General features: G+C 33.2%; 3 protein-coding genes across 4 annotated transcripts in view; 2 read left to right on the forward strand and 1 right to left on the reverse strand.

Moving 5' to 3' along the window:
* The window catches only part of LOC129220337 (39S ribosomal protein L17, mitochondrial-like), a 13,017-nt gene extending 5,323 nt beyond the window's left edge, over nucleotides 1–7,694 (forward strand). Inside the window, exons 3-4 of the mRNA XM_054854740.1 lie at nucleotides 3,476–3,635; nucleotides 7,399–7,694. Coding sequence (XP_054710715.1) covers nucleotides 3,476–3,635; nucleotides 7,399–7,523 — 285 coding nt within the window. The 3' untranslated portion in view covers nucleotides 7,524–7,694. The remainder of the gene's footprint in view (nucleotides 1–3,475; nucleotides 3,636–7,398) is intronic.
* A 2,362-nt stretch (nucleotides 7,695–10,056) lies between these two features.
* Nucleotides 10,057–33,901, reverse strand: LOC129219977 (STING ER exit protein-like). Its single transcript, XM_054854298.1, has 7 exons — nucleotides 33,644–33,901; nucleotides 33,383–33,497; nucleotides 25,065–25,106; nucleotides 17,099–17,231; nucleotides 16,909–16,998; nucleotides 16,676–16,768; nucleotides 10,057–10,300 (listed from the first exon to the last, which is right to left on the reverse strand). Exons 1-7 carry the CDS (start codon nucleotides 33,762–33,764, stop codon nucleotides 10,229–10,231), a joined length of 666 nt encoding a protein of 221 aa, XP_054710273.1. The 5' UTR covers nucleotides 33,765–33,901; the 3' UTR covers nucleotides 10,057–10,228.
* Nucleotides 33,902–34,049: 148 nt separating this feature from the next.
* Nucleotides 34,050–63,859, forward strand: LOC129219975 (centrosomal protein of 41 kDa B-like). 2 transcript variants are annotated; one of them, XM_054854296.1, is made up of 12 exons: nucleotides 34,050–34,224; nucleotides 38,472–38,535; nucleotides 40,199–40,246; nucleotides 42,192–42,253; nucleotides 42,376–42,418; nucleotides 43,059–43,134; nucleotides 43,979–44,124; nucleotides 53,261–53,328; nucleotides 56,751–56,865; nucleotides 58,461–58,595; nucleotides 60,534–60,581; nucleotides 63,333–63,859. In XM_054854296.1, exons 1-12 carry the CDS (start codon nucleotides 34,171–34,173, stop codon nucleotides 63,572–63,574), a joined length of 1,101 nt encoding a protein of 366 aa, XP_054710271.1. In that variant the 5' UTR covers nucleotides 34,050–34,170; the 3' UTR covers nucleotides 63,575–63,859. The 2 variants fall into 2 exon arrangements, with proteins under 2 accessions (XP_054710271.1, XP_054710272.1); XM_054854297.1 differs by having other exon boundaries at nucleotides 63,339–63,859.
* Nucleotides 63,860–144,179: the final 80,320 nt, after the last annotated feature.

Here is a 144,179-nt window from a genome sequence, read left to right on the forward strand (position 1 = left end):
GATTCAAGTCAAATCATTATTTTAAAAGCTTTTTTTTTTCACTATATGTTTGTTAGAAATTGTTTTTAAATTCAAGCATACAAACTTGCAGATTAGCTGGTAAAAATAAGCTATTCTCTCTTCATGCGAAAAACATTTTTATTACAACAAAAGTGAATACCCCTTTATTATTTTTTTCATAAGGATAGGTAACGAAGAAATCTTTTAAATTACAAAAAGTTTCTCATCAAAAAAATTTCAGAACAATAAAACTTAATAATAAAATTTAAAAAAAGGTTCTTTTTAATCTAAAGACTATTTTTATAAGCTTGGTTCATACTAAAAAGGATGAAATAAAAAAAGTATATGATTTCTTGATTACAACACTCAAAAATTTCAGTTAATCTTAATATCTTCATATTTAGGTTAATTCTAAATCAGCCAATAACAATTAAATTAAAAATTTAAAAGACAAAATAGGTGGCTGAGGATTTGTACAAATAGTTTTTACTATACCGTTTATATTTCTTCTTGTCTCAATTTTTAATTTCAATTGTTTTCGCTGTTTTAGAATTAGAGAGCATGTTTTTTCATTGCTTTCTTCTTTGCAGAAAAATATTGTGCATTCCTTAAGCTTACTGAAGCGCTCTAACATTGTATTCAAGCTACTCCATAGTGTTATGAAATCTGTAATGCACTTTCTCCATTTCTTCTAAAGTACACTTTTCTGGGTTTTAAATTTTAGTGATGGTTTTTGAAAACGTTTATAATTTTTACTTAATTTCTGAATTGTTGAACATATGAAAAAAAAAACCTCAAACGAGAATACCAATCCATTCTCCAAAAAATATACTCTATTTTTATTGTATTCTTAAATGGCAAATCAATTGTTCATCATATGAGGCACAAAGTTTTTCTTGCTCTTGCTTTTGTGTGAATAAAGTTAGAAATTCGAAGAAGGTGATTCAAACTTCAAATGATGCTTGTGAAAATATTTGTTTTGTGAGCAGCAAAAGTTGGGAAACGTTTGCATGGGAAATCTTTGCGGGATTTTACTCTCAATCTCTAATCCCGTGGGATTAATCACGCTAAATATCATGCGGGATCGGGATTCCAAATCCTAGTATCTAGGGCTCCCCTGGCAATTTCTCAAAATTGAGGTTTCCAAAATGGAGTTTTCAGCTATACATGGTGCGATCCAAAAGTAATGATCCTCACGTTACTTTACGCATGCACACCCTGCAGCTTGCTCCGCTCGACAATGACGGTGGTGGGTGTTGTTGGCTTTACAGCGCAATGCAGGCCAGTTGCCTTCCAGCTTTTGGAGCAGTCCATCAACTTTAACAGTAATCCTTATATGGTGGTGAGTGACACGGCGTTATGGAAAGTTCATTGGAGCAACGCAAAGAGATCAAATTTTGCTTTCGATTTCCTTCTGAAAGGTTCGCGATGCTTCAGCAGGCGTTTGGGACGGAGTGTCTGTCCTATTCACAAGTAGAAAAGTGGCACGAGGCCCTTCAAAAGCTGGGAAGTAGTGACTGACGATCTTCAGTCCGGATGCCCATCCTCAGCCCGTACTAACGTAAATGTGCAATGAGTGTGTGAATTTTTGAGCACAGACAGATGTTTGAGTCTCTACCAATTTTCAAAAGCCCTGGACTTATCGGAAACAATGGTGCAACGCATTGTTATGCAAATGTTGCACATGCAAAAAGTCTGCGCGAAACTTGTGAAGAGAGTTCTGATTGAAGAAGGTCTGAGTCAATGCTCCAGTGGTGCCTGCCCTAGCCTTCCTAGAGTCCAGGCTTGTGACCGCTTGACTTCTTGTTTCCACTATTAAATTTAGCGCAGAAAACGAAACGTTTCGGCTCCATTGAGGACATCCAAGTACATGTCAAGGCAGCCCTTGCAGATATCTTGAAACAGGACTTCAGGGATGCCTTTGAGTAATGGAAAAGCCGCCTACAGAATCACATTGTTGCAGGAGGTGCCTATTTTTAAGACTAGGCAGTTGTATCGATCAGCTCGTTAAAGCTGTCTTTTTAAACGAAGGCTCATTACTTTTGGATCGCACCATGTAGTTTTGATCGCCTTACACTCCGAGGACATGTCTTTGTGTAAAACTAACTGTTTTATTGAAGATGTAAGTATTTTATATGTTGTCCTATCTGCAGTTTCTCTCAATATTTTAGTGTTTCATCATAAAAAAGCTCCAACAAAGAATTTTGAAATATAAGAAGTTTTAATTTGATGATATTAATAATTCATCATATGTTCAGTTCTTTGACTGATTTTTATAAATGTTTGTTCAAGAAAAAATAATTAGGAAAATGCATTTGGAAATTTTAAGATAATGTTTGGGTATTATTTAAAACTGTTTGTAGACTTAGTTCTGGATTTCTTTTACAGTGAAAATTCATGAAATTAGCCATATCAGTTTCCATTTCCATCAAGAAGTTTAGTGTTTGAATTTTAGAAATGGATTGACTTTAAATACTTACAACTTACAAAATTTCTATCACCTTACAACATGTTATCGTAGCAGTCCAATGATAATACAGATCACAATATTTTTTTTCTTTTTAGCAAAATTATAATTGTTATCCAAATTTAACGAATTAAAGTTTTATGACCATTTAAAGTAAATTATTTCAAACTTGATTTACATTTCTGATGTAGTTATATGTTAAGAATATATTTTGATGTTCTATTCATTAAAAATATCTATCTATTTCAATTTTAACTACAGAAGCGTCTCGAAAATCCAAGGTAATTGGGGCTCATGATACCTCGAATTACTGAACACTCGGATTATCTGGGAAATTCTTAGAAATTAAAATATTATACTATTCGGATGGTTTTTATCATGATGTCTAAACAATTTTTGCGTGAATGCATAAGCTACCGAAAAATATATTTTGAAAGTCCCGTAATCCATTTTCAGCAGTTTTATCGTGACATTTCTGTGCGTGTACGTAAGTACCACTTAATCACGAAAACGGTTAGCGAGTGATATTAATTTTACGTCTGTTTTTGTACCTAGTTGTTAATTTCAAGGCATCTATTAATCCATCTCTAGAAGTTGATAAATATTTTATTCCATGTCTTTCATTTTGGTATTTAAATCCAAATCATTTTCTAGCTTATAAAAAAAATGAGCCTTAAAATATAAATAAAGCACCTCGGATTAAACAGATCCTCGGATTTTTGAGATTATACTGTAGCCATAAATTCTTATGAGCTAGGAGAATCAATGCAATGTGTGGCAGTCCATTTTAATCGTTTTAATTTGATAAGTTTTAAGTCAAGTAATATGTTTTGTGTTATATGTTTTCTACTATTGAGTGAATTACTTTTCAAAATAATTTCAGTGTTGAAAACATTTCCTTTCATACATGGAATCATTGCTTATATTCATATGCATAACTGCTAAATTTACTGTTTGTTTGTTTTTAATATTAAAAATATACTAATTTGCTGAATGTTTTTTCTATAGGACAAGCAAATGATACACAAGTTGTTTAAGGTTTTGGCTCCTCGCTTTGAAAAATATCGAACGAGTTTCACTGAAATGAACTTAATTCCTTTGCCATATCATTTGTCAGCAGAAAAAAAAAGAATACATTTTTATCAGTATTGTGTACTAGAGTTGAAAGGTAAGTACAATAGTATTTTGTAGTAAGTTACCGCCCTAAAGCCAGGGCTAAGGCAGAAATACTTAAAATACACCGCCAGCTCAGTTATTCCATCCAAGGACTGCAGTTTCGTGCTTTTTAGCACTCATCAGCCCGGAATAGGAATCACATGAGCTGGAGGCGAAAAATATCTTAAGGGAGCCAAGAGAGCCAAACAAACTGGTAGATATACTAGAATAACTGAGCTGGCGGTGTATTTTAAGTACAATAGTATTTTTGAATTTGCTCAGTAATTCTAATATCAGTGACTAAAAAGAGACCCGTACGTGATAGCAGGGGTGAAAGTTTTCAGCTGTTTGATAGACTTCCAGCTATTAAAAAAAAAGAGTGAGACAAAACAAGAAAAAAGTTTAAAAATAATAAATAATTAGTGAATGAGTGAAACCTAAGAAGCATTCACAAATCTTAGTGTTTGTATTTCAATTTGCACTGTATGATTATGTTAAATAGAAAACTATTACTCATTACCTAATGATGGAAAATAAATAATTCTCAAATAAAGTGAGGTTATTTGTTACAATTTTATTTCTCTCATACAATCATCATAATTCTTCAGTCTGATCATTTATGTTTAGGAGCACTTTTTGACAAAAATGAAATTTTATTTTTTAAGTATAAAGATGTATATTCAATCCTTTATTTTACTTGATTAAATCTAGGACACACCTATTTTTTTATTTAAAGAATTTCTGTCTTGAATATTGTTGCAACTTTTTCCCCGTGTAAAGGTCATGTGAGGGTCAGCAAAGGTTTCCCCATTGCGTTACTTAAAGTACCTCTCTATAAAGGTATTGCCAGGTTGGAGCGATTTAGGAAAGTGAATTAATTGTTGCAGCAAAATTACAATGAATTACGTGAAGCATATCACAGCATTGATTCTTGTGAGAAGTCACTTTCTGACTGTTTCCATTGTTGCTCACAGCGACGCTCCAGTAACTTTGCTGTGACTTATTGTGCTATCAAGGAAACTGTTTAAAAATGCAGAAAAATTAGTTAAGCTGAGTTATAAAGAAAATTGCTGTAAAAGTTAGATAAGTCTTTTAAAAACATGGTTGAATTGGAACAGAACAAGTTTGGGGGCATAATTCAGTTATTTACTTTTGGGTTGGACATTTGGTTTGATATTAAAGCAATAGTGGAAAGAATATCAGGTAAAAGTCAGGCAGTAAAAACGGATAGTTTTAAATAGTTACATGTTGTGCATAAATAAAACATTACACAGAAAATAAAACTAAAATCATGAAAGCCCTGTATTTTTTATCACTTTAAATTTGCATCCAAACAGTATACAAGTTTATTTTTCATATTAAAATTTTAAAAAAAACTTCCTTTTCATTCTATTAATTTTAATTAGTTCTACTCAATTCTTGTTTATTTGCAAATGCATATAAACCAGTTATAATATTAGTAGAAAGATCCAGAAAAAAGGAATATTTTCCTTTTTTTTTTAAACTCAAAATAGACAATGAGTTAAAGATGGTTTGATGTAACAAAAAAAAAAAAAAAAAGCAGGGTTTTTTTTAGTAAGTATAATAATGGTAATAGTTTTTTTTTTTAAATTAATTTCTTTGAATCATAAGCAAAACCTTATGAGAATTGCAGTGAGAAAATTGTGTCACAAAAAGGAATTTTTGCTTTTTTGTAAAGGTTTTTTACAAATTGTTCTGCACTGCAGGGTTTTTTAATTTAAGCTTTAAATAACTTATGTGCAGACATTAAATGACTATTATTCTGCCTATTGTCAAATAATATTTGTTTATGCTAATGTAAATTTTTACAATCATAAAAAATGACAAAATCTTAATGCTTCAAAAATGTTAGTTATGGAGATACATTATTTCTCTCAGTGTGTTTTTAACTACAAGTTAGGGCAAACCTGGCAACATTGTCCAGGCTATGCATATCCTAATCACAGCATTACAACGCTACCAGATTAAGTTTATCCCAATTATGGAATGAAATTGGACAAAGAGATGGTTCATAAATCACTTCATATGTAAGAAATAAACAAATAATCTATTTATTCTCTTCTGGTCTACCTCTGAAATGAAAATTTATGGAAATATACTTATTGCGTGTTTGTTATAAATGGAGTCCAGATTATATGCAAATGGGAATATGCAATTGCATATTTTAGCTTTTGATGTTAATGCATGTAATTGCATAAAAACTGCAAGTTTTCAAAACAACTGCATATTTTTTTGCATTTTCACTCACTTTTAGATTTTTTTTTCATCAAGGAAAAAAAATACAAAAACCTATTTGTTTCTTTATAAAGAACAAAAAACTGTTCTACCTCATCACACATTTGCTAAAAATTAAATTTTATTGCCAGAAATATTTAAAAAATGTAGGAATAAAAAGGCCATTTGAGGCAGTGAGAAGCAAAGGGATGTAAGCAGCAAAATAAAGAATTTGGAAATAACCAGTACAAATAATAGTCGAACCTCGCCTCTGTTTCGGTGCAAGAGATTGTACTAGAAGCTCTGGTAGAGACTGTTATACAGCATGATTTAGAAAAAAATTTCTCAATGAAAGCCAACCTAGAACCTTATCTCAGGGATTGCGCTAAGGATTTCGAATTGTTCGCCAGTAAATTAGCCAAATTTTTAAAGTGTTAGCCAAATTTCAAAAGTCTTAGTCAAAGATTAACTTTTACTCATTTTAATGTATTTTTGTCTGCAGAAATATTTAATCATAAAGTGAAGTATAACTTCATTTTTGACAATTTTTTGAGGATAAGGGCAGGGGTATATCCAGGAATTTTTGTCCGTTTTTAGGAATTTGGTGAGGGGAAAAAAAATGCAAATTAAGTAGTTTTTTCACAAATCATATGTAATTTTTCAAAGGAAAAAATGGCTAAAAACAACTTTAAGTGATATTTATCATTCTTTAATAAATTTGACAGTAGAAATAAAAGCTTTTAACAAAGTAAAGACTGCATTCCTATCTTACTCCAATGTTTCAGACATCGAACACAATGAAACAAACGCGCCATTCAACAAGGCATCCGCCAACACTTTCAACTCTGTAGCCACGCTGCGCACCTTGATATCCAATCAGCGAGAGGCGCAAGTACAGTGGCTCAAAGAGGCGAGAGGCAAACGTCTTCCTTCCTCCGATCCGATGCTAATGCGCATGCGCGCACCTCAATCTACTTGGAGTGGTCTGAGGATAAAACAACTTTCAGTGATTGCTAGTCTGGGAGTTTTGTGAAAGGTTCGTTTTTAGGGGTCGGAATTTTGTGAAGGGTCTGTTTTTAGGGGTCCAAATTTTGTGAACGGATCTAATTTTTATCTAGATTGACATCTGAAGGGAGATTTTTTTTCCTCTGTGTATATTTTAGAGAATTTTCTGTTCGCCAATAAATTCGCCGAATTCGAATTTTGTTCGCCGATTTTATGATTTTATCGCATTTGGCGCATTGGCGAATGCTTAACGTGGTCCCTGATATCTTCAAACACGTTTTGGTCAAAACTTGAAAATGTCCGCTTACAATCCATTTGCTTCTCACTGCCTCGTTTGTGTTTTTATTCAAGTGTGACAAACTTTTATTTGTGTGAATAAAAAGTTTTATGCATATTTTAGGAATTTTCGGTGCACACTGATGATTTTACTCTGCATCAGTGCATATAATGCAGGCTCTTAAAACAATTTTAAATTAATTTGATATCAGTGTTAAAGAATAATCTGTGTTCTAATCTTTTACCATTGTTTTCCCTAGGAAATCCATACCCTCCATTGCCCAAAAAACCAAAGCCTAATAGTGATTCATTGACAAACATTTTGCTGAAAGAAGCTAGCAAAGACTTTCAAAAAATGAAATTAAAATCAAACACTAGAAGTTGAATGTGTTAATGTGTGAATACTATGATACAGTTTAGTTTTAGAACTAAAAACAGGAGCTCATGTGCATTGATCTGTACATCACTTGTGTACTAAAAATTGTTGCCAGAAAATTTTAGTTATTGTAACTTTTACTGTTCATTGCATTGGCGTAATAAATTTTTCTACTTGATAGCTTTGTTTATTTTCTAAAAAAGGTGAAATTGAGTACAATGTTTTTTCTCATTTTTTTATTTTATCTGATTTGGGTTTAAATATAATTTAAAAAAAAAAAATTTTAACCCAATTACTGCTGCATTTTTTAGAAGATTATTTTACACTTTTTACAAAATCTTGTATGACTTATAAAACTAAATCATCTCAGTATTTTTCATTTTAAAATACAATCAAATCAGACAAGAAAATTAACATAACAAGAAATTAGTAAATTATAGTTAGTAACAATGAAAATAATGGTATTACATCAAGTTGTTCTGAAATTTTGCAATACAGTTGACTCCTGATAATGCAAAGCTTTATAACTTGAATATTCCTTTATCTCAAAGTTTTCATGGGGTCTCAAAACTCTAGAGAAGGCTGAGGGAACTTCCCATAACTAGAACAATAACTCAAAGATTTTAGCCAGTCCCTTAGGACTTCAAGTTATTGAGAGTTGACTGTCCTTCCATTTAATATTCTTAGTTCAAACTTGAAGTACTAATATTAACTTCACAAAAATAATGTCTTAAACAGTATTTCAGCAAAAAAAACTTCAAGTTTCATATTACTTGAAATCTTTAATAACAGCCAATTTATGACACCAGAAAATAATTCTATCCTAATCAGATCAGATGGCAGTAGGGGAATGAGACATGCCAAAATAATATGTGGAAAATTATTTCTAGTTTGACCAGTAGATGTAGCAGCTTTAGACTTGGTACTACATTTACAGGACAAGCTAAAGATAATTTCCACCTTTTATTTCGGCCAAATGTTGTGCTGCCCCATTCCTTCATTCTCTATCTTATCATTTAGTTTGCAGATTTTATCTTTTTCTTGAAGAATGAATTTTTGCTCTATGCTTGCACATTCAAGTCTAGTACATACAGCAGCTCCTGGTTACATTGTACCTTGCTACATCACTCATTCAGATACAACACTTGCACTTTTTCATTGTCTCCAAAAATTAAGTAAATTCAACCTTGCTTTAAATTTGAGACCACTGATGTAAAAATATGATACTTGTATTCATATATATATATATATATATATATATATATATATATATATATATATATATATATATATATATATATATATATATATATATATATATATATAAAATGAACCAAACTGGTGTTTTCATTTCATCTGAATTTGCTGCAGTTTAAGTTGCAACTTTAGATTCTTATTTCATCAAAAGACAATAGGAATGTTTAAGACTTATTTTAATAGAACAAATTTAAACTTATGCTCTTGCACACTTTGTTTTAAGAAATCTTCCTAATATATTATAACAAAAGATTTTTTTTTTTTTGGTATACAGATCAATTTATTTTCACATTAAAAATGAATGGCACTGTTATGACCTCAGTTTTATAGTAGTTTCTAATATATCAGACTTTTTTTGTTGTCTCACAATATGCGTGATATGACAACAGGTTACTGTATTTGCATAATCTTATATTTATTTTAACTATATCAAAGATCTATCTCTTATGATATAATACAGGGTGTCCGAAAAGTCCTTGACACGTTTAAAAAATTTATAGAAAACCAACAAATTGTCATATGAATTTGCGGTTTGCACCATAATACTTCATAGATTCAAGAATTTTTATGACTTCGTTAAAAAAAAAAATGAAAAGGGGAAAAAAAGAAAAAGAAAAAAGGCATTTCGCAGCCAGGGTGTTAGTATATGCTATGCTTGTAATTCTTCGTTTAGTAATTTTCATTCCTTTTTGCATTTTCCAATGTCAAAAAAAAAAAAAAAAAAATTTGAAAGTGCGTACTTTTAAATCATTTTTGTTGACCAGGGAAAATACAAAAAGAAATGAAAATTACTAAACGCAGAATTACAAGCATAGCACATACTGACACCCTGGCTGCAAAATGCCTTTTTTTTTTTTCACCCCTTTTCATTTTTTTTAACGATGTCATAAAAATTCTTGAACCTCTGAAGTATTATGGTGCAAACCACAAATTCATACAACAATTTGTTGGTTTTCTATGAATTTTTTAAATATATCAAAGACTTTTCGGATGCCCAGTATATATTTAACTTCTATAAAGGGGCCTACGGCTAAAATTTCAAAACTTGTTACAACTAATGTTTGATATAAAGTTATTTTAAAATGATGTTCCGGCTCTATTCTGTGGATTGAAACAATTTTATTAAAACTGATTAGTGTTTGTTATTAATAATTTTGCTGAAATATAAAGCTAAGCAACCTTTTTTCTCTCGCTGTTGATTTGCTGCCTTTAAGTATTTTAGGCTATAGTGTATTAAAATTACTAAAAATAATAAATGAACAATAAGTAATTTTTTTAATTAAAACCAAAGAAGCAGGTTTCTTTAAAAACCAATAACATCTTCCTACACATAAGTATATACACAAAATAAGTATGTACAAATTTTTATTCTATATTACAATACTTGGTTTAAAGTGCCATTTTCTTCAGTTTTCAAGTAAACATTTTCCCCCTCTCATTTCCTGGATAAAATGGATTCAAAATTCACTTTTCTTATCTAAAAGAGTTCCTCTTGGCTTTTTCTTGATTTCTGCTTCTATAAAAGCTCCCTAAAGTAAATTGACAATATTGGTTAGGGAAGAGGTAAAAACACATTTATAAGCAGATGTCAAATGCAGATTAAAACTATTTCCTAAAATAAATTTTGCTTTAGATATTTCATAAATTTTGCAATAGTTTAACAAATAGACAGCAATGGAAGAAAATTGATTGAACATCACAGTTAAATCAGTATGACATGCATTGTGCGAACGTAATATAAAATGGTAAGTACTCGTCAGTTTACACTAAGTCTCGTAGCATGAACTTATTGAACAGTGGAGAGCATAGTGAATAAGGTGCAGGACTCGAAATCAGAGGGTTTTGGGTTCAAAGCCTAGCATCATCAAATGCTCTCTGAGTCAGGCAGAGTAAGTTTGTGGGTGTTGAAGTCTTGGGGCTTATTGCTTGCAGTTACCTTGGAAGGACTGTACTAGAGACCCTCTCTTCCCTTCAGTAAAAGGAAAATTGTGGAGGTATCACTTGCATGGCTAGCTGGGGTGCCAAGTGTAGAACTGTGTGCCCTTGTAAAAATGTACTTTTGGTCTGTCAAGTTCAAAAAGTTTAAAGTTTTTATTTAGAGACTTTAAAATTTATCAGAAAAGAAATATATTCCTTTGTTTTTGAATGCAGTTAAAACCTTTTCAAAACAGAAGTACAGTGTCCGCTGCTTATATGAATCACGTTTGTTCTAACCAATCTTGATTACATAAAGCGGCTGATTCAAAAAAAGCGGCTAATTACAAAAAAGCTGGATTTTGTTCTGTTTTTGACAATTTGATTCATTAAAGTTGTTGATTCAATTAACTGGCATCCACTGTATCTTTTTCAGAAAATATGCGGCTGTAACGGTACATGAAACTTCATTACAATGATGTGATTCAAAAATCAATTCAAAACCTAATGGAAAAAATAATGAACATTTTGTGTTATGAAAATTTTGATAGCATCATTAGTTGGGTTAGCAAAAATGTAATGCAATGTTATATAGTTTCCTAAATCAGGCAGGAAAGAAAATGCTGTTTTTATATATCTGATTACCTGTTTCTTTTTCAAAACAACCTTAAATATTATTACTGTGTATCTTAAATATTATTTATGAAAAATAAAGTTAAAGAACTTAATGTTGCACACGAATTAGTAGATGTTTTTAAAAAAAATTAATAGCCTAAGAACTTAAAGTATGCAAGATAAATAAGTAAAACTGAAAAGTATAATTGAAGGGCTCGGGGCAAGAATGTGATATGCCACATGATGTGAATTTTCAGTAGGCCAACTTCCAACTTATAAAAAATATTTATAGAATTTTTCAAAGGTATTATCAGGGCTCCCAAATGGTCCGCTTTTTTCCGCCAAAGTTCGTCTTCAAGGGTAAAGTCCGCTTTGGACCACTTTTTAACATTTGTGTCCATTTAGTCCACTTTTATATTGTTTTTACTTAAAAATCAGATTTTAAAAGTTTTAATTGCATTAAAAGATAGTGTGTGCTGCTGTTTGTTACGCCCAAGCACGCGGCCATGGCGCCTTGTTTCTATTCAACCTGTCTTTCCCGTATTATTTCTATTTCGCTTCAGATTGATGTCATTAGTCCTCCTTCAACCTTTGCAGCATGGAAGTCTAGCAATGGAGAGGTTTGGGGGAGGAGTTATGACGCCTTCGTACGCTCATGAAAAACCTTGTAAAAGTCTTCAACAAAATTTTCTTTTTCAAGTTCTTGAAAAAAAAATTTTGAAAGTTTTTTTTTTTGGTGCTTGAAATCGGCTGAGAATCATTGACTTGTGCTTAAATATTTTTCAAGAATATATCATCAATGCAATTTTCTGAACTTGTGTTTGTGAGTTCAATCTTTCTGCATCTTGTTAATATTTTGATATTTTTGACAGTCAGAAGTTATTTTAATATACATTACCTTAGCTTATTTTATGTTTAATTTCAATAAATAAAAGTACTTTTTTTGGAACCATGGCAACATTAAATTTACTTGAACTTTGCCGATAATTCCTTGTTGAGTTAGAGATTTCAGTCTCTTTGCATCTTGTAAATATTTTGTTATTTTTGGCAATCAAAAGTTACTTTGACTTATGCCACCTCAGATTAGCTTATTTCATGTTTAATTTTAATAGATAATAAACTTTTTTGTTTTTGGAACCGTGGCAACATTGCACTTACTTGGACTTCACGGAAAATTACTTGTGTTTATGTTGTGTTTGAGATTTTAATCTTTTTGCATCTTGTAAATAATTTCATATATTTGGCAATCAGAAGTTATTTCGACATACGCCACCATAGATTAGCTTATTTTTCGTTTAATATTAATAGATAATAAACTTTCTTATTTTTGGAACATGGCAGCATTGCACTTACTCGAACTTCACGAAAAATTGCTTCTTGTGTTCGAGATTTCAATTTTTTTTGCATCTTTTAAATGCTTTAATATTTTGGGCAATCGAATGTTATTTTCACATCTGCTATCTTAGACTAGCATATTTTGTGTTTAATTTTAGTAAATAATAAATAAATATATTTTTGGAAAATATGCCAGTGATCGTACTTCGCGAAAATTTGATTCTCGTGTTCGAGATTTCAATCCTTTTGCATCTTGGAGTTATTTTAATATTTTTGGAAACTATAAGCTATTTTGACATATACTACCTCAGATTATATTATTTTTTTTTAAACTAAAAACTAAATTAGTTTTGTATTTTTGTATACTTATTTGTTATTGAAAATGCTCATAATGAGTATTTTCAATTTGAAAATACAGCGCTATGAATCTGAACTTGCACATAAATTGATTACATTAAGTTATTCAGTAAATCAGGCTCAAATTTAAGTTCAGTTTGTTTATCACTTAAGCAGCATTTGCATATTTTTGGATGTGGCGACTTCAATAAAATATTTTCTTTCTTAGTAATCTTTATATGTACTTGAAGACAGTTACAATACCTTGGTGCCTTAACAACTAATACATACATATGAAAAAATGATTTGGATACTTATCATACTAAAAAATGATTTGCAAATGTCTAGTATTTTTGAGCTTAGGTAGTAGCATAGCCAGAAATTACATCCTGGGTTGTGTATTTGGTCATAAACTCTCATATGTACATAAAGTACCATATTAGGGTTGGAAATATGTGTTAAAAACAAGGGCTCTGGGGGGGGGGGGAGGGTAATCCCTCATGACCTCTAAACTATGTCTTCTTGTCTTATAGTACCTTATATCAAAATAAATTCTGTTCAAAATGATTACGTGAAAATTTTGTAAACGACTATGTTTTAGGATGTTTGCTTTAAAAACTGTATCTAAAAGGTCACAGAAGTGCACAGATTCATCGGTCACTTAACTGATTAATCAGCTAGTTTTCAGTTGTTTATTAGTAGAAAATTTACTTTTCAGTTAAAATTACTCTAAAATCATGAGTTACATGCTTGCTTGTCACTCCCCCCCTCACCCCCCACCCCATCCAAATGTTTGTAAATAACATAATTCAATGGATAAAAAGTTCAGTTGTACAGAAGGTGATAAGGAATTGTATCATTAAAAATCATTATTATCTTCACAGATTTAGCCAGCAGGCAGCTAATTTGCCTTTTGGTGCTTCCCTGGGTTTAACTATGAATGAACCTTCCAAGGTCCTCTTTTTAATCCTAACTGGTCTTCTTTAGCCCCTTTCTGTTTGAAAGTGGTCCTCTTTTACCCTTTTCTATGGCTAAAATGTGTTGGGAGCCCTGTATTATACATTCTATATTCTGCAATACTAAAACCACTGTGAAAATAAAAGCTGTGTCAAATGACGCATGTTCAACAGGAGGGGGGGAGTGTAAAATTTCCCATCAATGTGTAGAAAAGAGCAATTGTATGCTTCAAAATTTAAACTATGCTCAAAGACTGCTGTGCAATAGGGTGTATCGAAAAAAAACTTTTTTTTGAAATTCAGTTTGTCAAGTTGATGAAAAGTTGCCTCTACCCACCCACATATTACATAAATTTTTTTATCCAAATCCAAAAATATTTAGGTCTCCCGTACAAAACCTAAAGAGTTTATAATTTTACTCAAAAAAAAAAAAATTTTTTTTAATAATAGAAAAAAAAATTTGAAAAATGAACACGGAAAAAGTAAGGGTAACAAAACTATTACATATAATATGTAGGTCTCCTGCATTTATTCCAAACTTCTGTGATTTTCTCACACACAAAAAAAAGCATTTTACAAGGCCATGTGGCCTGGTTAGAAATAGGGTTTCCAATTCCAATCCCAATTCCTGCGGGATTCCGCAGGATATTTTACAGGATTAATCCTGCTGAATTGAGAGCAAAATCCGGCAAGATTTCCAATCCTGCACAGATTTTCTGTGCAAACGTTTTCCAACTTTGCTGCTTACAAAACGAATGTTTTTGCAAGCATCATTTGAAGTTTGAATCACCTAACTGATATTCCTGCAAGAAGAGCAAGAAAATCTTTGTGTCTCATGTAATGAACGATGAAAAGGAATTTGTAATATCATTTGAGGTTTCAGATTCATATGTTCAGCAATTGAGAAAATGCTTAAAAATTATAAACGTTTTTGAAAACCGTTACTAAAATATAAAAACATGAAATTTGCGCTTTAGAAAAAATTGAGAAAGTGCAGTACAGATTGTAAAACTGGCTGGAGTAGCTATAATGCAATATTGGAACGCTTCAGTAAGCATAAGGAAAACACTCGAAACCTTTAACTTACTAAAAGTTTACAATATTTTTCTCCGGAGAAGAAAGCAATGAAAAATCTATCATTATGCTCTCTAACCTGTAGAAAGTGCCTGCCGATGTTTTTGTCACCATGAAGCTGATATTATAAATGTGAGTGGTACCTTGAAAATTGTGTTGGATGAATTAGCTGACTAATCTGCGATATTCGGAAAAGAGGCGACAGAAACTTGGATGAAACACAGGATGACTCGCAGTACATTAAGCGGCTCAAGTTTTTGAATGTCTCTTTTCAGTGAGAGGTAAGATTAGCGAAGTTATATAAAAACTCTTACTGAGACTGTGGCTTGGTGCAACCAATCAACGTTCACTCCCTATTGTAATGAATCAAATACACTGATACAATGACCAACTTTAATGTAGTTAAATTGGATACAGTAGAAAACAAATTAAAAGCATCATATTTGTCCCAAATTTTGCAGTTCTTGAGCAAAAGCCAAGCATGACTCCCATAAGAAAAGAAAAATATTAGAAAAACTATTAGAAGGTCATGTGGTTTGTGGAGATATTTTGCTAAATGTCCACAATCATTTAAACTCTGTAAAACTAACTGCAGTGGAGCCATAGCCTGCGTTTTCGTCAATCACATTATTTGTGGGCAAAAATACCTTCTCATTCCATAAAAACGAAGGGCACACTTTTATGTAGCAAACGATAGTTGCTTATTGTTATTTCTTTGCAGTACTCTTAATATGGTGCACTGAAAAAGCCTATAGCAAAACCCCTTTCATCCGCATCCTTTTAGAGCTGTTGAAAAAGAGTAGTATGGAAAAAACTTCATATAATATGATAATACACATAGTATTATACATATGTTTTGGTCTTTAGTTGTTTAAACTTAATTCTTGTAATAACCTACTTCTATGTAATAAAATGAAAACGATGTTTGAAAGATTATTTTATAACCTTTAATTTATTTTAAACTTCACAAAACTTATCTGTCAATGTATCAACAAAATCAGAAAAAAAATTAAATAATTTCTATCTTTAAAACATAAAGAAATATATCACACAAAAATTCTTTATTAGCAAAATAACTTTCAAACCAACATTTGCAAAAAAAAAAAAAAAAAAAAAATGGAATAGCTAATGCATTTATATTGAAAATTTTAACTTGAACTTCAAAAAAATCCTTATTTTTGCATACTATGCAGGAACCTAAATGCCGCATCGGAGCAAAACTTTTTATTTGACGATAATTCCCGTCTTTATTACTCACAATTTTCAACTTGAAAAAAATATATATTTGAGGTTTTTTCTGTTATTCAAAAATTGTTTTTGAAAAAAAAAAGGATTTTCGAAGAAAATTATATACTTTAAGCCTAGTGCGGGACACTTAATATTTTTTGATTCAGGTAAAATTTTTTATGTAAGATGTGGGTTGGTAGGGGCAACTTTTTACCAACTTGACAAATTGAATTTCGAAAAAAAGTTTTTTTGATACACCCTACTGTACAATTTCCGTAAAATGCTAATATACATAACATGTGGCAAGGAGGAAATGTAAAAATAAGCTGCAAGTATTGCATTTTCAACAAGCATATTTGAGCTAATCAGATGTCTTGATTTGCAAATTAGGGCCCTGTTTATATTAATGTTTTAATTTTTTTTAAATAAATAAAATATTAAGCAAACCTGTTCAAGTGATTTCCTTTTGTTCATTCCTTTCCTTTCCAATTGCTTTTCAATGATTCTTGCATTGTTTGCATATGAGTCAGCAACTTCTCTCTAAAATAATTTCATTGAAAAATTAGAACGTAAAATTGGGAGAGGAAAAATAACACATTTGCACTGTACAGTACATAACTATTACCTTATAACTATAACAATATAAATATTGAATATTGAATGCAATAAAATATACTAACTGCTTCAATTTCTTCTTCCTCTTCATCAATGGTAGATACAGTTACAGAACTGAATTTTCCCATGTTCTTTGTATGCTTTGTGACCATAATCTTGAAAAGAATATAAAATTACTATCAATACTTAATTCATACACATACAATGATAAGATCATTTACAAAGAAATATTGCAGAATTAGATACATAACTTACCTTTTTGGGTTCTGGTATTTGTGAATAGACATTTGTTTGAGAAAGACCTCCAGTAACTTTTCGTACAGCTCCTTTTACGATAAATGTTACATTACTGTTAGGATCGTGTTGGTAAAAAAGGATAAAGCCACATCTAAAATTATTTAAGAAAACATTGATTTGCAATTTGTTGGAAAGGTATAGTGAGTAAACAATCTTCAAAAATATAAAGAACATTTGATATTCTAAATTTAAAGTAACGATTAAAAAAGGGGAAATAAACATTTGCTGTGTTATCATTCAAACAATTTTGTATAAAGGTTACACCTTATTCAAAATTAGTGCTAAAACTTTGATTGCGGTGCAACAAGCAAATGAGTGACTATTGAAAGTAAAAGGTATATAATGGTAGGCTTACCATACACCTGAACAGTTCAGGATTTTTAATGTTGTCCTGGGTAATCTCCAGGATTTTGAGAGTTTTATGATCAGCAAGCTTTTTATTTTAAAATTTAGGACTTATTTCTTGAAGTAAAAGAGCCTGATCTGATTTGGAAGAGAGGGTATAAGTTATGAATGAAATTATACAATTTTTCATAAACATTCAGTGAAGGTATACATTGTTGAATCAGAGGTTATTCAATCAATATTTCTAAAATATTTGAGCTTGCAATGTGTTTTCTTTGTGAACGTTGCTTTAGTTGAGAGAGTTTCTCAGCTACGGGGAACATTTGAATTACTAATAGAGATACACTTTTCGTTTAACATTGATGTTTCTTAAGTATTAAAATTAATTCATAACTTTCATGCTGCAAGTTTGTTAATGAAATAAAAATAAATAAAGCTTCTTTTTGGAAAAAAAAAAATCTAGTGTAAAACCCCGGAAAATCAGAATAAGCTTTAAAAAACAGTAAATGCAGTTGTTCATCGTAAACGTTTCCGGGTTTGGACCCATAAAAATATGGTAAGGCTATGTGTTGGCCTAGCATAACAAGTTGCCCTTTGTAAACATAGCTAGTCCGGCTTACAGATGCCATCAGAGACTATAATTGGTTTTAAAAGGAGCAACATTTCATAGTTTTTCAATTGGCATGGTATTTAAAAAAGAAAGAAAATGGAGAAGTTACTGATCAAAGCAATGTTAACAGCTTTTTCACTTTATATGACTTTATACACAAGTTTCAAAATGTTTTTCTGAGTTGTCAGATTTTTGAAATCAGTTTTACACAGGGAAAGTAAAATGTTCCTGTGATTTTAAAGAGTACAAAATATTTTTTATGCAATCACATTTTTCTTATAAATCTAATTTTACAAATAAATCTGAATGCACAACTACAAATGTGAAGAAAATGGGAATGCAAAAGTGAAGGAAATATGCAGGATTGTGTAGACAAGAAAGGGGCTGATTCTTTACATTTACTTCTAATGAACAACAATAGATAAAGACACTTACAATGCATTAATGGATACAGAAAAGTTGAAATGTTTTTTATGTATTCAACACAGGGGCGGATCCAGACTATGGATTTGGGAGGGGAACTTTTCTAGCAAGTATGTTTATGGGGGTGGGGGAGTTATATGAAATTACTCATTAAAAAATAACCATAAATATTGAGTTTTACAACGTATCTACTGCTTCTTAATGCCTCTTATGAAAAAAATGTAGGGTCTGGTGGGGTAAAGTGGTCATAAAATCGTAGGTTTTCAACTTACGTGGATAATAAATACAATAAATTCTTTAAATACTTCAATTTTTTTCGTTATTATTTTACATTGCATTATTAAAGAACACGTACATTGAATTTCAGGAAAAAAAATATTGATTTAAGTAGTTTTATAATATTTTCATTTCCCTTTGTATTTATGACCACTTTACCCCATGGGGTGGGGGAAAGTGGTCATAGCATGGGGTAAAGTGGTCATAGTTAAAAACAGCTACAAAACTGTTACAAATAACCCTATTATTTGTATATTTTGGTTATTTTTATAGTTACAAGTACATGTACCAGTATATGCGGGTATGCACGAGTATATACGTGTCGTTTAAACAAGAGTAAACATGTTCATATATGAATAAATGTATACATTAGATACATGCATGCATGTGCCTACTCAAGTATATTCGTGTATACACGAGCGTATAAGCATGTATACGTGATTGCCTACAGGAGTGTATACGTGTCTACACGAGTATATACGAGTCACGTGTATATGCGAGTATATACGCGCAAAACGAACATCATTTGCGTGTTTGCACATGTATCTCGAGTATATATGTGCATACCTGAGTTTCTGAGTATATACGTGTATAGTCAACGTATATACGCATATATAAGTGTACATAGATACACTACTGGCCATTAAAATTGCTACACCAAGAAGAAATTGCCAGAATGAAGCTAAATTTTACATACGTGATAATAAAATTGACATTAGAAAGTGATTACAAAATTAAAGCAAATTGATCATTTATGGTTGGAAAAATCTCGAATAAATGGAGGTTTAAGTACCCTGTTAAGCCACCTCTAGCGTGAATGTACGATGTACTTGAAGCGAATAAATCGGGCATTGAGACATAACAGTCTCCTACGATATCCTGCGTCATCTCGTACCACAGTTGCTGTAAACGTGCCACTCATTCGATCAAACTCATACGTGTTAGCACTCACGACGGGGCTCCCAGGAAATATTTTTTAACATTACAATGCTCGGTCAAACACAGCAAGGGTGTAAAGGGATTTCCTCTTCCGCATTATCACTTTCTCTGGTCTGCGTGATGCTCTGGTCTGCGATTTGTGACTTGTCACAAATTGAGCATATCTGGGATCACTTGAGACGGTAAATTGGACAGCCTGTAAATTTGATCAAATTAGTGGCGCGTTTACTGCAACTGTGGTACGAGAAGACGTAAGACATCGTACGAAACTGCTGTACCTCAATGTTCGACCGTATCGGTTCTTAAATTCCAACTAGAGGTGGCGCAACAGGGTACTTAAACCTCCATTCATGTGAGATTTTTCCAGTAATAAATGATCATTTTGCTTTCATTTTGTAATCGTTTTCTAGTGTCAATGTTGCCATCACGTGTGCAAAATTTTGTTTCATTCAGATTATTCCTTCTTGGTGTAGCAATTTTAACGGCCAGTAGTGTATTTACATACATATACGGGTATACACGAGTTAATTCGTGGATATATCCAGTGCGTGTTTGGTACGTGCCTACTCACGTATATATATATATATATATATATATATATATATATATATGTGTGTGTGTGGAAGCAAGAGTATATACGTATGCTTACGTGTAAACACGATTATATACTTGTTAGACGTATATACGTACATTTACGTGTAAACATCAGTACATGTATCCACGTATATCTACGAGTATATCCGCTAATATACATGTATGCTTACATAGTGAATCCAAGATCTTGGGCAAAATCTAAGTGGTGTGAAAGGGGAGGATAAGAAGCAAAGAATCGTAAGGAACTTATGATCGTTGACGCGCTACATGCACACAAAGCCAGAAATCGATGGAATGAAAACAGGTCACAAATTTGTTACACAAAGATGATTTTACCCGACATTTTAGTTCTTAAGAAATATTTAGACAGTTGTTAAAAAGTAAGGCCTGTAGTAGCTCTAATACACGCATCGCAACAAAGGCGCAGCGACTGATGAAAGGTTTTCAAGAGTCTCGTAATTGCAACAGAGTGATTACGACGCATGTATTACAGATGCCGGCCGCAAGTTTCATCAATGACTTAAAACTTTCATAAGTCGTTGTGTAAAATTGTCTTTTTTTGTAATAAATTTGTGACCTGTTTTGCATTCATTAGTTTCTGGCTTTGCGTGCATGTAGCGCGTCAGCGTTTAGTTTGTGGCCATATGTTTCTTAAGATTCTTACTTCTTATCCTCCTCTCTAACACCTTTTAAAAATTTGCCCAAGAGTTTAAACTCACCCTGCATGCATGTATATCATATGCTAGTATGTAAGTGTCAGCTCGAGCATGTACGTGTATATACGTCGTGTCTACCTGAGTATATAAGTGTTCGTATATGTACGAGTATAAGTGGGTATATACGTGTATAGTCGAATGTATATCTGTATAGATAAAAACTACTACGAGATACCCAAATACGTGTTTATTGGTGCATTTATGTGAATACGTATATATACGTGCCTACAGGAGTATATGCGTATGCATGCGCATATACTCATATATTTAACCTTGTTTACTGTAAAAACAATACATATTAAGTGAAATTAATATTTAATTGATACCTGCCTTATACTTAAAGATTAAGTGATTTTAAAAGAACAATATTCGTTAAACCTAATATTATGACCACTTTACCCCATCTTACTAAAATTGTTCTAAAAAATTATTCAAAAGCGATTCAGCTAACTGCTAATGAGTATGAGTTCTTGAGACATGTAGGAAGCTTCCTGTGCAGTCAATCTGTTCATAATTCAAACAAACAAAATTTCCCAAGGAAGTTAAAAAAGGTGTTTATATTTTTAAAAAATTCATAATCACTCAAAATATTTTTTTTACCAATTAAAATTTTGCCAGTTGTAAAATTTTGTATTCAAAATGTAGTTTCTGACTGCACTACTCTAAAATAAAATTTTCACATTCATTCGAACATTTATTTTTAAGGTATAACCATTTATTTGAATTATGACCACTTTACCCCATTGACCACTTTCCCCCACCAGACCCTATTCATTACAAATTCTAAAAGTACAATTCTTAAATAATTAGTTTAAAAAGTTTGTTCATTTTTCTATTTGTATGTGCTTAAAGGAAATAATATTTGTACCAGTGGTTCAACCACAAAAGTTTTATAGAGGGTGCACTTTTAAAATTTTCACCATTTGATAGGGCGGTTGTTGAAAAAAAATGTTGAAATTTTAGTCTTAAGGACGCAGTTTTAGACGGCCTCTGGTGATGTTACGAAAAAGAAAGGTTCGGGGGCCGCCTGCGGAAATTAAAGTTTTAAAAACGCAATTATAGGCGATATTTATTGACGGTAGGGTCAGAGATGGGATTTTTTTGGGGGGCTGCCTCCGTTTTTTTGTAAAAAAGATTTAAATCGAAAATCCCTCCGCTAAATTTTCTGAAATTGAATTTCCAAAGACGCTGTTACAGATTAACTTTGACAATACTTCGAGCAGTACGGTTCTGGGACTTTTCCCAAAAAATGTTTCGAAATTGAAGTCCTAGAAAACGAAGTTTTTGAGCGATATTCGGTGATAAAGGATTTAAACGCTTTCCCCATTAAATTTTTCAAAACCTTAATTTTTTCGATCGATAAAAAAATGACTGTAGACCATATTTGGTAACGTCAGGGGTTTGGGAATTTTTCAAAATTGAAGCTCCAAAAAAGCAATTTTAAACGATTCTCGATGTTATTAGAATGCGAGGTGTTAAGTAGTTTTCCCCTTTAAAATTTTCAAAATTGAAGTCCTGAAAACAAGATTTGAGACGCGCTTTAAAGGTATTGGCAGAGGAAGCGGACTTCCGACATTATGAAGACTTTCTTATTTTTAGACCGACTAAAAAAGGCGACTGTTTCCAAGGTACGTTCTATTGTTCTCTTTGATTATAGGAAATGTTTTACAAAAACATTCTACTCGGCCTTCTGGGGGATCACGGATCCTGTCGCCCTGTGTCCCCCCCCCCTCCAGCCTCCACCTCTAATAGCGCCACTGAATTGCAGTAGCTTTAAATATAATGATCAATCCTTCACCAAATAAATGCAAAAAACAGTTTTAACAGGTTTGTCTTTATTTATTTATTTATTTTCATGCAGGGAAGAGGGGAACATTCCCCAGTTATCCTCTTTAGATCCGCTTTTGCAATTCTCTCCTATCTTTTTCTTGCGCCTTTCTTCAAGCTAAAGTTCTATATAACTGGAGAACTTCGCTGAAATATGTTGTGAAAATTTTTAAGTACACATGAGAATTTAGAGGAAGGGGAACGTTCCCCCAGTTCCCTTCCAGGGATCTGCCTCTGCTATTGTTTGATCGAATTTTCTGGAGCTTTTCCTCGAGTTTAAGTTCTATAAAACAGATTTTTTCTACACTCTATTGCGAAAATTTTTAGGTATATATGGGGGTTTTGAGGGGAGGAGAAGGTTCCCCCAGTTCCCTCCATGGATCCGTTTCTGTTGTTGCCTAATTGCTTTTCCTGGTGCCTTAGTTCACATTCTAAAGTGTGTGTGGGGGGGGGGGGGACATTCCAGCAGTTCCTCTTTTTAGATCCGCTTTTGAAATTCTCTCCTTACTTTTTCTGGCGCCTTTCTTATAGTTCAAGTTTTGAAAAACGGAATTATTTTCCCGTACTCTCTTTTGAAAATTTTTAGGTACACTTGGGATTTTGGAGGGGGAACGTTCCCCCAGTTCCCCTCCCGTGGATCCGCGCCTGATTCAACAGTCACACGATTTGTCATGCAAAAAAAATCAGTTGGTATTTGTTGATTTAATTCACTGCTGTAGCAATTCAATTACTTAAAACAAATAGTCTTGAAAAATTATCTGCTATTGTTTTTTTTCTTACAACTTTATAGATAAACCATCTTGAACCTCATATATAACTGAACCACCGAATAAAACCTTCTTATCAGTTGCCGTAGACTCAGAATGGCAGTTCGGGTGTCTGGCAGAAGTTAAAATTGGATAATGAATAACGTCTTTAGTCAAGTTTTAAGGAATACTGCAGTTGAAAAAAAAAACACTGTACTAAAACTACACATTAAGATGACTCCACCATTAGTACTTATACAGCAGGCCTACTTTATGCATAAAAGTTGCATAAACATTTTAATACTTAATTTGTTAAATGAATTTATGAAATTCAAAATATTTAACTTCTGTTCCTATTTTTGAAATGAAAGCATAAAAAATTCACTTAAATATTTATTTTTTACACCAACCTAAAACTATTTTATAACAACAAAATAAAGTAGTTCTATTGTCTGCTTTACTTGGAATTGAAAATCAATGTTATTTATTGACTGTAGTTATCAATTAATAACTATTACAGTGAAACCTGTGTAAGTTGACCACTTGCGATGCCCAACTTTAGTGGTCAACTTAAACAGGTGGTCAACTTATAGAAGTTGAATTATATGACATAAATCTAATACTGTGCCTGAAAATAGCAGTCAGCTTAGACAGGCGGTCAACTTACAAAGGTGGTCAACATTACAGGTTTTACTGTATTTATTGCATCAATAAATGAATATAACAGAATGAAAAACCTTGAAGCAATATTATGTTAGCATGATTGAAATCAAACAAAAACAAGATGCTTGACATAATTACTTATTTTAATGATTTTAAAAACAAAATAAGGAAAAAATGTTCCACTTAATAAAGATAATTGACAAATTATTTTAAAAATTCTATGAATATTGTAAAGTTTCCCTTAGACCAAAAAAGTTGCAGGGTGCTTCCAGATATAAGGGCACCGAAATTAAATGTAAAGGGTACTTTTTAATCAAAGTTTAAAAAAGAAATTTTTTAAAAACTTTTTTCTGCACGGTAGGCGAATAAACAACAAGTATTTTTCAATAGAAAATATTTTTTTTAAGTAATGAAAGGCTTTTTAATGGTTAGTTTTAAAAAAAGCTAAAACCATAAAAATTTTCGATTTATATTCAAATGAAATTTTAGTGGAAGAGGGAAACAAGGGAGGCTTCAAGGTCAGGCTTAAGGGAATCTTTACCTTCCAGAAAGAAAAAGGAAAAAAAGCTTTTGTGATCAAGTTTTATTAACACTTCAAAGGGACAAAGAGGACACATTGAGAATTGCAGAAAAGAGGGCAGGGCGTATTGAAAATTAACTTGAAAAAGGCATGGTGCAGTACAATCTTGAAAATGCCTACAGGAAAGGCTAATATCACACTTAAAAATATATATCACGTTAAAATATATATAACTATCAAAAATACAATAAGAATTCAGTCATACTTTTTGCATTTTTTCCTGTGTTGTTTTTCAACTCCTTCAGCCCTGAAACATTCAAAGTAGGAAGAATATTATATATCAAAATAGAAACTAAAACATAAAATAAAGAGTGAAAAACTTACAAATAAATTAATAAATAAAAGACTAAATAAAAGTTTGAATTTTCACTGACATTCTAAAGGAATACATATAAAGACACACAGTAGTTGCTGCTTAATGTAATCACTTAGGAACACAATAACTTTGATTATAGTAACCGATTGATAACAATAAATGAATTACAAAATTACGGAAATTTTCAAATTAATGCCACACACTGAGTTAAAAAAGAAACTTAAAAACTTCTTACATCTGTGTTTTATTGTATCTTTTCATTAAAACATAAAAATTATACAATCCTTAAAAAATCGTCAATTATTGAGTGCCTCAAACTTTTCAGAAGATCATTTGCAAAGATCGTAGGGGGAGGTGGGGTACGTTGAACTGCGGGGCACGTTGGACTGGTCTCAAATATTTTAATACTATTAATATTTTTTTATGACCAACTATAGCATCTATGGTTCTACAAATCATATAATAAAATCACATGGTACAGATATACTGAACAAATTTTATTCCAGAAAGTGTTATTTCAGTAGCCCTGAGTAATTTTCAGAAAACTGTAATTTTATTTATTTATTATTATTTTTTTTAATAGTTTACATCAAGATTGTGGGGGAAAATTTGAACTCCTTTCTTAAAATAATTTTCTTATGGTTCATAATAATTGGCAATTTTTTCATTTTTTCTCAAAAAGAAAAAAAATTATGACATAAATTTTTCAGACCAAGAAGGTGGGGTACATTGGTCCACTCTTCGTGGGGCACGTTGGGCCAGACCAACCTACCCGTCATAATTTAAAAACTTTTTTTTTCTCTTAAATTTCAATAACTATAACAATATTCTATGATTTTTCTTTTGATTTAAAAAAAAAATGTGTACTAATCGTGAATGCTTATTGCTGTTTTTAAATACAGATGATTTATCAAAAAATCAATTTAATATGTTAAATATTGATCTTTAAACTTAATATTTTTCACTCTACACACAACAGAGAAGGTAGTTACAAAGTTAGTATTTATCACTAAAATTATAACAAATGTTGTTTGCGTTACGCGGTCCAACGTGCCCCACCAGGCGGACCAACATCCATTCTACGAGGTTCCGTTAAAAAATTAATAAAAAGAAATTAATTTGAATTCTGAAATTTTGAATTCATATTACGTGCTTTGCAATCACGAGTTGTGACAGGACCCTACTCATTGGAGTTATTGTTTCTAGAAACGGCTCCTGTACCCTGCCCCTCCTCTTGGGCGGTTACCTGTGTTTTTGTTATGTGTGTGCGTAGACCTGTGTGTACGCTTGTAGGCGTGTGTATGTGTGTGAAGGCGTCTGTAGGAGTGCGATCATTCGTGTGTGTAGGACATGGACGCCACTGACCAGAAGAAACGGGTTCCGGGCAGTGCCAGAGCAGCCGTGCCTGCAGAGGACCCTGGTCCAAGCTGAAAAAGGAACCGAACATCAAAGACGGTCAAGTAAGAACAATAAGCAATCGTAATTGCTCAATAAAAAAATTTTATCAATTCAACACTTCCAAAAAGAATCTGTGGGGTTGAGAAGTGTTTAGTGAAACTTATTGTAGAAAATCAAACTATAATTAAATTTTTGGATGAGATAAAAAATGATAAGTAAAAAAGCGGACCAACGTGCCCCACCTCCCCTTATAATAATCAAAGTTTTTTTAAGTCGCCGAAGCGGTGTTGCACTCCTCGTTTCAACAGATTTTAATATGTTTTGGAATTTTATCAAATGCCAAGACAATCTTCATCTGACTCATGAGTACCATCCTCCATCTCTTTTACTATGACAATCCAGAAAACTGATTCCACAGTATTTTCTGTTAAATTTGTTAAAAGTTATAAAAAGGAGAAAAATGAAATGCACTGAACATTTTTGTGTTTAATAAGTAACTAAAATTAAAAATTAAAAAAAACCTCGACAGGGTCGCAAATGTAGAATCAGGAGGGAAAATTGAAAATCCTTTTAAAAGCCTTATACTATTAAAAATCAACTAAAATTATTTTATTTCTTAACAAATAGAGACTGGCAACAGATAAAATTCTTTAATCATTGCTTTTAATTTCCTTGTCAGCGAACAATTAATTCGGTTACCAATCCCTTGAATAAAGGCTTAGCCGTATTTAAAATCTGCTTAAAAAAAGTTGTTATTTGAATTTTATCCAAGCGTGGATCCAATGGGGGGGGGGGGGGCTTAGCCAGACCAAACATTACACAACAGGGCCTTTTTAATCTTCCTATTACTGAACTTTTTGAAGGAGAAATTGAGGACCATCCAGTTTGTGAACAAATTTAAATTATATCCAAGCACAAAATTATGGGGGGGGGGGTGCAAGGGGAGGTCATGACCCCCCCCCCCCCCTAGCTAGACCAAACATAGCCCAACAGAGCCTTTTTAATCTTCCAGTTACAGATTTTTCGAAAAAGAAATTGAGGATCGCCCACTTTATGAACAAATTTAAATTATATCCAAGTGCAAAATTAAGGGGAAGAGGGGACAATAGATATTATATATAGACTGCAATGCATATCTCAACACAAAATACCTGGTACCTCTAAGAAACGAGACAATGTAGAGGCTTTGCTTTAAAAAAAAAAGTAAAGAGGGGGTTGGGGCAGGGGTTAAAGTTAAAGGTCGCGAAGTGGACACGGGAAAAGAATCAAAATCCAGTTAAAGATTTCTCTCCATGTATCATAAAACTTATCGAAGAATGTGACAAGGACATGCATCCTGGAATAAATTGCCTTCTTTGACTCATAGCTACATTGCCAGTTAGTATTGCCACAAGTGAGCAAACCTTCTCGACATTGCGGCGTTTAAAAATCTGGTTAAGAGCCAATGTGTGAGGAATGCCTTGTGGGACTTTCTCTCTTAAATATCCACAGAGACATTGATGTAAACATTGACCACATAATCACTAGATTCGCAAAGAAGTCGAAAAGGAAGTTAAACTTTGTCTTGTGAGAAAATGTGTGGAAGAAAACCGTTCAGAAATACTAAAATAATGTTTGGAGGGGACCCCGGAAATTGAAAAGCGCTCACCTTCACCAATGTTATTTTTCATAACAAAGTTTTCATGAATTTATTTTCAAATGTTTTTCAGGATCCCTTAAGGTTAATTAAATTACTTTTTAATGCATAAATATTACACACTAACCCACTTTTGGAGAGGAGGTAAAATATGTTTAACATTTCAAGCCAATTTAGTAGGGGAATGTGGGGCGAAGTGAAATAGCAGGGCAAAGCGAAATGGTGAAATATCTACTTCATTTTTAGCGCTACTTAACTAGTAATATTTTAACTATGTAGTAAGATGTGTCATGTGTAGTCTATTCCAGTCAAGAAAAAAATTACTTCCGAAAATCTAATCGTATGATAATACAAGCAATTTTTAAAAAATAATACTCAAATTGTAATATTTTGTTGTAACTCAAAAATTATTTTGATATTATCGAATGATGAATTGGGACCTTCCAATATTGGGTGCAGTATTTATTTAGTTAATATTTAGCTTACTTGTGTTTTTAATATTTCTCACAATTAGTCAAAGTCATTTATTCAATCATCTAATAAATCAAGTGCGTTTTATTTACTTAGTAATTTGATCAAAAATATTTTTCACAATCGAATAGAACATATTTCATTTGAAAAATATTTTAATTTTCTCTTTGCCCCATGAAAAAAAAAGTGAACATTTTCCACTTTTTTATTTGAAGAAACAATTTTACTGCCAAAAATCAAAAATAAGGTTTAAGTGCAAGTTTTGTTATAAAATACAATGTTTTTTCTTTATGTACTGTAATTTCCAAAACAAATTTCCAATTTGTTCATTTTGAAAAAGCTCAGTCATGTTAACTATTTCACTTTGCTCCACATTCCCCTACTAAAAACCCTGTATAATTTCACCGAGACGCTATAAAATAAGCGGTTTCAATTAGAAACATTGTCATAATGATTATAACACGAGGGTAAGGTTTTTAATTATACCCATACTTCATTTGAGTTTTTATAAATTAATTTATGTGTTAACTATAAAATATTATGTAACTAAGAAAATCATACCTTCACAACGTGTAAGTTTTATTGTATTTAGTTTATAGTATATTTACATTAGTAGTATTGTATTATATTTTATTTTATGTAGAAATTATTTCTTTCAAAGTAGTTGTCGATTTGTTCTTAATGACCTGATATAGATGACATACCATTTTGATACTAAATGCCGTTTCTATTAATATTATATGGCTTAGCCAAGAAACTACCATGCGATTTTTTTCATTCTACATTTTTTATAAGCTAAAAAATAAATCTATTTTTTCCAAAATAGCTTCTTGGATAGAAATGACTCTTCTAGACTACACATTATTTTAAAATGTTAATAGTTGATTCCCTCAAAGAGGAATTAACAGACGAAACGCGGTATTAGGTTCTTCGATGAATTAAATGTATTCTGCCGCTCTGGCCTCTGACTCCTGAAGGACAGTTGACTCTTTTACCTGAACACCCAGATATTCTGAACACATTTTGATGGTCCCGGGAATCATGTATGCATTACTTCTGTCTCTCCCTATACTGAACACCCTCTTAAACTGAAGACTTTCGTTCGGTTCAATGAGTATTCAGAATAGAGAGTCTATTGTACTTCCTTAGCAAACAAAATACTTTTAATCATATATGCTTTGTGTGTTTTGTGTTCTTTTTCATGACTATTGTACTTCCTTAGCAAACAAAATACTTTTAATTATATATGCTTTGTGTGTTTTGTGTTCTTTTTCATGACTGTAAGTTTTTTATTTATGTAAAAGAGAAGTGAATTAAAAAATTAAATAATATAGTTGCATTAATTTATTCTTTTGGGAGGGGCCTGAACCCCCTGGACTTCCCCTAAAATCTGCTACTGACTATTCAGTATGGTATTTGCACAATTTGAAATTCTTGTTCGTTTTATAATGTTTTCATTTTCATTTTAGTATAATCTAGTGCGTTGACCAAAATAAATGACTGCTGCTGCTCCTAGTTCAAATTAGAAAAATCAGGCCTCCACAAAGTTTAAAAGTTGTAACATTTAGAATATACATAGTTTTCTTAGAAGCATACTGTATTTTTTGTTTTATATATGCTAATAATGCAACAACGATTTGTTGGTAAGTAAGAAACAAGCACAAGATTCAATATCAACGTTTTCAGATTCTTCATACATAACGAAATATGGTAAAACTACGATTTAGACTGAAGAAACCCCCTTTTTTTTGACGAGCATGTCGTAACCCCCCCCCCTTAACCGGAGCCTGGATCCGCCCTTGATTTTATCAGACGCTGGAAAAAACTCTTTATTTTGGTACTTAATTTTATAATTTTTAAATAAATTTTCTCTGCAAAAATCGCGAAAAACATTTTAGAGGTTTCTAATTAATATCTTTGTTAGTTAATGTCATCCAAAGATGCAAAATAGCTACGAACACTCTTGATCAACCATCCTTTGGAACAATTTTTTTTTTTAAATCGATCCATCCGTTTAGGCACTAGAGTGCCACAGACAGATACACACGCACACAGACATGTCAAACTTGCAAGCAACCATAAAATTAAAAATTTTAAAACCTCCCCGACTGAGTCCCGATAGTAAAATCAAGAGGGAAAATTGAAAATAATTTTAAAAGCCCTATATTATTCAAAATCAATATCAAGTATTTTATTTGCTATTAAATCACTGGCAACATATAAAATTTTAAATCCTTGTTGTTTTAATTCCTTGTCGGCCAACAATGAATTCAGTTACTTATCAATTACATGAACTAACCCTTAGCTGTTATTAAAATCTGCTTTAAACAAATGTCATAATTTGAATTCTATGAAACATAGAACATATTCTATCAGGCGAGGAAAAAAATTTCGCTCATTAGATCACTGAACTTTAAAGATATTGAGGTGGAATTTTTTTATGAATTCTAGGATATATATGAGCTTTGGATTATTAAAGTTATAAATTGCTATCTTTCGCTCATGCGCAGTGAAAAATTAATTGCTTCAAATGGTCATATTTTATTAAATTGTCTATGCATATTAACTTCAAAATTTATTATTAAGTTTCTCTAATATGCTGTCAAATATTCTAAAAATTTAGTAACGTTTGACAGAAAACTCTGCATGATAAAGGCCGAAAACCTTCAAAAAAAATTTTGCATTTTTGAAAGAAATGCTTATATATCTGTTGGTATAAGAGATACTTTCACGAAAATATAAAAATAAATTCTGGATAGTTTTTTAACTTATTTCTGAAATTTATAGCTTATTCCCAGCTATGAATGATGAATACAATGAGAAATGATCAAAAACTGTTTTTTATTCCCTCAACTTTTTGCTGCTCCCCTAAATGAATAGTAGACTTAATATTTATTGGACAATGACAGCTGGAGTATACTTTGTATGTAAAAAAAATTACAGAGCAATTGGCCTTTTATTTCTCGAGAGATCTGTAAAAATGTGAATTTTTGAACATGTCCCAATACTTTTGGTCATATAGTGTAGGTTTATCCCACTGCTGTGAGTGGTGTCTATTAATTGAGGTATAATTGTGTTAATATGATATAAATGCTATTTTTCTTGTAAATGGGAGACTATTTTAAAAACTACATTCTGCATCTGGCTCTTTTAAAAAAGTTACTATAGCAACTATTTTTAGTAGCAAAACTCAGTGGCAGCCCTGGAGCACAATTAGATGGTCTGGGAAGGGGGACCTTCCTTTGGAAAATCTACAATAAAAATTCTAGTTTTTAGTTGATTTCAGAGCGATTTTATAGCACTGTTGACCAAATGAAGTGTAAGGACTTGAAACGATTTATATCGTTGTTGAAGAAGAATATTACAATAGTCATATTTTTAGACTTCATTAGCCATAGTTGTTTCAAAGAAAAAAATTGTAATGATATACCAATAAATACCCAATTTCTGAGTACACAATTATTGTATAGCTAGAAAGTCGCCTGTCATGGTATGACGGGTGAACACTGCTTCTACATTTGAAAGAAGCCATTGCCTGTTTGGTGATATTTTGATAGTTGAAATTTTAACCCTAACTGCAGTGGATTAACCATCAACTAAAGTAGGTAGCATTCATATTGTTGACAATTTTTTCGTCTCTTCATTCATCACCATACTAGAGTACTCTAGTGCTGTGATGCTTCATTCTCCTGAAATGACAATCTTACCAGTAAAACTGTTAAGTTACTGGATCGAGTTCAGCCTTGTCACAATAAAAACCTTTCTCTGCATGTCAAACCTTACCAAAACGCATTATCAAATGATCATGGCTTGGCGCGAGTTTCATTGTTAAAACATGCGGGTTACTTTATCATTGGCTATTATTTATATGAGGATACAGCGCTGAATAATAAATAATTTAAGAATATTGTTAATTTGATGCATATAATTGATTATTATCTTCCTTTTTTAAATGGATAAAAATAGTTATTCTTAATACATAGCACAATTGCTCTTGCACTGGCGATGTGTGGTGAGGCGACACATGCAGGTAACGCAATAAGCTACATATAATTGTATTTTTTGGTTTGCTTTCAAGAAAATTAACTTGCAATCTGGCTATAGAAATACATAATTTGTTTTACAAACTTCCTGATGATATATATATATATATATATATATATATATTTTTTTTTTTTTTTTTTTTTGAAAGTTCAACCAAAAATGTTGGGGGTGCGGCGAACCCCATTGCACCACCATAAATCTGCTTATGATAAGATTTTTATTAAAGATTACTAGAAATCAAATCAGAAGTAGCATTTTTAGATGACAGATGAGTGAAAGGGCTGAATTTCTTATTGTTCTTTGGCAACAGGTTAAATATTTACTTCAGCTTTTGCTTAACGATGGCAAAAATACATAACTCTTTTAAATTAGCTTTACAGTAGAAATCACACGGACACAGCATTTTTACTTTTCATACAAAAGATTGGTTAGTAACTGAATTTGTACCATTGAATGTGGTAGATTTGCAAACTAAGTTTTCCTACGAATTTAATAGAGCCCAAGTAAAGTCAGGCTCTGGTAAAAATATCTCTGATTAGTTGAGGCTTTTTCAATTTCATTTGTTCAAATAGGGCACAGAAGTTACCAAAAACAATTGCTGTGCCAATCTAAGAATTTCTTTTTTAACCCAAGCATCTTTTTAAGAACTTATATTTACCTTTTTATATAAACTGTTTCGTCTTGTTCACACGTCAGTTTATGAGCATGTTTTACGCCATCAATTACACGAGATCCATCTCTAGGTCTCACAGGTAACTTTTCAAGATTACAATCTGTGGAGAGAAAAAAAATGAAATAAAACACAAAAAATAATACTGAGCAGGAGTGAGGTTTTTCGATATAATTGATATTTTGGCGCAGTTAAAAAAAAAAAAAAATGCAACGATCCTTCTACATTATGTAATTGATTAGAACATACCTAAAATTAAAGCCATATTACCACAAAGACAGTAATAAACATTTAGAGGTTTATCTTCATTATACTCTTCTTGATCCTTCGTATCTGAACACACAATGCTTCTTGAAACGACTTTTGGCATTTTTTGAGTTTAAAAAAGTTTTTTCTTCCACAATTTAAAAGTTCAAATACGAAAAATGGGACGTAAATCACTGAAATGAAAAAATTCCGAGGAAAAATATAAATTTCTTCAATTTGCGTTTCCAAGGTAAACTATAAATAAAGCAATGATGCCACAGATACTGTTAAAGCTTTAACATCAGTAAATTATTTAACTACCCTTGTCTTTGTATTTCAAAATTATCGACCAGCCTTTTCTATTCATTTAACTTCTCATATTAAGCCTTTATTCTCTCAGTAAATAAACTTTTCGAAAATGAATATTATTCTTATACACTTAACTGTAACGCCTGACGACGCTTATTGGGGATTGCATTAAATTTAAATCAGCATCCCTCTGAAACTTGCAATATGATGTTTTGCGTGATATGTCCTTTAAACAAAAATCTTTCCAGTTCGGCCAATATGTCCCTAATGACAAGGTAAATTATATTTCACTTAATACTTATTCGTGTGCTTACAGCAACCATTTTTCTCTCCTTAGAGCCATCAGTTTAGAAAGACTATGTAAACAAATGCGTAACTCAGTTTATATCTCATCGTTAAATGTCTGTGATTCATGTTTGTAACTCTTACTGACGTAATTATACTTATTTTATGCTGGTTTTTGCTGTAAATTTTAAAATCTTTGGTAGAATATAATGCAAGTGATTTATGACCATGACTTAAAAAAAAAGTTTTTGTGCTACCTAAATGTATGCTGGCTCTTAACCTTTCTTTAAAAATATTTGGTGCTGTTTTTCAACTTTAGTCATATGAAATTATAAATAATATCTGATTAATAATATTTGTTTTGTACTTTTAAATTTTTCAATAAAGTTAGCTATTGAATTTTATTGTTAAGGTGGCAAAATCCTGCCCATCATTTCAAACTTTTCCATATAGTGTCAAAAGGCATATACTTAAAATTAGAAAGTGTCAAAAATTACACCCACATCTGTATACGGTCGACTCTCGATAACTCAAAGCCTTATAACTTGAATATATTCCTTTATTTCGGAGTTTCCATTCGGTCCCAAAATAATTTTTAGTGTTTTCAATGCAAAATTATCTCTATGTCTTGACTATATTCCTTATAAGTTGAAGTTTTTACAAGAGTTTTGTTTCTATTTTCAGGGGTCTGGCCAGAGAAAATTTGGGTCCGTTAACGGACCCTTCACAAAAATCCGATCAACCAAAACGGACCTTTCACAAAAATCCAATGAACCAAAACGGACCCTTCACAAAAGTCTGATAAACAAAAACGGATCTTTCACAAATTGTTTATTGAACGAGCAAATCTCAAATTAAAATAATACAGCATATTTCCTGTATAAAAACGATAATGTTTGGAACCTTTCTTAAAGTTAAATTAGAGGAATCAACTTATACAAAATCAGCTAATTTTGCAAAAGAAGAAAAAAAATCGGCACTCTTGTGATGCTCCTTCAAGCCATAAATAATTACTACGGCCAAATAAATATAATGCCTGTCATTGGTTTCTTTGAAAGAAATTAACAGCTGAAAGTCAGTTTGGTTTATAATTTTGCTGGTTTGTTTTATGCAGCGGTGTTGTTATGAACTTCTTTGAAAAGCCGTCAAAATTCTCAGAATAGGCGTAGTAAGCACTTTTCTCCTCACTCATGATTTAATAATCAATAATACAGCGAAATGAACTTAGAACTGCAAAGGATAGTAGGGGGGCGGGGGGGGGGAGATCGCTTCAGATAGAGTTATCAAATTCTAACTCATCGCTACTTAGCGCTTCGCGGTGCGATGTTTAACTGTTTATCGCCACTTAGTGTCTGGCAGTGCAATTTTAAACTGTTATTTTGGGAGAAAGTTATATGGGTTTGGTTTTTAGATGCTAAAAAGGATAATTAACTTTAAATAAACTCTTTTGTTTACCGTTCTTTTTTTCCATAGATGTCTACATTTTGAAAAATGCAATTTTTTTACATCCGATATGAGAATCATATTTTATTCTTTTTTCAAGCTAACTTTGCTTTATTAGGATGCAAATAAATGAAAAGTCTCTTTATTTTGGTAACAAAGCTTATTTCAAGTTTTTAAAGCGGAATTCCATTTTCGATGGTTTATTTTTTATTTTATTTATTATTATTATTTTTATTATTATTTTTGCTTCCACTGTGTCCAGATATTAATGATATGTTTATTATAGGACTCTAAAAATGTAATTCTAAAATAATTTTATCAAAAATATTTATTTTACAAGCCGTTTTTTATACTTTTGATGTCTTCACTTTGAGGATTGCAATCTCTTTGCATCCGCTATGGGAATCTGATTTTTCGAATTTTCGACGTTTAGTACGCTTAGCTAAGAGGTAAACAAATAAAATATTTTTTTATTTTTGTAAAAATCACGGAGTTTATAAGTTTTAAATGAAACTCTGTGCTCTTAAACAGTGTCTTGGGTTAAAAAGTTAAATGTTGAACCCCTGACTGATTTTTTTTTTCTTACAGTTATTTTAAATACTATACAAATAACATTTCAAGTATAATTTAACTTGATGTAGAATGGTTGATAAATATGGATATTTGAGGGGTGCCCATCTCCCAGTGAGCGATGCCTCCCCCCTCCCCAAATACTAGAAAAACATTCAAGAATGATATTCTCAACAGGAAGGAGAGAAAACACTCAACTTTAAGTGTCAATGATGCAGTTTCCACCATCTCAAGAGTCTTAACTTTCGTTTTTACAAAAAAAAAAAAAAAATTTGATTTTTCACAAAATTAATTGATTTTTCACAAAATTATTTGATTTTTCACAAAAAATGGACCCTTTGAAAAATCCTGGACAGACCCCTGATTTTATGCATGAAAATGCAGCCAAAATAAGAAAAAAGTTTTTCTCCCCCTTTAACACATTTCTTTGATTATCAGTTTGTGTGAAGGGAATAATTGATTTCAAATAGTGCTAATTTATTGTGTTGTAAGATCAGGTGAGGAATAACCGATTGGGCTAATTTTCCCGTGGCTTGACAAGCTGAAAGTTTATTGCTGGTTAATTTTTGAAAAACTTCAAATTTTGTTGAAAAAAATTAGGCTTTATTTTCTGGATGACTCAAATAATCTGCTTTTAGGACAAAAAGACGTTTCAAAGTAAAAGGAACTGCAATGAAGAGAAAAGAAATTGGGCCTATGACAACCAAACTTAATGACTTTTAAGATGCGATAAAAGAATTAAGCAATTAAATAAACTTTTTTTTTTCAAAATATCTTAATAAAATTTATCCTCTGTAAAGATATTTTTGCACAGTATTAATGATTAATTTTATCACTGTCGTTTACAGGTAGAGGGCACTAAATTTTTCATATTTTTGCATTTTTGTCATCTATTGTACATTATCTTTATTGTACAAGCTCGCTTATTTGTTTTCCATTGAAAAAAATGTCTAATTCTAATATTTTAATATTGTTACTATTGAATCCACCACACCTTTCTACAAATATCTCAAAAATCATTTCTGCAGATACTGCCATTTACCTGCACATGGCAGTATAATGCTCTGTTCCTGAAAAAGAAAATAGGAATTATTCTTCAGAAGGCTGGAAAAGGAACTTCTAATAACTCGAACTACCACTTACTCGAAGGTTTCAGCTGGTTCCTTGGGACTTTGAGTCATCGAGAGTTTACTGTATATACATCTTGTCGCACCTTAGGTGGGGAAGGGAGGCATTGCCTCCTCCTCACCCCTTAAATGACGTGTCTGACAAAAATTCTCAAAAAACTACTCTAAACCTGAGTTACTTGCTTCTCTTTACTTTTTTTTTCAAATCTTTTTCAGGTTTTTTTTTCTTCAAATTTTTCTTTTCGAAGAAGTCAATCAACTCAATAATTGTGCTCAATTTTCCATCACTCAGTGAAATGGTAGATGAATATTCAGTAAAAAGTTTTCAATTCAAAATACTTAATAGTTTGCAATAAAAAAGCTTCAATATCGAAAAATTGAGGGGCAGCTCTTGACCCATCTCTTCCCTTAATGCAACCAAAGATAGCCAACAATCGCCTTTTCAAGAGTCTAATTTCAAGCAATTTCCGGTGCAAAGTTGTGAACCCCGTTATATTATAAAATATAATATAATTAAGGATGGGAAGCGTGCACTTAAACTCTGGTATAAAATTTAAAAGGATTTTTTTTAAAGAATTGTGTTCACAGGGCTCGATGCAGATTAGGCTTCTACGTACAATGCACTAATAAACGGAAAATCACAAGTTTTGAACCTTCTTCAGTCTGACTCTGAGGTACAGATGTTAGGACAAATTTTTAAATAAAGGCAATAAAAGAACATTTTCTTACCAATTGTAAATTTTAAATGTAAAACTTGAATTAAATGTGTTTTAATTTTTTTCCTAAAAATTAAAATCCCCATTGAAACAATAATTACTAACTCATAGCTAGTTCAAATTAATCAAAAACACCTGTTTTATATAGTGGCTAAAGAGGAAGAAAAATAATTTTTCTAACAATGATAAAGTATTAACAAAAGTGAAGTTAAATTCAAAGCAATGTTTTGCTATCTTTAATTTTTTGCAAGACAGATTAAACGGGTTATTTATACAAGTAAGCAATATAACGAAAGATTTTTGTGAAAGACTTTGTTTAGGATATATTAGTGTCTTGAATGAAGATTATTTTTTATATTTTTTCTTTATCTATATTTTCAGGTCTTAAATAAGAAGATTCCTGAGAATCCAAAGTACAAACATGTAAAACCAGCAGTTGACAGTGGTATGTTTTCATTCATTGCATGCATGGTATTAGTAAGTAAAGTGCAAGTTACAGAATTTGGTCTAAGGCATAAAATCTATTATGGTCAGCAATACATACATTAATTCAGATGTTATAAAATTATTTACATTTTAATATTTTTAATGCTATTTTAAAGCTACAGGGCCACAACCACACCGTAAATGGACAATGTTGTTGGGTACACCTCAAGTTAAAAAGGCCCAAGACTTTACTTTTCAAGACTATATGAAAAATTAATGTTTCCTTTGAAAAATAAAATTTATCTTGCCTATAGCGATGAAATCTTAATGCTAAATAAAAACAAAATGTTTCACTATCTCCCTCACATATTTTCTTATCGCCTAACATTTCAATATATAGTCTTAAATTACAATTCTAAAACTTCAATGCCAAACAATTTGTGTGCAGTGCTTTCGAACCCTGGCCCTTCTAACATAATAAAATAAAGCCTGAAATGTATATCTTGGACTTAAATTTCAAAAAGTTCCGAGTTGGGGATCAGTGACAAACTCATTCTCTAACCTTTCTAACAAAATTAACCCAAAATTTTTTTTAAAGATTTAAATTTCAAAACATTTCAGTGGGAGACCTCTAGATTTCCCCTCACTTAAGGTTCCCATTGTTTGTTTAAAATCAATATTATTTTTTTTTTCAAACTTTATGTTTTTGGGTTAAAACCCCTAATTCCCACCCTGATGGAATCACAGATAACTTAAATTTGCATTTTTTTTATTTTTCCGCAAGCTTTTCATTGACAAAGAGAGCCTAAAATTGATTTTCGTTTTGCAAAATGTTTCAGAAGCGAACCCTGAATTCTACCCTATCCTTAGAACAAACAAAGGGTATAGTCGGGTTCTTCAGACTTCATTGTTGGGAAATTACCAAAGGAGAGCTGCCTTATCTCTAACATCACCAAAGGTGATCTGAATTTAGTAAATTTATTAGGGGAAGATCCCGATTTTCCCCCCTCCTTCCTCTAGCAACACTAAAGTTGTGTCATTAGAAATTGAAAAAAAAAAAGGAGGTTCTGTTGATTTCCTTACCGCCATGCACTACCCTTTCACTGATGTCACCCAAGGCAGCCTAAAATTGTACTTTTGGGACTTTTAACTTTTGGTCTATAATATCTTAGTTTTAAAGCAGTACCTAAAATAAGAATTTTGTTGATTTACCAAGAATTTTTCAGAATTATACTTATCTCAGATTCTTTAACTTCCCTATACACTTAAACCTGTTTTTGTGCAGTGGATAGGGACTACATAAAAAAAATAGCATGAAGAAAACCGTTCGTTTTATAAAGAATTCCGTTGTTTTTTTAAAGAAATACCTTCATTTTCTAAAAAAATTTCGTACTTGGTATGAATAATTTTGTCAATTGAGTCCCAATCTGATTGAAATTTTCATATACCGCACAAAACAATTTGCACACACAAAAAAAAAAAAAAAATGCACAAAAATCGGTTTGAGTGTATATATTTTTTTTAATTCAAAGAGTATGTGAAACTATTTTAAGTTGAATTACTATTGGTTTGATTCTTTTTTGTTTCATGATGAACTTTTTTTTTAGTAATTTATCTTTTTTACAAATATTTTGTAAATTTTAATATTGTTTTTATGATAAATAATTGTTTTTGTTTTGCAGGAAAACATGTCGTTAAAGAAATTAATGAACATAAAGAAAGACAAAAAAGTAAGCATTTTTCAGTAAAAACTTACCTCAAGTTGTGTTGTTTTACTTTGAGAACCTGTGAAAAATATCTAACAGCAAAAACTTGTTTTTGAGTTAACTACTTAAAAATTTTTGATTTTTTTCCCATTTTCTGTGAAAAAAATTTCAGCTAGGTAGATAATTTATCCTCTCTTAAACCTTTAAGCTTAAGTAATATTCACATTTCAGGTTATTTTTCTTCAATTATTTTAAATTACTGGTGTTTCACAATTATAATCTACTTTTTCCTTGCCTATAAGTTGATAGAGCACTATTAATCAACAAAATGATATTTGTTCAAAATCAAATTTATACCCTTGTGCAAGTTAAAACAAATATAATAAGTATATTTACCAATGATTTTTTTTAAAATATACCTTATGTGTATCTCACATACTGTATGACCACTGATGAGATGAAATGATGAATATGAAAGTCAAAAAATTGAATGAGACATAAAAGATAAGATATAACTTTATTTTTCCATGTAAGTACAAAGGACATTGAGACATTTCTCATATTGCTTGATAAGTTTCAAAAAACCCTCTAGGAAAACTTGGGGCTTTGCATACGAAGAAACCTTTACTAGCTTGTTTGACTTCATCATTGCTTCCAAAGCACCTTCTGCCAAGATTCTTCTGCCAAGCTGGAAACAGATGGAAGTCACTTGCTGCGAGATCAGGACTGTGATGGATGGGGTAGGTGCTCCCAACCACAATTTTCAATGTGATTTTGTCTCGCTGTCGCTGGGTACGGTCTTGCATTGCCAATCTAACATCAAAATGCCAGATCTAAGAAGGTCAGGCCGCATTTTCCAAATCACCATTTTCAATTTCTACTGGGTGTAACAGTACCGCACGATATCAACCATATGCAAAGCCTGAACGGTTTCCTAGAGGAATATTGGAAGCTTATCAAGCGGTATGACAAAGGTCTCAATGTCTTTGGTATGATACTTATGTTGACAAATAAAGTTGTGTAATATTTTTCATGACCCCTTATATTGTTTGACTTTTATACACACCACTGTCTACAGTCCCCAGTGGAAACTTGATTTTCGATTCAACCTCTAAAATTGAAGGGGTGTCAGTTATGAGTTACAGATGTGTGCTGGCCTCTAAATTAGGCAGAGTCACTTTGAAGTAAACGAAATATATGCCTCAAATTTTTTATTTTCCCCTCAATCAGACTGTCTTGATATATTATGTGTCGATTTCATGGCAAAAAAAAAGCAGACAATTCAAACCCATTAGTAAAATTTATGACCTCTACATTTAAGCAACATTTGAACACCGTTTTATATCAGTGCTAGTTTCTAATCTGCATGGTTTTTATGTCCCTGTTTATTTAATTTAGCATCAAAATGAATTTTTTCATAGTCTTTCAGTCCACAAATCAAAGGGGACTTTTGCATATGGCCATAAATTTTGCCTAAGTCTGACATTGAGAAAATTCAAATGCCAATCAACTGCCTGTGTATGATTTTCTGTTATGAAATTCTTCCTGTAATATAATTCTTGCTGTAATGTTGAGAGCAAGGTGCTGTTAAAAGATAATGGAATGTTTAGAATATCTCTCTTCTACACCTTCGGCACTTTTATTTCTTGAAGAACTGTAATACATTCTATTGTTGGCAGATACATGATTCCTATGAATGACTCCAACTTTCTGAGACCATAATAAATGAAATCTTAAAATATTTCTTTTTATTGAAAAGAAATGCTTTGCATCAAAAATAATTTGCGTAAATTTGTAATGCATTTGTTTGGTTATTTGAAACACATTTTCTTTTGAAAATTTTAGTTTTAGTTAGACATTTTTTTCATGTCTGTTTTGTTCATTTTTCAAATTCAGCTAGTATTTTTGAGGCTGCTGAAATGTTGTATTTATTGTGTAAACTGAAAAATTATTTTACTTTTCATTTTAGGCTGCAATCACCGAAAAAATGAAGTTTTTAAGAGAATTAAACTTTCTACATTTGTTAAACTGGTAAGTTATTAAAAAAACTATGTTGAAAATAAATGTTTTAATAACTCTTTTAAATTAGTTTTAATAATATTTGTATCTCAAAAATTAAACTTGGATCAAATTGAAAACCATTTATATTGCAGGCCATTGCTGCAGGATTTGAATTCTTAGAAACCCAAAATGAAGGTAAGGTCTTTAGAAAGAAGATGAATTCTACCTCTGCTCAGATTCATATTGTATTGTACATCCATTTCTATATCAACAAATTTACTAAGCAATGCAAAACAATAAATGAACATTTTAAATTTTGATTTTATGGCAGTATTTTCATCGTCAACTTGTTGAACTTCGAAATTAAATACAACCACAAGTGATTAACTTTCATATTGTAGCATATTTGCACATATGGTCCTGTGAATCTCATTCTTGCTTTCGTTTTAGCACTGCAATATCGCCATAAAATCAAAAGTTTAAAATTTGCACTTATGTTGGTATTAAACTAGATGTGTAATATGCACAAATAAATTGGAACTCAGCAAAAACTTATTTAAGTTTTTGTGTTTTATAAAGTTAAAATAAAAATCTCTCCACATGTTCAAGCCTTGTTTTTAAGTTTGTTTGTCCTCACATACATGTATCTCCTTATTGGCTTTTCTTATTCCGTACTTTTAATTTTAATAATGTTATTTTATTGTTAGATATTTTATTTATAGTGATAAATTTGTGGTGATGTTTTGAAGATAAAATTTCTATCTGATTTTGAATATTTTTAGTTGTGTTGTCAGAAAGAAATTCAATTCTCATAAAATGACATTTTTTTCAATAGGTGGAGTAAGTTGTAGGGATGGTAGAGATTCTCCCCAGAAAGCTAGACAATCATCCAATGAGAGGAAAATGGCTAAGTATGAGTTTTTTGCTCTCAAATTGTTATATTTTAGTAAGAGCTGTTTTATATTTCCCTATGACACTTCCTATTAATTCTTGTAAAGCAATAATTGTAATGTGTACCAAAATTAATTAAAAAAACAAAAATGTTTTGGGTTTGAATTAAAACTAATCTGCTGAGCTCATAATTTCCCCATAGACATATCTTAGGATTATATGATGTTGACATAAAAATTATGCGCTGTTAACCACAGTCTAAGTAGAGTTTAAGAATCTCTAGTTGAAAATTTCTTTTGTTTTATAAGACATCTTAATTTCTTGCAGTCCACTGTCTCCTTAATTTTTAATTGAAGTTAATTTGTACCTCATTTGCAATGATAAATTTGATTTTTATAGTAAAATAATCAATTAACTTCATTCTGATTCAAATTGATTTGAGAAATTTTGTCATTAAAAAGCTAAGTTTTGTAAATATGCAGGGGTGATTCAGGTTCCCGTTAGAGGGGGGAAAAGGGTGAGAAAATGTCACCCCTCATAAGAGTGAACATTTTAAACATTCAGAGAAGATTTTCTTTTTTGAAAGATCTTTGTTTCTCAAAAGATTACAAGGTAAAACAACAAAGTATTACTGCCCCCTAAGTGAAGTGATCAAACATCAATTGATATTTGAAAGGTTAATCATTTATATTAACGGCGCTTTCCATTTGGTTTTGGATTGATTTTCTTTCCAAAAAAACTCAGTTAGTAATCACTAATTGATTTTGTTGAAGATCTTGCTGTTTTGTACATCATCTCATTTATATACATTTTTTATTCATTTGTTTTATTTATTCTTTTTTTTTTTTTTTTTTTTTTTGACAGTGTCATAATGGGAATAGGAGAACTTGATATTTTAAATGAAAAAAAGAAACCAGTTCCTCCTCCACCAAAACCAATAAAGAACCTTCCATACTTGTTGTTGGATGTTAGAGATCGAGAAGATTTTTTAAGGTGCCATATTGTCACAGGTAATAAATTTTCTGTTGATTGGTCTTTTAATGCTAAATATTGAATCTTTTTTCACATACCAATATATCTTACTCCCCCCCCCCCTCCAAAAAATGTTCTTGAATGCCTTAAAGCAGAAAAATGTTCAATAAAAGATTCCGCAGTTACATTTTAAAAATTAAATTTGAATTAGATTAGTTTCACTAAATACCAATTTGTCATTACAAAAGCCGACTCTCTAATTGCGAAGTATGTATCAAAATTACATTTTGAAGGTTTGTTCTTTCTTATCGACATCTAAAATTCTCATTGCTGGTATCATATTGGGTGAGTGCAAAGGTTCGTGCGGAGTTTGTGAAAGAAAGTCATACAGTGATTAGGCAAGCAAAACTCTTTATTCAATCAATGATATATTCTCCATCGTTGTCTATAATCTTCTTCCAACGTTCTGGCAGCATACGGATGCCCCGATCATAAAAACTGCGTGGTTTAGATTCGAAGAACGAAGACACGACGTTTTGTAAGGCACTCAAAGAGTCAAGTTTTTTTCCCATTTAAATGATTTTGCAATGACCGGAATGAGTGATAATCCGATGGTGCGATATCAGGAGAATACGGTGGATGAGTTAGGACATCCCATTTCAGGCTGTTCAGTTTGCGTAGCGTCTGTCTTGAAACGTGTGGTCTGTAAAAGACTACGCCTTTGCGATTTGACAAACTTGGACGTTTCTGTTTGATTTCTTGGTTCAGATTAGTTAAGGCTGCTCTTCAGTGGGGAAGAAAAACGATGTCGCTTGAAAATGGGCCTTTTCTTTAAACGAAAGCAGTGTACATCAGTGAAATGATTGACACTTCAACAGCCAATAGAACGAACGGTGACCGATGAAAGTGTGGATCATGTGACCTGTCACATTTTGCAGGGGGACAGACCGGACGCTCCCCCTGCTGTGCAAGTCAAGGGAGGTATAGCTGTCGGCGAAATGAAACCGCAGCTTTTTACAGACCCTTCCAAGGAAATTCTAGTTCTTTCCCTCTTGAGTCTTGACTACATAAGTAAAAGAAAAATAACTCAATGTAAAAGGCGCGGAATTTTACATTGCCGCGCATTTTGCAATCTTACTTGTGATATTAATTTATTTGTATTCGCGCTAAAATTAATTTTGAAACAAAGATTTTTCCCCCCATAATACGGTTTCAGATCTCATCTAGAAAAAATTAACGAATGAATGAATATTTGCAATAAATAAATTCATAAATTCGTTTTATTTTTAGAAAAATGTTCGTTATTGAAAATTGATGGTTTCAAAAAAGGAAGGAAAAAAAAGATAGCCTGCATGACCACACTGAATTTTAACGAAATGAACTCCAAATTCTAACCAAAAAATATTCTTTAAAAATGGATGATCCTACTTAATATATTTGAAAAATCGAGTGCCGAATAAAAGGGGGGACTAACTAGTTATCGGTTGGCGAAATTTTTTCGCTTCCTCTGCCTGTTTGCCACTCTCCCCAACCCCATCCGAGTTGCCAGAAAACATTCTTCTTAAAAATGAAACTAGATCCTCTTTGCATAGTTAATACTTGATTGTACAATAAACATTAATGCCACTAATTAGTTACAGTAACCTTTATTTGAACTGATAATATTTATATTTTAGTGCTAAATTAAATACTACTTTGTTGGTTAGTTATCTGTTTTACAAATGCAGTGGCGAATAGAAAAAAATGTGGCTACTATAATTGCCTTTTCTCACCACTGGTGACCAGAAAATTCCCCTAATCTTTATCTTTGAATCCTTTTCTTTTTGAAAAAATATTTATTTATTTATCTAATTTTATATGTAGATGAGAAGGCTACGATAGCATTTCTCAATGGCTTGTTATGGTGAAAGTTCTTTCAAATTGAGCATAACAACGGCAAAGTCGCGGACGGCTACGGATAAGGATTTCCTGAATTTGAAAAATTAAAGATTTTCTGTGATCTTTGTTTGTATGCAGGGGTGCTCACCCTGCTCCAAGCTCAAAGGCAAAAATCACTCCTTCCCCCACTCTCAATGTTTGTAAACTATCTTGCGTTGAAATTTTGGAATAAAACTAAACCTAGCACTTTTAGAGTTTCAGATTCCCAGTTACTAAATTCGGCAAAATACATGAGGTATTACATACACTATATGACCAAAAGTATTGGGACACTTTCAAAAATTCACAATTTTACGGATTTCTCGAGAAATAAAAGACCAATTGCTCTCTGCTCTGTAATTTTTTTTCTCATGGAAAGTATACTCCAGACGTCAAATCCAATAACAATTAAGTCTGCTATTCATTTAGGGGACCAGCAACAAATAATCCGTTCTTATCATGAATCACTCTGTAACGATGGCAGGAAAGTGTTGCCAGTTTGCTAACAATCCCTTACCATTCGTCGCCTATCCTAGAATTATAGAAATTCGGCTCATTAGATCGCTGATAACTTTTTAAAATTTAAAGAAATTGCGGTGGAATTTTTTTCATGGATTGTAGGATGTATCTGAGCTTTGAATTATGAACGTTATAAATTGCTATCTTTCGTGCATGCGCAGTGAAAAATTAATAGCTTTAATTGTTCATATTTCATCAAATTTTCAATATTTTAACTTCAAATTTTATTATTATGTTTCTCTAAAATGCTGTCAAATATTCTAAAAGTTTAGTAACGTTTGACGAAATACTCTGCGTAATATGAGGCGAAAACCGTCAAAATTTTTTTGCATTTTCGGAAGAAATGCTTATATTTCCATGGGTATAAGAGATATTTTCACAAAAATATAAAAATAAGTTTTTGATAGATTTTTAACTCATTTCTGAAAATTATAGCTTATTCCCAGCAATTTGCAATAAAAAATGATCAAAAAACTTTTTTCCTCAATTTGTTGTCGGTCCCCTAAATGAATAGCAGACTTAATTTTTATTGGAAAATGACAACTAGAGTATACATTTTATGCGAAACAAATTATAGAGCAATTGGTCTATTATTTCTCGAGAAATCCCTAAAAATGTGAATTTTTGAAAGTGTCCCAATGCTTTTGGTCATATAGTGTATATAGTGCTTCTACTTCAACACATTGAGTTTTTATTAAAATTTCCTAATAAGTCTTGTGAGTGTCTGATCCTCGTTAGTTGTCGTAATAAATATTAAGGGTTGTCCTTTTTCTCAGGAGGCACGAAAATATTACCTACATGTATATCTGCCTGAAAAAAAAAAAAAAAAAACTCGAAATACTTAGGTGAAAAAAAATCTCAACGCCTCGCTCTGCCAGATTTTAAAGTTTTTATCGCTCTGCCTCGTTTTCATGCATCTTGCATTTAATGAATCAATAATAAAAAATAAAAAAAGGGCAAGAAACAGATTTGCAGGAAATACATAAAGTTAAAACAAAAATGAAAATGAACAGCTTACATTTAGGAAAGCAATTATAAGTACAAGTAAGGGTTCACAATTTAAAAAGAAAAAAAAAATCAAGACAAACTTTTTCTTTTTAAGTTCTGTGTTACGCACTTCTGTGCCGAAAAATTATCGTATCGTGTCTTCAGTCACAGAATAAAATGAATGTTCTAATCAAATGATTATCAAGTAATTTTCATTCGTATAGAACAAAAATCTTTTTTGAGATCCCACATTTTCTATTCTATTGACTCCTAATTCCTAATAATATGTAAATACAGCGAGAGAAAGGATTTAGCTTCTTGTTTAGGAGAGGGAACCATTTCTATATTTAATTAACATGATCTTTATCGTAAGCATACTATTTACTCAGAAATACTCCCTATTTTCCCAAGCACTCTGTTTGGGGGCTATACCCTTTAATTTTCACGAAAATAAAATTTTCAAAATGCACTTTTAGACGAACTCTGGTAGTATTTGGAAGTAAGTAAGAGGTCCTGTGATCTTCCACCGGCAAATTTTTGAACTTGAAACGCCAAAAACACAATTTCAGGTTCTTCAATTATGTTAGGAAACGGGGAGTTCGGAAGCTTTCCCCGGAATTTTTCGAAATAGTCTAAAAACGCAGTCTTAGTGTGATGTTGGGGGGAGGCAAAATTTTCAAAGTGTTATAAACATGATTGTAGGCCATTTTTAGTAACTTTGGGGACATTCAGGTTTTTGAAATCAAAGTTCCAAAAATGCAATTTTAGACGACTTTTTTTTTTTATGGTCAAAGAAGGACTTTTCAGAAACTCCCTTCCCGAAAGTTTTTGAAATTAAAGCCATAAAAACGAAATTTAAGACGATCTTTAATGATGTTTTTTGAAGGGAGGGGGGGGGGGGGGTGCTTATGTGACCTGAAAACCTTTATGCCTGTAATTAATTTTTTCTACATTGTATTAAAATGCTGATCTAGCTTCTGAGAATGAAAATAGAAAACAGTGAAAACTTGTAACCTTCATTCTATATTGTTCACATCTTAGTTAGCTTTGTCAGCAACATAAGGCTGAAAACGTCATTAAAACTAATACATACAATGCTTAGTAATTCTACCACGGTGTGTTTTTTATATTAACCGAATCATATTAAATTGCTAATATGTTTTTCATGATTTTCTATGTATTTAATGAGTATGTTGGTGTACGGAATGTTTTCCGCAACTGAATAAATGTTTTTGAAAAGTATTTTTATTCTCCAAAAATACAGCTTCCAAATTCTTATAAAGATTTAAAAAAAAACTATTTCTATTGTGAAAACTTTCTGAAGACATCAGAAAGCCTTCTGTATTTTTGTTTTCTTGTCAGTCTTGAATGTCGGTATTAGTAATCTGGAAATTTTGTATTTGGATGAAATTTTGCTTTTTAATTTCATCCACATTGATGTTTTTTTCCTGAAATGTAATTTTACACCCCCCCCCCCTTTTAAAAGTAAAATCTACTTAAGTTAAACATTGAATGAACACAAACGATTAGAAACCATGGCGACGAAAATTTGACTTCTTAGTAAATATTAAAACAACGAGCTAGAGTTATTCTTGTCATCATGACAATCTGAAAAATCAGAGCAACATCAGCTTTGTTCAAGTAAGGATAATAAGCATTCGCAATTGCTCAAAAAAAAAAACTTATTTTTTTCTGGAAGAATAAATATTGTCCTGAATTTTAGTAGTTTTCCAAAAATGATAGCACTGTTGGAGAAATAATATTTAAGCAACGTACTTCAAAAAATATAAAACATGTTTTTAAATTGTAAATACTATTTGTACAAGCTTGATTCGTTCTAAAAAGTATGGAATAACACAAGTACATGATTGCTTGATTAAAACACTCAAAACCTGCAGTTAATCACAATATCCATATGTTTAAGCTATTTCCAAAACAGCTAATTAAAAATAAGTGTTTTAACTTTTTTTTTTCATTGTTTCTGGCAATAAATAAAAATTTGGGGTAAAACGCAGGAATTATGACACAAAATGTAAGCTAGGAAATAGTCTTTAATAAAAATAAAATTAACCACGGTTCGCATTGCTGCGCTGGAAAATAAAAATTATGCTATTTTTTTTCTCACGTAATGTTTTAAAAACGGTATAATATCGTACATGTCTTAAAAGAAGGAGTAATATTGCGACCCCATAAGAAACGTTTCACGATTCTATTTGGGGTCAAATTATGCATCGTTTTCCTCCTTAGGAATTTTCTAAAGAGAAATACAGTAAAATCCTATTACAACGCATACTAATGCAACGAAATACTTGTTTCAACCAAATAAATTTCCAATCCCGATTCCGAAATTCGATGGATTTTACTGTATATTATGAATTACATGTTCAATGTGTATCTACCTTCTAAAGAAATTTGACGAGTCTGGCTTTTAAAGACACAAATAATTTTCAAAAACGTTTGTTGAGCTGTGGAAAGCACTTTATGTGTGTACCATTTGTAGTAACATAAAACACATGTAAAAACGATGCAAAATACCTAGTATCTGGAATACGATTTAATCTATATATAAAAATATTTTTCTACTGGAAGGGAAAAATGTCAACTTTTCTCATTCGACAGCATTGTAACAATGTTCATTATATTGTAAATAAACAATTTGACTCAGAAATATTCCTTTCAAATCTATTTCTTTTCAAACCACAAATTTGAAAAAAAGCAAATGTTGCTAATTTAACAGCTAATAGCACGCATCTACATGGATTCACTTTCAAAAGCACTTGATTCTTCACGAAAGCCCTAGGAAAAGAGGAAAGAAGAAAGGACGTCCAGCGAAGGTCATTGAGGGGAACTAATGAGAGGGTAATAAATCTTACACCCCATTAGCGTTTACCCCTCAAAAAGGGGAGGTTACTATTCTAGGGCGGGGCAAATGCAAAAAGTGAACGTATTTTGAAAATTTTTTCAATAGTTAGAACATGATATTTGTTTAAAAAATGGTCGCATTATTTCAAACAAGATCTCAAAAGAGAGCTGGAAATATTTTGCGTGTCAGGGCGTTCTTAAAATTTCGATAGCACGAGTTGCAGATGTTTTACAGAGCGAAATGTCCAACAGTACCTCGTTTTGGAAGAAATTCATTTTTTCTCGAATTTTAAAAAATCGGAGAATGGACACATCAAAAAAGTAAAAACTAAAAGAAACAGACATAGTCTTGAAAAATACTCAGAAAAAAAAAACGGATCCGAAAACTTTACAGGAATTTGTAAAACAAGCTCCAACTTTCCCCGTAGGTTAACATTAGATCCGAATCTTTCAGACTCTCAGTGAAGAACACCTTTAATTGACGACAGTACTTGTTCGAATCAATTCGTTTGGTCGGCAGGGAGAAACTCAAAACAAATTATACCCTTGCAATCCCACCAAACACAGAGCATCACCTTCATCAGGTGCAAACTGGCCTTTGCCATTGCGTCACCATGTTCACCTGCCTGTTTCCATGTGCGTTTGCGCTGAACGTTGTTGTACAGGACCCATTTTTCATCGCCCGTCGCTAATCGATCCAAAAACGGCCCGTTTTTGAGCCGCCCGAGTAAAGATACGGCAGCAGAAATTCGCTGGTTTTGTTGCTCTCTGTCAACAAATGGGACACCCATATATCGAGCTTTAAATCAAATCCGATTTTTTTTAAACGCCGAAAAGCGGTTGATCGGTCAACGTTAAGTGCTGTAGCAACTTCCTCTGTTGAAATTCGCGGAGTATTCTGAACTAAAGAACGCAAAACGTCAACATCAATATCGAAAGGTCGACCTCAGTGTGGCTCGTCTTTCAGCTTAAAATCTCCGCAACGAAATTTTGCAAACCATTTTTCCACAGTTCGTTTAGCTGGTACTTGATCTTCATAAACCTCTTGAATGTTTTTTACGGCCGCTGCAACGTTTATTCCCTTCCGAAACTCGTAAAGCATAACATGCCGTAAATGCACTTTATCAATAGTCATTTTAAAAGTAATCTTTCTCGAGACAGTTTGTATCTGCACAAATTATTTTGATTGGAATGAAAGCTGCACATGTCACCTTTCCAACGATCTGACTTACGTAGATAGTTGTATTAATGACAACACGTTACGCCCGTTCTAACGCCATCTATTGCAACTCCGCACGAACTTTTGCACTCACTCAATAAATAAGCTATAGTTGTTATAATTGGTGATTTACTTCTAATGCGTGCTGGATTTTTTGATCTTCTGACTTTAGTGATACTTTGTGTGTCCTGCATATTCACACTGCATATCCTTATTATGCAGGTTGATCAACTTTTCTTACTGGTATATAATCAAATTCATCAAAATCTTGATGGAATCTATTTACAATAAAGAAACAGTTGAACTTTATTAATTCCAGTACATTTAGTACAAAATCATGCCTAAAACAAACATTTTGTTCATTAAGTTTGGTTTTTTATTTAATTACTTGTAAAATATTCACACATAATTGAAATTTTCTGCTCGGGCAAGCAAAAATTTCTGACATCTTCAACAAAGATGTTCAAGATTGAATACTACTTAATTTTTTAAAAAGAAATTATTCATGATTTTGTGGGAACGTAAATGGTGTATTGAAATTAAATTCTTAAATGTTTTGCATATAGAATACACTCCATGCACTTGTTTACCTGAGAACATTTCAATTTGCTTGGAGATAAAACTGTCTATCCTTCATTGTGAATTACAACCAGTCCCACAATTGCTGATAATCGTCTTTCTTTTCGTGTTTTTTCACTAACGTTCAATTTTAAGAAATAAATTAAATTTTTCTGACTATACTGATAATTATTTTAAAAATATAGATAAGCATTTCTTTATTATCACAGAATCACTTATTCAATGTTGTTGTTTAAACCACTCGAGTATCCGAGCCCAAGTTGGCAGAACTTCCTCGGTTTAAGGCAGAGAGGTTTGGCTTCCATTTACAGAGCACCTCTAATGTGGAAGTCCGATGTAGCTCAGACAGCACACAATAGATAGAACCACCATCTATCAACATTTTGATAATTTTATCCAAACCAGGAGCCAAAAAACTCTTGGTTCAGCACCCCTGGAGATATTGATTCACTTGAAGGAATCAATGATTTTAAGGTGCCTCAGTCACTATCAACAATCATGGAAGATCTTTGATCGGCTGGCATTGAACTCGGGACCCTCCTATAACAAGCCCGACGCCTTACGAATCAGGCAACCATGGCCCTCCGAATCACACTTGTTACTAATAACACTTTATACAAACAAAGTTAGATTTTTGATATTTTGTATTAGCAGAGTTCAACTGTGTATATCTATAGTTTAGAAAGAAAATGCCATGATATACAGAATTCATTTTGCTTTTAAGCTTCTTAAAAACAGGTTGTTTTATTTGAAAGTGTGAAATGTAAACGCAAAACAAAAAAATCTTAATGAACCAAAGAGTTTCTTTCTCAAAAATATTTAGAAAAATCATGACAAAACTTCCCATCCATTCTAATATTTTAAATCTTTTGAATGACAAGCTACACCATCACTTTGACAAACTATTGTAAAATTCAGATTTATGGAACAAAAAAAAAATCATCTAATGTTTTAAATGATTTCTCAAATATATATACAATTATTTAACTAGTTTTCCCCCCTCTCTCTTTTTTTTGGGAGGGGGGTTACTCTTTTATTTATGCTTGTGTTTTGTGTAACAAGATTGTTTGACTTTTTTTTTTTTTTAATAGCTAAAAACTATCCGTCCGCTATGTTATCACGCTCTACAGGTTATGAAACAGAAGAAATGAAGTTATATGTATCCTTTTTGTGAAAAAAAAAAGAATTACCAATAGTTACTCCATCTTATTATTCAGTGTGTTAGATGTATTTTATCATATTTTTGTGACAAACATGCATATTTTGTTTATTTATTCTTCCATTAAGAATCTTTTCAGTGGGAGGTATTGAATCTAACAAAATTATTCTTAATTTTGAGGTAGTTGAAATTATGTATCAGAAAACACAATCACTTTAAGCTAGTTGAACGAACAGAACCTTTTGTACTCAAAATAAGTGGGGTAGAGTGGGGATACTTGATCCCTCAGGATACTCGTTCCCTCTCTTTTAGCTCCTTTGATTCAAATAAAAGTTATAAGCTTCCACAAAGAAGGAGATCAACTATCCCCAATCTTCCCTACCATCTGCATCAGGGCCGATCCTAGCAGGTGTGCAGAGTGTGCGCCGCACAAGGGCGGCCAAAGTAAGGGGCGGCCGCAGACCGCATCATAAAATTCTTATAATCAAGCAAAATTCCTCAAGAATTTCTCACAAGATAACTTATAATAAGTAGAATAAATGTGCTAATTTTTAAATGTTCAATTGTCAAAGTATGTGTCGAGTTCCCGACAGTATAGCATAGTTTAAGAAAAATAGAATGTTAGGGAACATTGTGTTGGTTCATTGTCCATTAATATCTACTCTTAACACATATGCTTTATTTTGTTGCAAAGTTTGAGACAGAACCAGTAATCAGGAATGGATGCAGGGGAGGGGAACGGCCCCCTTCTGAAGCATGAAATGGTGCCGTCTGAAAGGAGCACCGAGGGCGGCCACTAATGTTTACCCCCCAAGATTTTATAGACCTAAACAATGAAGACATATTTTATTAATTGAAAAAAAAGCTATACTGATTAGATACTCTCGCAAGCATTTCAAACAACAAACTATGTAACAAACTCTGTGTTTAACAATCGTGGATGCTTGGAGAGAAAGTGGAAAATTGCGACTCCCTTGAGAGTAACATATATGAATGACGAACTAAAATGTTGTACTTTTCCCCCTTTACGACAATTTTTCTGATTAAAATCTTGAATGAACTGCCCGGTTTCAGATCAGGTAGGAGGACTGGGCCCTTGCCCTGGGAAGCAAATTTAAATGTAACTCCAAAACGAAGATCCAAAAGAATGCCATGACCTCCTTGACAAAACTAAAGAAGGCTTAAAATTGCGTTTCTAGGACTTTACTTTCGGAAAATTTTGCTGGTTGAACCATCGATCTTAAGGACCCAATTAAATCTCAGATTCACCTCTTCCACCTTAATTTAATCACGCATAGCCTAAAAATGTTGGCTCCAAAATCCAAAACGTGTTTTCAGACGACAGCACTTCCAATCATGAAACGTCATATAAAATTGCTTTGGCATTTTTCGAAATTTTTGCAGTGGAGGACCCCGAAATCCATTCGCAAACATTAATACCAAAGACAGTCTCAATTAGCGTCTTTAGAGAAGCCCCTAATTCCACCCCCTCTCACTTAACGTATTGAAAAACAAACTAAAATTGCGTTTTTCAAACAGCAGTTACAAGAACTTTAGGGAAAAGACCCCGGAACCCCCTTTTCTCCAACGCAATCACTATACCTGAAAATTTCGTAACTTTTCACGGCGCTGGGGCATATCCATCAATCGTCGAGGTGAGGTGGACAAAAGTCTATAGTTATATTTTTCAGATATTAATGTTGAAAAATATCCGAAAGATCCGTAGAAGCTTCCCAGTTTTGTTAACGTCACCAAAGATAATACACAATTGCGATTTTAGAAATATCCGCTTAAGAGCTCCAAAATCCTTCCTTCCCAAAAAATAGCCTATAATGGATTTCAGTTCCGAAAAATATTTTGGTTCGGAATATTTTCACATTTCCCCTATTGTTTTCAAGTCTAGCCAAAAACGGGTTTTTGAAAAAATAGTGCCGAGAAAGTACCGGAGGATAGCCGCCAGATCCCCTACCGTCACCAGAGACTGCCTAAATTTGCGTTTTGAACTTATATTTCGAAATCTTTCGATGGGGAGACGATTAAATCTCCCTCCCTCTTGCAACGTCAACAAAGGTAACCCAAAATTAAATGGGTTTAAAATTTCAGTGGGTTTAAAATTTCAGTTTCGGAGATTATTCGGGAAGAACGCCGATTCTTCCTAAGCTACGGTCTTAAAAAAAAAAACTTCAAATTGATTTCAATTTTGAAAGAATTTTAGGAAAGAACTGCAACGTTACTTTCACCTAAAGTCTCGAAAAAGTTCCTAAAATTGCGATATTTGACGTCAATTTCGAAAATTTCTCCATGCACCTTGAATATACTTGACTCTTTTGTCCTTGCAACCAAACACAACTAAAGATTAACTAAAAATACTTTTCATACGCCAATTTCGATAATTTTCTTGGAGCAATCCTCCTCCCCTGAACCCCTGACACCTCCCCCCACGCTTCCCCATCTTCCGTCCCTTCTCTGATGTCACCGAAGAAAGACTATAAAATGCGAAAAGTAACAACGTATAAAAAGCACAAATTAGCAGATGGTAATCTGCGAATTTGTGCTTTTTATACGTTGTTACTTTTCGTTTCTTTACAACAGCACAAAAGTATTTATTTATCTTACAATAAAATGCGTTTTTACGACTAATAAATTTTGGTATCTATTACTTTCTTCAAAGATATAAATTGTACCTAAGGAGTTTCTTACTATAAAAAAATTTCTTCCTTTTTATAGGATCATTCTTCTGTCCCCCCCCCCTATTTTTTTAAATTCGAACTAGACACAGAAATTTAAAGAAAGATTTATATAGATGTTAAAGATTAGTCAAAATATGCAAATTACTCTTGAGGGGCGGCACATTAGGTCTTTGCACATGGGCGGCCGGCACCCTAGGATCGGCCCTGATCTGCATTGACCTCTGTTATCACTTGCTGCCAGTGCCGAGATTCTGAAATGAACCTCAGTGGTTTCAATGCTACAAAGTCATCAACTACTCAATGAGCCTCATTGTTTTAGGTAACTATGCCAGATAAAAATATTATCCAGGCACAAAACAAATGCCATTTTTTTAGGGTGCAAATCAGGGTGTTGTAATTCAGTGCAATAATTCTCAGAAGGAATAGTTTGCCCAGTTGGCCGGAAAGTGCAAAGAGTTCAGTTGCATTTGGCTATGCCAAAACCAAACCTTCTGGGAAAATAAAGTGACACAGTTGGTTAGGCTGAAAAAAATATTTTTTTTTACAAGCAACTTCTAATGGTTGTTAAAAAGTAATGTATTGGCCTCCTAAGTATGGAAAAAAGTAATTAAAGAACTTAATATTTGTTTCCTCTGATCACGCATAAGCTCCAAAATTTGAAATGAAGGTAAAAATGGTCAATTTATGAAAATGTTTATGAAAATTCATGACTTTCCTTAATTGGAAAAAAAGAAAAATGATAGATTCAAACTGATTATTTTGTATGATGAAGATGAAACTATTGCAAGCAGAGTTGCTACCACCCTCATTGAAAGAGGCTATGAAAATGTTTTTTTATTATCTGGAGGTAAATAATCTTCTTTTTATTTCTTCATTTTTTATTTTTCAATTTATGAATTACAGTTGGAAAACATAAGTTTGTGGAGGAAGTTGCAGTGGATGAAGATCGATTGTGAAAAATTCGGAAAAGGGAACCAAAATTGCTAGAAAAATCACAATCTTTTCAGATTTAGAATATGAAATTTCTGCAGAAGATCTGCAAAAACTGCCGATTTTCAACAAATATCTTCCAACTCAAGAAAGAATTTTGCACAAATTCTGTAGATTTCTTTAAGTTCCAAGTAAATCTAAAGTTCCTGCAGATGACTTATCGCATTTTCGTGAGCTTTCCACCGAATTATCATAATTTCCGAGAATTTTAGATTTTCTTTTGATTTAAAGAAATCTACAAAATTCATGCAAATTTCTATCGTGAAATGGAAGATATTTGCCCAAAATCTGCAGTTTCTGAAGAAATCTGTAGAATTTCTGCAGAAAATTTGTCTGAGTTTTCCTCTCACATTTGAACAGAGTTGTTCTGCCGCTCAAGCATCTGTTCTGTGATGTACGTCGCAAATTTAGTAGTATTCTGCTTTGGGGATACAAGCTCCCAAAATTTTGTCTAAACATGCTTAATTACATGAACTGTGTCTTTTCTTACCAAACACTTATCCCAAACAATACTAGCTGAATCAGGTGTGCCACTTATACTAGTTCTAAATTTTTATGCTTGCATACCTAACTGTAGTCAGATAAATATTTTAGTCAAATTGATAAAATATTTATTATTCATGAAAATAGTTGGTGTTTCTAAAAAAAATTTCTGTAAAAATTTCCTTTAGCAGTTAGTACATTACAGTTGCCCACTGGATTGTTTTAACTCTCTCCATTTACCTGTGAACCTGCTACATTTAATGCAAGTCATTCTACTGTAAACTTTCCACATAAACAAGCTTGCTACTATAATTTTCTCTTTCAATCTTTTTTGTCTTATTTATTTTATGCATCCTGATTTTATATATGTAATTAATGCAAGATCTTTGAAACATGCTCTATAATAGTCTATATGGTACCTACCACGGAACCACAAAATTGTGCAATAATGGGGGGGAAATAAATAGGTAGCAGTCAAAAGAGCATAGTAAAACATTGTTTTTTACTCATAAATTATTTGCCTTTGTCTGCCCATTACTGAGATATAAGGTCTCAGTCTGCTGAAATTTTAAGAAGAGTCGTCAAAATTTAAAGACTTGAGGAGAAAATGGAGGATACTTCATGACTTCACTGTCTGCATGTGGCAAGACATCCATGTACAAAGCTTGTAAAAGATATCTCCCATTTCTCATCAAAACTCCTTAAATTTGGCAACTTTTTAAAGCATTTTGGCACCCGTTAAGGCTTTATCTTTTGATAAAAGGGGAGAGCAAGAGAATTATGCGACTAAAAACATGTTTTACTATGCTCTTTTGATTACTCTCTATTTAGATTTTTTTTCATTATCACACTATTGTATGGTTTCCTAATCATTTTAATTTAATTTGTAAGTCATCTTTTTTGTCTTAATAACTGTAATTTAAAACAAACTGGACTCTTATCGAATGAATATTGCTCTTGTGTTTACAGGCTTAAAGTTTGCTTTAGAAATATTCCCAATTGGCTTGACTACATCTTTATCTCCCCTTCATTTACCCAGAATTCACCATGGTGCTTCGCCACGTTTGCAGCTGACAGAATCGAAAGATCATTTTTCTGCTGAAGATATCCTTTCTTTTTGTGAATTTTTCTGCTTATTATGCTATTATACTGTACCAGAATAACCATGGCATGTGTAAGGGAAGTCTTATAGTATTTATTCCTCTTTGTCAGGGAACTTGGACAGGGTTTAAGCAATGCAAAAGTTCTGCAATGTGTAAGTTAAATTTAAGAAGTTAAATTTAAAGAGAGCAGTTTAAAGTTTTGCGCTTTAACTCACTGGTTGAGGAATTCTGTACAGTAAATCCTTTTTGTGTTTAAACTATTGACTTTCTCATTGCAATACTGTAAACTGTATGATATTTATTTATTCCTTCATTTTTATTGTTATTTTTTCAATTGAAAACATTTTGAGCACAATGTTGTTCACCTTTGATAACAATTTCATAAGTGAGTATATTTTGCTAAGTAAATTACCAGTTAGTTTTTGAAAAAGGCTGTTTTTGTTTATTTTCCACCTTAAAATTAAAAAGGATAGGGGAAGGTGGGCCACTTTGAGACACTTTTTAGATAATGATTTTTAGAAATTTTATTTTCAAACCAATTTTCACCAAACTTAGCTAAATATACAATTTAGACATATTTGATTCAATAAAAATTTATGTTACTCCATTATTTCATTAAATTAAATTTTCATTAAAAAAATTAAAAAGTCATTACAATGTCCCAAACTGCTCCACTAGGTGGGGCACCTTGGGACAGAAGCAATAATTCTAATAATTGTCATCTTAAATAATTGAAATCTTATTACTAATAACATTTTCTGCTGCTGTTTCAACAACAGATGCATCAACCTTAGGGAACTTCCTATTTTCTTTTCTAGATCTCACCCATTTCTGTTATTTTAATACTTCACCTAGGAAGAAATACAAATTTTCTGTAAAACAGTAGCTATTTTCTCAATTTTAGTTCATTTAAACTCATAGGATTTATTAAATACATTGAAATAGGCTTTTTCTGTGCTGTACTTGGTGGAGCAGCTTGAGATAATATCCCAACCTGCCCCACTTAAGATTGTTATTATATATTAACTTTTTAAAAGTTAGACTTAACAGCACAATATATTTTTTAACCTTAAAATTATTATGAAAGGACATGTTTTAATTCCCACATGCTTTAATTGAAATTATTTCATTTCCTACTTAAAATTATTAGTAATGAAACCCCACATCAATGCAACTCCCAACCTTTCAAAACAAAGAAAATTAGTTCCATTTTTTCCTGTTCATGTGAGAAATTCCAAAAGTACACTGAAGAGTAGATCTTGCTGTCATTGATGATGTCTTAAGAGAACTAATTTCTGTATTTAAAATTACAGCTGAAACTTATGGTGTCCCAAGGTGGGCCATGTCCCAAGGTGCCCCACCTTCCCCTACTAAAAAAATACAAACCATCAACAGTAAAACTGAATAGAAATGCGGAAATAAATACTTAACTGTTTCATTTTTTGCTCATATTATGCTAACTGTTCAAACCAACATAAACTCAAATCTACAGACAAAAATGTTCCCAGCATTGTGTTTATTAATTTAGGTTCATTTTTAACTGTAGTGTTTTTATTTAGCTCTACCTTATTTATCTCATCCTGAAACTGATTAACATCAGTTTTCCATCAATTCTTTACTGAAGAACTTTAGTCATTGACTGAAAATACAGTAATCAAAAAGAAAATAAATAAATAGATAACCTTGAGCAAATCAATGTAATGGCCTAAAAAAAAGCTGTTGGTGAAGCAGCTTTCTAGCGAATCAGAAAAAGACACTATCATGACTACTGAACAATGTTCAGACAAAATAGTTGAGTGATCGAAGTGGGAAAAAGGCAATTTACCTTTTAAAGTTATTTAAACTGAAGTATGTGTAGATAATATGGAATAATTGATAAATATTATTGTTCTTTTCATTTTCAACGTTTTCTTTGTTTGATCCTTAACTTGTTGCTTACAAATCCAAGCTCTGCAATGCTACATGGGTGAAGCATTTCCAACCATACGTAAGATTTTGTTCTGTAACTAATATTGGATTATTTAATTTTGTGCCCCTGTCCCTGTATACTCATGTTATACATTAGTTTGCTGTTATTTCATTGCCTGTATCACTGCCGAGACAAATCACAAATGTTTCTTAGTAGTGCCATACAGCAGTGATTTTTATTCTTGCTATACACCTAAAATCAACCACAGAAATAAAGATGCCACAGTGAAAATCTTTTTTTTTTTTTTTTTTGACCTTTTAAATTTTGAGGTTAATGAAAAAAAATCATTTTATGATGAGTTTTGTTACAATATCCATTATTTGGAAGGTGTTTCTTTGCAAAGGAACAACTAGCTTCCTTAGTTTGTTCAAAGTAAGTTTTAATGTTATTCATTTGACTTTTCAAAATAATTTTTTTATGAATTTGATTTTTCTTTCTTTTTTTTTTTTTTTTTTTTTTTTTTTTTACAAGTTTTAATGTAGAACGGTGAAATCGCGTTACAACAAACTTGAAGGCACCACAAATTTTGTTTTCTTTTGTAATGGTAATTTTGTTGTAATAGAATTCAAGCAATGTAATGGCAATTAAAAAGAGACTGAACATTTATTTTGTTAAAATGGATTTTTAGTTGAATTGGTATTATCTGTAATGAGATTTTACCCTACTATATCTGATCGTCTTCATTTTTATTAACTCGTAATAGGAAAGGTGTGGTATCAGAGACCACTAAAATGTTCAGCCCACCATCCCTATTTCATTTTTGGTCTGATTAAATAGTTTTTCCCAATAGCTTTTTGTTTTGTGACCTTAAGCCCCCCCCCCCCTGCTTATCAGTATCTTTTGGCAAGTGTATCTGGTTTAAATTTCATTGCATTCTTTGGGAGCAGTCTGTGATACCTCACAATTTTTGGTAGTAGTGGACATGACTCTTAACGTTAGGACCGCCAAGATGAACTTATTTGTCTTATCCACGTTATGTGGAAGAAATGTAAAATGTTCCAGATGAAGTTGAGGGTTGTTTGAAATGTTTACTAAAGATACGCAATGAATGTTCTAAGGACAATGAGACTGAACTATTCTGGAAATAAGACGCCATATACTAATAGTTAAGGTGCTGTCAAAATTTTCATGTTATGCGATATAATCAATTTTCTGGTATTAAAATGTTCTGCATATATTTAAAAACTAAAATGAAATCATTAGTAAATAACAGATTCATTTTTATTACTAGTATTAATTTTTTTACTACCAGATATGATTTTTCTGGAAACATGTTAAGACTTGAGCAGAGTTTCCTCGGAAAAGCTATATTTCAATTCAAAGTTATCTTTTTAATGTGGTCACCTGAAAAAAATTACAAGAATGTATCTTAATTACACAATTAAAAAAAAAGGTCTCTGAGACCTTATGTCCTCTGTTACGTCCTACTTTTTCACCTCCCCTGTTATGGGTTAAACTTGTCGTTTTTGCAGTACGCTTAAATAATTTTGATTGCAGTTTGTATGACTTGACTTATGTAAAACAATAGAAGCATTATTGTTGACAACAGGTGAATGACAATAAATGAGGAGAAAATGAAAAATATGCTTAATTTATGTGTTAAGGCATTGAGCAACAAGTTTTCAGTCTGCTTAAACTTTTGGATACTAGTTTTTTTCCCCCTTTTGGCAACGCGTGTGGTATTGAAATTTAATGCGTTAATGCTTTGCATTTTGTATAATCACTATAATCAGAGGTAGATCCAGAAACAAACTGGAGTAAAATGTGTTGATTTCTTGTAAAATATTTTATAAAAAAATTCTCATAAAAGTTGTGTGTTTTTAAGAATATCGTAAAATTAATTAATCTACTTTGAATATACATATATGGCCATGCAAATATTTAAAAAAAATTTCACTCATTTTCACTTTTTATTTTCCTGGAAACTTTTTTCACCTCTTTGCTTCCATGAATTTGGAAACTAGTTGCAATTTCATAAACCTTTCCTGATGTTCCATTATATAGGCTATCAATTATAATATATATAAGCTATAAGACAGGCTTATAAATCCCTGTCGTTAAAATAAACATTATGCATTTTGATACCACTAGCACAGTGGTTTCCAACCTGGGGAAGGTGTGGGGGGGGGGGGGGAGATAAAGAATCACAAGTTGCAAATTAAACAAATTAAAGTTCAGGATCTTTCTCTTCAAACCTCGATTGAACCTTAAGGAAGTATTTTGTCATTCATCTCCAAATTTATAAAATTTGATTTTTTTTTTAAATTCATTTTAAGTGTTAGTTCTTTAAACTTCCTCAAAGTCCAATTTGAAAAAGAAAATTTCATGAAAAATGAACTTCTAATTTTGAAAAATACATCAAAGATCTTAGTTAAGTTAACTATCATCAGTTCATTTTGAAAAAAAAAGAAAAGAAATGTTAAAAACAAAAGGTACTTTTGTTTATTTATTTGTTCATTTTAAGTTTAAGAGTGATGGGATAAAATTGCTTTATTATATACATTTCACATCAAACTAGAATTAAACATTTATATTTTCAAAAATATTGATGTTCACTAGCACCAACTTGTGATTTTTTCTAGGATGAAAGAGGGTGGGTAAAGAAAGGGTCAACCTCCAAAGAGGACGATGGGCTCAAAAAGGTTGGGAACCACTGCACTAGCAGATAAAAGAAAGTGGTAAAATGATTGCACTCAAAAGCGTTAGCTTTATTGCAATTTCAAAAATTTTTAATCTAAAAATTGCAGTTTGTTTTCCTAATTCTCTTAGCTGTAGATTCATTAGGCAGGCCTCAAACCAGAAACAGCTCTTGCAGCAAGGGTGGTGACGCCGCTACGTCTAGGTCCAACGAATCCAGTAACTTGCCGCCTTTGAAGCTGTGTTCCTTTTCTGCAAGAGGCGACAGCGCTTGCAGCTCACGATGCACTGACGTCTCTCCTACAAGGCACGAAGCCAGAAGCAGTGCAAGCGCCAAAGACAAGTCTCAGTCACGGAAAGCACCATGGAAGTAACTTGGCAGATTGAATGTCTATGAATTTCAAACCGTCCGGCAATATATGAATCGCACAAGAACGTCTTACATTTTTGCAATTGAATGTTTCATATAATTTTAACAGTGTTTATACTCCTCTTAGATAAGCCACTATTTATGAATCAATTTTTTTTTCTGCAGCTCTGATCGTCTGTATAATTAAAGTTTAAAAATAGTTTCTGGTTTTCTGAATGTAGTAATTGAATTATTTTTCAAATGCATATTGTAATAGAATTCAAATAAAAGTGATTTATTTTATCTTTAATTGTAGACAATTTATCTTCATTGTTTTTTTTAGTGAGGTTGATTAAAAGCAGGGCTGACGAGAGGTCATGTCAGCCTAGTTGGAAACTGGGAGGGGGGGGGGTGAGCTCTGACTAGGAGTAGTGCAAGTTTGATAAGTTTTATGAGGGCAGGAGGCCTGGCAACCAAACTAAACTGATGTGGGGCCTGCCTCGACTCTCGGCAGCCGTGGTTAAATTTATATCATAAACAGTTGTGTCACTATGGGAGGGAGGGGAGGTTGCCTCCAGGTGACACCAAAAATGTGTTTAAATGCTTATAAAAAATATAAATTCATAGTTATTTTCGTAAATCCCCCTCTCACCCAATAATTTAAATGACATGGAAACTATCAAGCCCTGCAGCATCACTTTGGGTAGATGAAGGAGGGGGTGTGGGATTTGCACCGTGTGAAACACTGCTGAGGGTTATATCAAAATGGATTTAACCCTTACAGGCGCGTGTCATTAAAATTTTAGAAATATAATTAAAAAACACAATGGATGGGATAAATTGGTTATCTGGACATAGATTTTACAGTCAAAATTTTTTTAAATTCATCCCCTCCAGCTGGGGGTGGTGTCCCCGTTTGTGACCACCGCCCTCCTAGAGCAGAAATTGTTTTCTGAAGTGGTTATGTTTACCTCGTATGACAATTGGAGTAATTTCAAATATTTTAAGCTCTTAAGCATTTTTACTAATTATTTCAATAATTTATGCCATTAAGAATATTTAGAACAGAAAATTCAATATTTTTACTATAAAAATTCCAAGATAAAGATGAAGTAAAATTCAAGAAAGTTCATATAGATTATATAAAATTATCTAAATAAGCAACTTGAAATGTTAAAAATATTTTTGGCACATTGTTCTTGCTTTATGTGCATTCCTTTTGTGCTATAAAATATTAAATGAAAAAATACGACTGTATAATACCATTTACAGAAAAAATAATATCAAAGCTGATAATAAAAAAAGTATACAACTGTCTGGTAGGAAAAGCAGATCTCAAATGTGTGCAGTCATGGACCTTCAAATTCACCTGTTCTGGGTCAAGAACCCAAAATAAATATACAAAAGCCCATTGTAAACTATTCTTTTGGTCCTCCTTTTCTGAAATGTATCAAATTACATCTTTCACCCACAACAGTGAGATCAATGCTGTAGACGGGCGGTGTCCACATTTGGGGACACCTGGAAAGAAACTTTGTTTATGCATTCAAAAATGAACTCTAATCTTTTGCAAAATTATGATTGATTAGCTCAGGATTCCTGAGGGAAAATGGTTGACTAATTTAGTTTATGGTGTAAATTTTAAAATCTTGAAAAAAATATTGTATTTGAGCTTGAAAATCGAGGTATTTTAAACAAGAAATTAAGCCAACAAAAAGAGTCATATTTAATAGTGCTGCCATCTGTGTGCATTAAAGAGAAATAAAAATAACTAATGCAGAGATTTTTGGAGTTTTAAAGAAAAAAGTTTTTTTTGAAGAAATTTTTAAAATTGGTGTCCTTTTTTGTAACCACCGCGCCAGAAAGGGTTAAGAGATTATAAAAGAAATAAACATTTCCTTTCTGAAATTCCACCCAATATTTTAAATTATGGTTAATCTATAAAATCTAAGACAATCGCTTGGGACGAGGGTGGGGCATTTGTGCTGTGTGACACCGAAATTGATTTGAGAGCTTATAAAAAATGGTACTACTTCAACTTTGAAGTACTTAGTGGGGATTTGGCATGATTTAAAAGATCGTCAAATCAAATTCGCACAGATGGCTGTAAGAAACCTTGGATAATGCTTCCTGCTCCCTGTTTTGTGAAGTATAAGGGCACAAAGGGGGATCAAGAAATAATGCCTCCATCACTCTAATCTTTATCTTTTACATAGTAGAATTTCAAACCCTAATATTATAAGGGTAACCTTGCTTGTTCCATTTGTAAGCATAATCTTTCTCACATTGATTGATTAGAGCCATCAATTTGAAGCTAAAAAGAAAAAAAAAAAAGAGTTCTCATTGAATTCCTAGCGAAAGAAGTTTGTGGGCAGGGCCGTCCCGAAGGGGGGGGGGCAAGTGGGGCAATCGCCCCGGGCGCCACGAAATGAGGGGCGCCTTGCGGTGCCTCTCTGTATAAAATGCCCCGACTGTATAAAATTAGGGGCGCCGCAAGGCGCCCCCTTTATTTCAGGTATTATAGATACGCAGCGATAAACACAAAATAGAGAATCATTGCAATGGTTCTCTATTTTGTTCTATGGCACTAAAATATTTGTCTCTCAGTCTCCAAAGCATTCGTTTTCTTTGTATGATTGAAACAGATACAATTTCTGAGAATATCTTCTTCTTCTTGCTTATCTCTCTGTACTGAATCAGATCAGATCCATGAGGTTGTTCGCCTTAATCAACTTCAAGACAGAACCAGGTCTCTTCCGTAGATCCTCGCGTACCAAACCAACACAAAAAAAATCAGATGTTGTGCAGTGGCCTCTTCAGTATGACATTTGGTGCAAATTGGGAAAGTCCTATTACCATGGTAAAATCTGAGGGTTTTTAGATGACCTGTTCTCAGGCGAGTCAAAGCAGTTTGATCTCTCCTGTCACCCTCAAATCCAAGGGAACCACCAAGACCCTCGCTAAAATACAATGGATGCTCAGGAGGACATCTCCAAGAGCTGTTTATAGTAGCCTTACATCTAGAGTATAGTTCAAGGTACGTCAGAGGATCTCCACTATTCTGAGTCATAGTAGAGCTCTCTTTCGCCAGTCCATCCGCAATATCGTTATATCTCAAATTCACATGAGATGGCATCCATTGTAAATGGAGGTCACAAGAAGCGGATTGACTCTTGAGTTTTTTTAATAATTCTTATTCCCTTTTGATCTGTAATTAATCTCCGATTTTGCAGGTATTGGTATTCAAAATTGTCCAAATTTGCGATTTTAGAAGTCAGCTTTGAAGACTCTTCCGGGAACCGTGGGTGGTTTATCTGACCTCTAACGTCCCTCTCCTCCATCCCCCCCCCCCCCAAAACGTCATCTCCGTGCCAAAACTGCTTTTTTTTAACTTCAATTTCGAAAAATTTCTTAGAAGAGCTCCCCCGTTCCCTGCAATTCCGTTCAACTTCTGACATCCCAAAGACGTCTAGTTTTTTGCATGTAGCCTAAAATTGCTTTTTTAGAACTGATAAATTTTGTTGCATTTTTCTTTTCCGTCTAAGCTATAAATTGCGCTCAAAAGCGGCTCGTAAGGGGGGGGGGGGGTGAGGGGGCAACGGCCCCCTCACCCCCCCCCCCCTTCAAACCCCCCTCACCCCCCCCCCCTCACTTCAAACGGTGAAGGAGCTTGCCCCCTCACTTCTCAAAGTTGCACAATAATGATCGATATAAAAAAAAAAGGTTTTTTACTCGGTTTGTTGAGTTATTCCAAAAATAAAACTAAAAATTCCAACAATAGACTTTCCTCGTGTTATTTCACGATAATCGAACTTTGAATTGGGAAGTTTTGAAGAGGGAAGTTTACGATGGCCATCCGTCCCGGTGTTGGAAGCCATAGTCCTCATTTTTATGAGTCATTTAATAAGTTATGTTAAAATCCCATAATATTGTCCAATTTTATTTAAAAAAATTTGAAAAGGAAGAAAAAGTCAGCATTATGGGCGCCGTTCCCTAACCTGCCCCAACACTTCTTTTGATCTCCCAATTTTCTCGTGCATCAATCGCATATGATTGGGCATAAAGATTCCCAGAGTTACTTTTTTTACAGTCTTAAAATATACACTTTTGTGGCCATTCATTTCTTTAAAAAAAATTTTTAAAAAATCAAACGTGTTATAGAAATTTTTAGGATGACGGATAATTATGGCAGTTTTGAATCCTTGCCCAAATCAGAAAAATCGGTTGGCACTTCCTGAATTTGTACAACCATTCTGTAAAGGGTCCCGTCAGATTTCTCCAATTGGGCCCCGCAAGTGCTAAGGCCGACTCTGCAAGTGGAAGTTTGTCAAGAGCTTCTGGATGTCCTTGAAGTAGAGCAACAAGAATTCTTTATAAACGTAGTCACTGGAGATGACACCTCAAAGATGAGAGTATGGAAGACAACCTACGTGGTCACAGATAAAATGGGTAGAATGACGTTAAAAGAGCTTTAAAATCATAGCTCCACAAGTAAAACTCTGAAGTTTTCCAAAATGATTTTGATACCTGAATTCAAAGATAGCTCAAATGTGAGCAAATTCATGATGACCGTGTTGAACGATAGGTTTGTATAGAAAAAAAATTCCGGTTTTTCTGCTATTATGAGTTCGTAAGTACAGTTTTCATGCATTACTTTTAGTTTTTCGAGCTCATATTACATACTTACGTATTATCCGATTATTCCGTTAATTATTTTCCTCAAAGAAAATTTTACGCCAAATGCCGAAATACTTTTTTGGATTATAAAATTGTTAAAAAAAAAAATAAAAAAAACTCTCCTTCTGAAATGCTCTCAAAATGAGTAGCAAAAGTTTTGGGATTTTTGAAATCGTGTTAAAATAACAAATTAAGGAACCTATGTTTTTATTGAGTTTTAAACTCGTGTTGCGGTTTTTGAAATCGATCAAACAGAAAAAAATACAGTCGGACCCCGATTTAACGAATTCAAGAGGACCGAAACTTTTATACGTTAAATTGGGGTTCTTCGTAATATCGGGGTGGGGAAAAATGCTTTTATCTTATCTAAAACATCTAATAAGCAATTGCGGAAAAATATCCATGATTAGAAAGTTTACAGCACTTTTTGTTCAGCATTCCACGACTTATTACACGCTTTAATTTGAAATTTTTAACTACTGAGTAGAGGAGAGTCAGGTATAGCCACGGACACATAAGCAACACACATTTTATTTTTTAAATGGACATAATTAGATGTTTATTTAGTATCAAAATGTAAAATGAAATATGTATAAAGTATTTAAGTACAAGTATCAATCAGATAATTTCTTTATCTTAACTCTAATCAAGTCTAACAAACAGTCTTAAATTGTGGACAATTATTTTTTTGGCGGGTAGCTCCCCCCGACTTTCCCCTAATAGTTGTTTGGACACTTTCCTTGATACTTTACTCGAAATAGTTCTCTTTCGACTTTATGGAGAGAAAAAAATACTGTCTTCTGCAGGCTGCTGCATGACGCATGTTTTTAGTTTCCAGGCCATGTAATGTATTTGAAAAAGTAACAGTTTTAATGGGAGTTCCACTATCGCTTACAGCATCAGAATCACTATTCGTTGGTTGCCCCCTGCCAGTCCAAAATTGCGGATTCCAAGAAAAGTCGTTTTCTGCATCGGACAGTATGGATGTAATATTTGGGAAACAATCCAATATTCCTAACTCAAATTAAGAAAAAAAAAAAAAAAGAAAATTTTTTTGACTGTTAAAATAATTTGTTTTTTCGGGGTTTATCATTCGGTAAATAGGGGTTTTTGCCTTTATTTTAGTCGGGGGGAAAAAGAAAAATCGCTAAATTCGTTAAATAGAGGTTTGTTAAATCGGGGTCCGAACGGTATTTGTAAAAAGTTTTCCGAAACGTGTTTTGTCAGTTTGGGAATTTATTTTGATAGTTGAGAGCCCGGTAGCAGACACAGTGCGACGCCCGTCGCAGATTCTTGAAGAGGTCTGCAGCCTTGAATTCCTATTCAGAAAATTTCTACTGCAGAAAGATGACTCAGGCATTTAATTTCAGCAAAATGAATCCTATCAACGGCAAAATGACTACCTGTATTGACGATAACACGTCGCAATATAAGTCTTGAAATATCAAGGTAAGCCTCCGTTTTAGAATATAATAACAACCTCAAAGAAGGATTAACTCACTTATTGTGTCTTGTTGATTCCAAGTGTTCCTTATTCGTCGAACTTGGGATAAAGTTCATTATGTATAGGTTTTTAATGGAAAGTTAAATATTTTTAAGGGCAAGTTGTATATGCTGCAAAAACTGAACTAATGTGACATTTCTTTGATGAGAATTTATGATTTTGATTTTGAATTTATGATTTTCTTCAAAATTGGAATTAAAATACTAATGGAGATGTTCTTTTCTGACTAAGTGTATGAAAAATTGATGGTGATCAGTTGAGTGTTTAGACTTTTTCCTTTATTCTTCATTCTGAAAATACTGATTAAACAGCAACCTTTCCAATGCTTAATATTGTTCTAATTAAATGTCTTATTTTTTCAACTAGCAAGGGCGCCCATATGCAAAATTTTAAGGGGGGGGCTCAGATATTTTTCTCATGGTTTAGCAGGATATTTTCCCCATAGAAACCAATTTCAGTACAGACAAGAGATATTAAGATTTGACATTTTTAATAACTTATTCATTAATTGCTGGAGAAGAAATGTTTTTACATTTTTGCAAAGAAAAAAGTACTAAAAGCAAGGAAGTTCTAATTTCAAAGCCCCCCCCCCCTCTTTATTATGGGCGCCCTTGTCAACTAGTTCCTCTTCTAGTTTTTATTGTTGGAAATCAATCAATCAATCATTCGAATGCAAACAAAATTTCCAAATTCTTTTTTTGTTCTTGAACGTATAATCTGTTTACATAGAGTATCTTGCATTCTCTGCAGGGTAATCAGGCTCGGATTTACGTACCCGCCGCAGTGCGAGGGGGTGAGGGAGGCACGTTCTTAAGGGGCCCAATGGCCCTTAGAATTGTTTTTAAAAAATTAGCGCTAAGACTTATTAACGTTGCAAATATACACTTCTAGCCTCTGGGAAGGGGCTCAAAAACTTCCCATCCAGGCCTAAGTGTATAATAATACTAAGTTCTTTTTTTTTTTTTTTTTCAAAACTGTCACTTAAAGTAGGCAAGTTTAACTAGCCTGTTAACTTTATAATTCGAAATTGTGTTCTAAAAAAGGGGGAAGGGACTCACATCTCGTTTGCAACTCTAAAATTTGGGTTAGCATCTTCCTCGAGAAGCCATCTGTTTTCTGTAAATAAAAGAAGAGATGTATTTACGCATCCTATGTTCTCGTATAGCATTTTGGACAAAAAGTATCTTGTAGCCGAGGTTTTGTAAAGTTAATGAGTTTTGGGACCTCATCAACAGCTAAATTTAGAAGAAAAAAATTGGTAAAAAGTAATCAAAAGTTTTCAAAAAGTATTTTTTTCAAATGGATATTTAAGCGACTAACTCGAACATTAAGAGAAGAAAGTTATAGAGTTTCCGTGGAACCTTTGATTGATCTCTGAGGTACTCTAGGGTTCCGCAGAACACAATTTAAGAAACGCTGTTTAGCGCAAATTATAACTCTCTTGCATAACTATTAGAATAGTAGGTACTGTTTCGTGAGAGAAATTTCATTTAATGAGTACCTACTTTATTTGATTTATGTTTTCGTCACATTTTCCTGCAACCTTTCGCTAGTTAAGTATAAAATACGAAGATGGAAAAATCACGATAATATGTTACGTTCAGTTTGAGTTGCTGATAAACTGGTACACTCGAAAACATATGCAATAAAATTATTTTCTAAATTCAGATTTTACCAATGATTAAATGTTCCCCAAAATAGTTGCGCCGCTTTCTTTCCATGATTGCAATTGTTTATCATCTAAATCCCATTTGCTTAATTGGCCAAGTAAACGCTTCGTACTTCATCATTCAGTTGATAAGCTTCTCCTTCGAAACTGCTTTCCAATTCTAACATTTAATGACCCAACAGAGCTCTTAATAATGTCGAAAATAGTGAGTACATTTCCAGATTCATCGCTGAACAAGCTTTCTTGTTCGTTAACTCTTTACCAATCATTTATTTCATTTCCTTAAGTGCTTCAGATTTATTCAATCAATTGTTTACACAAAGAGAAACTCAACTAATTTGGAAGTGAAGTTAACGTGATCGTAAAATTATTGGTAAAAATAACCTGCATTTGTGCTTTCACTCTACAGCACGATAAATTTGTTTGAACTGGAATTGGACAAATTGGCTTTGCGAAAATTTTCATCTTTATTAGTTGCAGGCGGAGATAGAGTCGGAATCAGACTGATTATGAGGTAAAGAAGTCGGAGTTGTGAGTCGAAGGTTTTAAATTCTTACAGTCGGAGTCGGTCATTTTCCCCCTAAGTCCACAACTTGTGGAGTCTGAGTCAGACTGATTTTGGGGTACAGGAGTCGGAGTCGATGGCGCTAAAATTCCCGGTCAGTTTTCCATTTCTCCTGCTCTGTGGCGTCGGTAGGAAAAATCACCCGATTCCGAGACACGGAGTTTTAAAACTTTTACTCTTTTATATCTATCTATTTATGCACACAAGTAACTTTCAATGCTAATTAAGTAACAGATGCGACATGCAAAACAGGAGCGAAGATTATCCATTCCAAAAACACTCCCCCCCCCCCCCCAAAAAAAAAGACTTGAAAAAATAAAAGTAATTACTTTGCATGCGAAAAAAAAAGCTGACGATAAATATATATCCCACAAAAACAGACTTCGAAAAAACTGCAGAAAAAAATAAATTTTGCTTATGTTTCAAAATAACTTCACTTTTTTCAAAAAAGGCAAAGTACTTCCACTTCACCGGTTTTTTTTTTTTTTTTAAAGTGTAGTTTGCAGATTTTTACTATCTTAGCATCATAGGTGGCTCGTATGGGGGGGGGGAGCAACTGCCCCCGCACTTCCCAAAGTAAAAGCACTCTCACTTTTCAGAGTTAAAAATTAATGATCGATTGAACGACGAATTTTATAGGGTAGATGGTAGATTAATTGATTTCACGAAAGTAAGAACTAAAAATTCCAAATAAATGGACTTTTGTCATCTTATTTCATAAGAACTGAATTTTGAAATCGAAGGGAAAATTTACAGCGGCCATCCATCCCGTTTTTTGATGCCATATTCCACATTTTTTAAAGTTATTTAATCAATAATACTCAAAGTCAGTAGCAATATTTCCCAGTTTTACATTTAAAAAAAAAAAAAAAAACTCTTCAGGGGCCACATCCCCGTAACCCCGACACTTCTTTTGACTATAGTGCCTAGAAAGAGTAGTGTGCCGACCGGCGCTTTTTTCCCTGCGATTCTTTAAGACGAATTGTATGAAAACCGCTAGATGGCAGTGCAGTCGAGATGCACGTTCAATTTCGCGGTGTTTATATTAATAGACGCGGGATTTTGTGACAATTTAGTTCCGCGTTTCTCTTTTTTACCTTTATTTCGTGAATATTTCATTTAACAGCGTTTAAGGCTTTTAATGGAGGCATCAATGTTGAAAGTGGGTACAAAACATGTAAGGAAAAAGTTACGCTTTTTAAAGCTCCAGCAGATGAAGAAAAACTAAAGTGGAACTCGTTAATTCCCAGGTTAGATAAAGTTTTTGATAAATATTGCTCAATTTGTGCTCTGCATTTCGAAAAACATTTTATTGAAACGCATTTTAAGCATATTATAAATGGTGAGGAAGTTTTGATTCCTCGGGGAAAAACTTTTTTGAAAGATGAGGCAATTCCGATAATTTTTCCAAGTCTGCCAACATACTTTACTAAAAAATTACCAAAGAAAAGGTCCATCAGGAATTATGCAGTTAAGAAAAATGTTCCCTGTTTGAAAAAAATAAAACTTGATCTTTCCGCAGATGAAACTGAAGTAACCACGTATAAATCTATTATAAATGAAATTGTTCATATTAATTTTCCTAACGAATATTGGGTTTTTATGAAATTTAAAAAATCTCCAAATATTGTAGTTTTTGTATATAATGTAAATTATGTGGAAAATAATATTGACGATAAAAAGATCATTATTGAAGTAGACACAAAGACAAGGATGTTTTCAAAACAAAATTTTACACAATTGACTGAAAATTTGATACTTATATTTTAAGGAAAATGTATTATCAGTCGAGATGGCCAAGGGCGCAGTTTGTTGTTTTTAATGCCACTTGGGAGACTCAAGCCCCATTCATGTAGCCAGCATGAGTTTAAAGCCAAAAGGAGCGACTCCTGAATCAATGAGGCTCCTAAATGAGAAAGAGCTCGACTTGGGCACGATATATGGTAGCACCACCTCTACAGTTTATAGGCCTGCAGAATAGGTTGGAAATCTCCAGCAACGCTACGCCTGGTAACTGTTAGCGACCGACCATAAGACTTTCGGACAAACGGAATCAACGAGCACGTAAGTTATATTTAAAAAAAAATTTTTTTTTTTGAATTTCAGCCTTTTAAAATACGAATTTATCGCCAATTGGCTATGTTCATTCGCTCTTCCCATGTTACGGTTTCACGTCATGATAATTTCGTAATTAACTCGTCCATCTTATGATAATTTTGCTCCGGAAACTGTTCTTAAAATTGAAATTAAAAAATTAATTTTAAAAAAATCGAATTTTCGAAAAATCGCTTCGAGGTGCACACCCCCAAGCTACAAACTAACTTTATCAGATTTCATGAAAATCGGCCGAAGGGTCTAGGTGCTGTCCGCGTCACAGAGATCCAGACAGAAATCCAGACAGAAATCAGGACAGAGAGACTTTCAGTTTTATTATTAGTAGAAAAATAAGAGACGTGTAGTTATTGAATACTTAGGGGCCATTCATTAAGTACGTAAGGATGATTTTGGTAATTTTTGATCCCTTTCCCCCCATGTAAGGGTACGTAAGTTTTTTCACCCCCCCCCCTCCTATTCTTACGTAAGATTCCATTTTGTTTTTCAAAATGATAAAATATCAAATCTTGGAGTCGTTACTTCACTGTAATCGTTATTAAATTCACATTATTAAATTAAACCTTTTGCGTAAAGAAATAGTTACTGAAAAGTTAGAATCTAAACTAAATGTTTTTTCGACATTTTTTTTTTTTTTGTTTTGATGTAATATTAATTGAAAATAAAACATGCCATACACAATGCGACTCTTTTATTTTATTTTACACTATTCATTCTTTGTAAAACAAATAAAAAACATCTTATCCTAACACGTTTCTTACCTTCCAGACGCAAATGGAACGTAATCTCTGCCAAATCACTTGTTGACCGCGCAATTTCTAATGTGAAATACCGACTTGGAAAATATTACGTAAGAATGAGTTTGACCCCCCCCCCCCCCCCAAAGTACGTAGAGGCTTTTCCAATCCTCCTCCCCCTCGGGACCCTTACGTATTTAATGAATGGCCCCTTATATTCTACTATTTTCATTGAAGATAAATTAGCATAAGGTAATTTTATATTCTTCAAAAAATAAATGAACACCCATGTAACAAATAGCACTTATTACAGAATTTGTCCTTTGCGCAGAAATAAGTTCGATCCGAAAAACGGGGCTTTTAAATTGCGAAATCAGCATGCAATCGCTGATTTAAAACGAGTCTGATTGAGGAGCATAACGTACTCCTCGAGCGCAGCGCCATCTGGATTTTCCTCAGATCTGACCTCACTTTTTCCCCGTCGATCGGCACCCTACTCTTTCTAGGCACTATACTTTTGACCCACCATTGTTTGGTACACCAGCCGCCTATGCTAAGCAAACTTGACCCAACTATTTCGTTTCAAATGCAACTTCATAAAACTGCACTTTTTTTAAAGTAAAGAAATTAATGATTTTTTTTTCTCTGAACAGTTTACTACACGGAGTAATAAAAAAGCAATGGATCATTTCCTTATCTACCAATCACAAAGCAAATCAACGAAACAAATGCTAGTTGAGGTACAGTAAAAGCAATACAAGAAATCATCGTGATTGCTCAAAAAATGAAGGTATAAACTTTTAGGCGAAATTTATTTCGATTTTCAGTGCAATAAATTAAAACATTGCAACATGTTTAAAAATTCAATGTTCAGATAATGATTCATGACCTGTTGGCATGACTTCCTCAGAAGACCCCTGCACCTATCGTTTACATGCTTTAAAAGTTTTACCTTGCTTGGCTTTACCCGGACAAATGAAACTTCAGGGGTAAGATAATGATGCAATAAAACCCATGGCAAAATTGAATCATATAAAACAAAATAAAGCAAAAATTATTAATAAATGGAACAAGATGGGGGTGACTTAAATGATACAAACTTATTGTGTACGCGCTGTTATTTCGTCGCCGTCTCATTTCGAATTCTGGGCCACATGCAGAACTTCTTGCAGAAATGGTCGCCGCTCCGGAAAGACATGGGTTCGATGGCTTGTGTCAGGGTTTTCTGCCCTGTCTCGCGCCTTTAAACATCCCGTAACAAGTTTGTAAAGGTTGACTAGAAAATTCAAAATTTTATTTAGTACCAAGTTGCCACAATACACTTTTAATTAAGTTTATTTCGGCCCGTTTTCGTTTTTAGTTGCCGCTTTATCCTGGAACTTTATTTATTTACTTTTTATGAAAACAATAACGCAGTCATCTTAAACCCGATTTGCCGAAGAAGTATTTTTAAACGAAAATTTTTATCAGGAAAGAAAAAGTGGATGGAAGCATGGAATCATAAAGGAAATAGATCAATAGATTCTCAATAAAGGAAATGGAAAATGGAGAATTTGTTAGAAATAAGGAAAAATAATTTTAAAATGTGGAACGAAAAAAGTGATTTAATCAGAAGACTATTAACTAATTCTTTATTATTTATTTTTTTTTTGAGCAGTTACGACTTGTTTATATTTTTTACTTGACCGTTGAATGATATCCGCGTCCTTTGAATTTTGGAACTGGTGTGAACATCACCACCGGCCCCAACAGCTGATGCTCCAGTGATACTGGTTCTCCACCAGCAGCACTGTCCACCGGAATGCTCTCCTCCTGGGATCCTATCCATATCCAACACACACGCTTGCACACGAACACACACACAACTACATAACACTAACACACCTGCACATGCCCGCGCCTACACACACGGGCCTGCACACACACACACTCGTGATTGCGAAAAACATAATTTAAATTCATGATGTCAAAAAATTAACTTTTATATTTTTTAATGTCTTGTGAACAATTTAATGTAATTTTTTTTAAATGTTGCAAAACATGTTTTCATTTTATTATTTTTTTCAATTTTTTCTGTATTATTATTTATTTTTATTGTAAAAATAAATGGGGGATCCAAATTCTCAAGCTCCCAGAAAGGAAACCCTACTTTGAAATTCCTTCTTTCATCTTCAATACGTTAATAAATAGCTGATACGACTCTGTTCTCTTGGCAATGCCGGTTACTACAATGCACTAGGGAAAAAAGTAAGTTCCCTCCCTGACCAAAATTTTAAGCATAGTTTTGAAAAATTAAAAGTGGGAATAGAGCACTAGAATTTCTTTCAATGTCTGCAATAAGCAAAATTCTTCTTTTTACCAAAAAAAAAAAAAAAACGAAAATAACAATCTTGAAGACGAAAGCACTTTGGTGCCGCTTTGCAAAGAAATAAGTTTAGAAATGCGTTTTGTTTGGTGAAACTAAGAGCAAAGATAAGCTTTAAGTTCCTTAGCTGTTTATGAGTTCAGCGAACTAAAAGAATAAAGCTATTTTCAATTTTTTTTATTGAAAATCCCTATTCCCGGCTTGAAGCCAGTTCATTGCATTTTCTCTGTAAATGCGCCAGTAGAAAAACCCCAAGAAGATATGTCCTTCCTCCAGAAAAGAAAGTAAATCATACTCTAATTTGTATGGTTTTCATTAAAACTAAACGGTTTATTCTATTTTCTCCATAAAAGTTTCTTCATTCCTCTAAAACGCTCGTGGATTTATCATTATTGAGAGAGCAGCTTATTGGGAAAAAATGAGAACATTAACATCGTGTAAAAATCTCTCAACATTCTTAAAAATATTTTTTGGCCAAGTATAGTTTATCCCGAGGGCACATTTTGCTGTACTGTTTACAATACATTCTATTTGTAAGATAAATAAATAAATCTTGTTTAATTTTATTGGTGTAACAAAATGTTCATCTTTTACGTTAATCTTCATCTTTTGCGTTTAGTGTGTTTACTTTTGACGTTCTGCACATTTTGATGGACAACAATACGATCGATCCTGATGCGATTTTGCTGCTTAGTTATTAACATTCACAATTTACCCCGACAAAATTCATTTAAATTATTGCTTTAGGAATCTTGCCAAATTTTGCTTTCAATTTAATGTTCCTCAGAATAATATTTCGATTATGTTATGCAGTCATATGAAAAGTATCATGAACATAGCCAATTTCGTTCGATGCCATTTTCAAAATGGAGATGCAATGATTACCACCGAGCGAAGAAAACATTTAACCGCCAGCGATTCTTTCAGAAAACGATCTTTGCCAATAATGATCATTACACTTGGTTATTTTCCTCACCGAAAGCAACTATGTTTACCTTTTATAAAAGTCTATACGGCCTTCGTCGTACCTTATTTACTCTATTGCTGGTTGGTGCGATCGAATCATTAGCGGAAGAATTAAATTGATAAGCCACTATCTGGCTTCAAAATGCATTTCTCATTCTTAACCGTAACGGTCAGAAAGTTGTTTGCGTAATGTTTGTGTTCATTTACGGTATGTGATTACGGTTTAAGTATGTTTCTTTAACAAAAGATAACTAAGGCATTAAAGGTCCTAGGAAATTTCAGATTGTGTCTTATAACAAGCTCTAGGAATTGATAGCTCAAATTATGAATACGAACTTATACGAAAACCTTTCTGTAAAACAAGTAAGCTTTTACTTAAAATTAAAATATTAATTTATTTTTCGAATATAGAAAAGTGTGTTGATGCATTAAAAGCACGACCCAGATTCCTGTATCATACTTTTAAGGGGGTCCGGGACACAAAAATCCTCAAATTTTGCAACTTTTTTTTATAATTTGAAAAATTGCTCCGTTTTTTTCTGCTTAAGAGGACGTTTGAATCTTGTTTCTACCTTAAATAGAACGAAAGTTATAGTTATTTTTGTTGCATGCATCTAACGAATGTGTACATAACTTTAAAACTTTAAACGCGTTTTTCTCCATGATGCAATTTTTCCCGATTTCTTGCATTCAAACTCTTATAAGTCAGGAACCGATAGAGATAAAGTAATGAAACTTGGAGCATATCTTTTTCAAGCAGTTTACTTTAATTTTTATTCGGCGAATTTGTAAAAAACGTTTACTTCAAAAATTATGATTTTTTTAAAAAAAAGTATCTTTGAATTTTTCGAAATTTTTCTTCAAATATTTCTTATTTTATATTGAATCAATATTTTTAAAATCGCCGAATAAAAATTAAAGCTTAGATATTTGTGCATACTTTTTTGAAAAAAAATTGAAAATTGACCAACAATATTTTGAGTTATAGCAATTTAAAGCAACCCCATTTTTTTTGAAAAAAACTAATTAAATTTAAATAAAAAATAATTTTTTTTAATATTTATGTTATGATTTTGCTTATTAAATAAATGATGAATCAGTTCAAAAAATTTCAAAACTCTAAAGTACATAATAAAAAAAATTTCAAAATGTGTCCCGGACCCCCTTAAAGGATAATCGTCTAACACAGTTTAGTTCTGTAGTGCAACATAGTAAAAAAAAAAAAAAAAAGCATCCAGCCTCTGGCAATGGCATTCATTTGAATTTTGACGTCTTGAATTCCCGAATTATGACTTTCGCAATCACAAATTGCTATAGAACCCTACTCGTCGGGATTCTTGTTTCTACTCATGGAAATGGAGGAGAAAGACGCTCCCGTCATATTATGACTGGTGATCGTTCAAAATAGGTGATACGAGGCATATCCATAAATAATAATAATAATAATCGTAATTAGGCTGCGGAAATAAAGATACGGTTATTATGGCCGAATTGCGCTCGCACATTTATCATAAAGATCCGTTTTGATAATTTTATTTCTTACTAGCGGTACCTTCACGGCTTTGAACGTAGTAGAAAATTAAAAGGTCATTTGGTTCGCCTGTATATTTACAAATAATGGATGGTGAAATTCTCGTCAATTTGTTCGCCCATGTTACGATTCCACGTTATGATAACTTGGCAATTTACTCGTCAACGTCATGATAATTTCCTCGGTAAAATGTTGTTAAAATTGGAATAGAAAAAGAACAAAGTCGAATTTTCGAAAAATCGCTTCGAGGTGCTCATCCCTATGCCATGAACTGATTCTGTACCAAATATCATAAAAATCGGCCGAACGGTCTAGGCGCTATGCGCGTAACAGACATACAGAGATCCAGAGACACAGACAACCAGAGACACATACTTTCAGCTTTATTATTAGTAAAGATAAAGATCAATCTTCAATGATTGGATTTAGTAATCTGGAAATTTTGTATTTTGATGAAGTTTTGCTATTGAAGTTTATCTATAAAGGTGTTTTCCCTGAAGAAACATGATTTTACGCAAAAAAAAAAAAAAAAAAAAAAATATATATATATATATAATCTGCTTGAGAAGGAAAAAAAATGAATGAAAACAATCCGCAGACAATTTTAACCATGATGGTGAAAATTACTCCCTAGATCAGCGTTTCTTAATTTCTTTTATTAGTGGAATCCTTTTTATTGCTCGCTTTTTTCGTGGAACCCCTGGTTTTTCATCACCAGTTTGCAGTGATTGCAGCCAGGAATCTGCTTCAGAGGTGGCCCAGATTCTTACCTCAAACAGACTATCACTATATGTGTCATTAAATCGCTAATTAAATATATTTCATTAACAGTCATGCTAATTATTGATAACTGCTAGTTATTATTTGTTATTGTAAGATACCAATACACTCCTACTTGTATCTGAGTATTTTTAAAAGGGACAAATACCCTCAGACTTTATGAGTGAGTTAATTGATTAAAATATTTTTTTCAATTAGGAAAAGAAATACTTACCAACAATAGTATTAGTTATTCATTTAAATTTGCACAGAAAAATTTTTAAAATTTAAACCTTAAGAATTAAAATGTCTTTTAATTTTTTAGTTACTTGTAAATGTTATTAATGTGTTGATGTCAGACAGAGTTAGAATATTTAGACGCCCTTAACCAGTATTGCTCCTTAAATTGGTCTTTACTTGTTAAATGTTGAAATTGACCTTTCAACTGCTGCCATAGATACAGGGAGAGTGGCTGGTATCAAGAGCAGAATTTAGGAAATTGACGTCAAAAATCGCAATTTTAGGCAATATTTGGTAGTGTTGTATGAAAAGGAGTTTGGTGTGCATTCCCAAAACTTTTTTAATATTAAAATCACTTTAAAAATATCTTTGTTGATATTAAAGGATTAAAAGCTTCTTTCGGAAATATTTCCAAATAGACGTTTTTAAAACGCTATTTTCGGCTATCTTTGGAGACATTAGGTGAGAAAGCGGTGTTTTGGGATTGATTGGGAAAAATTATGAAGTTGAAATCCTGAAGGCACAATCTAAGGCTATTTTTGACAGTCTTAAATTTGCATTAATTTAGACAACAAATAAAATTATTCCTATAGTGACTAACACTGATGGGTAGTATCGCTCAGATTAGTATACGAAAGTAAAAGTAAATTTACTTTTAGTTTTGAAACAGCGTTAGTTTTATGAATCTTTTAAAAAGCAAATTTGAAAGGTAGGAAAAGAAAACATGCAAGTCTCATGGAACCCCTGAGAGAGCTCCGTGGAACCGTGGGGTTCCGCGGCACACAATTTAAGAAACGCTGCTTTAAATAAACACAACGAGCTACACTTATTCTCGTCGTCATGATAATCTCAAATATCAAAGGAACATCAACTATGGTGAAGTGAGGATAATTAGCAATTAGTAATTTCTCAAAAAATGCTTTTTAACTGATGACGTGAATCAAGGAAAGCCATAAAAACGAGTATTGTTTGAAAAGTTTGAAAACCCTCCAAACCTGCCTACGACTGAATAGTTTGTCCCACGAACAAACGACAGAGCAAGTACAATAAAAAGCCATTAAAAAGAGTGCTTGTTTCGACAAATCGGGATTATTATATTTTATACTTTTGATCTATGTCTACTTTGTAAAGAATCTGATATTATTGTGTGAAAATCTTCACAGGATATCGACAGAACCGAGGAAACTCCAGCAGAAACGGAAACTATGGAAATGATATGATCAAGCGGATGTTAAACTTCATGAAATTCGTTCTAGAAATGCTTAAATTTCGTTAGTGAGCCCGTTCAGCTTATAATTTTTTTTTATAATTTATTTAAAAGAAAGCCTTTTTCTGTATAATATGAGTCTACTTTTTCCCGCCTAAATCTAAAGTTCTGTTCATGAGATTTGTTAAAAGCACTCGCACTATGAATGACTAAGTAATCACAATGTAATTGATCTCAACGAATAACAAAGCAAAAAGCTAGTCTGGATGTCTGTAACACGTATTCAACCTTGAACGCTGGGCCTATTTTCATTAAAATTGGCACAAAATTAGCTTACAGCATGAGGCGCACCTTACAGCACCTCGAAGCGCTTTTTCGAAAATTCGATTTTGTTCTTTTTCTGTTCCAATTTTAAACTTTTTTTTTTTACAGAAATTTGATAATATAGGGGAGAAATGTTTCATGCTCATTTTTAAATTTTAGGTTATTCGAAAGCTTGGAATTTCTGCATAAGATGAAGTTTTTACGAGCATTAAGAGAGCTGTAAAAATTGTTTTCAGAAAAACGGAATCCAAGGTTTACCTTAAGCAAGTCAAACGATTCTAAATGAAAGCTCGAGAATACAATCAAAGATGAACTGGATTTATTTTCGTATGTAAAATCAAGGCTTCACTCGATGCGTGTCTTATCAGGCTCAGTCATTTCTCAAAAGATCAAAGGCGCCGCCTTGCCCGTAAGATGGCGCTGTAGTATAACCGGGGGAAATCATTTGTTTACATTAGTTAACGTATTATTTCTGCTGTAAAAAGTGATGTTTTTTCAATCTTTAACGTAAAATTTCATTGATATGGTTAACCGATGAGTAGTACAGGTGGATTGATGCCGGAACGGCGTACCTGGTCTGTTTTTCAAGGAAAATAAATTCCCTTTTCAGGTAAAGCTGGTCCCAACTCAGCATTCAACTATTTCTCAATGGCGTTCACTTCTGGTAAAATGCATCCCTGAAGCACAGGGAACTCCAAAGCCTTGGTCTCACTTTTAGTAAGTCGGCCCCAGGGATTACGTATAAATTTTTTGAGACATTTAATGTGAGTTGATATCGAGAAGGGTTCAATGATTACTCTTCCTCTAAATTTAAAACAAAAAAAAAATGTCTGAGAAGGAAACCTTGTTGTTTATAAATTATATAGTATTTTACTGCATATTTAAAGGTGGTATTTAATGGCGCAATCGTCAAAATTTCGACAATAATTGTTTTATTTTCACAATATCGGTAAGACTGTAATACATATTTGCTCTTTTAATATTATTTAGTTACAGGTACGTCGCTCGGCTTGATGAATTTTCCCTTTACCTTTATTTGGCGAAAACTGAAAAATTGCACTTACATCATCGTCGGCGAAAATTAAAAAATAAGACATTGTCGTATGTTTGCTTCTTTTTCTAATTTTACAAAATTTACACTTTCAATTTTTACTTATGACAAGGTTAATTTATTCTGCTGATTATGTCACATAATAATGGGGAATTGAAATTAATTTTGCGAAATATTTTAACGAGATTTCTCATATTATTTTAACATCTCGTTTTTTATTTGGCGAATTATTTTACTTTGTTTTGATTAAAAATCCGCGAAAAAAACAAAATAACATACTACTTCGAAAAATAAATAAATTCGATAATCGAAAGCATTTAAAGCTTTATTACATATAATTTTATTACCTATATATTTATTAAAAGTTTCAATAATCCTCTCAGTAAACTAAACTCCCGACACTAAAAGTTTCAGTAAAATATAAAAAAAATCCGCTGAACAAACTATATTTGACAACAATAAAAGCTTCATTTTATTGAAACCAAAAAACCGAATACGGGGACAACAAATAAAATGAAAAATAATCTCCAAGAGTTGAAATGCATCGTGACGCACATATATGTAATTCTTTGGCGTCACAAAATTTGACAGCATTATATTTCTTGCCATTTAATATTCACATTAAAATCATGGGGGAATTATCGAGTCGCGGAACATGTGAAATTGGCGAAAACTTTTTCTACTGCTAAAATTGCTGTCGCCAATGTTTGTTCTTTTGATACTTTGGTGGACCTTTTATTGTTTTTTAATTAATTAATACATTTATCTGGCGAATTTTTTTACACTTTAATTGATCCTTGGCTGAAAACAGTAACATGGTTGCTTCATAATACTGTTTAGTTTTGATTTGGCGAATTACGAAATAGCTTAATTTAATTTTCCAATTTTTAATTTTTTTTTCATTTTAATGTAACTTTTTATGCTACTTAATGGCTTTTTTTTTAATTTGATCTTTAACAAATAATTTAAAAATTTGTGGAACTTTTCATGTTTCTTTGTGCAATAATGTATTTATGTGGCGAAGTTTCTCCCCTTTAAATTTCCTCACAATGCGTAAACATTGGAATACCGTTTACCTTTTTAACAAGCTTGTTTTTATTTTTTTTAACTGTTATTATTATTTTTATTTATTTATCTTTTTTAACAAGCAAAAGTTTTGTTCAAGAAAAAAAAAGAAGGAATTTTTATGATTATTTTTTTAAAGGCTGGAATGTATAGGCTTTTAAAAATCTTTGAATGAAAAGCCGCCGTGTTTTCCTTTTTTGAAATTTTTATTGGCATGTTTTTCCGGGTGAATTCATTATTGTTTCAATGTACTTTTAAATGATTTAAATTTCTTGTTTTTTAACATACAATTTATATCATAAAGGAGTACGTTGTAATTTATAATGATCGATACTAACGATTAGTTTTATGGCAAAATTTTTATTTGATATGTTTTCTACTTACTTTTCTTTAGAAAAATTGTATCTCTATCCATTTTTTGTGCATTTTAATAGTTCTTATTGTAAAAAAACTAAATATATCAAATTGAGCTATTCACCGTTTTAAGTATATGTTTAAAAAAAATAACTAATTTTGAATTAAACTTTAAAGTATAAGAAAAAAAGTACTAAAAGCTCCTTGAATGTTTCTATAAATATATTTATCAACTAACAAAAATATCCGGCGTTGCCTGGGTTAGTAATAGTTATGAGTAATAATCGCTACTTTCATTTGTTTTCTGTTTTAACTGATAACTATATTTATCAGTTGTGCTTGATGAAGCATATGTAATTAATTTTTGCATAATAAAACCAAAAAAGAAAAAAATACTTTTTCTGGATACAGATTATTAAGCATTGTTCATACGTTTAATAGACAGTATGGTTTCGTCCATAAGATGTAATGTTTAATTATATAATATTAAGCATTATTTCATTCAGAGCCAAATTTTCAATGTTTGTTTTTTATTAATTGGAAGCATAAATTACCCCCCGCTCCCCCCCCCCCCCCAAAAAAAAAGAAAAAATAACAGTATTTCCAAAACATTTATTCACATAGGTTTTCGAACAGAAAACTTCTTTTTAAGCTCGTTTCAAATTGTTATTCAATGTACAAATTGCAATAAATGCTCACTCCTATATATATTTATTGAAGGTTTGCAGTTACATTACTCAAATAATTTTGAAAATGCTTATTGCGAAAAGTTGGAATAATTAATCACAACATTTTTTCATACACGGAATTTACATTGATTTGTCTTCCTCAGCTTATATTCATCTGATTTTGTTTCCAAACTTAATTTTTCTTGAAAACAAAGTTTCATATTTTTTCACTTTTTGTCTAAAATACCTTTTCAAACACTTTTCCTCAGGAAGAAAAAAACCGCTTTTAAATTAACTCAAATTCTTTTGAACTCAATTTTGAATAACTATTCTCTTTAAGAATAATTTTATCTGTCGTTTATATAGTTAAAAGTTGCCACAAAATCCACCAGATGTCACTGGAGTCTGACCAGGTTTTTTGTTTGATTGATTGGTTTCATACTACACCTTTTATTGAAATGACTGAGCCTGATAAGACGCGTATCAAGTGAAGCTTTGATAAAATTAACGTTTTGTTTTGTTGCCCATGGTACGGCTTTCAGTACCTTTGTTTGTTTCGTTTCGTTTTTTTCTTTTTTTGTTCTTAACATGTTTAAAATTGTACTTATTTTTACAGCGATCCAAGCCCTTCTGTCTTATTGAAAAGGAATGAAATTGAAATATTTTAACTCTTAAAATAAAAGTAGTCTGCTTTTATTTTCTTTGTTTGTATGGAATTGTTTTCAGTAAAACATTAAAATACTAGAAAATCACTCGTCAATCACATGTCAACAATCACAACCTGCCTGATCCTTACAGACAATGTCTCTTAAATAATAAGGTTTTTCGATGACTTGAAAAAGTGGGTGTGTCCGCGCATGCACGAGCGTTAGAAGCAACATTTCTTAAAGGAATAACTTTTTAAGCATCTTCCTACAAGCATTAAAGTATGGATAACGTAGAGAGTTATACTTTCACATTTAAAGAAAGACTAGAAAATCTCCCGTCAAGGTATGACATGTGAAAATTTCTTCCACATTTGAACGAAGCCATTGCCTGTTTGGTGATATTTTGATAGTTGAAATTTTAACCCTAACTCCAGTGGATTAATTGATTTAATGAAGTGGATAGCGTTCCAGTAGATAGCGTTCGTATCATAGCGTCTCATATTGCTAACCACTTTTTCGACTATTCATTCCCCTGAAATTACTGTATTACCAATAAAACAGTTAAGTGACCGGATCCAGTTCAGCCTTGTCAAAACAAAGCATCTTCCTGCATGTCAAAGTTTACCAAAAAATACTATCAAATTATCTCGCCGTGGCGCGAGTTTCATTGTTGGTGACATCAGGAACGTTACTCGATCACTCGCTATTATATATATGAGGATGGTGTATTTAATAATCGCTAGGGCAACGTTTCTTCTATAGGGTCAGGTGGGGTAAAATGGGTAGTGGGGTAAAATGGGTAGTCAAAATATATGGTTTTAAAAACAAATATTTTTTTATTAAATTTGCATTTTTTTGAGTGGGACATTATACTTGGCTGTTTTGAATTCTGTTTCACAAAATATATTTTTCCAATAGATTATTTTTTAGTGAGAGCTTACACTTTAAATTGAAGTAGATAAATTCAAGGCGCATGTTATTTGCTTAAACTTCTATCTCCAGCTCTTAATTTTTGAGAAATTTTTATTAATGTGTCATAATATCTTTAGTTGAACATTTTTGTTGTTGCTTCAACTTACAGGGAAGAAAAAAAATTTTTTTCTATTTTTAATCACATATTTTGAAAATGGGGTAAAATGGGTATATGGTTAGGCTTATCATTCCAGCAAGTTGTTTTAAAAGATACAACAGCATATTTTCCTTTAAATGAATGATAATTCATTTGTGGTTAATTTAAAATGATTGAAACATAAAAGTATGCAATGCCATGACTTTATAAAATAAACTTCGCTCCATCATAACAAATAATAAGAAGCCAGCGGTATACTTATTTTAGAGTTTTTGTGCACTTGCGCACCAAATAACAATTTCCGTCGTCACATTTGTATTTGATTGCAATCAGATGCTACCAATTTCTCTAATGTACCTTTAAATTCTCAGAACACATCCTCGTTTCAATCCGAAAATTATACGTCACAAAGCACGATTTCGTCACCTTATAAAGTTTTGAAAAGTGCAATATTGTCTGCAATTTCAACAAGAGCTTCAGATTTGACAACTACCTGCATGGGTTAAACAACTTAAATGTATGCTGGCAAATACAGGAAGTATTGACAAAGATGTTTCAGGAAGACTAAGAGTTAAAAGTGAAAAAAATAATGAATTAAAAAACAAGAAAATAAAAAATAGTGGAGAAGAAAGTTTCCATTCAGAGGAAGTATCTGGAATAGAAACTGCTAAAAATATGCTTATAAAGCAAAGTTTAATCACAGGTGCCTGGGTATAAATATTATACTTAGAGGAAACAAACAAGAAAGAATTTATTGGCAAATATATGGCTGTTGAGGGAAATATTATGAGATGAAATATTTTTTAAAAATCCGAGATGGGGGATTTTTATTTTTCCTGATATAGACAACATGGATTTCATTGAAAAACATCAAATAATAAAAAATTACCGAGCCACAATTTAACAATAGAGGCAATTACTTTTTTTAAAGAATGAAAAGTATGGATATCATGCATTGAAAGAAACCTCATTAATATTTTGTCAAATTTACTGTTTGCACTATTTTTTTTAAATTAAATTGTAAAATTTTGTTAACTTACTCTTAAGTCCATATTATCACACTGTATTGAACAAATAGTATGCTTTTTTTATCACTTCTTAAACTTCAATACCCATTTTACCCCACAGGCTACCCATTTTCACCTGTGTGGGGTAAAATGGGTATAGAAAACATATAGTCATAAACACTCCTCTCAAAAATAAATTTGCATCGAATTATGTGTGAAAATCATTTAATTCTACTCTCAACATATGTAATGTATACATAAAACAAAAAAAAAAAAAAAAAAATTAGAAACAAAATATTTTGACAAAAATAGTTGAGTCAAAATCCAAAAGTAGGCTATTTTATATCCATTGTACCCCATCTGACCCTAGTGTTAAATTTTGGAAAATGTCTTATTTGGCGCTTACTCATAATTATTCTGCTGCACTCAATGAAAATACATTTACGCTAATTCATAAGTATGAGTTTTCTGCATTTTATTTTACAAAAAAAGGTTTGGAGCCACTATATACTGCTCATTTGAAAGATGTTTTTGAATGCTTTGTTGTTGAAATTTCTCTTCTTACATTGTAACATTTCATGTAATGTAATGAGTTAGAAATCTTGTGATACTATGAAATAAAAATGGAATGCTTTTGAACATTTAGAAATTTCAGTCTTCTACTTTAGAATTGCACTAGTACTTTTACTGGTATGAGTTATTCCCCGCATTACTAAAAGTTATCCAAAGTTACAGGTTGATAATTCATTTAAAGTTGTTTATAATTATTTCTTAACTTCGGATTACTGTACAATACTGAAGGAGGTTTTTTCAGTTTTGTGGCAATGGATACACTATTAAAATATGAGTGTGGCCGTTAAAGGTGAATCGAAGTTACCCTGAATTATGTTATGCAATTTGTTTTGCTCTTTGTACATCACAACCCGATATTGTTTTCCATAATATGTTTCTGTTTTAAAGATTCAAGTAAATTGCATATTTTAAAATATCACTCAATTTCAGATTCTGTGTAGATTTAACTAACTCTAATGCTTGTAAGAAATTAAAAAAATAATAGATTATAACAGAACAGTGTGGAATATTGAGAGTTAGTAAATCGATAAAACTATTTCGACCTTGCTGCAGATGGAGATAACGCACTTGATCCTTACTTGAGTGAGGATAAAGGCTTTTTAAAATTCTCATCAGAATAAGGAAACCAATCCCTAAAAATTCCCAATTTCCCATTATGATAAGGACATCAGTGTTTAAAAATCACTAATAGAGTCAGGGTTACAATTTTCAACTAACGTCAACACTCCCTCTAAAATATCTAAATGATTGATGGTTAAGGAAACTAGTTACAAAATCCCGTTTCAAGATGAGGAGAAAATTCTAAAGGACAACGATATTCTCTCTTTTTTTACAATTTTCAAATAACGTCAACACTCCCTCTAAAATATCTAAATGATTTATGGTTAAGGAAAATAGTTCCAAAATCCCGTTTCAAGATGAGGAGAAAATTCTAAAGGACAACTCTTTTGAATCAAACTAGAATATAAAAAAAAATTCTAATTTATTTTGGGTACGAAAATTTTTCGAAACTGTTTGGGTGTGTGTAAAAAGCACCAAATCGGCCAGGAATAAGGGATCTTCTCTGGCGGAAACGTTACTACTAATTAATTTCATGAGCAATGAAAAGAAATAGTAAGGTAAACACGGCAGCAGTGGCCAGTGCTGCAGTAGCGGCCACTCCAAAATCTGAAAATTTCAATAGTGGCCACCTGACAATCTCCCATCCGAAGAATTTACATTACTTGCTTTAAATTCAAATAACTGATGAGTAAAATTGATTCAATATGATAGTTACATTGATTGCCAATATATTAATCACTTTATTAATTGTTCATTTCTTTCTTCAAAGCATACATATTAGTAACCCTGAAGTGGCCACTACTGAACACACTGGTGTGTTTACCCTTATTTCATGTATCATCACCTCAGAGCAACAGTAAGACAGCTAATCCCAGAAATAATAGTAATATATCCTACTGTTGCTCTAGGACGACGATATTTACTTTTAAACATAAATGAATTTAAAAGATTGCTGCCATCGTTTGCGTTTTATTCACAAAGAATTTGAACATAATGGATGGATAATATTGTCAATAGTTTGGGGGAGGGAGATGGTCATGACCCCCATAACCCTTCCCTTGTATCCACACCTGCTCAGCCCCTCATTATGTCTTAAAGTTCCGTAACTTTAAAAAATTCGGTTTGTTTAACTGGAAATGTACGCTTGAACAGTCCTGTAACTTCGTTAACATTCAAACATTTCAACACTCTATTTCTTGCTAAATTTGTCGACTTTTGTTTTTCAAAAATTTCCATTATTACACTCTATGTGTATCCCAGATTTGAGCTGAAATATGCTTCCAAAAATTGCAGATAAAATCTTCGCCAGAATGCTATTTTGTTCCATTTTGTTATCACACAGTATCATCTTACTTGTTCTTATGGAACAATATTCGGAAGTGAATGGTATTTCGAAAAATTAACGGAAGTGACATGAAGATTACGTTGATTGGACGAGTAGCTATTCACTTCCCATCTGTTCGGGAATCTAGGAACGTTGACAATTTCAAGGTTGCACATTGCTTGATGAACTTCTCTACCTCGAAGGGAATTTCCTACCAACGTGAATCTGAAATATCAGTTAAAGGAGCACTTTTTCTTCAAGTAAGTAAATTTAAATATAATTCTTGTTTTGCATGCTAGCTAAATTAGAAACATGGGCACAAGATCGTTTTTAAAATGCAATTACACATACTAAAAATGTTTATTACAAGATATTCACACTATCAAAAATAGGACGCTCACTTTCGAGGATTCATTAATAGTAAGACTAATTTTACGTTATCCGCCTTGACAAAGCAGCATTCTGAAAAGATTTTTCATGGCCAAACCATATTGTATTTAGAAGAAGAGGAAGGCCAAATCTGCGTTGGGTTGATGCTGTGGACAGGGTCGCCGAGAGCCAAGGTGAACCGTGCCTCAGTTTGGTCGCCGGGATGTGCTTCGTTAAGAACTTTTTCCAACAAAGTTTGTTTGAAACAAATCTGTCTTTAAGTTTGAGATCTATATTTGGGTATAATTTCCCCGTAGACGCTAAGGTTAAAAAAATTTGAACTGACGAAAAGGAGTTGAACGAAAAATTGTTCAATGAAAAACAAAATATGGGAAGGAAGCGTCCGCGACAAAGATCTTTCGAACGAAAATAATCTTTTTTCGATTATAAATTTAATTGTGTGCAATCAAGTAACAATTGTTTGTGCATAAGTACTTTATGAAGAGCCAAAATTTTTTTGCTTTGGAACAGGAAGGAGAATATTATGTGTCCCAGTTTCAAATGATTAGCAGTTAAAACTGTCATTTAATATTGTGCTGAAATGCAAAAGAATTATACAATATCCGTTACATTTTAATTTAACTTTAAAAATTGGCACAATTTGAGAACAAAAATTATTCCTTCAAAAAAAAAAATGTTTTTTTTTTTTTTTTTTTTTAAATGCTCTAACCAACAGTTTTCGCGGTCCAACTGTCCACTCTGTTATAGCTATTTTGAAAGAAAAAAAAACAATTACGCTAATTCTGGAATTTTTTCAAGAAGACTATAATTTAACTTTCTTGCTATTTTTAACCGACTTCAAAAAAGGAGGTTATGATTTCATATTGTGGCTTTTTATGTATGTTTTCGAATTATTCCTACACTACTGGACCGATTTGGATTTTTTTTTTTTTTTGGAAGGGTATGCTTCCCAGATGGTCCCATTGTAATTTGTTCTCGATCTGATAAGGGGTTCCGGGGAAATCCAAAAAACTTTAAATTTCATACGTCACGATCACGTGGTTTTGCTGTGATCGGTGTATTTTCACACCGGTTTTGGCTTTCTTTTGAACGATATTTAATTCTCGCGGCACACGGATGATTAATTTTGTCAACGCTGCGCCGCATGGTAATTTTTTATTGTAGGTGTTACTAATGTATTTATTACTGCGTAGCAAAGCAGTAAATAAAATATATTTTGCTACTTTAATAGTTGAATCAATTACCTTAATATTTTTTTTTACTAATAAATAACTTTATTTAGGCACTAAAATATAAAGTTCTTTATTTGATATTCCAATTTTTAAATATATTTAGTGTTCAATTGAGGGGGAATTGAATACAGAACACCCCTCCCCCATGATTTAATTTATATTCTTTAATAATATACATTATAACTGTGTATGATTTCGGAAGTTTGACCAATATTCTAGATTTGCTATTTCATGATGCCGCCAGTTCAATTTGAAATTTGGGTTATATTAATTAGCAGGCTTCAAAAAAAGCAGGAGGTTCTGAACTCGTCGGATTTATTTTTCCTTTGAACAATGTTCCATAAATACTCGAAGATATCTGTACCCAGGAGCGTGCACAGGGAAGGGGGAGGGACACCTATTGGCCCAGGCCCGAACCTGAAGGGGGCCCAATATTTTTATAACTAAGGGTGAAATATATGGGTAAACAATATGGAGAGGGGTCCGGAAAAGTCATATGTGATGGGCTTAAAAATTTCTTTGTACGCCCCTGCCTGTACCGATAAGGAAAATTATTTTTTTATTTGAAACGGTATACTTCCTCGGCGGTCTAGTGGTAATCAAGTTCAGGTTTGATGAAATTGAAGGAACTCTTCAAATATCATACTCACATTTAAATCGATTTGTACTTTATTAACTTTGTATATCGTCTCAGTGAATCGGTTTTTATGCTTTTTTTTTTTTGTTTAGTGTTGGTTTTGTTTAGGGGTGGTCTGAGGTTCCAAATCTTTGATTTACCCTATTTGTTCTTTAGGGAAAAGGTAAAGGTAAAGCAATAAATTTCATGCAATTTCCCTCACAGACGATTAAATATAAAACCCATTGATAAACAAATGCCATAAAACAAAGGTATATACTTTCTTTACCCATAGTTAAAGAAAGTATTAAAAAAAAATATTATTAAGAGTAATGATAATGAAAATTTTGAATTAAGGATTCTCTGAAGCAAACATAAAATTCATTCTAGTGGAATTTTTAATCTTCATCTATAGTGGGGATATGTGAAGAAACATGTGACTTTTATCACGAGTTACATGCCACGTATTGCGAAACATAAATTACAATTTACAATATTACAGTCCTAAAATTTACAATTTTACAAATTTAAACTTAAAACGATTTTTTTTTTAAAGTGTCGTGTGCATTTGCTTTCAGAAAGCAAACTTTGATAAAGTTAAACTAATGATGAAGACAATTTTTTTTTTGTACATAGTTACGCATTTGAAAAAGCCTTTCTTCACAGTCGTCGGAAGTCTCCCGAGACGCTTGCCGTGTTATTTACACCACTAAAAAGCAGAAAATAAATTATTTTTAAATAAAAAAAAAATCGCATTCAAAAAATACCCAGGAACTAAAAATCAAAAAATAACTGATCACACTTACATTCGATTTCCAACCCAAACATAGAAATGAAATTTATTTTACAATTCCGGTACAAAAATCAACTCTATATATAAACTAAACACCGAATTATAAAATAAAGACTGATTTAAATTACTATACGATGAATTATTTTAAATATCTAACTAATTATGAACGATCTCTTAATTTTTAATAACCTTTTGAAGTCGGGGCCTATTATAAACTACTCCCTAACGTAACTGAGTAGGTTTAATTTTAAAGACTAATTTCGCGTATAGTTTAATTAGTGTTTAATACAGGATTCGGTGGGTTTTCAGTTACGTTATGTAGCTGTTTATAGGAGGCCCGGCTTCAAAAGGTTATTAAAAATTAAGAGATCATATATAATTGGTTAGGCATTTAAAATAATTCATCGTATAATAATTTAAATCAGTGTTTATTTTATAATTCGGTGTCTAGTTTAGTTGATTTTTGTACTGGGATTGTAAAATAAATTTCATTTCTATGTTTAGGTAGGAAATAAAATGTAAGTGTAATCAGTTATTTTTTGCCTTTTAGCTCCTGGGTATTTTTTGAAGGCGGTTTTTGTTTTATTTAAAAGTAAATTATCAATCCTACAGTCAGTCAACAAGCTGATTCTAACCCTTGTTTTAAGGGAATGTTCATTTGAATTGTTGAACGTCCTCTCTGTTCCGTTTGTATTGATAGCGAAAACAGATTTTTTTTCCCTTGAAATAAGTTTTGCGTAATTGAATCAAATATAAACTAGAATTTGATTGCAACACTGCTGTAAGCAATAAATCTAAGGTGAGGCAGAAGATGTCTGAAGAAGGGATTTTGTGTGTTCAAGCACAGTAGAGAGATGGTCAACTTCGCGGAAGAAGTGCGCACTGTACAACAGTACGCGTCTTTTGAACAACGCATCATTATTAAATTTCTCGATAAAGAAGACCCCAAACCTTTAGAAAGTTCGAGACGGTTTCAAGCACAGTTTGGGAAGAAACGCTTTCGTGCACTCGAGTTTATGAATTGTGGGAGGAGGAGAAGCTGTGGAAAATGAACATAATGCCCAGCTAGCACACGAACATTCGGCCAACGTTAGCTTATTACGTTAGACTTATGTCGGCCTCTTACGTTAGAACATACGTTAAAGTGCACCGTCGGAAAACGGTTATCCAACGATTCGTTTCCAACGTTATCTCAACATTTTTCCAGCGCTGTTCCTACGTAAAATGCAACGGTGAACTAACCAATTCCTAACGTTATTCCAATGTAAATTACAACAGTTAAACAACACTTTTTAACATTATCCCAATATAAATTTCGACGCTTATCCAACAATTTTCCAACGTTAGCTGCAACGTTAGACTGATTATTTTCCGACGCTATTCTGATGAAAAATCAACATTTATTTCCAACAACTCTTTCCCAATGTTATTGAAATTTAATATGCGCAACCTTAATAGTGTGCTACCTCAGATTGCTTTCCAGCCTATTTCATTTGAATTTTTTATTATTTTCCCTCATCAAATCAATATACTTTACCAAATATATATCAAATCATTATTATTTTACAAGCGTAGAAATAGAAATACTAAAAATTAAAAAAATATGCTGAAGCATGGAAATTCTTATATGCTAAAATAAATTAAAATATAGTAGAGAAATAGTTGCATCATGTATAGTACCTATAATTTATGTGACTTTTTGCCCTTTGTGACATCATAACCTTTATTGCTACCTCTGATTGCTCTCAAACCTGTTTCATTTAAAGTTTTTACTATTTTCACTCATTACATCAATATATTGTTTCAAAGAATAAAAATGCTAAAAAAAAAAAAAAAAAAAAAAAAAAAAAAAAAATGCAATTTATCATTTCCCTATCATTTACAAACGTTTCAATAAAATATGAACAAAAATTAAGATATTTATAATTCTTACCTTTTATTTTTCTGAATAATTACTCGAAAATTATCTTCATAAGCATACATTAGTTTCTTTTTTCTTTTTCAGGAAATATTAATTACCAGCAAGGTTATTCTTAAGACAGAATAAAATCTTTGACTTTAAAATTCTGCCATGAAAAATAACCTAGCTTGTTTGAAGGTTCAATTTTGCTTTGACCTGAAATAAGAATAAAAATTAAAAAAAAAAAAAAATCATACACTTACACATTCAGTTAGTAAATCTTCATAACAATTAAAATGACGTAAGTTAAACTTGAATATCATGAAAAGTACTTATTTTATTGTTTTGTCGAACTATATTATACTCTCCCATTTCATTCAAAAGTTCATGTTCATTGATTTTTTTTTTTCATTTTATTATTATGGAAGGAATTTTAATGTATTTTATCCATCAACGAGAAAAGTTCATTCAAAGACACAATTTTATTTCTATGGTAAATTGCACGTGTAATTTGTATGACTAGCAAACTGTTTTTAAATATTGTGCGTTTAAAATTACCATCAAGGCTAAGCAAAGGAACAACACGAAATTCTGAAACAAATTCAAAGCATTCACAAAATTCTCTAGAAAACTAGTTAAAGCATCTATCAAAAAAAAAAAAAAAAAAAACAAAACAAAACAAAATCAGTTCGAATGCGCAAAAATTTTAAGAATTTCGATTCATCGGAGACCCCCCAAATCGGGAGTCCCCCCCCCGTTAAAAAAAGAGAAAATTTATTGAAAGAAAGAAAAAGTTGGAAAAATGAATTGATTTACTTTGGAAGACTTGAACCTGCGTGGATTGAACATTTGCAGTGAGCAAGTACGACACGTGTGAATTGTGTATGTGACCCTGGAATGAAAAGAAAATGGCTATGTGCACTCTTCCCTCACCCCTTTCAAATCCTGGGTCTCAACAAGACTGCAGAGGCGGGGGGGGGGGGGCTTATGGGACGCATTTACGCACGCTTCGCAGAACGCGCAAATCAGCAACGAGCATGCAATGAATGGGCATAAATGTGAAACAGGTTTGAAGGTTAGAAATAAGTTGGGAATGCGTTTAGTCGGATATAGGTTAGTTTTAAACCATCCTCCAATGCTTTGAATGATCGAATGAGCGTATGAAAAAAACCAATATCTAACCAAAACATATTTCCAACCATTGCGATGCATTTTCAACCTTTCTCCAACGTAAATCCGATGGTTTGTGCTACCTGGGAAAGCACACCGTGGACAAAGCATCACTGTAGACAATATTGTTGCCATTTGGGACATTATTGAAGAAGGGCAATAAATAGATGCTACTGGGATGAAGCAGATGCTGCATATCGCAACAAGCGACCAAGGCAACCGATGTCTTGCTTGATTTTTCTCATGTTTCAACTGGAGAGGGGAATGGATGAAACTCAATTGGACCCCTCTAGACAGTCCAGACTTATCGCTCTGTGACTATCATTTGGTTGGACCACTGACCTCTCAATCAAGACCTAGGAAGACAGCGTTTGGATGATGATACAAGTGTAGAAGAGTAGAGTTACTACGCAACTGGCTCCGTATATGTTCCTCTTCTATCTATCATGACGGCATAAAAACAAAAAAAAAAAAAAAAATCCTATCCGGTGGGGAAAATGTGCATGAAAGTTCTTTTTCTACACTATGTAGCAAAAGACTCTGCTTGTGGTGGAGGCAATTTCTTTTAAAATCTTGTTCATGTTTAATCTGCCCTCGTATAATGATTTTGTTTTAATGCTTGTTCTGAAATTTTGACTTTTTTTGTAATAAGAACGATTTTTTTTACCCGAATTGCTCAAAATGTTTTAAAAACCTCCATAAATTACTTATGTACAAACCACTGATACTTTATTATGCACAACGAAATGGGGAACCACTTTAAAATGTATGATTAGCTAGTGAAAATTATTAAAATTCGTAAATAAAATTCAAAAGTGTTGGGCATAATTAGAACATATGATTACAACACATGATGTACTACACTCATGTCCAAAATTAAGGTCACAAACATGTTGAGAAAGAGAATCATCGACGTATGGACTGGCCCTCGAGGTCTCTGGTTCTCAATCCTGTTGAACTTGTTTGAGAGGGTCTAAGAAGAACCATTCCATTGCACAGCGTAACCATTTTTCAAATACCCTCTAAGATTTAAAACCGCTCTTTTGGAAGAATGTGCTTTGTTGCCTCAAGAATTTATTGATGCTCTCATAAACAGTACGACAGTTGGTTGTGAAACTTGTACAGCATTGCACTGTGCACTGTCAAAAATGAAACGCTCAATTTTGACGATTTGGCAATCCTCGAGCACTATTTCGTTATTTTCGATGATCCTTTCGTCACCAAATCACGTGATATTTGACAAAACCAGAAATCTCAACTTTTTGACGAAATTATTTTGTCCCGATTTCGTCATATTGCAGTGCATTCTGGGAGTTTTCGTTTCAGTCTTGTACTTGCTCGTTAAATTACCCTAAAAGATTCATAAAAAAAGGTTAGTATTTATTAAAATTTGCATGTGCAATGTGCTTTTCCTTTCATTTATTGTTACATTTTTGTTTAGTGTTGTGTTTTTAGTTCTGTTTGAAACACATTAAAATTGAAAACGAACCGTTCGATTAGGTTTAGAACTCTGTGTGTTTTTTGAACTAACTTTGAGTCACCTCCACGTTAGGCTTAACTAGCGTTGTTTTTTTATTTGCAAAAGGAAATGTTGGTTTATTGACATTATTTTCCCAAAAACGTACTTCCTTTATTTCGTTAAAAAAATGTCAAACATGACCACAGAATTTGTACAAATTTAAACTTACAAAAAAAATTCCACCGTAGCTAAACTAACGCAGATGATAAATATAGCGCTTTTATAAAAGGCATAGAACTTTGAAGCTTTTAATTTCAACGTTGAATATATTGCATGGTTATGTGTTTTCATTCTTCTCCATGAATTTTACAAAAATAATTCTGTAAAACAAAGTATATTTTTTAGTTTAATAGTTCAAATTTTTTTTTCACTGTGCATTTTTATTTTCTTCAACAAATATGTACCCATTCCCCAATAAGTATTGATATTTTTTCTTCTGCCACTCTACATGTAATGTTTTATTCAATGTTATAATTTATACAGTTGCTCCCAAAAGTGTTCGTACACTTATCATTTTCAATGAAATATTGCTCTACCCATTAGTAAAAATTAATATTTTGGAATGGGTTAACAATATTAAAAAACTACATGAAATATTTTAATAGCAAAATGAAATATGATTTTGAAGAAATTAATAATCAAAAAGTATCAAGAACTTTATAACACAAAAGTGTTCGTAAAAAATATGTTAAAATAATTATTTAGTAATCTTTGAATAAAACCGATGAAACTCGAGGAAAAAAAGCGCTTGATACAATAAAAAATAAATGCAAATCGCTTATATCAGCTTTTGGATCCGAAATGATACCCTCTTTTTTTTTTTTTGCTCGTAGACAGGACTTATAAATGCTTACCCCATGTTGTTTATATAATCTCTTTCCCTACGGCAGATGTTTCTAGCAATAAGTGCTTATGTTCATTATTTGTGGAGCCTTTTTTTTTACTTGCAAAAACCTTAAGTAAAGTAAATATCAGTTTAATAGAAATCATTTTAAGTTAGAGAAGATATTAATTTCCGTAAAGAACTCTATCTTAGTGCTTGATATTTCAGCAGAATATTTTCAATATTTTTCAATTTTTCCGCAAATTAAATAAATTAATGAAAATAGAGTTTTAATGTTTAACCTCGATTTAAAAAAAAAATACATATATAGTAGCATGTTTTGAAAATAATAATGATAAGCATTTTTTGTTGTTTATTTCCACACTTAATACACTAAATTTATAAGTTTTTCTAAGTCAATTTGTGTTACATGATTTTTGATAATTATGAGTTTTTCCATTATACATAGTTTCTACGGATAAAATTAATGAGCATTAATTTTATTGCCATATTTCACGTTTCAAGGTATTGTCAACAAAAAATGAGAAATCCGGGTCTACATGAAACCAGACTAAGAAGCATTTTATAGATGAACTACCAATTAATCCAAATGTAAATTACGGTTGTGATTTTTGCTGGATGCAAAGTAAAATATCTGAAATTTTAACCGAACAGCTATACTTTAATTGAAAAATTGAAAGGATAATCAAAAAGAAAACAAAAAAGAAAATCCATTTGTTAATTAGTTCTCAAGACACAAACAAAGAAAAGCACTATGTTATTGGGTTTCCCCTGTCTTTGGCAACTCTTCTCCCTTGGCGTGTTTTTTATTTACTGCGTAAAAATTACATATTTTAGAAATCAAATATGCTTGGGGAAAAGGTAATACTTCCTTGGTAATACTCCCTCCGTCTCAAACTAGTAGAGCGACGTTTGAATATTTTTGTACCAGTGATTAATTCTGACGCTTTTATGATTTTGTTTGAATATTTTTTAAAGATTTCAAGGTACTATACTATCAATTAATCGAGTGTTGGAGCCCTTGGTTTTTAACTCTAATTTGGTAGTGGTTTAAGGAGGTAAGGCTCGGTAAGTAAATGCTGCTTATTGATAACATAACACAATAAAATTTCTGAAAAAAGTAAAAATAAATCGTAATCATCAGTTTCAGTACTACTTAATTTGTTAGTATCTTAATAGAACTAATTTGTGGTGGAGGGAGTACTTCAGAAAACATTCGTCAAGAAAACTACAAATCTGAAAACGAAAGTCGGGAGAAAACGGTGTATTTTGGCTGTCGGCTGAAATAAAAAATAAATTTAAAAAAAATCACAGATCAACAATTGTCGCACCTTTGATTTTTTTTTTATAACTCGAAAAAAAAAATGAAAATTTACGACTTGATATGCAAAGGAATTAACTAGTTTAATGGCTAAGTAATGCTGATTGTCGATAAATTGAAGAAACTCTAATTCCAGAACGCCATTCAAAAATTAATTTCAGATACCAACTGAGAAGAGAAATCATTGTCTGTCCGACTAAATAAAAATTTTGCCCATCCGCTGTAAAAATAACTCACTCTTGCAATCTGCTTGGAAAAATAGCTGTCACCGTCGAAATAATCATATTTTTAAAAATATGAAAATGAAATCAGATGCTCCTTAAAGTCACAAGAGAATCGTAGCTTTTTAACTAAAGGGGAACAATTTTGAAAGAAATTGTGGGAAAATGCTTTATTTCAGAAATAAGCTGCTGCATTTAATCGTAAAACTTGCCTCGAAATAGAAAAAAGATCAATGTGCATGAGAGCATACACCCATGGACTTACACATTTACTTATTATACATATATTTTCTTTTTAAAACTCTTTAGGATGGATTCAACACCATGGAGATAATCAGAACCAAGACAGACGAAGATTTTTTCCATAATTATAACAATATTCACAGTGTTCGTATATTATACATTGATTTCATGTTACACATGTATGGAAATAATAATAAAAACTTAGAGGTAAAAAGCAAAGGTATATTTTATAGTTATTTAACAAGCATTACACTAAAATAATTTTAACAAAAGATTTATTTCACATCTGCATTTTTTTAAGATTCATATTTTCAAATACCTTTTGCAATTTTGGCAGAGAATTGTTTTCAAAGTATGAAGTATGAAATGCATGCAATAATAAGGTTCCTGTATTAAACATAAATTTGGCCAAATAATCATTCTACATACAAGCAAAATTAATAAAACAAATAATTGATTGGAAAAAGAAAAATGTAAGCTTTTTCTTTTAAGATAATCTAATTTTACTTTCTGTATCTAATTTTAGAACAAAGATATACTAACTTAAAGCTGTCCACTTTATTGCACTTTTTCTTTGAAATTTGTGGTATAAGTTGGATAAAAATCTTTTTTTTTTTCTAGAATTTTTTCATGCAATGCAATGAAGAAGAAAATCCCCAGCAAATTTCTCCCGAGCATATATCGATGTAACTGTGCATAAAAGTGGCACATGATTTATTTTTCAGAACCCAATGTCTGCTGAGGAAGTAGCACTTTTATATTCCCAGTAGGACAGGGCGATGTAGGAATTTCTACATCGTGATGCATCGCCATCCTTACATCGCGATGTAGCGATGCATCGCGATGTAGTCCAAACAGTTTGAAATATTCTTCCCGCTTTAGGGGCACCCCCCCCTCTCTCATTAGGGGAGTTTTCCGTACAAAAATCCAGGCTTTTGTCAGATCTTTTTCTAATTTGGCACATAGGTCCTTTAATCACAATGTAGTACCCCATATGAATACTACCATGTGTGAATTTCCGAGCATCAGAGGACCTCTGTTCCAAATTTGGAAAAGATATGATAAAAACTGTTTTTTCATAAGAACCCCCCCCCCCCTATGGGGGTTGCCCCCCATAGTGGAACGAAAACCACCCTATGAGAATTCCTGAGCATCAAATAACGAAACTGTGCCAAATTCGGAAAGATCCAACAAAAACTGGATTTTTTGTAGGAAAACTACCATAGGGGTTGCCCCCTCCCCCAAAGAGGGACGAAAACTACCCTGCGTGAATCCCCAGGCATCAGAGAACCTCTGTGCCAAATTTTGGAAAAATCCGACAAAAAATAGATTTTTTTCAATAACCCCCCCTCCTCCCCCCCTCCTTATAAAGTGATGAAAACTACCGTGCGTGATTCTTGAGCATCTAAAAACCTCTGTGGCAAATTTAAAAAAGATCCGACAAAAACTTTTTTTAATACGAAGAACCCTCAATGCGGGTTTGTCCGTCCTTCCCCCCCCCCCCCCACATAGAGAGACATAAACGACCTTGTGTGAATTCCCGAGCCTCCAATAACGAACCTCTGTGCCAAATTTGGAAAATATCCGACAAAAATTAGATTTTTTGAAAGAAAACCCCCATTATGGGGGTTTAATTAGATACCATGGGGAGTTTAATCTGCAATGATTTGTTTTACCTTTTTTAAGAAGTTGTTTGCTTGCATTTTTACATAAATAAAAATTTGCTTGACATATTTTATGTGCCTCTTTTTTCAACAATTACTTGTCTTTTTTTTGATGGGGGGGGGGGGACTGCAGGCCCGTTATTTAAATTTTTCCCCAAATATAGCAAAGAGTCTGTACTCAATAAAATTTTTACAGAAAACCAAGTAAAACGACGGCCAGTTATGTGTAAAAACATGAATGTTCAAAAATCAAGACGGGAGGGGGGGGGGGGCGTCAATTGACCCCCTGACCCCATAAATGACGGGCCTGTGAAATAGACTATACGCAATAAAATGGGAAACTACGGTGGTAAACTTCTGAAGTTACAATTTGATCACACGTGTACGAATCTTATAAAATACAGTCGAACCTCGTTATAACGAACTTAAAGGGACCATTAAAATCGATTAAAAACGTGGTTCGCCTTTTCCGAAAACCAATAAACAATAAGACAAGAATTGCAAAAAAGTTCATTTCAGCAGTTATTTATTTTAAGCGTGTTCGAATTAACGAGGTTCGACTGTATTCTGAAAAATAAAAAAAAAAACTAATGTGCTCCAAAATATATAAAAAAGGAAATAAATTTTCTCAAAAATTTACGAAATTAACGTCCTTATATATGACGAAATTAATTTGACGAAACTAATGCTCTCAAAACTACGAAAATGATTGTTAATTTGACGAAACTAGAATGAAGAAATATTTTGTTACATTTGACGAAATTCGCATCCTCAAACCACTAACAAAAGCAGTTTCTTCAATTTGACGAAATGTTCGCTCGGAGCATATCCCTGGAAGTGGTTTCGTCAAAAACGAAGAAAATTTCGTCAAATTTGAAAGTCCATTTTTGAGAGTGTGGTCACACTCCATATTAGACAGGCTTTTCCCGAGATAAATGCTTTATCTCTGATTCATAATTTAACACTTTTTGATATACGCTGTTTCTTAACTCCCAATTGGTATCTTTTCCACATAGTTATGTTTCTATGCTCTTTCTCCCATTGTAATATACCTTTGTGCCAAATTTCGTGTCAACACTGAATAGTTTTCAGTTTTTTTTTTTGTTTGTGACTTAATTTTGGACATGAGTGTAAGGTAGACCGGAGCACGTTAACGAGGATTTTTTTCTGTGAATTTTCTAAATTTTATGTTCTTCGGAAATTTTAGACATTGCGGTTTTATGAAGCAGTTAATAGAGTCAAAATTGGTATATTCAGTTGTTGCTCAGTTTGTGTTTTTAACCGTTAAAAAAAATATTTTTAAGTCCAAGTCGGTTGCGTAAACATGCCCCGGACGCGGAGCACGTTTACGCATATTTATTTTGAGACCTAACATGGTTCTGTTAGTGTTTTGAACGTAATGTCTTACCATCGTTAAAATAAAGCAAATTTATTACACACTGAAAAGTGTTTAAAGAAAAAGCCGAACTGGCATGAAAACAGCACTACATGATTGTAAGCTATAAGATACGAATTTGTAACTCAATTAAAAATTAAATGGTGATTTTCGAAACTAAATAGCATGAAAATATTAAAAAGTTTTGAGACAGTTCGGAGCGAAAGCAGAGTCGGGGCACGTTTAGAAGTAAGACACAGTAGGAACGTACGTAAAAGGTGCTTAGATGTCAACGCGTAAACTTGCCCCGTCGCCAAGTTTGGATTTATTTTTATGTGAAAAAAAATTTAATACCATTTCAGTTCATACAAATACAATTCCCGAAAAAGGATAAAATTCTGCTAATTTTTGTATATTTGTTCTTTCTTAACTAATTATTCCCAATAAGCTTCAAAACGTTCAACTCGAAATTTACTCGACTTGGTAGAAAACAGATAATTATTTCTGCATGGTAAACCGAAGCTCGACTGATGCTCATATACTTGTGAGAATATTTGCTAGGGAGCAGAATCAATATATTATGACTGTTGGCTCTCCAGTTATAATTCGTTTTGAAAAAAAAGGGCACTGCGTAAACATGCCCCGATCTACCCCATATTAACAAACCTACTCGTATAACTCAAAGTACTTCACTTCTACTTTAATAGATATGATTGCTTCTAATTTATATGATAATTTATTTGATCTTAATCATGAAAACTTGATTAATTTTGACATTGCTTACGTAAATAAAGTGGTAAATAGGGAACCACTTTAAAATGTATGATTAGCTAGTGAGAATTATTAAAATTCGTAAATAAAATTCAAAAGTGTTGGGCATAATTAGAACATGAATGAAATAGAACATGAAATGAATTAGAACATGAACGTAAATGAATTATATCTGGAAACTGATCAAGGAATGTGCACGTTGTTTCTTGGTTGGGCTTTACTTGTAGAAAGTAAGACCCAACCATAAATCTCTTTATGTACAAACTACTGATACTTCATCATACACGAAGAAATTGGGAATCATTTAAAAATTTATGATTAGCAAGCTGAAATCATTAAAATTCATAAATAAAACTCAAAAGTGTTGGGCATGATTTGAACTATTTTTGTTAGCATGACCCTTATATACGTAAGTTATGTCAGGACACTGATGAAGAAAAGTGGGAGTTTTGTTTCTCAGTTGGGTCTTACTCGTTGAAAGAACAGAATTTAAAGCGTTTTTAGATATTTTTCATTTCTCTCAGTTGTGGTAAGCTTCCCGGAAGTTTATTTTGTCGTCTCATAATTTCTCACTTCCGACGTACTTCCTTATCCAATTTTGCGGATGTGTAGTTGACATTTTCATTCTTAACTATTGTATATTTCTCACATTCGAATAAAATTAGCTCACGTGGTAATGCTAAAAATCGAAGATATTGTATTGCATATGTTTTTTCCTTTTCTCTTTCCCATCTTCGATTTCTCTTTTTGATTCGTTTACTACTCTTTTTGATCATCATTTCTTTCCTGTGTTTTTGTTCTTCTTCTTTCTACTATTCGAATTTTTTTCCCTTCATTTTTTTTTCTATTCCTGTTTACTAATCAACTGTCCATGGCTCTCATAACTACACTCTTAGCAATCAAATCAACCCAAAAGAGCATGTCGAGACCCTCTTGGGTGGGTAACAGCAAGTCGCAAAACCTTTCCTAGGACCATCTATTCCTATTCCTATTCAGAGTCACAACTGACTACAACTGTATTTATGTCGAGGACTGCATACTAAGTGCCTTGCCTCCATTATTTTATATACCGATTGATGGCAGCACCATCACCGGATCGAGCAGTTAATGAGAATTTAGAACTAGTCCAGGAGCTAATAGCTGCCTGGTGCTAGCACCCCCAGAGGTATCGTTTCACTTGGAGGACATTGAGACTACGAGCATATTTAACGTCGCCCAGTCCCCTTTAATGACGACGGTGGGTCTTCGACCATCGAGGTTCGAACTCAGGACCCTCCGGCCCTGAATTCGACACTCTACCGATCGGGCTACCACGGCCCCTAGGACCATCTACGGCTCGAAAACTGCGTTGTTGAGCGAGTGGGACCAACTGCTCCAGAAACTCATAAGCTACCTTCTTTCAAGTACGGAATTACGCTGCGTTGCTGTATATCTCGCTGTTTCATATCATCCGACTCCAACGAGCTTGTTGACGACCATGCTTGTGTATTTTAAATGTTGGATGGTTATTTGTTTTATATTGTATCAATGTATGTACAGTACATTCCAAATTTCATAAAAATTGGTCCAGTAGTTCTTGAGATAGTTTAACAAAGCTGAAAATTCTCTTAATTTTGAACACGAGTGTACGTGTATAATTACACACATTACATGTTCACTTGGGATTCTAAAAAGGTCAGAAACGGCCTCACGGTCTAGTTCTAGAAGGCTTTGTTAAAGTTTCTTTGTTTCCTGACTTCCACTGGATTAAAGCACGAAGGTTACGAAAAAAGGTCAACCACTTAACGAAACCCGGATTAACACTTCCTAATGGTTTTTCCACGTATGCTAATAGTGTTTGATTTTATTCTTTGAAGTTTAAAATTTCTAATACATTTCAATGATTCTTTATTTGCAATTCAAATAAATTTAGGGGGCGCTACAGTCTTTGACTACTAGCGGCTGAAAGGGGTAAACCAAGACTTACCCACTTACTTAGGATTTGGACCTACCCACTGAAACATCTAATTTGTCCGCGCAAAATGGAAATATTTACCTCTTTGACAGCCGGTTAGTGGCATGATGGTAAAGCGCTGGCCTTCTACGCCTGTGGATCCAGGTTCTGTTCTGAGTGGCCAGTCGGCGGATTTTCGAGATGTAGAAAATCATCAGCTCGTATGATTATGCGGCATGTAAAAGATCTCTTGGGTATTCGTTTGGCTTAGAATGCCCTCGGAAAAATTGAAATTTCTAGTGCAATTTCGCATCAAAGAGAATATAGGTGCCTCCATCTGGTGGAAACAGGGAGTCGAAATTATTCGTGCCATTGACATCCTGCGCCTTAATGGTGGCACCTGAAAGACTGGATGCCGTATCGGGGGAGCGCACTAGGTCTGCTAAAGGCTTAGTAGCGTTAGAAAGCAGTCCCCTTTAGATGGAAAAAAAAAACTCTTTGACTAATATCTTAAACAACAACAATGGACGTATTCAAGCTCTAGATTTAAATATATATATATATTTTCTTTCTAACAAATGTTCGCCGTTTCTGGAAGTATGTGCTTTTTCCTGTTCTTGGATTCTTAAACGAACGGTGGTCTAGAACGATCTCATGACTTAATTCAGGAGGGCTTTGCTTAAGTTTCTATGTTTCCTTATTTTCCTGTATGTATGAGTCGACTCCTTATTTAATGTACAATTAAACACTTTATTCTGATCTAGTTGTATCGATAAAACTGGCAATTCTACGTTTGCTTGAGTTCAGTATTGAATTTAACTTATTTTGTTTTTTTACGTTAAGTTGTTTATTTATTGTCTACGACGTCAAGTGTGCTTCTATGGTAGCCATGACAACGATGGAGTCATTGGATATGAGTTAAAGTGGTATTGTACATTTTTGATGTTGCGTGTATCTCACCTCATACGTGTAAGATACTGTATTATTATACTTGTAGATTCAAACTGGGGAGTCTTGATACATATTTTGAATAAACATATGTTTTCTCGCAATCTATTTAAGGTAATGAATACTTGAGCTTACAAGTTTTGGAGGTAATATTTGCTGAGATTCAGCTATACTGCCATGGGCAGGTAAACGGTAGTATCTACAAAAATGAGTTTTCGAGATGCTTGAAGAAATCTGTGCTGGATTCAATACTAACAATAGGGAAATGTTAGAACTAGACGTTTTTTTCGCACCTTTTTTTAAGCGGAAACCAAATAAGCAAACTTGTACAGTAAAGCTAACGTACAATAGATGACAAAAATGCAAAAAAAAAAAAAAAAAAAAAAGGCAATTATTGCCTTTTAACTTACGAAGGCAGTATACTAATACACATTTCCTATTTGTTTCGCTCATTTTTCATAGAATATGACTTTATTTGTTTGAGTGTTAAAATTTTAATGCGTTTTTTTTTCTTCTGAAACGTATGTACTCTCGTTCTGATACTGTTGCAGTTTCTGGAAGAATGTGCCTTCTCTTGTTCTCCCGGGACTCGGAACAGGTCGTGAACAACCTCATGATTCGGTTCGGGGAGTCCTCGCTGAAGCCCGTCTGCGTGGACGACCTTCCTCCGAAGTTCACTCATGAACCAGTTCCCCAGGACGAACTCAACAACACCCTGCACATCACCGTGTTCTCTCGGGGCTTCTTGGGCTTTCTGGAGCGCAAACCAGGGGACGCATTCGCCGTCTTCAAGCAACTGGATCCCAAGAAGACCATTGCCGTCTTCTGTCAAGGTCTTCGGACAGAAGAAGTCACCTCTTGCCACACGGCACCCCTCCGGTCCTTCAACCTGTGGGGCAAGTTCTTCATCAGGATAGATAAAAACAACGTCACCTTCCCAGAGGATTTGTTGCAGAAGATTGAAGATGTCGTTCCGAAACCGAAAGCAAATAGGATGGACTTGATTCTGGTTCCGCAGCTGGTCAATCAAGTGAGTCATGTTCCCCACTTTGAAATCGTAAACAGAAACGCAAATAAGGGTCATACGTGATGAAAATTCAATGGTAAGTAATATTTCATTTAGTAATTGGTAGGATCAGCGAGAACGCTCAAGCAGTAAAGTGTCTTAACTGCTACTACAAAATGAAGTGCTCTATTTCTCTTCCAGTTCATCTCTTCGTGGGACAATTATAGTTAAATAGAGAGCTGAAATTATGGCTTCAAGTTTTCCCATGAATGGCTTTACCGATTAATTAAATACATTCTCAAGCTGGGAAAAAGGAATTTTTAAAAAGGAGCTTTTTTTTTCAATTCAACCTCTGTTACTGATCGCGGTATTTATGGTACATTAGTGAAATACGTCGCACGTGATACCAGGCAATATTTATAACAGTTCTTTAGTATGTGTATTTGGAAGTAGTATAATAAATACAGAACCGTTTTCTTTAAGATTCTGCGTGCAATTGTTTGCTCAACTGTAGAACTGAATGTGGCATTTCTGCTTAAAACGGTCCCACCACTGGCAGATATATCGGGCGGTCATTCCAAGAGAGGCGGCGAGATCGAGATTCTCGCTCACGTGATTGGTTGTGATGTAGAAATGTCGCAAAGTAGTATTCTAATCTACTTGAACCTAGCCGCAAGCTAAGTTCGAGTAGATTAGAATACTATTTTGCGACATTTCTACATCACAACCAATCACGTGAACGAGAATCTCGATCTGGCAAGCTAACGAGCTTGGAATGACCGCCCGGATCCTGAGTTTCGTTCGTTAAAAACAAGTTAATTGCTTTATAAAATACTTTTACATGTGTTTTTGAGTTTCTTTTAGAATTCATTCAAATGCTTCAATTTCAAACATTCACAAACCTTCTCAAGTGCGTGTTTGTGTTTTCTCCACAGGAAAACAGTTTCGTATATGTGATACTGCCCAACATCTTGAGGGATTCGGGGTCGGTTGTGGCGCAGGTCGAACAACAGGACAAACACAAAACAATGAAGATGAAGAAGATAAATCCTTACGTTTTACAGTTTTCTATTCCAGGTAAACTTCCTTACAGTAGATTTTTACATTCTTCTATATCTAATATATAGAAAAAAGTATTGGATTCGTGCAAAATTTCGAATTTTGACGGATTCGAACGTTTTGAGGTGTGCTGAGTCCATTTCGACCATTTTTGAAAAATGTCTGTCTGTGTGTGTGTGTGTATGTGTGTGTGTCCGTGTGTCACGTCTGTGTGTGACCAGTTTTTTGTGGCAGCTCTACAGCAAAAACTACCGCATGAAATCGAACAAAATTTGGTACACATATGTGCCCCTACGTGAACTTGTGCCCATTGGTTTTTGGCGCGAATTCCACCAAGGGGGGGGGGGCTAGAGCAATAGGACGTTTTTTGAGTTACGCGTGCTTGCTATTCCTCAGGAAGTAACTGGCGGAATCAAACAAAATTTGGTCCATATGTTGCCATTAACAGGAAAGGGTGCTGATTCAATTTGGTGTCAATAACTCAAACGGGGGTTGAGCTATAGAACGTTTTTTGTCGTTAATTGTGACAGCTGTATCTCAAGAAATAATGAACGGAACGAAAGAAAAATTTATCGACAAGTAGCCCTTAGTGGGTATAAGAGCTGATTTTATTTTGGTGTCAACAGCTAAAAAGGGGGTAGCGCAATCGCCCGTTTTTTTTTTTTTTTTCCATTGTGAGTGCCCTATCTTAAGAAGTAATGCTACGTTCTGGTTGAAATTTGGAATATATGTGAATCTATATGTAAACAGGCTTTGGTTCAATTTTGACGCCAATCGGTCCAAGAGGTGTTGATTTTTTTGAGCAATCACGATTGCTTATTGTTCTCATTTGACCGTTTTTGGTGTCCGTGCCTTTTTCAACTTGGACCAGAAGCCTTTGCAGCACCACCGCCCACCATTCTCTGCTGGCGGCGCGGCACGGCTGCTCCGGTTTTGAGCTATCCGCTTCTCCTGGTCGGAGGCGTCCATGTCCTACACACACGCACGTTCACACACACACACATACACACACGACTTCACACACATGCACTCACACACACCTACGTGCATACACACAGGTCTACGCACACACACAACTATGCACAAGTAACCGCCCAGGAGGAGAGGTCCTGTCTCAGTTCGTGATTGCGAAAAACATAATTTGAATTCAAAATTTCAGAATTCAAATTTATTTTCTTTTTTTTTTTTTGCGAACAAAAATAGCTTTATTAATGCAACAATAAGAAAGATAAATCGTAATAGATTGTCGTCTGCGTATTTCTCGTGATTTTAATTGTATGGAAATGATCGGAAATATTATCTCAATGATTTAAAATTTTTAACTGTTGCCATTTTATGTTTGTTAACAAATAAAATATTTGTAATTAACTCAAACAAGGCTTTTAAAATTCGCAACTCCAGCAAACTATAAGGGGCGCTGCAGTCACTGTCTAACGGCGGATGAAAAAACTAAAACAAACGCACGCTGTAACGTATAAATTGCTTCTAAACTTAGGAAATGAGAGAAATTTTTGTTCGCATGCATGGTTTTTTGTACTTTATTCATTTGAAAAGATTTTTCAAAGTCTTTTGGTTATTCTGACCCATGTAGAAAGAGATTAGAAATCAAAAAGTATTACGAAAGTAAAAAATTAATGCAGAACACACAGTAAATTGTTCTGAAGCAGCCATTTTCACGATGTTGAATTCGCAATTCATAAATTTTTCGTTCGCTTCGAATAGTATTTTCATTTTGTACCGTTTTTTCTATACATTAGTACATATAATGTCCGGTTTTGTGACATTTCAGGCATTTGTTGACATTTTTGTCACATAGTGCACATACGTGACAGACTGTCAAGAGTAACATTTAACACTAGATAATTTATTTCTATGACTATATGATTGGATATCAAAAGAAATCATCATGCATTTAATTCATTCGTCATGGAAATGATTTAACTGATATGCGAAATCTTGTCAAAAGATACATTATTCTTTCACACAATAAAACCATTCTTTAAAAACATAACCCTATAAACAGATTTTTGGCGAAACTCTTCCACCGATAATGAGTTTTTGCAGAGCAATAAAGTTAAGTTGGCGCGATATTTTAGCGATAAAAATTCCAAACTTTTATTTTTTATTGTTCAAATTCTTAACGTTCTTTCTGGATTTTTCAATCTGTTCTGCGATTAATATTTTCAAGAAAATTTATTTGCATACTGTCCATTTCAGTTGGATGCTGTAATAAGAAAGATTAATTAAATCATTTATGTGGAATTAGGTTAAGGAAAAGAGTAATTTTTCAGCATGGCCCTAGTGTCCAGTCAATGTTGTTAAGTCCGCTTTTTTTCATCGAATTGAAAAACTGATATTTATTCAAATTCACTCAGAACAAGATAAAAAAAAATATGTGTACTCACAGTTTATATCAGATAGTTTTGATGTTACGCTGTTGCGAATGACGATTCCAAATGATGAATTACGCAAATGAAAAAAAAAAAAATACACATAACAAACTGTTTGTTTTGCCCAAAATGAACACGTGGAACGCAATATTTTAGTTTTTTCGGCAGTTTTGTAAATATTCGCAAGGTAGCGTATTCGAGCTCTGGAGTTGCGAATAACTTTCAATTTTCGCTCATTGCTTTGCTTTTGCAATAATTCAGACATTGGGATGGTCGTCAAGTTTTTGCATGTGTAATTTTGTTTTTGTTGGGAATATTGCTTCCTCGTCAAGCATGGGAAGGGACGAAAAATATAGAAGAAAGTTTCGTGATGACCACAACATACTAGTTTTGAAATCATTATTACGTCTTTGAAAAGCCACGCCTTCTTCATCTTCGTCTGTAACGATCTGAGTTATGAACTTCTAGGACTAAGTCTAAATAAGCTGAATTAACAGTTGTCTCGCATTATTGTAGAAGCTATAAATTTCGCAAAAATGAAGAGCTGAAAATTTCGCGAAATTTTTGCGAACAGAACTTAAAGTTGATTGTATAAAGCATACATAAAGTAGAAGGGCCACTACACGAAAAGCCGCCATTTTGTCCTACACGTGACAACTCACAGATTTCATTCAAAAGTAATAATTTTAAAAGCTAATGTGACTAAAGTTTTTGCTTAAGAAATCTTAAACATGTTTGGGATTTCTTAAACAACAAAATTTTGTTCATTATCTTTCGAAATTATCAGTTTTAATAAAATATATGAGGCGCCACGTGCGGGACAAAATGACCTTTTTCCGTGAAATGGCCTTGAAATATTTCGCGAGGCTTAATTTTTCGCGATTAAGATGGGCTCGCGAAAATCAATGCTTTTACAGCATATTATCATCAACAACAATATCAGTTCTCCTCTTAAAGCCATTTCTCATGATACCTTTTAAAATAACAGTTTTGTATGTTTCTTCAGAAGAATTCCTGGTGGTATCGCATGGCACCGTCGACGTCACCATCCGTCATCGAAACATAGCTGTCTTTTCGAAAAAGCTGCACGTAGTTTCGGATTGCTGCACGGCCAACCTGCGCTCCCGAGCAGCCAGAGACTCTCGCAAGCTGAAAGCTCAGTCTGTTCCGAAGGAATGCAGTATCGAAAGAAAAAGACGGTCGACGTTGGAAGAGAATTTGCAGGCTCTTTGCGACATCGTCGTTCGTGCAGAGGACGAAGATGAGCTGGATCAAGCTGAGAGTAATGATATTCATAATTTTCTTGTTGTTCTACATTAATTTCCAACAAAATACAGTATAACTCCGATTTAACGATTGTCAAGGGACTGGAAAAAGTTGTCGTTAAATCAAGGATATCGTAAATCGAGGAGCATTGACATTCAATGTAGTCAAATCCGCACCAGTGAAACGTATCATTAAATTGAGGAAATCGTTAAATCGGCTATCGTTAAATCGAAGTTATACTCTACTCGAAAGTGGGCTCCCAAAAAGTATTTCCCCCGTACATTACATTCTATAGAAAGGTAAGACCTTTCTAAGAAAAGAAACGACATGTCGGATGTCTTATGAAAAGACATCCGACATGTCGGATGTCTTTTCATCCATAAGCTCATTATTTTTTGCATTGAAAAAGGCGTTCCCTGTAACGTCGAAACACGTGTCTGCTGTAATTTACAAATTTGTGCTTCTTCTAACGTTGTTTTGTCTTACTTTAATTTGCAACTACTTCACATATGCACACCAAATTTAAAATAGAATATGAAAACTAACTAGCTATTTAAGAGAATGCCTACCGGAGAATCTCAAAAGCGATGCTTAGCTAACTATTGTCCGTTTTTCACAAGAAGGCACTTGACTTCTCCCTCGCCACGTGGTTTCCGATGATTCTATTTCGCTATTTGCGGCAGAAGGTACACTCGGATCGTAGCATTTTGTTGTAAAATCAGCAGTTTTTAAAATGTAAGAATAACTAAAATGACAACAGACAAGTGAAGCAAGTGATGTAAAGGACACTAACACTTTTTTTGCACATAAAAATGCATGTCCAGATTAAGGCTACTGGTTGTCTCCTTTAGAAGTGCGTGGATTGCGTACCGATCACCCTCGCGTAACATGGAACTCTGCGCGTACGGAGTTGGCGAAGTGCCTTCTCCTGAAACACGGACAATAACAAGACTTACACCATTGCAGTGCTATAAGGATAAGGTATTTCAATTGCGTGCGTCTGGAAAACGGGAATATTGCAAAAAATTAGACCTCGACTATATAGATAAGACCCCGATATATTATATATTAAAATCTCATTTCAATTCTTTTTTCTGGAAAAACGAGATCAACGTGATCAAATTGTGAAAAGTCAAATTTCTTACAAAGAGTATTTAAAACGTAAAAATTGATTTTTAACTTCAACACAATCATGTCTTTGTACAAAACCTGGATGAACAAGTTATCAAGTTTGTGTATTGTAGGTGATACGACAACGCGATTAATTATATTTTGTTCATACTATTTATCAATATTAGCAGTATTAGTTCTACTTATTGAGAGTTTTTACTTATTTAGCTAATGCTTCTTCCCATTTGGTTCGTTGTTTATACTAAACATTTAAGAGATCTCGTTCGTTCTTTATTTTTTTAATGTTTTTATTTGTTTAGAAAGTCCTTATTGCATCATAGTGTTTCTTTTAGATCCCCCCCCCCCCCACAAGTGGAGAAGATTTTAAGTTTAATTAAAACGCTTAGTATGAGGTGTGTTACCTCTGAATTTGATCAAGTTTGAATCAAACTTCGAGAAACAGTTGGGAAAATCTAAAATACATGGTGCCACGAAATACTTGTGAATAAAAATATATTTATTGAAAATTTATTTGTTGTTTTCTCAGATTTTTCTGTACTGGCTGTTTAACAAATGTTTGATGAAAGAGCTTCAACATAATATCAAAACAGTTTTTCTGTTTTTTTTTTTTTTTTTTTTTTTTTTGTATCAGATGCATGAATACATATAAGTATTTCAGAGCTATTACGGCCAGTCTACATTAGAAAACTGCACTGTTAAATATTCAGGAAGATTTTCTGGTAATTGTTACTGTAAAATTGCATCGCTAACGCATCGCTGATTTTTATGGTACTTTATACCGGAGAAATAAGCGATCCCAGCGCCAACTGGTTGCTGTGGCCTACCGAGGAAACCATAATATTTTACAGTAACATTTTATTTTTACGGTAATAGTTACTGGCAACATGGATGCCAGTAACAATTACCGTAAATTTTCCGGAAAGTTTTTAACAGTGTAGTTCTAAAACATTTGTAGTAAACTATTTTTGACTACAATTCATTATTGTTATTAAATATCTCTTACTACATTAGTTATTCATCTTAAATTTCAGTGACATTTACATTTTAACCAGTATTATTATTATATTAAAGCCAGTATTTGATAAAGCATTTATTTATGTAATTAGTAAGTATTTTAATAGAGAAGAAGTGCGAAAACGGGTACAGATGTAAATATAAACACCCCTCCTGATGGTAGAGGAGATACAGAAGACTGTCGGCAAGGACTGTAGATGGTGCCATTTACTAATATAAGATATCAAAGAGCAGTTGGAAACATTCCTTCAAGTAGTATCCATGCAGTGTGAGTGATTGTGCAAATTGGTGTTTTTCTGGACTGCAAACCTTAAAGTGACATGAGAAATCGTTTTCTTTTCACGTTCTTATGTTTAGTTAATTCTACAGTGATATCCGGAAAGCGGAGATTTTTAAGTTACTTTTTGAAACACACCTTTAGTCACGCTTGCTTTTATGTTTCATGTGATGGTGGCCATCTTTCTTAGGTGTAGTTGGTGTACATATCAGGGTGCCAGATTTAAGAACAGTAAATACGGTGCAGGCTTCTAGTAGTGAAGGGGGGGGGGGGGACATTTTTAAGGGTTGCTTTCCGACGTAGAACGTCTCTTCGTGATACATCTGAAAAATTCAATCGTAACAAAGCATTGAACCCCTTACAAAATATCACCGATCAAAGTATAAAAATCGTTTTTCATTGTGATTGACGATGCATGCGCAGAGATATATTTACGAGATTAGTCAATGAGCAAAGACGAAGCAATCATTTGGCTCCTCATGGTCTGCCGCCTAATTTTTGCGTTTGCTGCCACATGATTTTCTCATTGCTTTTTATTTCGCATTTTTTGTTTTACATTATTCCCCCCCCCCCCCTTAAAATAATGTCTCCATTTTGTAAAATAATGTTAATAGCTAGAATATGGGAGCCGCCCCTTATGGAAGTTCCCCGGGACGCGAAACACTTTTTCAAAATACGGGACTGTCCCTTGAAATCCGGGACGTCTGGCAACCCTGATACATATGGGCTCTCATGGAAAAGTGCACCTATAATTATGCCAACTCTTTTCTTTTTTTAAACAAAAAATATTTCTCAAATAATGCAACTTGCATCTTTCGTGATGGAAAGTTCTCTGAAGACACTCGGGGAGAGGTGTGGGTGAAATGTGTTGTGTCTCGAATAAGGATCCACTTTGATTGTGCCGGGGCTGAAAGAGCAAATTATGTTTTCGAATTCTGTAAAGATTTTTTTAAATCCTGTTATAAAACATTATCTTCCATTTTGCATACTTTTGTCCAGTTTTTAAATTTTTTTTCCGGTGACTTTTTTGAAGATGGCCCATATTTACACCACGTTCTTTCTGAGGCTTTTTTTTTTTAAAGCTTTTTGTAAATGGTCACTTCTGAAATGAAATCATTGATATTCATCAATGATTTCATTTCTGAAGCGACCATTTCAGAAGCGATGTTTTGCCTTCTCGCATTTAGGATATTTATTATAGTTTTTAATGAAAGACAAATATCTAAAATTTTTCCAGTTGAAAGCAACTTTGAATCAAAAACAAAATATGGTGCCCTTATTTACACCTTTTCCTTTACAACTGAATAATGCGTATTTATTTATTCCAAAAGTATCTTTGTCTCACGAAAAATTCAGTTTTCTGAATCTTTTTTCCAGTGGAAGCTAAACGGCAAGGTGAAGAAATCGAAAAACGTTTGAAAAATCTTTGCTGGAAATTAGCTCTTGAAGAAATGAATACGATTCTGCAATCTGAAGAAATTCCTGATCCAAACGAATTTCGAAATTCCCGCGGGGATAACGATCTTGAAATACAAGTAAATTTCTTAAAACTTTTCTGTCGATTTAAATGTCGAATCTGGTGCGTAATTGCAATTATTCGTTTCAACCACCATAGGGACTTTCTTGCTTTGTAGAGAAATTCATATAAAACGTTATGAAAATGGTGGAAATTTTCATTTTGGATCGTTATGTTAATTGAATGTATACGTGAAGTGTGATTGAAAAGTAGAAAATATTTTCACTTCTTTACCGCTCCCTTCCTTATTGATAAGTGTACATTTAAGAGTGTTAATAGAAAAATATTTTAACTGTATGTCTTGTCCGATACACTGAGTTTAGAACTTAACTTGTTAGGAAAATGACATGGAGATACAAGATAAGTCAAACTACGGAGCTAAAATTGGCTTCGTGATACTATAATATTTTAATTTTTGGTTTTCCAAAAGTTTGATGGCATATTGTTTACTACTTCCCATAGATGTATTTAATTTATCTCACCGCTGTTTTGTTATTGCTTAAAGTTTCCGAAAACATTACACTACGAGTCATTTTCGAATTATAATTGCATTAAACAGTCATTTAAGTTTAGAGGCGGAAATATAACGAAATGAACCTCTGGGGTTTTGTTTGATATTACTTCGAAATTAGTATTTGAAAATAAGTAACTTGTTTGCATTTTTTTCACTCTTTGTTTATTTTATAGATTCATGAAGCAAGTTTGGACGAAGGCACAGATGAAACAGACGATCAGAGCTCCTGTAGTAGTCCTTATCCCCTGCCTGAAGAATGTGAGCAGGGTGATAATTCTGAAAATGGAGAGAATTCTGTTGCATTCAGTGAGTTAACAATTTGATGCAGACAATGATTACGCTGAAAGAAAAACATAAAGTTATTAAGTCAATGAGGGCATTTTCAATTTAAGAAGCTTAAGAAGTTTCACACCAATGATATTCGACCTGCAGCCCATAGGCAGGGGCGTGCACAGAAAGATTGGAGAATGACTTTTACGGGCGCCCTCCATATTGTTTGCGCCACCGTCCCTACGTATATTTAACCCCTCATTTTAAAGATCTTGGGCCCTTTTTCCTCCTGTGAACATCCCTGCCTATAGGTCGCATGTAACCTCTGCGGAATCCACCAAATGTGTAATTTGAAATAAGTTTTAAAAGAGAAACCGTATAAAATTAAAATTATGTACTAAATTTATATAAAATGCATACAATTGTGTAATTTACATCAAAATTTCATCTGTACAAAAAAAAAAAAAAAAAAGAAAAAAAAAAAACAGGAAGAATAGCAAGCTGAGTTATTTTCATTTATCTTACACTGCAGTTTGTATTGGTTTCATGGCAATGCCTATACTTCATATCCTGAAGTAATAGGGAAAGAAAATTCATAGCTAAATATTTCCTAGTCACCTTCAGTAGTTGATTCCAGTTAATTTGCTTTTGTGGATCTGCTTTGGAGTAAATATTACTACACTTTATACAACAATTTATTTAGTTTCATCTTCGAACAATAATGACTACTGCAACTTTTTTTGGTAACAAGAGAAAATCTCATGACGTCCTTTTCATGTTGCCTAATCTTCACTCGCCAATATAGTTTAGTTTCGAAAATCCTCACACAAGTGTGGTAACACAAATTGGTTCCATTTACTTCTAGTTCTCATTTACTCCAACTGATCCTGCATTTTTTGTTCATCATTTGGTAGCCCTCATTTCTACTTTGGCCGATTTTTTTTTCTTTTCTCCTTCTCATTTTTTAAAAACTTCTTTCTCTATTTTTCTTTCAGTTTCTTTTCTTATTTGCATGTTGAATCCACCTGCACTAAGGTATACATATTTCTAGAAGTAGGTCTAACGGCATTCAGATCTCTGAAAAGAAGGAATTCGTTAGAATTAGTCTTATATTCATCATTCTCACAATCATACGACTAACAAGGCGTCAACTACGGGTAGTTATTATGAAACAGCTGAACCTAATGTGAAATTTTGCTGAAAAAATCTTTTATATGTGATAATGACTTAGTTTAGTATATGTATACACAGTTGGAATAATACACATTTCGTTATGTTTCAGATGTTTCTGAACTTTCTCCCACTAGGCCTACTTGGTTGGCCATTCAACCGACATACACATCTTTAGAAGACAACAATATGCAATATATTTGTATGAACGAGCTTCATAAACAAGAAGGTAATACATATGTTCAGTTCATTAGAAGTAGGGTAGGTGGGGGTAAAACCCCGCGCGGGGTAAAAACCTGTACCGACTTTTTGACATGAGCGCTTTGTTGGAGTGAGAAGTTTACTTCTAGGTGGTATGCTTGCCCTATTAAAATGTACTGTATCATGAAATTTTGTCCTTACCAGGCACTCTAGACACGAGAAAAAGGGGTAAATCTGTTTTTACTACTTTGTTAAAATGTAGGATTTGAAAAAGAATAATCAAGGAGTTACACGTTGATACTGTTGCGTTAAAGCTTCTCCTTTGAGTGAAAATAGTTATTCTAATGCCTGTGTAAAAACAACAGGGTGCGTTTTTTAGAAAGTGGTAAAATGGAGAAAATTCCCGCATCCGCAAAGGTGTGGAGATTTGCTCCACTGCGCTTAAAATTGTAATTTTTGAAATTTTATTGGCAGTTTTTTTAGCATGCGTTTTGTGCAATTTATTCTACAATAAAAATAAATTGTCGATGGACATTTATTCATAAAGATTTAATTGGGATAGGAGTTTTATATGTAAAACCTTACGTCCATTTCAATTCAAATATGTTTCCAATAATATAATATAACTTTCTTTTTTTCTTCATTTACGTACGTATGAATTTCTGTCCCAGTACTTGTAAAAGAAAACAATTTGAAACCATGAGAAATATCAAGCTTAATGAAGCACTTAGTTAACTGCCGCCATTTCTACGTTTTGTATGGTAGACATTAAAAATTGGTTCAAATAGATCGAATGAAGAAATCTCTGAAAAATGGAACAAAAGTGTGGGATTTATAAGAAGAATAATTTTCTTTCACTTAGAATAAAAGTTGCTGGGAAAAACCCAAAGCTTATCCCTGCTCAAAGTGGTCAAGGTAACTCCAGTGTACCAAAAAGGAGAAGGCTATGTAATTCTTTTTTTTCTTTTTTTGTTAAAAAAATATTCCAGTAGCCAGCAAATTTACTGAGACAGAGAGTCATTCAATGTAAATGAAGACATAATTTAAGAAATCGTCATAACCTCATAGGACATCATAGTTTCACAACGCAATAACTGTTTCTAGAGAATAAACTGGGTGAACTATTTGCTATGTAGGTACCTATAGTTGCAGTTAAACGGTTAAACTAACCTGGCAGCGTCGAATTGCTGTGATAAAAATCAAGAGCGCCTTCATTATGCAACCAGGTTAGGTTTGTCCCAACTATACATAGCTTAGCTTCAGTCGATTAACTTATTTTCCATAATGCGGCTGTCGTATTTTCCCACGTAACTGAATCCTTCTTTTGTGGAGACGGAATCATTTTTGTACCAGTTTTTAAAAAATCATGTTTAAATTTATGAGATATTCGAGTTCAATACAGATGAATAACAATAAATCAATGACACTATAGGGGTTGTGAAATGTTTTCTTCGAACAGTCACTCTTATTATTCACACATTCATCTTGAATGGGCTTTATCCCATTTTATGGGGTAAAACCCCGCAATTTCGATTTTCAACTAAACTGTTAATTTCTGGATAGTAAATTTGGAGCAGTTATAGGTAACAAACCGTTCTACGATCCTAATTAAAAGAAAGCGAGAAAAGCTATCCTTTCTTGACCATGACGTTATAGAAACTATAAATCGCGGGACTTTACACCACCTACCCTATATTCAAGCTCATACATGGATGCCTCAATTGTCAAATCGATTAACCACTTTTAAAAAAAATCCTCATTTCTGCTTCAATAGTGCTTTAAAAATGCTTAGCATGTGAATTTATAGTAAAGTTTTGGTTCAGTACATTTCTGACCATGTGATGGCAGATAATTTAAGCCAAATTAAGCCAAATGTAACACTAGGGCCTATTTACTCCTGTGAATAACACCATCTTCCTCATCACTTTTCGTCACTTTTTGTCTTACGGAGTTAATCGATTTGGCAAGGGCGGCATCCATATAATGAATACATTTTGATTTGTGGAATATGAGAATGTTCTTTCTCTCTATTAGAAAAACATTCACATGAAGTACAGGGGGAAATATTTCAAGGATATTTTTCAAAGTATGAAAATACTCCTTAACATATTTTGGAGGGGTGAAAAACGTTTCGGATGAAAAAACCGTAATAGTGATTAATTCAAAAAAAAAAAAGATTTTTTTTCTAAGGATGAAATGGACGATGGCAGGGAAAGAAAATATGCAATGTGTACTAGATTGATTTTAAAGACTTAGAATGTTTGACGATTCTTCCATTAAAAGAAATATATAGCCAAACATTCAAATGTAATTTTAAAAAATTCAATTACTTCCCCCCTCTTTTTACATGATGCTAAATTTTTATTTAAATTATAAAAAGTGAAAATACGCTGACTAAACTTTAAGGCTTATTTTCGATTTTCAATACGTGAAATACGACTGTAGAGGCGTTAAAATTATCTCGGAGTAATCCTCACAGTTCAAATTTTAAGTTCAGAGGCCGGTAGACAGTCTTACTTTAGTAGCCACATTTTTATCATTAGTAGCCCTTTTATCAGGACTTTTTTTAAAAATTTAAACATTTACATACGAGACCAAATAGAAACGTTATACTTATGAATATTTATAAAAAAAAAAAAGGTATAGGGGTGATTCAACTATTAATTTTATTTAAGAAAAATGAAGTGTGCGTATGATTTTCCTATTCGTTGGCGATATGGAATACGATGTGAGAATTCGGGCTCGTGTTTACATCACACACTAAGTGCAACAAATTATAAAAGATAAGGTAATAAAAAATCAATGAAGTAATATTTATTTGGGACATGTAGGTTTTTTAAAAAGTGGTCGGTTGAGTATTTTATTTAGTCACTAAAGCTAGAAGTTTAGTCGCTTGGTGGAGAGTGATTATTTTCAAGTCTACTCTAAGTATAGGAACCAGTTGATATACTGTGTTGTTTATGAAATTAAAGTTTTTACAATAGTATAAAGACGAGAGAAGGTTTTAGAAAAATATATAATGATTAATGATTAAATTGTGGATTTTCTTACCTTCAGTTTTAGTTTAACTTAGTCCTTAAAAATGTAAGCATAACCTTAAAAATGCAAGCATGGCTTTAAAAATACCCTGGCTGAAATATGGCATTTTTAATTTGCAGTCAGCAGTTTGTCTTTAACAAACACAAACACACACACATTTAAAGAGAGAAATTAAGTACACTTGTTATGTCAGTATCGACTTCGCTTATTTATGACTTAAAAGCTGGATAATAAAGGTGCGGCCTTACCAAACTTTTGCGAGTAGCCCGGGAATTTCAGTCAGAAAGCTTGATAAACAGTAATACAGTAGACCCTTGTTTTACGCGGGGGTTACGTTCCAAGGAAATGCCGCGTAAATCGAAACCGCGTAAATTGAGACCTAATACTAGTGTTAAAATAGGGGCTTGGTTCCGTACATAACAAAATACTTCATTCATAGTGATAACTTATTGTATAATAAGTTTAAAGTGTACTTATATAGACTTTTATGCACAACATGCATAAAGAAAACATAAATTAATTTCGTGTTCTTTTATAAAGAAGAGCTGGCTATGATAGTCTTTTGGCAGTCATTAAGAATTTTTCTCTGCAATTCTTTGCAGTGCATTAACGCATCCATGATCACTTGCGTCATTTCCATGATAGAATCTTCCTTCACTAACAAGCCAGAAAGATCATTTCTATTGTCTAGGAATGACTCAAAATTTTCAGTGTGAACGTTTTTGGTTGTGCGTCACCGACATCGGTATCCTCGTAGGCTTTGCCCTCTTTTGTCCCTCCTAAAAGCTCTTGTTAACTTCCAGTGAGTTCTGAACTGTGTGAGTTTAATAACTTTACTTCTGGAAAGAGCTCTGGAACCAATCGCATAAAATGTCTCCAGTGGCTTAAACTCAATTATTATCACGCCAAAATGCAGTTGATTACGCGTAATCTGGAATCTTTAGGAGTTTGAATTTTGAAAGAGGGGAAATTTTTATCTGATTGCATTGCCGCATCCGCGTGAAACCGAAACTCATCCGCGTAAAATAAAAAAAAAAGGTGTCAAATCTTAAACCGCGTGTAATCGAAACTGCGTGAAATAAACCCGCGTAAAACGAGGGTCTATTGTACTAACTTCTTTTCGCGTAGATTCGCCCTAAAAAAGTTTTATTTTTTGGTTTCGATAGCAAATGTGTTCCGTATGGATTTAAAAAGGATCTCTTGTTAATGGAATTCGGCGACCTTAGAAAAAAAAACGCACATTAACTTATGCTTTTCTTCTTGTGGGAAGTAGCTGTCTTGTGTATAGGACCGAAAAAAGAAAAGCGTTTGAATTCTCAGCTAAAAATAACATTCTTGAAGGGAGAAAAAAAAATCACGGTCACTTTATGCATTTACTTTTGAAACTTTAGAATAAAAAACTCGACTAGATCATTCAAAGCATTATTACACGTGCTTAAGCTCATTCAAATATAAAAGATGTAACTTTGAACATCTGCTGTTCCTTGACACAACGCAGCAAAAAAAAAGTTTGAAACACCCCCGGCATCTCCCCCTTTTACGAATCCCTACTGCCATTTTCAATGTATTAAACAACTCTAGCAGCAGGCCTTCGATTTGGAAATATTCGTAGAAAGTAGAATATTTGAGTTGAAAGAGAAAGATGTTCTGTCACGACCTAGTAGTACTTTAGAAAACTTTTTGAGCAATCACGATTGCTTATTGCTTTCATTTGACTGTTTTTGGCGTGCTATCATTTTTCCCACCGGCGCGGCGCCACCCTCTGCCAGCACCACCCGTCGCGTCGGCCGGCCTCACGATGCTGCTCCTCTAGCGAAAAGGTTGCGTCCATATCCTACACACACACGCATACATACACGCACCAACACACACAAACACATACACAAACACCACCATACACACACATACACAAACACATACACACACTCATGCATACAGACACCTACACATACACACAAATACACACAACTGCCCACACACTCATGACTGCACACAGACATAAACACACATGCCTACACACATACACATACCCCCCCCCCCACACACACACATACAAACAGACACTCGTGATTGCGAAAATCATAATTTGAATTCAAGATGACAAAATTCAAATTTATTTATTTTTTTTTCTAAATTTACCAAGTATTTCACATTTGAGGTTAAGAAATAACTACGATTGTACTGAAATATTTTTTTTCCAACGTTTAACTTAATAGTCAGTGTTTAAATCTATAATAGTAATGAGAGAATGTAAATTGCGTTTGATAAAAAACATATTTATTCTCTCTCGTATATATATATATATATATATATATATATATATATATATATATATATATATATATATATATATATATATATATATATATTAAAAGTTTGAAGTAAAATTGAAAATAGCTCAAAAAACACAAAATTTAAATTTTTATACGGACCTCATGTCCCCTGACTTATATTTAGGGAAATAATCTCCATTGAAAAACAATTCCAACATAAAAAGTTTGAAATTAGTAAGAACGAAATTCACCGAGATATGAAACGCAGCGTTTTGTGATTTACACCACTTTTCACTCGACGTTTTGAGGGGAAATATAGCGGTTAACAAGTGTTTAAAACTATATGTATGTATAGAATGTGCTTTTCCAAATTGTTCGAGGCTTTGTCGTGTATTTTTGCGTACAGGGTGTTTCAGAACTCTTGGGCAAATCTTTAAAGGGGTATAGTACATACATATATATATATATATATAGGAAGAGAAAGAGCGAAAGAAAGAAGAATACATATTTAAATTCTGTTCTAGATGTTTCTGAGCTTTCTCCCACGAGATCTACTTGGTCTACTATTCAGCACACATACACATCTTCAGAAGATAACACCACCATGCAATATCTTCCTATGAACAAGCCTCATAAACAAAAAGGTGATACATAAGTTCAGTTCATTCAAAGTATAGTAAAGTGAAAGTATAATGAGTAAACTTGATTTTGTTTAGACGTATATATATAATATATATATACATACGTTTTTTCTTGTTCATTCTTCCTCCAAGGCTCTCAGGGAGGGTAGCAAAGTATTGGGACCTTCCCTTTTGCTAAACAGAAAGGGCCTTGTGAACTTAGGGACCGGTCCTCCCCTTGAGAAAGTGTCGGTCCCTGGTTCATCTTTTTTCATTTTTATAATCTTGCTTTTTGCATCTTCAATTTTATTTAGATTGTTTATTCATGATATATATATATATATATATATATATATATATATATATATATATATATATATATACAGGCATCCCTCGTATAACACGGTTTCGATATTACACGTTACCAAATTTGCAGCATGTTCATTAGTATTTTTGTTTGCAGCAGTGAAACCCCACGAGCGTCTTTTACAAGACCCCAGTTTGTGCATGGAACAAGATGAAGATTCCTCACTGACTCAAAATACGTACGAGTACACTCCGATGACGACACGTAAGTTCGCGGTTTTAATATAAATTCTTGCAGCTTAATATGTGGCTCTACTAAACCGAGTGTAATAAAATGTGTTTAACTTTAATGAATCGTAAGTATGAAGGTAGCGTGATTAGTCCCATATGGTGCTATAGCTTTGATTAACGATTAAAGGAATAGATGAATCGATGTACAATTATGACGACTAGCTACATTTAAACTCAGCTAACGTAAATAATTTTGAAATTTTTCTATGAAAAAACGGAAATTATTTCGACATATTTTTTTACATTAATGCATTCATGTTTAAGCTGATAATGTTTTACTTATTTTTTCATAATATCTCTTACTGGCGATACACTAGCAGTATTTTATCTTGGCTCAATATTGGCATGAGCCAAGTTCACGTTGGTAATATTTCGGCTAATATTGGCCCGATTGCTACAATGTTGCGCCAATATTGTCCTTACACTGCATCAGCAATATTGTACTTAGATTGACAGAAAGTATTGATCCAATATCGGCTGAATACTGCATAAGCATGTTTTTTGTCATTATATTTAGATTTTTAAATAAAAATCTTGTTTCTTTTTATTTTTGGGTTGTGCTACGGTTGTGGCCGTTGTGTACTATGTCACAACCAGATTATGAAATATCAAATTGAGGAATGAGTTTTAAGGGTTAAACCCGAAAATACCTTGACCTTGAGGTCACCATTTCTCATTTGAGTTGTTTACTCACTAAGAAGAAATGTTCATGAAGCCGATTCCATGCCTAAAACTTTTGCAGGTGTTCTGAAGAATAATCAGTTCATATCCAATGTTTCGACATTAAAAATGTAAGTTGTTTATTAATATTTCAATACGGTGTTACATCTGTGCAAGGGCAGGAGCGCACCGAGAGTGATTGGGGCTTGAGGCTCTAATACACTGTTCAAAACAATTAAAGGATATTAAGGTTTTGTGTTGATCTTGCACCTGAAGAACTTTTCGGATGATTGAGACATTATCGACAGACGTAGTAATTTATGTAAGACAAAAATTACATTTGTTTGGCAGAAAAAAATACCTTTTTTAAAACTTTTGGGTACAAAAGGAAAAAAACGCATTTTGTGCATAAGAGAAAAGCAAGTAAAAAAAGTGGATTTCCTCAAAATAAAATCGCTTTTAGTAGGGGGTATGGTAACCCCGGATGGCCAGCAATGTAAAACACCTCTGAGGCATGGAATCAATGATGCTATTAATGAGGGGCAGGGGTATTCTGCCCCACTCCTCTTGAAGAGCTCTTTCCAGTTTCCGGAGAGTTTGTGGAGGGGGTAAGCGTCTAGAAACTCGTTGCCTAGAATGTCCCAAACATGCTCAATTGGATTCATATCTGTAGAACATGCTGGCCATTCCATTTGAATAATTCCTTTCTCCAAAAGAAAATCTATCACCAAGTTAGAACGACGTGGTCTACAATTGCCGTCCATTAACATGAAGTCATCTCCGATTGCTGCAGGGTAAGGGACTTCAATAGGTTTGAGGTTCTCACCCCTACTTCGGCGACCGTTCAGAACTCCATTCTGAATGACATGCAGATCGGTGCGCTTATCAATGGAGATGCCAGCATATACCTTCGCACCACCGCCACCAAATTTGACACTTTCGTGCTCGAACGCTCGGTTTGTTTCTAATGCCACGCTCCCTTCAGATGAAAATACACCATTATCAGGATGAAGAGAAGATCGGGACTGGCCAGAGACTGGCTCTGTTACCCTCTCCCTGCAGCGCGACGGTGCCTTGCAGCTAATGTGACACACACCATTGGTCGACGTGCATACAAACCTACAGCGTGAAGACGATTTCGGACAATTTGTGTCAAAATTGTGGTGACAGTACCCGAGCAAGGGTGTCGTTGTAGTGGAGTTGCATTCATACTTCTGTGCCTCCGAGCCGTTAAAGCTAAATACTGGTCTTAATTGAGCGTTATTGCCCGCCTGAGACCTTGTTCTGATCTTCGGCCAGCATTTCCAGTCTCTAAAAAACATTTCCATATCCTGGAAATTACACTTTGCGAAACTTCAATAGCTTCTGCTGCATCGGCTTGTGCTTGGCTCCCCTTTAAGCCTGCGAAAGACTCTAGAAGCTTTTGATTTCGTTAAATGGCTTCGCAGAGACATCACACTCATCGAAACAACGCGCTTACTGAATGTCGATCATTCTTTTCTGCTTTGTCTTACAATAGTTTTAGCGCGAAATCTCATTCGCTGCCACTAAAACGTCGTCATGGACGTCAAACTCAAAATTTGCATACTGAAATGTTTGAAATTGAGTAAAATTTGTACTTGTGACTCCCTTGACTGTGCTTGCGATTCTATGCAAAAATTGTTTGTTAATCCCTTTTGTTTTGCACAAGGCATACAATATCCTTTAATTGTTTTGAGCGGTGCATTTCGAAGAGAGTGTAGGTCTTTTTAAGCATTAATTAAAATTTCTACGCACGTGACGTAAAGCTACGTATAAAACAATGCAAATCTTCTCTGAAAAATAGGTTTAGGGCTAACGTTAAACCAACAGCAAGTCAAACTAGAACAAATGTACAAGGTTGAGAACTTTCTCGTGACACATTTTCTTTGTAAATTTGGTATCGAGGTAAGAAAAAGTACGCGTGTTAAATTGGGTAACGGCACCAGAAACAGACAAGGGTCCAATAACAGACAGTCATAAGTTTGGATTTAAGTAATAATTTTAGGCGGGTAAAATTGATATTGCTGTGACCCATGAATCCACACTAGAGAAGACTCTACACTGTTAAAACTACAGGATGCATTCGGCACCTTTCAGGGGAGAAACGCTTGTTCACCAGCGGCACCCAATACGGAGCCGAAAACGCACCTCTAAATAGGGTGAAAAACAGACACCTTTTAAAAACTAGACAGCCGGAGTGAAAAAAGGGAACCTTCGGAGAGAGAAATGGCACCCTTACTATAGATCCTCCTCCCCCCTTCCCCGTATTGTGTGCGTTTTTTATACAGTTGTGTATTTTTTTTTTTCTTTTTTTAAGTTTTGTTTTGATTTATGATATTCTACGTTTTGGACATTTTCACATTGAACTCGGTATTGGGAATGATTAAAACATGTAATTACAGCATTTGATCATATTTCAGAGCTTTCAACATAGTTAAGAAGTGCTCATAGCTTTAATTCATCTGATCGTGCTCTAACTCAGTGTTTCTCAACCTCTTTTGACTCACGGGAGCGGTAAAAGCAAATGAAAAACTTTGCGGACAGGTGAAATCTTTATCGTTTTCTTAAAAATTCATAAAATAAATAATATGAATAATAACTCTGGGGCCGTTAAAAAGCATGTGAAAAAATTCAGGGTTCTGATGGTTTTTTTAACAAAAAGTAATGTTAAAAATTAATAAAACAATAAATATCTACCCCTCCACTTGGTATCAAAGATCTGTCACAAATATGTTATAATTTAAAAACGAGTAATTATTTAAAACATGTGAGAAATTATACATTTACTAAAACATGACGTATTCCGAAAATGAAGCATAGCTGTACTTATGGATTATTTACATGATGAGCCAAAAATATTCTGGGATATTACAATTACGGAAGAACAAAATCGTTTCATAAACGTTAAAAAAGAGTAACAAAATAAATGCACATAAAGTTTTTCAACCAGTTAAATAAAAAACCAAAAGGAATTTCTAACGCTATCGAGCATCAACCGCTAACAGGAAATGATTCTAACACTTGAATGAGAAAGCAAAAAAAAAAAAAAAAAAAAAAAGAGCTAGACTGAGAGAGATTTTTTTTTTTCTCGCTAGCTTTCTGTTATAATTACAGCACAAGAAACCTTTTTATTAAGGTTCTTTTGGTGATTAATAAAAGCTGCTTATCGAGTATTCAAGAAAATAATGACAGATATTTTTAGTAGCGTTTTGAATGATGGAAATTTCACGATAGTAACGCTAAACGGGAACTAGAAGACTAACGGTTACTGAAAAGCAATAAATGCACTTTTAAACACTTAACTATGTTTGAAAGCCCTAAAAGCTACAAAGTGATCAAAAGCTGTACTTACTTGTCATTTCGGATAATTAATCCTAGAAAAGTTGGGTTTTAATCCAATAGTGTACTTCATTCAATGTGAAAGACACACAAACGCAATCATCATTTGTCCGCCATATTGAGGTGGTTGAATGTATGTCTAAGGCAAAAAGCGCATGCGCAATGAGTCTTTCTGCGATTGCATGATGTTCTGGCTCCTCTGCTCTATTTTCTAGCCTGTGTTGCACCTTCAGGCACTATGCTTTCACCTTAGAGGGAATATTTTCACTCGTCTGGAACCCCGGGTTTTAACAGTGTAGTGTGGTGTTGCATGAACACGCTACGGTGAAGTCATCTAGTGGTATCAGAGTGAATTTTACTAGCCAGTTGGTATTTACAAGGCAGTGGTGGAAGGTTATGAACAGATACCACGAGATCAGCTGGTATTTCATGTTCATTTGAATTTAATAAGGCTTTATTTCTAAAACTAAAGAACTTTCGCAAATTTTGAAGAGAAAAAGGGGATTTTGTCCATTACTCATCCTTTCCTCATCCTATGTATTGGGTATCATCCTATTATATCGGTATCTGTTACTGGGGATCGGACCTTTTTTCGAAATTGAGCAAATAAAAATGAAATTAATTTATTCAGAGGATCCAGAAGCAGTCAAACGATTAGTTGGATGAGAGAAAAATGGTTTTAAAAGTCTAAATGCATTAAAAGGCTCAGAAAGTTGAATTAACCTGAAAGCGATGTCTTAAGCATGTTTGTTACAGGTGCCTTTACCCTAATTTTCGTCTTTTAATATCAGTGACAAAAATTTCTTCATGGAAATGAAAATCGAACATACTCTATGTTTTTTTCCTAGCTTTTCCAGTACATGAATCAAAGAGCCACTCTTTACAGCGATACTTGGATGACGAAGATGCATCTTACTCTGAGTACAAACATTCTTATCCTACAATGACTAACCGTAAGAAGTATTTCTGCTGTTTCTTTTTTAAAAAATGTTTAGAAAATATGGTATCTGTTAAAGCAATCTTGATCTTTGTTTTTAAAATTTGAACGGTGCTGAAGCCGCTTCTTCCTTGCTGAAGCTCCTAAGGGGACATATTCTTTCAATATGTATCTTGAAGTCTGGAATAGTTAGGTTTTTATCTTATTAAAAGTTACTTGTAAAATCCTGTACTTATTTGAATCTAATGCGCTGTTGTGTGATTTATTTATTTTTTCAATTCCTGTTTTAAATTGCAACAGTATATCACGAGCACCTCTATTCTCTGCGTAAGCAATAACCCGTATTTAAAATTTTTGTTTACTTTTTTTTTAATAGATTAAAATAATTCTTTTCTTTTTTATGGATCCCAAGCTTCTAAATCAATAATAGCCTCAGTTTTTTTAATGTCTTTGTTGGTTTCTGTTTTCCTACTTCCGGTTCATTTTAAAGTTTACTTCAAAATAGCTTTTTTAACGTTGTTCAGTTTTGAAGCAAATTGTGGCGGAATGACATAATGATAACAAATAAGAAATGAGACGATTACTAACGCAAAATTTGTTTCATCACATTTTGAACAAAAGCTAAAAGCGGGAAAAAGGTTATATTTGGATTGCAACTGCAGGATTTTTATATTAAAATCGACGAGAGATCAATTCTTTTGATTCGTCTCTTGACTTACTCAAAAACGGCTATGTTCCGTTTATTCTTTACTTTTTGTATCCATTACACAAGGAATTTTCGAGCTTTATCAAATGTATTTGGAAAAATAACAAATTTAAAAAAAAGGGGGGAAAAAGCGCTCGATTGTCGTATTTTCTGGGGCTACGGTTAATGGCATCCTTTTGATTTCTACTGGTTTATTTCTTAAAAAATCTGCCTAAGTTGAACATTCTCAGAAGAGATATAAGCTTCAATTGTTGTTTATTTTGTTTATCACAATCTTTGCGAGTTCATGGCATTTTTAGTTTGTAGAACACAGGGGCGTAGCTAAGGGGGGGGGTTGGGGGACAACCCCCCCCCCCCCCGAAACGTTTGTCTCAAAAAAAAGGAGAGAAAAAAAAGCATAGAAATTAAAAAAAAGAAAAAAAATCAAAACGACTTTTTTTCTGAGTAACAAAGGTCAAAAATTCAATTTGCTCCCCCCCCCCCCCCCAATGCCATTGAAAATTTGCTCCATGAGTGACCCTCAAGTATAAAGACGCCTCCCTCTGCTGCGACATTTTTTCGATAATTGAGTGAAATTTGACACTTTGCTTTAGAAATGAGATTGATTTGTTACATCCAGGTATATGTAGTATATGTAGCCTTTCTTTGTCATAGATTCTGAAAACTGTTTAATTTTATGAGCGGCGCAGTGGGAATATTGCATACAGTCGAATCTGTATATTTCGAATTTCACAGGAAAGAAAAAAAAATCGAGATAAAGAGGTTTGGAGATACGGAGTCTTTAAGAAACTTTATAGAAATTTGGAATATGATGGTGAAAATTTGAAATCGATACTAAAGACAGTATGGGCTCTGGATTAAAATTCCTCTGTATTAGTTTTGTTAGGTATTTATTCTTTTATTACATTATTAAGTGCTTTATTGCGAGTTTAAGGAATCATTTTGACAGTAAAAGAAACTTCAAGAATATCTTTTTCAAGAAAAAGTCTTTTAATGGCTTTTGGTCCCTGATTTTTTTTTTTTTTTTTGAATTCATTATTTATCCTGTTGAGGTTAGCAATTGCTGCAAATCTAACTTGGCCAATATTCTACGATTTTCCTTTTTTCATCACTTGAAAAAATCTTATACTTTCTTTTCACTCCTATCATTTCGTTTTCCTTAGGAATCACAATTTTAAGAAAGAGAGCAACCAAAAACAGTACTAATCCAGACAACAGAGCGAAATGGCTTTTAACTTGAATGACGTTTAACCATGAATTTGAAAAGTTCATCTTACATGTCAAAAATCTGAATTTCAGCCCTTTACTCTTCTTCCAAGAAAGTGCGCGAAACGACGTAGTGCAGGCGCTAAAGGGAGTTGAGTATGCAAAATATGAGGACCGCATTCTGTAAATTATTTTGAACTCAGAAAAGCTTGCAGATTACGATTTTGGATGTTGCCAGGAGGCATGTTGGTCCATTAATTTTTTATATCCCGCTCCTTTAGGTACTAAGTAAATGAATTGAGCAAACTCATCTGAACCATATTAATGATTGTCCTAGTTACAATGCCCCTTGTTTCTTAAAATTAAAGACAATTAGAGCTAGGTAATTTAAAATGAAACAAAAAAAATAATAATTAAAAGAATAATTTATGTTGAAAAAAATTACTTAATATCGAAAGTCAAATATTTACATAGGTCTTCAAAAGATAAATATAAAAATCCATCTTTTTAATTTTGACAATCATTATTGATGCATTTGCAAAGCAAAATACAATTTAATACAAGAACGAACCTCATTTTGACAGTGGGATGAACATTTACAGGGCTGAATCAACAATTCCGGTAGTGGTCGCTTCGCCCGCCTACGGCGGGCGCACATCCGAATGAAGTCAGTTGCCGTGGGTACAATTTACCATTTCTTCCTTCATAGCCAAATGAGGTACTGTGCAGCTCTGGTTAGTTGAACTGTGACCTTGACTATGTTTATCTGTTTTAGGAGAGTTTAGTGAAAAATAGACATGTTATTGGGGGGCTCAGATTTCAATTGGAATATTTTGGAAAAACTACTAAAAACTACTTTTCTAAACTCAACTTAGAGGCAATTACCCCTCCCTTTTTTCCGAAACAGAGGTAAACATTCTCAGAGTTGGAGCTCAACTTCTCAGAGCCGCACAATATAATCAATAGGCTTTAGTAGTATTTGGTCAGCATTTATCTAAACATATGTTTGTGCTGAAGTTCTTAATAAATGTAATGTAAAGCACCTGATGTGCAAATTAATTTTAATAAATTTAAATGGAAACCGATATTTCGCGTAGTTAATTTATGCCGAAGCTCATTAGGAGTTAATTTTTTTTCGAGAAAACATAAGTGCAAACAGTTTCTAATTCATTTAATTGTTCGACACTAAGATCTGGATTTCCTAAATGTTGTAGAGCTTTTTGTACAAAATCCAACAATGCAACTTTTAAACCTTGTTTTTTTTCTTTTTCTTTTTCTTTTTGAACCCAATCTGCTAGTTGAATCACAGCCACTTTTAGAGAGTTAATGTTTTGTTTGACACAAGTATCGATCTTGGGGCACCCCATTCCAAAGCATGTAAGATTCACCTCCCTCTTATTTTTTTAGTACTAAAAAAAGTTTACACACACACACACACACACACACACACACACACACACACACACACACACATATATATATATATATATATATATATATATATAAAGAAGTAACCCCCCCCCCCCGAAAGTCGGGTTTAGCTACGCCTCTGGTAGAACATACGAACAGTAATTTTACTATTTTATAATTCTTTTTGTAGCTGAATCATGTGCAAAAATCAAAGTATTTTCTAGTTGTAATTGTTGCCGGGGAAGAGAAATAAATGGCAAAATTCCATTCCTTTCTCTGTTCGGTTCTATCAGCGCATTACTCTCAAGCAATCCTACCAATTAGCCAGTTTTCAGAGCAGGCTGCTGTGATTCGCAATAAAACCTTTTGGCAGAACCAATTAAATTTTTCACTATAGTTTTCACGAGTGGATTGTAATAGGCACATAGACAGATACTACACACACTCTTTCGAAATCCCCCCCTCCTACTTAAGAAGCAATAGTGTATTCAAGCAATTCTGAAAACCAAAGCCGTTTTCCCTAGAAGCAGTAAATATGATAATCGTAAGCAGACATTAATTAATCCCAAATGAGTAAGTATTTTAACGCAGGAAGTGCATAGAAGAGTACGAGACGATAACCACTTTCTAATAAATACCTTTTTTTTCCTCAAATAAACACATTAGTCAAGTACTACGTTTACATGCAGTACTTGACAAAAAAAAAAAATACATTAAATAGTTTTGCCTCGTATTTTTATTCCTAATCTCCGATACGTAAAGCCTTGACACCTTTTTTGTGTTTATGCAAACAACCAGGGTTCGTTCTTTTCCGTATCTATGGATGAATTCCCATGCAAATCCGAAGATCATTTAGGACAGTGGTGTCCAACTTTTACTGCCCGAGGGCCGACTTCATATTAAGATCATTCTCGCGGGCCAGAACGTCCATAAAATTTCAAAATATTTCATTCTTTTCTAAATAACATGGAAAATTATGAAAAAGGGAAAAAAAATACAATCCAATAATTGTTATAAATTACTTGATGTATTTTATTGAATGCATGCTTTTCAATTTGTAACATTAAGCAAAACAACCTGCCACATGAGTAAGTTTCGTGGGTCATATATGGCCATAGGTTGGACACCAGTGTTTTAGGGCAACGGATAATCGGGAGGGGAGTACAAGAATAGAAATGGTGTGTAGATTTTGTGATGCATTTTCTTGCGTCTTCCAGACACCTATTGCAATCTGGAGTCGATGAAGTCGCTGAGCCGGAGCCAGCAGAATCTTCTTGACCTCATGCACGCCTTCAGAGGGGGCACTATCACCATGAGCATGATGGAAAGACACATACGTCTCTGGCGCCAGAAGCACACCGAAGAACCCCGCGGTCGCAGCGCCATCGAGCATTGGAAGAAGATGAACTCGCGCAGATCCGGAAGGGTACTCGATGAGGTAAGCACTGATCTTCATTAAGGTTTTACATGAAGGTGGGCCCGACGTTTCAAATTTTTCCAGGAAGAAGGGGAGGGGGAGCAAAGGTGTATACCATAGAGTAAAGAAATTACGTAGAGAGGCCCCGCTATACTAAGAAACTGAAGCCGGAAGTTGCACCGCTGTTTCCCAAGATCCTTAGCTTCTTGCTAAATATCTTGAGATACATTTTGATTCAAAACATTCCATTGCTGAATCTCAATTGGTTGTTAATTCTAACTTAGATATTCTTGCAAGTTTATGAAGCACGTTTTTGAGATTGCATTAAAGCATGAATGAAAATGCAAACCAATCCGCCCGCTACTTTATTCGGTCTCTTTGCCAGATTGGTGAAAACTATTCTCGAGAAGCGATCATGTTATCATAACTCCGCTCATCATTGCACCGCTATATCCCATAAATCCGGCTTTAATTTCATCTCCTTTTAACCATAGACGAGGCCTCTCTATGTAAATTTCTTTATCTATGGTGAAAATTTTAACGGAAAACAACAAAAACCGGCACCCAGTTAAACGCAAAAACATTAATTTTTCTTTTGGGTCCAAATCAATCAGAAAAATCTGTTGCCTTATTCTGTTAACGAATAAAATGTTTGCAATGAATTTAAGCAAGGCTTTTAAAATAATTTTCAAATTTCACTCTTTGTGTTTCCTAGGTAATTTTGATAATGGGGTCGTTTCCGAAATTTTAAAAGTACTTTTTTTTCATGCTAAAAAGCATTTCAAGCATGCTAAAAAAACATAGGATTTAACCATTTTTTAAATAATTTGACAAAGTTTAATATTTTTTAACAATTACTTTAAACGGTGCAATTTCATTGTTTACGCTTCTGCATTTGACATCACAAATGATGAAATGCCATTCACTGATGCCATTTGCACAGATCGCAATATTTAATTCGCCTCTTTACTCACGTGTACTGGCAACGATATGTTTGATAGCAAGGGTAGAGCGTAGAGTGCAATATTTAATTCGCTTCTGAATTTTCATAACCTGGAAACGCGGTAGACAGCAAGCGTAAGCATTCAGCGTGCCAGTGGAGATGCGACAAAGTACTTCATTTGTGACGCCATAAAGATCACGCCTTATTTTAAAAATCGGACATTTAAAAAAAAAAAAAAATTAAAAATCAAGCTTTGGGAAAATGAAAGTTTTTTCTCGCTCCATGTTATTATTATTATTATTTTGCCTATTTTCAATTTTTCATCATTATAAGTAGTACTTTTGACTGAAGGAAAAAACCCCATTTTGAAATTTTGACGGTCGTTAAGTTTTTGCTTGCGTAATTTTATTCTTGTGCCCTAGCCCTGTATTTGGGAATATTGCTTCCTTGTTTAAACAGACGTAGGGAATGATCCCCTTTACTTAATTCTAGTATTTCCTAGAGGGTTTATCCATTCATTTGCATTGAAATACTATTTACAAGTTAATGTTCGAAATGTCACCAAATTTGGCGCGAAAAATAAGTCGCCAAAAAGATGCCAACTTGGCGATATCTCTTATATTTCTCACCAATCTCACAAGCTTAATGTTAAATGATGCAGAGCAGGCAAAGTCAACCATAGGTAGAATGTGTCTTAAAATATTTTAAATTAATCGATTTGATATCAGCACTTTATGATGAAGACAACTGAAGAAAAATATTTTTTTTTAAAGTTTTAACATAACCTAAAATTATAGTTTGAAAAATTCTAAGAAAGTTCACTGTTGTAGCAATAGAAACTAAAACGTAAAATAATTTTTAAATAAAGTTCACAGCGAAAAATTGTCCCACTACTAACTATGGAGACATTTTTTTTTTTTTGATTGAGCTTAAAATATTACGAATTAAATCATTGACGAAACAATAAAAAAAAATGTGTCGTGCAATCTATTTAGTTTCATAAGAATTCTATATTTTAACGCATATAGCTAAACGCATATAGCTGATAATTTTTCTTGTGATCCTCGCTGTACTTTATGATGTACAACAGTGATATTTAGGCTGAATAACGTTTCATTTCATCAATCTCTTAGAGTTTAGGTCAACTGACACCAAAAACTAAACTATTGTACTGTCATCAGAGCAATAAGTAGCTTGGACGTCGAGAAATAGGGGATTGATTTTAATGATTTAAGCTGAAAAAAATTCGTTAAAAGCGAGCTGAAAACATTGTCCTTCTTGTTTTAATTCATTAGTGAATTTCAAACAAACTCTCCTCGAGTAGTTGCTTATTTCATCTAATAATTGAATATTGAATTTTCACGAAGTATAAGTTCGTGCACAAAATTTTGAAAGAATCCGAGCCCAAAAAATGAGCGAAAATTAAATTAAAAGAGTTAATTAAATACAAACATGTAGAACATAGAACGTCTCTACAAGCCCATTTTACGCATCGACAATCAGAAACATGCCTCAAAAACTAACCAAGCTTATTATCCCGATTTTATTTTAAGTGAAAATTAAGCATCAGGAAAAAAAACCAATTGGGATGTTGAAAATATTTCATTTGAATGTTTTATTTTTAAATACACAATTTCAAACAAATGCTAAAAGTCAAAATGGTACGCATAGGCCCAAAACTTCAATTTTTTTTCAGGAGGGGAAGAGGGAATATACTCATTGTAAATTATAGAAAAAAGCAACAACAAAAACCAACCTCACTTACTTGTATCTGACTTAATTTGAAAGACATTTAGGGGCGTCATTTAGGGGGACAATTGACCCCCCCCCCTAAATGACGAACCTGGTATGTATCTCTTCTCTCCGTGCCACCATAAATTTCATCCTTAGTTAATTTATGCTCTTGATTCCCATTATACTCTCTATTATTTCCGTATATTTCATTTCTCCAAAATGGATTTAACTCCTCTGAAAAATGTCAAGGAGTGTTCTAAACACTTGAAATACTTTCTAAGCTCTATTTCAGGGGTAAAGCTAATAAAAAGCTCTTGTAAAATGGTTCAGTGGGTAAACACTTGTCACATCAAATTCAAAAATCGACAAACACTTATTAAAGTTTAGAAAAAACATTTTAATTAAAAACTGTTAGTTGAAACGTATATACAGTGCACATAAGTAATTTATCGAAAATAGGGAACATGAGTCGCATCATAAGGGGTGACTTTCGTCGCATCGAATTTCTACATTCATCGAAGATGATTCAGTGGCGACTGAACGCTTGATTCGAGTTCATGCTAGGAAGCGTTGAATGGCTGTTGCCATTCCAAATCAAATAATTTTCCACAGTATGAATAGTTAACATGCAGTTTTACTAATTCCTGGATTTCGTGAAGGAACATTTTCAAGCTTTTGCATTTTTTTTTCTACAAACAGAGTGAACAAGATCCATTGAGACCGGACCAGTGCCCGATATATCCTGACAGTCAACCTCCTCCTCTGCCTGCTAGACCTTATATGCTTTCTAGACCACCACTCTGTTTGAAACGAGGTGAGTTTCTGGATATATATGAAAATTTTATCAACATGTGTATTCCTCTGAGGACGTTAAAATCTCATGATTGATTTTAAACGTGGTTTGCTATGAAATTCTATTTCTATTTTATATTTTGTGGCAAGTTTGAAATTATAAGAATTCAATGAATTAGCTGCTTTTAAAGTGATATTAGTTTCTGGTAGTCGTGGGCAACATTACCATCAGATGAAGGCCCTACCGTATTCTGAAGAACAGTTTTACTACACGTCGCGGCGGTCAATCGAATGAGAAGGGAATTTTGTCATTGCATGACCCGAAGCACACACGCATGTCTACAAGCATAATTAATATTTGTAATTTTGAAAGATAAATACAGAAATTTTAAAAAGCCAAAAAAATTATGAAATAATATTTCATATGTTAAAATAAGCTTTAAATAATATAATTTGAAAATCCTGACAATTAAAATGAATATACCTTCAACATCCTCTTAAATGACATAAAATTCAACTCGTCTGAGCTAGATCATGTTCCGATAAATGTATGAATGATAAATGGTATGCCCTACTAACTACAGTATTCTCCCTAGTATCCGCAAGTCAATCAACAATCTAGAACATGTCTTTTTGTAGCAAAAAGCGAATACCAATGGCTGTTTCTTTCTTTCTTTTTTTTTTTTTTTGGCCGAAAAATTGTAGATTTAAACTCGGTTGCTTTTATTTTATTTATTTATTTGCTTGTGTATTCATTTATTATACACGGCACCTGTGCCTCTCTATTCCGCAGATAATCGGTAGTTTACTGTACGTAAATACTTTCAAAGTAATTGCAGAATATTATTTCTGCTTACAGGAAAGAACCAACCTGATTTTCGCATCAATATGTTGTTGGAGCTGTGCGAGAAATACGGCATGGAAATTCTGGCAGAGCAATTTATTATTGATATCTTTTGCGACGCTGAAAAGCGAAAGAATCAAGGCTCGGAGGTGAGTGAGATTGACAATAAAAATTTTCCCTGCGAGAATGAAAATTTCAAAACCACGCCTACTTACATTTCGGTTCACACTTCTGTAAACTTGCTTGCTTATGTCAGGAGGTAGTTTTTTGATTGAAGTGTACAGAGAGAAAGCACATTGTACACCGCTGCAAAAAATATCCATGGTCCTGTATCTTTTTGGTGATAGCATGACTAGAACATTTGCAAGTTGATTTTTTTTCGTACTTTTTACAACTTTTCTATCAAAGTTTAACGATTTCAAAGAGTCTGTATCAAATGTTCATTTGTCTTGTCGGGTGTAGGCTTGCCAGGCGTCCTGGTTTGACCGGGACAGTCCCGGTTTTCAGATAAAATCCCGATGTTCCGGCCATTTTACTTCACGTCCCGGAAAAAGATAAATTTGATTACAAATGACCAAAAAGGTCTAAAAATAATGAACTGTGAAGGATTATTTAGGATAATCACTTTATCATTTATAACATTGACTTGTAAAATTAATGCCGGAATAGCTTGTGAGGATTTTTGCATCAGGATTAAAACCAAAAGAGACTGTCTAAAAAATTCCTATAAAGGAAAAAGCATTGTGTTGTTCAATTTTTCATTCCTCATTCAAAGTGTTTTTCAAAATAAAATAAATTGTAATTATTTACAGCTAAGAAGTGAAATATTCAAATTTTATCCGCTTATGACATTTTTTATTATCCCTGTTTTAGGTTTAATATCAGTAACATTCATAACATTGAGAATAAACTGCCCTATATAACACTCTAAAAATCAACCACTGGTGTGTAATAGGGTGGTCACAAGGTACATGGGGGAAAACTTTTTTCAACTAATCTTTTGCGGCACCCCCCTAAAATATGCCAATAGACTAGAAAATGTGTTTTCGAAAGTTTAAAGTCATTTCGATGATATTAACACGTGCCGTAAAGAGGCTAAAGTTACGAAAAATGGCAATTTTTAGCAAAAAAAAAAAAAACGTAGTTTTTCATCCGTAAAACCAAAACTATTCATACTAGAAACTTCGTTCTGGTCTCATTTTATAGGGAATTTTATTCTCTTTTAGTCTAATTTCATCTAAATTCTTGTAAAAATTGATTGAACATTATTCAGGATTTTTCAAGTCAGGTCGTAGCTAATATCCTCAAAATCGTGTAAAAAGAACAAATCATTAAATTGCATTGCTTCTTTTAATTAATGGTTGTAACACCCTTGCAATGTTTAGCTATCAGAGCAAAAACAGCAATATTATCAGAAATATATGCAGTTAAATCCTGTTACAACGAATACCGATACAACGAAATATCTGTTTCAACGAAAGAAAATTTCAGCTCCAATTTGATTTCCATTACGTTGCTTGAATTTCATTGCTACTAAAACCTCGTTACAACAAAGAAAATTTCTGGTAATTTGAAGTTCGTTGTAACAGAATTTCACTGTAATACAGTTATGTCTCTAAAACTCAAAGCTAAAACAAACAACTGCATGTAAAACTTATGAAATTAGCTGTAGAGGCCATAAATACGGAACGTTGCTTTCCTCCTCGGTGGTCAGCGCAAAAAACTAGCTTAAAAATCCCAGTCTTGTAAGGGTTTTCGACCCCCCAGAGAAAGGAAAAACTACGATTCTCAGGAAAGTGGCCTGTGTTTCTTAGACGAGGACTAGTTAGGGCTTTCTTTAAAATGACAGTCATTTTATGGCTCCTTTCTTCAGTACAAACCTGCGTTTTGCGAGTACAGTTGTTACAGAAAAAGTTTTTGTATTTAGCATATCGCTACTACATCTTAGAAGTTGGTTTGAAAGCAGTTTTGATTTGCAAAATAGGTACGTCCACTAGTCCTCAACCAGATATTTTTCAAGAATTTCAGGATGAATCGTATAGATAAGAGGCAATTCAAAGCAAGTATAGAAGATTAAAAACAAAATAAGTAATCCAGGTGAAATTTCAAGCTTTCTTTTTGAGAAATAAAAACAGTAGCAGCTTATGGATGCCTATAAAAAGTTCATTCCACTTTGCTTAACTTATTTAGGGAGTCTTTTTCCAAACAATGTTTTTTTTTGGAGTATCTGGCGCTATTCATCACACAAGATGGATGGCAAAGGCCATGTGAGGCAGTGAGAAGCAAAGGGATGCAAGTGGACTATTTTAAGTTTCCAGTAAAACGCGTTTAAAGATCAGATCCTAGGTGGGCTTTCATTGAATTTTTTTTCTAAATCATGCTCTACAGAAGCACTTATCAGGGGTAATAGTACAATATCTTGCCCCAAGACAGAGGAGAGGTTCACCTACCATTTATACTGGTTATCTCCAAATTTTTAATTTTGCCACTTGCATCCCTTTGCTTCTCACTACCTCATATGACGTAGCGAGAAGCAAAGGGATGTAAGTGGACTTTTTAAAGTTTCTCATAAAATGTGTTTAAAGTGCAGATCCTAGGTAGGATAGGCTTTCGTTGAACTTTTTTCTAAATCATGCTATATAACAGCCCCTACCAGAGCTACTAGTACCATCTCTTGTCCCTAAGCAGAGGAGACGTTCCCCTATTATTTGAATGATTATCTCGAAAATTTTAATTTTATCAATTACCTTCCTCTGCTTCTCACTGCCTCATACTTTCTTTAAAAATATATCTTCTCACGGATCAGCTTTCCTTAATTGATTTAAAGATAAAAGGTATTGAAGATATTTGATTGTTTATCAACAATATTTACGTAAAAGTACGGTTTATGGTCTGCGATCCAGCTTTGGCCCATAACCAAGATCTACAGTTAGTAAAATCTTTGGTTCAATACAAGAGTATTTATGAAGATGATGTAGGCATAGAACTACCTAAAATAATTAATCATTTGTAGTCCCTGAACTCAGCGAAGGTTGCATTTCCCTCTTTTTGATGATACTTTAGGGAGAGAAAAAAACGATCAAAACAAAGAAGGCTGCAAAATTAAAATCTGAAGTAGGAGATAATGAAGATGATTTTGATGATAGGGATACAAAAGCACAGCTCAATCTGTAAGAAGCTTAGTTTAGTGGACAAAGAAGTAGATTTTTTCATCTCTCTCCTCAAACTTTTTAAGAGATACAATTTTTTACAGAGATTCGAAATCGATACAAAGTTTTTAAATACTGATCTTGATGAATAGTGTGAAAACCAATATTATATTAAAGCTAAAAAGATAGTAAACAGTTTAAGGGTTGTCAATGGCACAGCTGAAGCATATAAAACTAATTTCTAACTAACGACAGTTACAAGTTATGTCCGAATGCATGCACATTTTTCCACATTCATCAAAATCTGTCATATCGAAGCCATTACCACTTTAACTTCTCAATGAAAAGTAATAACATAATGATGTATAATTTAACAGTGTAAGCAATAAAATGCCTTAGATTTTTTTCTTTTCTTTTTTGTAATTTTTTAACTCTGCTTTCTCTTCTGAACTGCTTAGTTATTTTATTTTAAATCAACAATTTGTTGCATTTAATTTTTAAAGTACCTCCAAATGAAGCCTTTTTAATGGATAAATTTAAATCAACAAAGAGCAAATAAATGTAATTGAATATTGTAATGCTTTTATATCTTTGCATGAAAATTCCTTACTGATGGTATCTTTCATGACCTGACCTGAAAAATGCCAGTACCATTCTATAAATTTTGTTTAAAAATGGATCAGCTAACTCATAACGAGAGAATAAAATTTCTTATAAAATGATACCAGAACGAAGTTTCTAGGACGAAAAGTTTTGGTTTTAAAGAAGAAAAACTACGATTTTTTTTTTGATAAAAACCACTGTTTTTCGTAACTTTAGCCTCTTTGCGGCACGTGTTAATATTATCGGATTGAGTTGAAACTTTGCAAATCATGTTTTCTAGTCCATTGGCACATTTTAGGGGTGTGCCGCGGAAGAAATTCGAAAATCGATTTTTTGTGACCACCCTAGTTTATAACCTTTTGATACTAGCGTGAGGGGAGGGGGGGGGGGCAGTGGCATTCCGGTGTCCCGGATGAACATTAAGAAAATTATCAACCTAGTATAAGTCAGATGATGATGTGCCAGCTCCTTTATGCTCAGAGAAAAAATCTTATTAATTCGAAATTTATTGGAACCAGAACTTATTCCAACTATCCACAATAAGCGGGAAGTAAGAATCCGCTATAAATTGGACAGAATAGTACACACGAAGAAAAATCAAATTATAAAAC

This window comes from Uloborus diversus, chromosome 4, assembly GCF_026930045.1.
Source record: "Uloborus diversus isolate 005 chromosome 4, Udiv.v.3.1, whole genome shotgun sequence".
NCBI lineage: Eukaryota > Metazoa > Arthropoda > Arachnida > Araneae > Uloboridae > Uloborus > Uloborus diversus.

Bases quoted from the DNA above. Each gene is read 5' to 3' on its own strand.
- LOC129219977 (XM_054854298.1), bottom strand. From the start codon at position 33,764: ATGCCAAAAGTCGTTTCAAGAAGCATTGTGTGTTCAGATACGAAGGAT. The intron at 17,232-25,064 runs GTATGACTGAAT...AAATAATTTTAG, and splicing joins CACAGGAAAAAATGCAAAAA to ATGTGGCTTTATCCTTTTTT. The intron at 16,999-17,098 runs GTAAGTTATGTA...ATTCTTTTCAAG, and splicing joins AAATACCAGAACCCAAAAAG to ATTATGGTCACAAAGCATAC.
- LOC129219975 (XM_054854296.1), top strand. From the start codon at position 34,171: ATGTCCTTTAAACAAAAATCTTTCCAGTTCGGCCAATATGTCCCTAAT. The intron at 42,419-43,058 runs GTAAGGTCTTTA...TTTTTTCAATAG, and splicing joins CTTAGAAACCCAAAATGAAG to GTGGAGTAAGTTGTAGGGAT. The intron at 43,135-43,978 runs GTATGAGTTTTT...TTTTTTTGACAG, and splicing joins AATGAGAGGAAAATGGCTAA to TGTCATAATGGGAATAGGAG.